Raw genomic sequence first — 144,179 nt, 5'->3', positions numbered from 1 at the left:
CATACAGAAACAGGCTAATAACCATATTTTAAATTAGCATGCCCTTGCAGGGCTTGACATTCATATACATTTGCCAGTGGCACATCGGACCAGTGCCAACTGAAAGCTTCAATTCTTTGTTGATGGGGTGGACCAAAATAGGAGAGGGTTGTCAAACTTTTTTTTTGCTTTGGGGAGTCTTGTGTAGTTTTTTGTTGGGCACAGAGGAGGGTAGTGCGTTTTTTCCCTGGTTTACATTTGCTCTTTTGCATGTTTTACTATATAACTTTTATCATCCTAGACACATTTCCTCATCTGCTTGCATGCGCTTCCCCATTATCAAGGTTGTTTTGGTACTTCCCTTATGCGCTACACTTTTTTCGCAAGCTAACTTTTACTATACAATAGGTCAATATAGTCTACCAGTCTAACTGTCTATCCTGCCCTGTATCAAGTGGTGCAGTAGAGTGTATACGAAGGTATATGCCGTATACCCACTTATTTTTCAGTGGGCATTGCGTATACTCCCTTCTTAATATGCGTATCAAAGTAGTGTAGTGGAGGTATTCGCCCTATCAATTCATGAGGTTGATGGAACAGATTAGAATGTTTAGCTTAAAATGTTGATAAACTATTCATTATTGACATTTTAGCCACAGCAATGTGCACACAGTGGTTGGCCTACCCTCGAATGTTCCAAAGTGCAATTTGCAGGAAAACACTGTTCTAAAATGCGAACAGTTTCATGGACAGAGATGGGAAATATCACTTAGAAATTTAGAAAGTGTGTGTGTGTGTGTGGGGGGGGGGTCTAAAGATGCACCAGCTATCATGGGTTGCTAATATGACTAAGATAATACCTTTGGCTACTAGACAATGAAAAACAGGATAAAGAAAACCAATAGAACAGGAGAACGCATACAAGGAATCTTTGCCACTATGTTTATATGGTGGGATTTTGGCTATAGGCTACTTTGAAGCAAGGTAAGACATGCCTCATAATATGAAGTAAAACGTCCAGGTTTTAAACAATTAAGGAACAGGAAAAATATAGTGATGCTAATAACTGTCTTCTGGTAGATTAACTGCTTTCTCAAATACCTTCTCAATGAAATGTTAACTAGCTACAAAATAGCCCATGCCTACCTGGCAGAATGATATCATGATTCTTTTCAACAATCCAGTGGCCATTTGTTTTGCAAATTCCATCTCATGTGCTACAGAAATACCACTAACCAAACAACAGTGCAAGGTGCCTGCATACCTGAATTAAATGGTAACTACACTAAGAAATATACATTTCCTATATTTTTTCCGGGCCTCAAAAGTGGTCTATTAAAGTGGTTTAAGCATAGTTATGGACTTAGAACATCCAATTTGTTATCCAGTTGGTTTATTAATACATTTTCAAATTCATAATTGTGCACTCTCCTCAAACAGTAGCATGGTATAATTTCACTGTACTAGCTACTGTAGCTATTGGGGGGGGGGGGATCCCATAGATGTTAAACACAGGGCACCTTTCATTTGCCGGGCGGGCCATTTGGGACGTTTTTAGCAAGAATTGATTCACTGCCTCCACTGTCCAACATTCAGAATGACAATAGCGGTAGGTCGATCGTTTGTCCAGATCTGCAAAAGACTAACTAGCAATCATACCACACATAAAAGCATTCACAACTGCATCAATTTCCAATATGAATCCACAAGAACAAATAGGAATAGCTGATAGGCAGCGGAGAGGCCTGGTGCAACATTGTGCATGAAAGAACAGCGAAGACGAGATACGCAGCTCAAAAAGCTCCCATATTGATCTTGTTTGGGGACAATACAACTATCCCACCTAGACTAGCCTACAACACCACAATGCTGTGAATAATTGCATTATTGTTTTAAAGTGAATACAAAATCCTACTATAGGCTGCAGTGAAAATGTAATTTGAATACTGGCACAAAAGCCTTGTTATTTGAATGTTTCATCACATTTGGATCAGTTGTGGGTCTAGACTAGAGTATTGGGCCAGGAACCTAAAGGTCGCTGGTTTGAATCCCTGAGCCGGCAAGATGGAAAATTGAGCTGTTCTGTCACTGAATAAGGCAGTTAACACCGAACAACAACTGCTCCCTGGGGGACGATGGTGTCGATTAAGGCAGCCCCTTGCATCTCTCTGATTTAGAGGGGTTGCGTTAAATGTAAAATACACATTGCATTCAGTTATACAACTGACTAGGTATCCCTTTTCCCTCAACAGTTTATAAGGTCTAGAAATGCAGAGTAGCAGGCCAGTCTGGCTGTATTTTTACTTCTGATACTGAAGTGGCAAAGTTATTGTTATTTGTGGTCATAAACATTATTTTGTGTTCCTTCTATGAGGATGAGGGTGTGCAAAAACATTTTAAGTACAAGGGGAATGTGATGTGAAAATATCTTTTTATGTGGGGAGGGGAGTGGATAGTTTTTTAAGGCACCTTTTTATTTCACCTTTATTTAACCAGGTAGGCCAGTTGAGCACAAGTTCTCATTTACAACTGCGATCTGGCCAAGATAAAGCAAAGCAGTGTGACACAAACAACACAGAGTTACACATGGAATAAACAAACGTACAGTAAATAACACAATAGAAAGGTGTGTACAGTGTGTACAAATTAAGTAAGATTAGGCAGGTAAGGCAATAAATAGGCCATAGTGGCGAAATAATTACAATTTAGCAATTAAACACTGGAGTGATAGATGTGCAGAAGATGAATGTGCTTGTACTGGGTTGCAAAGGAGAAGAAACAAATATGGGGATGAGGTAGTTGGGTGGGCTATTTACAGATGGGCTATGTACAGGCGCAATGATCTGTAAGCTGCTCTGGCAGCTGATGCTTAAAGTTAGTGAGGGAGATATGAGTCTCCAGCTTCAGTGATTTTTGCAATTTGTTCCAGTCAGCAGAGAACTGGAAGGAAAGGTGGCTAAAAAACGAGTTGGCTTTGGGGATGACCAGTGAAATATACCTGCTGGAGCGCGTGCTACGCGTGGGTGTTGCTATGGTGACCAGTGAGCTGAGATAAGGCGGGGCTTTACCTAGCAAAGACTTATAGATGACCTGGAGCCAGTGGGTTTGGCAACAAATATGAAGTGAGGGCCAGCCAACGAGAGCATACAGGTCGCAGTGGTGGGTAGTATAATAGTTTAACATTGAGATAGACCAGCCCGAATAATAGTGAATCAGCAATTCAAAACTTTTTAGTTGATTTTCTGACCGATGTTACATTTGGATTGGTATGGGGTCTGCCGACCGATGCTGTCATATCTTAAACATTTGAATCAGGGGCCAATGCGTATTTTGGTATTGCTGTCTAATATAGTACTGTGTTACAGTGGGGGGAAATCAAATAATTTTTCTGTTTGCTAACTTAGCAAGCTATGTAACTAGCTAGGTAGCGAGCTAAACAACTACCAACCACTAACAACCATTTCTATTACTAAAAGTAGAAGAGGTTTTACCATTGGAGATCTTTTGTAATCTTGATTGTAAAGCCTATTAATTTTATGTCCTAGATAGGGTTGGCTACTAAACAGCAACCCTTACAAAAATGTACTGTACCATGGTACTACTATGGTACTTTAACTTATACCATGGTAGAGTCTGAATCATGGAAATGTACCATGGCTTTAGCTTTGAAGTATGATGGTACTACCATGTTACTGCCATTGCACCTAAATATTACCATGGTATTGCACCTGCTTCTCATCCCCGGCGTCGGTCCTTACAAAATGCAGAAGCCATCATATGAAGCATCGGGGAGTGCTGACGTTCCGGTTGGTGGTGACGTCGGTTCCGGGGCCCGACACCAATGAAACCGGTGGTGCCTAAGCCAGGTCGTCGAGCTGCCACGCCCTAGCTGGCTCAAGAGGTTTCTTGCCCCGTTTGGCTCGGAAGGCTGTTAGGCCTCAGCCAGATCATCAGGTTTTTATGCTCAGCCAGCTCGTCAGCCTGCTACGCCTCCGCCGGATCATTGGGCTCCCACGCCTCAGCGGGATCAACAGGCCTTCATGCCTCAGCCGGCTCGCAAGGCCTCTGCCGGCTTGTTGGGGGTTCACGCCCAGCCGGCTTGTCCAGCGCCCGTGCCTCGGCCGGCCCGTCAGTCTTGCCCAGGTGGGACGCCAGGTTGCGCCCATAGAGAGGGGGGTACTGTCATGCCTGCTCCTGCAAGTGCCAGGCTCCCCAGCATTGCACACTCCTGCCATCATCATTACGCACACCTGCCTTCCTGCTGTCACGAGCATCAGCAATTATTGGACTCACCTGGACTCAATCACCTCTGTCATTACCATCCCTATATCTGTCTGGTTCCCCGCTCTGTTCCCTGCTTCTGCATTAATGTTCATATGTCCTTGTATACCTGTGTGCTGACGCTGTTTCTGTCCTGTTACCTGTCTGTTCCTATTAAATGTTTGACTCCCCGTACATGTTTCTCATCCCCGGCATAGGTCGTTACACAATTGTACAGGTTAAAATCTTATTTCCTGCATTTCTATACATTTTGCCATGAGATGGTTACTTTTTGTTGCCATTTTAAAGCACATTTTCTGCAATTCTACACATTTTGACATGGGTTGCAGAGAACATTTTCCAGTTTTAAAGCTAATTTCCTGCAATTCTACACATTTTGCCATGTCTCATGTGTGGTCATGTGATATTTTAGTGACTCGAACATTACAACAAAATCAATGGGCTAAGAAAACGAGCTAAAAAATGTTAGCTGACATGGGCTAGTTGATCTGTAAATTTATGACGTGTTATAAATAAATCAAATCAAATTGTATTTGTCACATGCACCGAATACAACAGGTGTAGACCTTACAGTGAAATGCTTACTTACAAGTCCTTAACCAACATTGCAGTTTTATTAAAATTACCTAAAAAATGAAAAATATTAAAGTAACAAATAATTAAAGAGCTGTAGCAAAATAACAATAGCTAGACTATATACAGGGGGTACCGGTTAGTCTAGGTAATTGAGGTAATATGTACATGTAGGTAGAGTTATTAAAGTGACTACGCATAGATAATAACAGAGAGTAGCAGCAGCGTAAAGGGGGGGGGGGCAGTGCATTAGCTGTTCAGGAGTCTTATGGCTTGGGGGTAGAAGCTGTTTAGAAGCCTCTTGGACCTAGATTTGGTGCTTCGGTACCGGTTGCTGTGCTGTAGCAGAGATAGCTCTCTAAGGTCTGCAATGATTGACATGACAAGAGGGAAACTGCTGATGCACTATCCAATTTTGAAACTGCACCTAGTGCATTCTACTATTACAATTTTCAGCAGTAAGTTTAAAGACAGATTGAGTTTGGGAACCACTGGTTTGGAGTCCATGAACCTTTAGCTCCCACTTCCCTATTGTGAGATGGTTATTTGCAAAGGCTGTCAATGGTTTTACCAGTGGTGATTTTAGTATGTAAATCTTGGTGGGGCAAAAAAAAATTAACAATACTTTAATTATTCTATAATGGTGACAAACGGTGCCCACAAACTGTTAGGGCAGACATGAAGGTGTCCCAAAAGCAGAGCTTTCATTTCAGCACCATGGAGTGAATCCGTACCACCACTACACATGGCTATTAGCAAAGCCTTGTCTGGCAGCGAAACAGTTCATTCAGCCTCATTTACTGTCAATTTTAAAAACATAGCTGATATGACTGACTTACATAAACACATGTGGTTACTACTGACAATTTAGATGTACAAACCATGGCATAAGGGAACGACGAGCAGATAAGAGGCAATCTGTAATTTCGATTAAGACAATGAGCGAGCTAGGACGGACGTAGTCAATATAAGCCTGAGTTCCTGACTTGGAATTCTGAGTTGGATGACCTTTCAAAATGTATTTTCCCAGCCAGAGCTAGTTTTTTTCAGAGTTCCCAGTTGTCTTGAACTCACTGAAGTCTGAGATTTCCCAGTTCCGAGTTTCCACGTGTTTTGAATGCGGCAGAAATCATGCTGGATTGACAGCAAGGCCAATGTATTCAAACTTTTCTGGCCCATGGTGTTGCATGTGAATGTTTATCCTTTTAAGCCTGGACAGGAGACCCTTAAACCCAGACTTGGACCACACACCCACTCCACTGAATAGCAGGCTAGTTATTGCAACGCTTGCAGTTAGCTACTGATTCCTTCCAAACCACACATTGTTGAATTTGCGATTTCCAACATGTTTTGTATTGTTTATGTTCAATGGCCGATGAGCACCGAGACGTTTTATTTATATTTTCTCTTCATATGACAAGGATTGAAAAGGATTTGCCAATAGATTGTCAACTTAATTCATGAAGATGACTGCTTGTCTAGCTTGCTAGCTAAGATTTTGAAAGTAAGATGTTGACATGATCAGTCCAATCAAAGCTAAACATGATTTGATGTAATTTTATCTGTGGCCAATGACCTTGAGCCTTCTTAAATGGGCACTTCTAATGTAAATCTATAGAAGCACCCAAGCTCTCCCTGTAGATTTTGCAGTGACGTAGTGTCCCCATGAGTGACAGAAAACTGAGCCAATCACGGCGCAACAAGAGAACATCACCAACCCCTATGCTCCATATTTTCTGCTGGCTGCCACACCACCACAGAAATTACTGAACTAGGCTGAAACACTTGCATTTTGAAGCTAATTTACTCTAAAAAAGCTAATTGTGAAACAAAAACAAACGTGACCAGATAAACATTTTTCACTGGCACCCTAGTGATAAATTAAAAATTGGTGTTGCACTGCCAAGTCCCTGACACTTAGGTGACAGTTGGCAATCACTATAGGTTGTAGTAATGACATGCATTTTATGCATATGGAATATTGTGTACATGTATATACAGTGCCTTGCGAAAGTATTCGGCCCCCTTGAACTTTGCGACCTTTTGCCACATTTCAGGCTTCAAACATAAAGATATAAAACTGTATTTTTTTGTGAAGAATCAACAACAAATGGGACAACAATCATGAAGTGGAACGACATTAATTGGATATTTCAAACTTTTTTAACAAATCAAAAACTGAAAAATTGGGAGTGCAAAATTATTCAGCCCCTTTACTTTCAGTGCAGCAAACTCTCTCCAGAAGTTCAGTGAGGATCTCTGAATGATCCAATGTTGACCTAAATGACTAAAGATGATAAATACAATCCACCTGTGTGTAATCAAGTCTCCGCATAAATGCACCTGCACTGTGATAGTCTCAGAGGTCCGTTAAAAGCTCAGAGAGCATCATGAAGAACAAGGAACACACCAGGCAGGTCCAATATACTGTTGTGAAGAAGTTTAAAGCCGGATTTGGATACAAAAATATTTCCCAAGCTTTAAACATCCCAAGGAGCACTGTGCAAGCGATAATATTGAAATGGAAGGAGTATCAGACCACTGCAAATCTACCAAGACCTGGCCGTCCCTCTAAACTTTCAGCTCATACAAGGAGAAGACTGATCAGAGATGCAGCCAAGAGGCAAATGATCACTCTGGATGAATTGCAGAGATCTACAGCTGAGGTGGGAGACTCTGTCCATAGGACAACAATCAGTCGTATATTGCACAAATCTGGCCTTTATGGAAGAGTGGCAAGAAGAAAGCCATTTCTTAAAGATATCCATAAAAAGTGTCGTTTAAAGTTTGCCACAAGCCACCTGGGAGACACACCAAACATGTGGAAGAAGGTGCTCTGGTCAGATGAAACCAAAATTGAACTTTTTGGCAACAATGCAAAACGTTATGTTTGGCGTAAAAGCAACACAGCTCATCACCCTGAACACACCATCCCCACTGTCAAACATGGTGGTGGCAGCATCATGGTTTGGGCCTGCTTTTCTTCAGCAGGGACAGGGAAGATGGTTAAAATTGATGGGAAGATGGATGGAGCCAAATACAGGACCATTCTGGAAGAAAACTCTGCAAAAGTCTGCAAAAGACCTGAGACTGGGACGGAGATTTGTCTTCCAACAAGACAATGATCCAAAACATAAAGCAAAATCTACAATGGAATGTTTCAAAAATAAATATATCCAGGTGTTAGAATGGCCAAGTCAAAGTCCAGACCTGAATCCAATCGAGAATCTGTGGAAAGAACTGAAAACTGCTGTTCACAAATGCTCTCCATCCAACCTCACTGAGCTCGAGCTGTTTTGCAAGGAGGAATGTGAAAAAATTTCAGTCTCTCGATGTGCAAAACTGATAGAGAAATACCCCAAACGACTTACAGCTGTAATCGCAGCAAAAGGTGGCGCTACAAAGTATTAACTTAAGGGGGCTGAATAATTTTGCATGCCCAATTTTTCAGTTTTGATTTGTTAAAAAAGTTTGAAATATCCAATAAATGTCGTTCCACTTCATGATTGTGTCCCACTTGTTGTTGATTCTTCACAAAAAAATACAGTTTTACATCTTTATGTTTGAAGCCTGAAATTTGGCAAAAGGTCGCAAAGTTCAAGGGGGCCGAATACTTTCGCAAGGCACTGTATGTACATTATTTGCCTTGAAGAAAAAAATTGTTTTGGATGACAATGAATGTAAAGAGATGTCTCAGTACCAGATGAACCGTATTATGAGAAGAGACCATCCAAATCTCATGAATACAGTATATTTATCTACAGTTGAAGCCAGAAGTTTACATACACCTTAGCCAAATACATTTAAACTCAGTTTTTCACAATTCCTGACATTTAATCCTAGTAAAGCTTCCCACATTCCTCCTGACAGAGCTGGTGTAACTGAATCAGGTTTGTAGGCCCCCTTGCTCGCACATACTTTTTCACCCAAAAAATGAGGTCAGGGCTTTGTGATGGCCACTCCAATACCTTGACTTTGTTGTCCTTAAGCCATTTTGCCACAACTTTGGAAGTATGCTTGGGGTCATTGTCCATTTGGAAGACCCATTTGCGACCAAGCTTTAACTTCCTGACTGAAGTCTTGAGATGTTGCTTCAATATATCCACATAATTTTCATTCCTCATGATGCCATCATCTATTTTGTGAAGTGCACCAGTCCCTCCTGCAGCAAAGCACTCCTACAACATGATGCTGCCACCCCCGTGCTTCACAGTTGGGATGGTGTTCTTCGGCTTGCAAGCATCCCCCTTTTTCCACCAAACATAACAATGGTCATTATGGCCAAAAAGTTATATTTTTGTTTCATCAGACCAGAGGAGATTTGTCCAAAAAGTACAATCTTTGTCCCCATGTGCAGTTGCAAACCGTAGTCTGGCTTTTTTATGGCGGTTTAGGAGCAGTGGCTTCTTCCTTGCTGAGCAGCCTTTCAGGTTATGTCGATATAGGACTCGTTTTACTGTGGATATAGATACTTTTGTACCTGTTTCCTCCAGCATCTTCACAAGGTCATTTGCTGTTGTTCTGGGATTGATTTGCACTTTTCACACCAAAGTACGTTCATCTCTAGGAGACAGAACGCGCCTCCTTCCTGAGCGGTTTGACGGCTGCGTGGTCCCATGATGTTTATACTTGTGTACTATTGTTTGTACAGATGAACGTGGTACCTTCAGGTGTTTGGATATTGCTCCCAAGGATGAATCAGACTTGTGGAGGTCTACAATTTTTTTCTGAGATTTTGGCTGATTTCTTTTGATTTTCCCATGATGTCAAGCAAAGAGGCACTGAGTTTGAAGGTCGGCCTTGAAATACATCCACAGGTACACCTCCAATTGACTCAACTGATGTCAGTTACCCTATCAGGAGCTTCTAAAACCATGACATCGTTTTCTGGAATTTTCCAAGCTGTTTAAAGGCACAGTCAACTTCTGACCCACTGGAATTGTGATACAGTGAAATATAAGTGAAATAATCTGTCTGTAAACAATTGTTTGAAAAATTACTTGTGTCATGCACAAAGTAGATGTCCTAACCGACTTGCCAAAACTATAGTTTGTTAACAAGACATTTGTGGAGTGGTTGAAAAACAAGTTTTAATGACTCCAACCTAAGTGTCCGTAAACTTCCGACTTCAACTGTACATACATACATAACATAACATATACAGATAAATAAATACAGAAAAAAAACAGAAGTCATTTGAACCCAGTCTGGCACAAAAAATGATACCTATGGGTAATCTCCTATTTTACTAGCGCCTCAATTTGTTTGTCTAGGAACACATCATTTGAGGGCATTTGTGAAACAAAGCTACTGGTAGAAGCAGGATGTTGGTCATAAAGCCTAGCTGTCACACTAAGAGGGAGCATATGTAGCTCAAGGTTCTGCTGTCAATCGTTAAACCTCAGAACCATGCAGGTCAATCAATCTCTCTCTCTGCACCCCCCCCCCTCTCTCCTCTGTCCCAGATCACTGGAGGAGAGGAGAAAAGAAATCTATGGAGTAAAGTAATCAGTGGACGGAAGAAAAAGGGAAGGCCTCAGGCCCGCTTGGCTACCTGAGTTCCATTTCACGCATCAGCAGTTGCAACACAAACACACAAAACTCTACTTGCCTGTCCTTCCATCCTAAACAACACAAGCAGCCCTGCGCAACACACCCCTGTGACCTACTCCTCCCCAGAGGAAACTCCCAGAGCAAACTGCAGCACACAAGTCTACTTGCTCCACTGCCTGGTGACTGTTATTGATCTCCAGTCGAACACATCAAACACCCCGATACGACAGGCTTCTCTATAGTATACTAGTACAACGATCTCCTATAATGTCAAGAGGCTGTGGTGCTAGACAACTGCCCCTCTCTTCTCCTTTCCCACTCCCCTACTGACATCATCAGCTAATGTACATGAGACAATATATGCTGCATCTGGTCCGTGCGTACTGTTCAATAGTGAAACGTTTTTTTATGGCCCTACCGTCTGCAAAATGGTTCAGCGAGCCATTTGACGAATTAAACAAAATGGCTCCACATAAAATGTCTCATCACACTCAGTTCAATGGTCCCTGGTACATCCATGATACTATGGAGGAGTGATCTGTGTTCATTCAGTACTTTATCAGTATATTTCTCCTCTTAGACCAGGGATGTCAAACTTATTCCATGGAGGGCCTAGTGTCTGCAGGTTTTTGTTTTTCCTTTCAATTAAGACCTAGACTACTAGGTAAGGGGAGTTCTTTACTAATTAGTGACCTTAATTAATCAATCAAGTACAAGGGAGGAGCGAAAACCCACAGACACTTGGCCCTCCGTGGAAAGAGTTTGACACGTGCCATAGACTATATCTAATTAAATCTTTTGGCTATTTAAAGTAACATTTTAGGTTTTGAGTGTATTCCTTCTTGTAGTATGTGTTACAGTACCACCATGTGACTGGTTTTATCTTTAGGTGACATGGATGGCTAGTAATGCGTGCAGGGTCACAGTGGGTGGTAGAAGGGTGACTCATGGGTGGGTATTTGTTTAACAACTGTAAAATGCAAATGACTGTATACCCTGAACCACTGTTGTACTAACAAAGGACTTGAGGGAGACGTCAGCAGTGTTTACAAGGGGCCAGGGGAGGAGGGAGGACAGATGGCTTTGGCATTAAATCTCAATTAGATGGATTTAAACACTAGATGGGTTGGGACTATCCATGGATACAACAACAACAACACACATGATCTCACCGTTAATCTTGTTTTCATATATAGTATCTAAATAGACAGTGCCAATAAAATAACATCAACTGAGTGAATACAATGCAAGGGCTGATATGACATCGAATTTGGAATTAACTTCAACGCGACCAATGGAAACCAGGGTTAGGGTCAATTCCCTTATAATTCAGTTAATTCAGGAAGTAGGCAAAAATATCAATGTTCCTCACTGAAGTGGAATTGACCCCAACCCTATTGTAAACATCACATGGTAGCTTAGTCATCTGGTGACCCTCTAAACCAGCCTGTCATCACAGGTGTGACAGACAGTGCGTCTTTGATTGTGGTTCTCCGAATGTTCCTTCCTGCCTCTCTTCACATGGTCCTAATGGGGTCTATATGAGAGGGCAGGTGGACATCACAGGAAGCCCTGTCTCTCTAATCCCACGGACTGCTGTCAGGTCAGGATGGAGCTGCTCCTGCTGCTTTGATGAGCGTTTTGACCACATGGTTCCTCAGAGTCAGAGTCATCCCATTCTTCTGTGTTGTGGGACTGGGAGAGCAACGTGTTCTGTGGAGAGAGGTCGGTCGGCATCAAGGCCAACTCCCAGGGTTTGTGACGGTGGTGGTGAGATTACTCATTGGCGTCGTTTTGTTAAGGCTTTTCTCCAGCTTCAGCAGAACATGTTCCCGAGTGGCTTGCGCAGGGTCACCCTGATCCCTGCTTGCCCATTCTCTCCTCCTCCTCCCTCGTTCTCCTCCTCCTCCTTCGTTCTCCTCCTCCTCGTCTCTGTGTTTTTTTGTGATGTTATCTTTTCACTCTCCTCCCACTCACTGCTGTTCCCTGAAGCTGTCTCGGGATGAACAGCTCATTGTTTTTGTCCTTGTGCTGGTTTCCAACACAGCATGCCTAGTCAGGGTGTTTAGCTGTTTCCTACACAGCCCCCTTTGAAAGGAGGACAGGTCAGCAGCAGGCCAATGCCAACTTAAAGACAATTTATCCTCTCCCAGCAACACGCAGGCTGGAGCCTAAATGTCAGTGCTCATTGTCATACAGCCCTGTTAGCATGTGATGTATAGATCTATGCACTATGCATGATTCATCTTCTTACTGTAAATAACATCTACAAAACACCCTCATGTTTATAGGCGAGACGTAACATAATGAAACATATGAACGCCTGAACACAGAAGGGTGTACAGCAGTTCAATTGCTTTGCTTTTCTTGTATTACTAACACAGGCAGGAAGTGAGCACAGGGCCATTGCAGGGTCATTGCTTCATCTGTTCACATAAGTTGTGTCACATAAATTGTCTCCTTTTGTCTTTATTTCATTTTCATTTTTTACACAAATCAAGAAGGAATGCTTTGCAGATGGGTTGATGAAAGCATCTCTCTCTGCTCAGTGGGGGGTGGAGGGGTGCTGAGTGATTGAGGAGAAGACATGTTGCTCCTCACGAGGGCCCTAAAATGTATGTGCCCTTTTGGCGCTGCCAGGGGTGACCTTAAAAATCAGGAACACTCGACGAAAGGCACGGCCACTGTCTCAGCACTGATCAATCTCCATCCTCAGCTCCCCCTCTGTACCATTCACACACAGATACCGCTACTCAAATAATACAATCTGTTGGTAAAGCTGGTGGCATGTCATGAATAACAGGTTATAGCAACAGTCATGGAATCTTTTTATTCAGGTTAGCAAACCTGCTGTTAGCTTGTTGGGAGCTATCTATCTAGGCTGAATTCTCCAATATCATTATGTCACCTTTGTGTGAAGGTACAGTACCAGTCAAAAGTTTGGACACACTTACTCATTCAAGGATTTTTCTTTATATGTACTATTTTGTACATTGTAGAATAATAGTGAAGATATCAAAACTATGAAATATCACATATGGAATCATGTAGTAACCCAAAAAGTGTTAAACAAATCAAAATTGATTTTAGATTCTTCAAAGTAGCCACCCTTTGCCTTGATGACAGCTTTGCACACTCTTGGCATTCTCTCAACCAGCTTCATGAGGAATGCTTTTCCAACAGTCTTGAAGGAGTTCCCACATATGCCGAGCTGCTTTTCCTTCACTCTGCAGTCCAATTTATCCCAAACCTTCTCAATTGGATTGAGGTCGGGTGATTGTGGAGGCCAGGTCATCTGATGCAGCACTCCATCACTCTCCTTCTTGGTTAAATAGCCCTTACACAGCCTGCAGGTGTTCTGTTGAAAAACAAATGATAGTCCCACTAAGCGCAAACCAGATGGGATAGTGGTTTCTTTGCAGCAATTCATCCATGAAGGCCTGATTCACACAGTCTCCTCTGAACAGTTGATAATTGAGATGTGTCTGTTACTTGAACTCCGTGAAGCATTTATTTGGGCTGCAATCTGATGTGCAGTTAACTTTAATGAACTTATCCTCTCCAGCATAGGTAACTCTGGGTCTTCCTCTCCTGTGGTGGTCCTCATGAGAGCCAGTTTCATCATATCGCTTGATGGTTTTTGCGTCTGGACTGACTGACGATGTCTTAAAGTAATGACGGACTGTCGTTTCTCTTTGCTCAAACGCATTAAGAAGGAAAGAAATTCCACTGTAACGATGTGTGCTGAGAGTCGGGAAGCAAGTTCAGGGAGTGAGTGTTAATAAATAAACACAACATAATACAAAATAAGAAACACGAACAACGCAGACAAGACACAGGAACAGAAACAATAACGCCTGGGGCAGGAACCAAAGGGAGTGACACATATATAGGGAAGGTAATCAGGGAGGTGATGGAGTCCATGTGAGTTTGATGACGTGCAGGTGCATGTAACGATGGTGTCAGGTGTACACCATAACGAGCAGACTGGTGACTTAAGAGGCCGGAGAGGGAGCACACGTGACATCCACAAATAAACTTTTACGAAGGCACACCTGTTAATTGAAATGTATTCCAGGTGACTACCTCATGAAGCTGGTTGAGAGAATGCCAAGAGTGTTCAAAGCTATCATCAAGGCAAAGTGTGGCTACTTTGAAGAATCTAACATCTAAAATATATTTTGATTTGTTTAACACTTTTTGGTTTACTACATGATTCCATATGTGATATTTCATAGTTATGATATAAAATATAGAAAAACCCTTGAATGAGTAGGTGTGTCCAACCTTTTGACTGGTACTGTATATCACAATTCCGTTAAACATGAAAAATGTGAAGCACCACAGCAGTTTATTGTCCATAGCAGTTAAATATAAATGAACGACTCCTGAGATTGACTGGCAATGGGCATCTGACATTGCAATTTGCAATTAACCACACAGGAAGGATTAGGCTGGAAAGTATTTGGGGAAACAGAATCATACTATTTAGCAAAAGTTTTCATCTATATTTTTCATAGCTGTCTTTTGACCACCACAAACCGATGCTGGCACTGGCAGCACTCAACAAGCTGTATAGGGCCATAAGCAAACAAGAAAATGCTAACGTAGAGGTGGCGCCCCTAGTGACCAGTGACTTTAATGCAGAAACACTGAAATCCGTTTTTCCTCATTTCTACCAACATGTAACCTGTGCAACTAGAAGCGCAAAAAACTCTGGATCACCTTACTCCACACACAGAGATGCAGACAAAGCATTCCCTCGCCCTCAATTTGGCAAATCTGACCCTAACTCTATGCTTCTTTCCTGCTTACAAGCAAAATCTCAAACAGGAAGTACCAGTGACGCACTCAATGGTGATGTGGTCCGATGAAGTGCATACTAAACTACACAGACTGGAATATTTTCTGGGACTCAGTTGATGGCATTAATAAGGGAATCGATGACATCATCTCCACAGTGAGTGTACGTACATATCCCAACCAGAAGCCATGGATTGCAGGCAACATCCGCACTGAGTTAAAGGCTAGAGCTGCGGCTTTCAAGGAACAGGACACTAACCTGGACGCTATGCCCTTCGACTAGCCATCAAACAGACAAAGCTTTAACTTCTTATGGGCAGGTGGGACGGTAGTGTCCCATCTGGCCAACATCCGGTGAATTTGCAGAGAGCAAAATTCAAACTACAATATTATAAATATTTAAAAAATCACAAGTGTAATCAAAATAAAACTTAACTTCTTGTTAATCCAGCCGCGGTGTCAGATTTCAAAAAGACTTTACGGCAAAAGCAAACCATGCGATTATCTGAGGACAGCGCCCTGCAGACAAACACATAAAAAACATATTTCAACCAGGCAGGTGCGACACGAAAGTCAGAAATCGCGACATAAAAAATGCCTTTACCTTTGATGATCTTCTTCTGTTGACACTCCAAAAGGTCCCAGTTATATCACAAATGGTCCTTTTTTTTCAAAAACCAGCCTGAAACTCTTTCTAAAGACTGTTGACATCTAGTGGAAACCCTAAAGTGATAGACTTTGAAAATAGAGGCAGGCTGATGTGTTTTGTTTGGGATGGTTTGTCCTCGGGGTTTCGCCTGCCATATCAGTTCTGTGATACTCACAGACATCATTTTAACAGTTTTAGACACGTTGGAGTGTTTCTATCCAAATCTACCAATTATATGCATATCTTAGCTTCTGAGCCTGAGTAACAGGTAGTTTACTTTGGACATGCTTTTCATCCTGACGTCAAAATACTGCCCCCTACCCCAGAGAGGTTAATACAGGACCAAGATCAAATCCTACTACACCGGCTCTGACACTCGTTGGATGTGGCAGGGCTTGCAAACTATCACGGATTACAAAGGGAAAACCAGCTGAGAGCTATCCAATGATGGGAGCATTCCAGACGAGCTAAATACCTTCTATGCACGCATCGAGGCTAGTAACACTGAACCATGCATGAAATCACCAGTTGGTCCTGACGACTGTGTGATCACGCTTTCCGTAGTCGATGTGAGTAAGATCTTTAAACAGATGAACATTCACAAGGCCGCAGGGCCAGACTGATTACCAAGGCGCGTACTCGGAGTATGCGCTGACTAGCTGGCAAGTGTTTTCACTGACATTTTCAACCTCTCCCTGATCCAGTCTGTAATATCTACATGTTTCAAGCAGACCACAATAATCCTTGTGCCCAAGGAAGCCAAGGTAGCCTGTCTAAATAACTATAGCCCCATAGCACTCACATCTGTAGCCATGAAATGCTTTGAAAGGCTGGTCATGGCTCACATCAACACAATCATCCCATTCACCTTGGACCCACTCCAATTCGCATACCGACCCAACAGATCCACAGATGACACAATTTCTATTGCACTCCACACTGCCCTTTCCCACCTGGACAAAAGGAACACCTATGTGAAAATGCTGATCATACTACTCAGCGTTCAACACCATAGTGCCTTCCATCTCATCACTAAGCTAAGGACCCTGGGATTAAACACCTCCCTCTGCAACTGGATCCTTGACTTCCTGACGGCTCACCCCCAGTTGGGGAGGTTGGCAACAACACCTCTGCCACGCTGACACTAAACACGGGTGTACCTCAGGGGTGCTTGCTTACTCCCCTCCTGTACTCCTTTTTCACCCACAACTGCTTGGCTACATACAACTCCAACACCATCATTAAGTTTGCAGAGGGCAAGACGGTGGTAGGCCTGATCACCGACGATGATGAGACTGAGGAGGTCAGAGACCTGGCAGTGTGGTGCCAGGACAACAACCTCTCCTTCAACGTCAGCAATACAAAGGAGCTGATCATGGACTACAGAAAACTGAGGGCCGAGCACGCCCCCATCCACATTGATGGGGCGTAGTGGAGCAGGTCAAGAGCTTCAAGTTTCTCGGTGTCTACATCACTAAGGAATTATCATGGTCCACACACACCAACACATTTGTGAAGAGGGCATGGCAATGCCTCTTCCGCCTCAGAATGCTGAAAAGATTCAGCATGGGCCCTCAGATCCTCAAAAAGTTATACAGCTGCACCATTGAGAGTATCTTGACTGGCTGCATCACCGCTAGGTATGGCAACTGCTTGGCATTCGACCATAAAGCGCTAAAGAGGGGCCAAGCTCCATGCCATCCAGGACCTCTATACCCAGCGGTATCAGAGGAAGGCCCTAAAAATTGCTGGAACCAACAGGACCCAGAACAGCTTCTTCCCCCAAGCCTTAAGATTGCTAAATAGTTAGTTAACCAATAGCTATCCAGACTATCTGCATTGACCCTCTTTTGAAATCATCATATGCGCTGCTGTTACTGTTTATTGTCTATCCTGTTGCCTAGTCACTTTGTCCCTACCTATATGTACATATCTACATCAATTACTTCATACCCCTGCACATTTACTGGTACCCCGTGTAGACACTGAGTGTACAAAACATTAAGAACAAATCAAATCAAATGTTATTTGTCACGTGCGCCGAATACAACAGGTGTAGACCTTACAGTGAAATGCTTACTTACATGCCCTTAACCAACAATGCGGTTTTAAGAAAATACCAACAAAAATAGTATGAGATAAGAATAACAAATAGTTAAAGAGCAGCAGTAAATAACAATATAGCGGGACTGTATACAGGGGGTACCGGTACAGAGTCAATGTGCGGGGGCACTGGTGTCAAGGTAATTGAGGTTATATGTACATGTAGGTAGAGTTAGTAAAGTGACTATGAATAGATAATAACAGAGAGTAGCAGCAGCGTAGAAGAGGGGGGGGGGTTGCAATGCAGTCTGGGTATCCATTTGATTAGCTGTTCAGGAGTCTTGATGTACTGGGCCGTTCGCATTACCCTCTGTAGTGCCTTGCAGTCAGAGGCCGAGCAGTTGCCATACCATGCAGTGATGCAAGCCGTCAGAATGCTCTCGATGGTGCAGCTGATTTAGATTTTTTTTTTTTTTTTTTTGTGATTTTTTAATTTATTTTGATTTTGAAAACCATTAGAAGATCTGAGGACCCATGCCAAATATTTTCAGTCTCCTGAGGGGGAATAGGTTTTGTCGTGCCCACTTCTCAACTGTCTTGGTATGCTTGGACCATGTTAGTTTGTTGGTGATGTGGACGCCAAGGAACTTGAAGCTCTCAACTTGCTCCATTGCAGCCCCGTCAACAGATTTAAGTGCCTTTGAATGGGGTATGGTAGTAGGTGCCAGGTGCACCAGTTTGGTTCAAGAACTGCAACGCTGCTGTGTTTTTTATGCTCAACAGTCTCTCCTGTGTATCAAGAATGGGGCAGCAGGTAGCCTAGTGGTTAGACTTGTAACCGAAAGCCATGATCGAATCCCCGAGCTGACAAGGTAAAAATCTATTCTGCCCCTGAACAAGGCAGTTAAGTCACTGTTCCAGGCCATCATTGAAAATAAGAATTTGTTCTTAATTGACTTGCCTAGTTAAATAAAGGTGAAATAAAAAACAAGATAAAAAATGGTCCACCACTCAAGGGACATCCAGCCAACTTGACACAACTGTGGGAATCATTGGCGGGGGGGTGTCCTCAATGTTTTGTACACTCAGTGTATAAAAAACATATTATATACTGTACATATTTTTCTCTCTGCATTGTTAGGTAAGTAAACATTTCACTGTTGGTCTACACCTGTAGTGTACACAAAATGCATGTGACAAATACAATTTGATTTGATTCGAATAATCATATTTTTTTCTCCCTGGCCTTGCGTTGCATTGTTACTCGATAATTACTGTGGTCCCTGGAGGATTCTCATTAAGGTGTTGACCTTGAGGAGGTTCATGCACAATTGACATTTTAACTAAAGACCGGAACACTCTTCATTCCATTCCCCAATGCACAGCTCAGGCAGGCAGGGACACACTGATCACATTGTCTGCTGTGAGCCAACTGAAGCGGAAAAGCCAGTGGAAGTCCAGGAAGCATGGATAAAAAAACTCTGAATGTGATGAGGTGCTGCAAGGGCAAGATGTCTTAAATTACCCCCCCTTCCCCTCTCTTTTCCCTCAGCCCCCTTTTACACTGACAGTCCCAAGCACCCATCCCCTACTCATTACTCTCTCACCCCCCATATTTATAGATTTCTTCAATCTCTCAACCTGTTCCAACCCCCACCTCTATTTCTCCCCTCCTTCCACAAGTTTGTTCTTCTGTTATTGGCTTGGTGAGGAAGAACACAGTAGGTTGAGTAATTCTCCCAGTGATAATGCCTCCTGACCTTTCATTAAACCTTAAGCAAAATAAGGACTTTACCGCTCCTTATCCGCCATGACTGCCATTGGTGCATTGTGGGTCTGAGGCTGAGTGAGCCCCTGGAGTCAGGAGGGTCTGGAAGGGGGTGGCTCAGTGCTGTCACAGTGTGAAGCGTCAGGTGGTGGGGTCAGAGGCTGGGGCAAGGGCCCCTGGGTGGCATACAGGCTGACAGCAGACAGACCTGCTATTTGTTGGCTGTAATACCTCTGAGCTGAGGAAGATGTCAGCCAGCATCCCAACCAACGGGGCCATCACCTTTCCCCTCACTTCCACCCCCCTGCGGCCTTTGGATGTGCTCTGCCTATAATGCAATAAAGATCCTCACCCTTCCATAGCAATAAAAACAAGTGACGCTTTGCACCTTATAATACAATGACCATGGCCCTTTGGATAGCAAACATGATTGGTTCACTGTACTACAACAACGTGATAAATAAACATAGGAGATTATACAACATTATATAACATAACACATGCATCGTGAATTCAAAGTCCAGAGAGCAATGAACTAACCAGTAATATTATTTCATAATCCGATTGTACAGTATGAATAGTTTGGTCAGTCAGTGCTGTGACAACTAAGATCATTAAGAGTTTCCTGTGTCATGTGGTTCGCGATGGAGTGGATAGGAAGGGCTTGTCAAGTCATGACAACCAACCACACAGGCTCCACATAGAAAACAGTCAAGCAGCTAATTCACCCAACAGAACCCAACAGAACATATACAGAATATACTCTTTCACTAGCTCAGATAACTGAAAGGAGATGGTGCTGGTTGTAGAGGCTTTTCAGAGAAACCCACAGGGAAGTGATTGGTAGTAGGACTGACTGGCAAGATAGAAAGTGGCTAGCTAAAAGCATTGCTGCCTGCTCTGGAAGAGTGAGTGGCCCATGGGGGTTGGGGTAATCGACAGAGCCTGAGCAGAGGCAAGGCTGTATATACTGTATGTCACAGTCATACAAGCGAAGCAACCCCTTAATTTGAGACCCTGTTTACAAAGCCTCTTTTATGCAGCTTTTCCTAATTTACACCAGGCCAGAAGAATGAGTAATTGCTAACCAGAAAACAGGTTTATTTTGCTATCCTATTAAAACATACATGGTGACAATGACAATGTTCCTCTTCTGGAGAGAGATAAGCAGGGAGGCAGCACTACGACGACAAAGACACACATGGGTGGGACTCTCAAAATTAGAACTGGGATCACATCCGTGGCACAAACAAACTTTTGGAGGGAATCGGGTGCCATACGCTTGTGCCTTGTGCTCCTAATTTCCTCCTGGTCCCATAATAACAAACCCCTTTGTTAGTGATTGAGGCTTTGTAGATATTTACACGCCGGGGGAAACACGTTATTTTATTATACCAAACAATGGGGCTTACGCTGCGTCTGAAATGGGTCACAAACCGATTATAAATCGTTTTTTGTTTGTTTTTTTGACTACTTTCATTCTCTATTTTTAGACAAAGTAAGGAGGTGTTTTTTTAAAACATGTATTTTATTTGATCTATGACAGAAGATACAGTGGTGAGCATCAATAAACACTGTTTTTTAATTATTCTCTAGGAACATCTCATAATATGCCTTTAAAACAAAAATGTCTGCTGATCCCAAACCATTCATGGACATACTGTGTGTGAAAGTGAGGACATTGACAGAGCATTATACACTGCTCAAAAAAATAAAGGGAACACTTAAACAACACAATGTAACTCCAAGTCAATCACACTTCTGTGAAATCAAACTGTCCACTTAGGAAGCAACACTGATTGACCATAAATTCCACATGCTGTTGTGCAAATGGAATAGACAACAGGTGGAAATTATAGGCAATTAGCAAGACACCCCCAATAAAGGTGTGGTTCTGCAGGTGGTGACCACAGACTACTTCTCAGTTCCTATGCTTCCTGGCTGATGTTTTGGTCACTTTTGAATGCTGGCGGTGCTTTCACTCTAGTGGTGACATGAGACGGAGTCTACAACCCACACAAGTGGCTCAGGTAGTGCAGCTCATCCAGGATGGCATCAATGCAAGCTGTGGCAAGAAGGTTTGCTGTGTCTGTCAGCGTAGTGTCCAGAGCATGGAGGCGCTACCAGGAGACAGACCAGTACATCAGGAGACGTGGAGGAGGCCGTAGGAGGGCAACAACACAGCAGCAGGACCGCTACCTCTGCCTTTGTGCAAGGAGGAGCAGGAAGAGCACTGCCAGAGCCCTGCAAAATGACCTCCAGCAGGCCACAAATGTGCATGTGTCTGCTCAAACGGTCAGAAACAGACTCCATGAGGGTGGTATGAGGGCCCGACGTCCACAGGTGGGGGTTGCGCTTACAGCCCAACACCGTGCAGGACGTTTGGCATTTGCTAGAGAACACCAAGATTGGCAAATTCGCCACTGGCGCCCTGTGCTCTTCACAGATGAAAGCAGGTTCACACTGAGCACATGTGACAGACGTGACAGAGTCTGGAGACGCCATGGAGAACGTTCTGCTGCCTGCAACATCCTCCAGCATGACCGGTTTGGCTGTGGGTCAGTCATGGTGTGGGGTGGCATTTCTTTGGGGGGCCGCACAGCCCTCCATGTGCTCGCCAGAGGTAGCCTGACTGCCATTAGCTACCGAGATGAGATCCTCAGACCCCTTTTGAGACCATATGCTGGTGCGGTTGGCTCTGGGTTCCTCCTAATGCAAGACAATGCTAGACCTCATGTTGCTGGAGTGTGTCAGCAGTTCCTGCAAGAGGAAGGCATTGATGCTATGGACTGGCCCGCCCGTTCCCCAGACCTGAATCCAATTGAGCACATCTGGGACATCATGTCTCGCTCCATCCACCAACGCCAAGTTGCAACACAGACTGTCCAGGAGTTGGTGGATGCTTTAGTCCAGGTCTGGGAGGAGATCCCTCAGGAGACCATCCGCCACCTCATCAGGAGCATGCCCAGGCGTTGTAGGGAGGTCATACAGGCACGTGGAGGCCACACACAATACTGAGCCTCATTTTGACTTGTTTTAAGGACATTACATCAAAGTTGGATCAGCCTGTAGTGTGGTATTCCACTTTAATTTTGAGTGTGACTCCAAATCCAGACCTCCATGGGTTGATAAATTTGATTTCCATTGATAATTTTTGTGTGATTTTGTTGTCAGCACATTCAACTATGTGAAGAAAAAAGTATTTAATAAGAATATTTCATTCATTCAGATCTAGGATGTGTTATTTTAGTGTTCCCTTTATTTTTATGAGCAGTGTATTTAGCCTGGCTTACAATGATAATTAGAAAAACATCAATACCCAGCCATTCCCCCTCCTACATGGTGATCCCAAAACAAATCCAACTTGACAGCTTGTGATGATTTTCTAGTGAGTTATAATGATGGATTTTAATGTGTCATTTTTATAAATATTAGATGTTATGCTTTTAGTTACGCACACACACACACGGAGGTATTCATTAATAAATAATAAAGGCAACAAGAACACCACTAACAGAACACTAGACACTAAGGTGCTTTGTCATCCTGAGACATTAGTAGTTTTACAGTCCTCCCAGGCCCACTGTGTGTAATTAGCCTGGCTGTCGCCACATCTCTAGGAATGAAAGGGCACCTCACGACCCCGGGGTCATGCGGGATCAAAGGTCACAGTGGAGCCATCATGAAAACTGGTGAGCACACATCAACATGCACACACACTCAGGCATGCACACACACTGAAGCAGGCAGGCACACATTGGCTCACACAAATGCAGGCATGCATTTATCTTAAATGCATGCAATGTCTTTAATGTCCTTCGGTGTCACGGTAAAATATGCAAAGCAAATAAACTGGCTTAATAAAGCGGGGCACCACACCCTAATAGAGTATTTTTCCCCCCTTAATCATATCACAATGAATTTTACTAGTTGAATATACACTCCAATATGATACTTCTTTGTACTACAACTTTCTGAAATATTGAGCCAATATCTCCTTAAATATGCACATAATTGCACAACCCACAAATACATTTTTCTAGACACTAGATAAAGTCAACCTACAGAATTATGTTTAGTTTTGTTAAGAGACTCCAGGAATGGACTTGTATAGAGCAGAATGTGGATATATACTTTTTTCATCTATCTATCTGTAAAATACTAAAGCTGCATCTTTGGCGCATATTTCCAAAGAAATGTTATCTATAATCAAAATTTGACAACATATCAACAATTCCCTCTATACATGTCTGGAAAATATATCTAAGGATAACTCACATAATTTGGTGAATGCAGTGCTTATGAAGCTGATTTAAATGAGCATCTGACTTTTGGGAAATGGCAGTTAAAGAGATTAACGAGAAGTACAATGAATTTAGGCTACTAATCGCCAAACGCCTATTTAGACCCAATCTCTACAAGGTAAGTTACTACATAATGTCTAGTTTGTAACATTCTCTATGAAATGGGCTTTTACATTCTGTATGATTATTCAGAACAAAAAATATAAAACGCAATACTCAACTATTTCAAATTTTTTACTGAGTTACAGTTCATATAAGGAAATCAGTCAATTTAAATAAATTCATTAGGCCCTAATCTATGGATTTCACATGACTGGGCAGGGGTGTAGCCACCCACTTAGCAGCCAGGCCCATCCACTGGGGAGCAAGGCCCAGCCAATCAGAATAAGTTTTCCCCCACAAAAGGGCTTTATTACACACAGAAATACTCCTCAACATCCCACCACCCCATCTCAGACGATCTCGCAGGTGAAGAAGCCGGATTTGGAGGTCCTGGGCTTGCGTGGTTACACGTGGTCTGCAGTTGTGAGGTCGGTTGGACATACTGCCCAATTCTCTAAAACAACGTTGGAGGCATCTTATGGTACAGAAATGAACATTCAATTCTCTGGCAATAGCTCTGGTGGACATTCCTGCAGTCAGCGTGCCAATTGCACGCTCCCTCAAAACTTGAGACATCTGAGCCATTGTGTTGTGGGACAAAACACCATTTGAAGTGGTCTTTTATTGTCCCCAGCACAAGGTACACCTATGTAAAGATCATACTGTTTAATCAGCTTCTTGATATACCACACCTGTCAGGTGGATGGATTATCTTGGCAAAGGAGAAATGCTCACTAACAGGTATGTAAACAAATAATAATATTTTTGTGCGTATGGAAAATGTCTGGGAGTTTTTATTTCAGCTCATGAAACATTGGACCAACATTTTACATGTTGCATTTATATTTTTGTTCAGCATACATGTAGTGAGCATAGATATGATGTATTTTTGTCCATTTGAATGTGTTAAAATTAATTACATTTTTATGATGGTAGTAGGATAAACATAAGAAAATCTAAATTTACATCAAGTTTTTGACATTTACATTTTTAGATACTAATAATAAAGGACCAAAATACCTGCAAAAAATCTAAATTGATAAGTTGATGCAAAAATGTCATTTCAGCCTGTGGTGCCTCGCCTTAATGAAGCTAAGTAAGGCTGTCCTCTCTTTTACTTCATTACTGTAAGGTTGGAGGGTGAATGTGGCCCTTAGGACAGGGTCAAGGAAATGGTAACGGGTCGACTGTGAGTGACATTTCAGATGGAAATGACATAGATTGTGCCACCCACATGCCCTGTGGCATGGCATTGAATGGAGGCAATGTCAGCCTGATCTTATTTAGCTACAAAAGCTGCTGATAAACACCCCACCCCCAATGACACACAAACATACACACGCATGCATGCTTGTGTATATGCTTTAACACTCACACGCATGTACACGTGTGCACATACACACACATCTCTGACACACGTGATTGTCAACCTTATCTCACGTCAAGTGACAATTAACAAGACACGCCACCTTCCAGATGTGAATGCGCCATCCTAGCCACAGGTCAGGTTCAGCTGCGAGAGGTTTTAGTGAAATACATTCAGTTGTCTCATCGCGCTCGATGTCGCAGTACTGTCTGACATGGAAATGGCTGAAGGTCAAGCTGTCCTTGTTTGTGTAAAAAAAATAGAGAACAGAAATGTGTTTGTAGAAAGTCGAAGAAAACTGTGATCACAATGTTCAGAACAAGTGAAGGTGCTTCTTATACCGCTGTCATAGTGAATATAACTATATTTCTAACAAAATGGGATCAAAACAAGCAAAACACTGAATTACAACTGTTGGGGAAGGCATTCACATCCACCTATAACCTCTTAATAACAAAAGAGTACAACATCCAATTACCTTATTCATACATGGAGCAACGAACCTTTAGCTGTAACAATCAAATGGTCAACTCCAATATCACTCATACCGTAAACAGTCACCATAAATAGTTTCCCCCCTCTAACAAAAGCTTATCTTGAACTGGGGCTATGTTTGATATGGGATCTGTTCTACATAAGTCATCTGAACTACAACTCCCAAGGAGAACGGAGATCAGATATGGAGGTCAAGCATCAAGGACAGTGAAGCTATTTAAAGGTAACGTTCTCAGTCAACGCAAAACAGAACGCCAATCTATCTTCCCTGTTTGCTATATCTTCGTGCGTCTTGTTTCATCCCTCTCTCTCCTTACCCTGCTATTTTAGGCTTTCCCCTGCTCCCCTGCCCCCCCCCACATGCTGAAGAGGCAGCTGTGAGGAAACAGGGTAATAAAAAGAAGGGCTAATGAAAGGTCGTAAGGGGTCAGCGTGCTCACATACCTTCACCGGACAAGGGGATGAGAGGTCAGCCATTCCAGGGAGACAAACTGTTTAACTTTTTGACTAGAGTGTGTCAAATGTTCGAAAGGTCGCAAGTAAGGGTGCAGGGTCATAAACCCTGGGTTAAGATTCCAAGTGCCCTGCGGGTCAGAGGTCAGAGAAGGAATGCTGTGTAATGGGAGGTTGGAAGTTTGGTCTCCATCCTCCTTTTCGACGAATGATCGAAGGCTGCAGTGTAAATGAACAGTTGTCTCTCCTTGTTTTACATTTGGGACGTCAACATACGATATGATGAATTTGTAATTCTAATGAAATATTTCAATAATGTAGACAGTTCATGGGTATATTGCGAGTATCAATATACTGAAATATTTCCAAATCATAAGGAATTTTTCATTGAATTTTAAATTGAAAGGGGAATAGTAAGAAAACTCATTAAAGCTATTTTAGTTTTACATTTCAATAGCGATTTAGTTATCCCCTGAGACGTTAGTTGAAAGCTTAGTTGAGCCTGACAAAATAAAACAATATTCAAAATTCCTCCACTGAACGTCGCAACAAAAATCACACCCGACAGCTTAAAATGATTTTTATTGTGAAATGATTGACATAAACTGTTGATTTGATTCCAAACAAAAATACTCTCAATACCACACGCATCAAAGTGTTTTGCAAGTGACAAGATGTGTATTACATCAGTCATAGTGAAGGTGGATTATTGCCAACAATAAGACATTAAACCCATTTACCCCTATGTTTTAATTGTATCTGAGACATGTGACAGTTCAAATCTGCTGAAAAGCAGTAGGGGTAACACTGCCATCTTGAGGAGAACATTAAAAACAGACACCAACATGCAGTGTGGTGCAGGGGTACAACTCCCAGTAGAGGGCACTGCAATGGCACCTACCCAGTCCAATTCAACATGATTTCAACCCACTGCTAAAAACAGAATTTAAAAATCTATTTGAAATGTAAAGTCCTTTTAGGAAATCATGCTGTATAAGAGGTGACAGCATACACACAAGTTAAGTGTGTAAGTAAAGTCACTTGGGGTAATTGATATACTTGATACACGGATGAATTCCTAACATCATTTGCTAATTCTCCTGGCCTGCTTATTGGATATCAACTGTAATGAATAACTGGATAAAGCTGAAGAGACATGATACATCTGTGTGTTTCCAGTGGACTAGCCACCTCCTCCTCCTCATCCCAGCTGTCCCATTAGATTCATGAATCAAATTAGCTGCAGCAGATGAGTATCACCGATATGATCATTGGCAAAACATCAGATCAGGATTTGACCATGTACTCTAGCAAGTCTATCCATGTCAAACATACTGTACCAGGGATTAGTCTGTTTGTACCAATGGCAGCTAACTGCCGGACAGCAGCACACTGTCAGTCTGTAATGCTCAGAGTGTGGCATTATAGTAATGAATGGGTTTTAATAACTAACCTACCATATGAACTGCACTCCTCAGCTGTATATTAGCCTAATCAGTAGTCACAACAGAAAACATAGTTAATATTGGGTTTATAAATTGGATTTTCATTGCAGTACTGTTCGCTGACCAATTGATGGGTGTATTGTCTTTGTATCTGACATACTACAGTGCATTTGGAAAGTATTCAGACCCCTTAATGACAAAGCAAAACCAGGTTTTTAGAAAGTTTTGCAAATGTATTTAAAAAAACTGAAAAATCACATTTACATAAGTATTCAGACCCTTTACTCTGTACTTTGTTGAAGGCCCTTTGGCAGCGATTACAGCCTTGAGACTTTTTGGGTATGACACTATAAGCTTGGTATACCTGTATTTGATGAGTTTCTCCCATTCTTCTGCAGATCCTCTCAAGCTCTGTCAGGTTGCATGTAGAGTGTTGCTGCAGAGCTGTTTTCAGGTCTCTCCAGAGATGTTAGATCGGGTTCAAGTCCAGGCTCTGGCTGGGCCACTCAAGGACATTCAGAGACTTACCAAAACCACTCATGCATTGTCTTGGTTGTGTGCTTAGGGTCGTTGTCCTGTTGGAAGGTGAACCTTTGCCCCAAGTCTGAAGTCCTGAGAGCTCTGAAGCAGTTTTGTTTCATGCTCTGTTCATCTTTTCCTCAATCCTGTCTAGTCCCTGCCGCTGAAAAACATCACCACAGCATGATGCTGCCACCACCATGCTTCACCGTAGAGATTGTGCCAGGTTTCCTCCAGATGTGACGCTTGGCATTCAGGCCAAAGTATTCAACCTTGGTTTTATCAGACCAGAGAATCCTTTAGGTGCCTTTTGACAAACTCCAGGCGGGCTGTCATATGCCTATCACTGAGAGGTGTCTTCTGTCTAGCCACTCTACCAGAAAGACCTGATTGGTGGAGTGCTGCAAAGATGGTTGTCCTGGAAAGTTCTCCCATTTCTACAGAGGGACTCTGGAGCTCTGTCAGAGTGATCATCAGATTTTTGGTCACCTCCCTGAAAAGGCCCTTCTCCACCGATTGCTCAGTTTGGCTGGGCGGCCAGCTCTAGGAAGAGTCTTGGTTCCAAACTTCTTCCATTTAAGAATGATGGATGCAACTATGTTCTTGGGGAGCTTCAAAGCTGCATAAATTTTTTGGTACCCTTCCCCAGGTCTGTGCCTCAACACAATCCTGTCTCGGGAGCTCTACGGACAATTCTTTCAATCTCATGGCTTGGTTTTTGCTCTGACATGCACTGTCAACTGTGTGACCTTATATAGACAGGAGTGTGCCTTTCCAAAATCATGTCCAACCAATTGAATTTACCATAGGTGGACTCCAATCAAGTTGTAGAAACATCTCAAGGATGATCAATGGAAACAGGATGCAGGTGAGCTCAATTTTGAGTCTCAAAACAAAGGGTCTGAATACTTATGTAAATAAGGTATCTGTTTTTTATTTTTTATATATTTGCTAATAAAAAACTGAAATACCTTATTTACATAAGTATTCAGACCCTTTGCTATGAGACTCGAAATTGAGCTCAGCTGCATGCTGTTTCCATTGATCATCCTTGAGATGTTTCTACAACTTGTTTGGAGTCCACCTGTGGTGAATTCAGTTGATTGAACATGATTTGGAAAGGCGCACACCTGTCTAAAAAAACTGTTTTTGCTTTGCATTATGGGGTATTGTGTGTAGTTTTAGAATCAGGCTGTAAAGTAACGTGGAGAAAGTTAAGGGTCTGAATACTTTCCGAATGCACTGTATGTACACTGAGTTAACAAAAACATTAAGAACGCCTGCTCTTTCCATGACAGACTGACCAGTTGAATCCAGGTGAAAGCTATGATCCCTTGTTTATGTCAATTGTTAAATCCACTTAAACCAGTGTAGATGAAGGGGAAGAGACAGGTTAAAGAAATGTTTTTAAGCCTTGACACAATTGAGAAATGGATTGTGTATGTGTGCCACTCAGAGGGTGAATGGGAAAGATAAAAGACTTAAGTGCGTTTGAACGGGGTGTGGTGGTATTTGCCTGGAGCACCGGTGTGTGTTAAGAACTGCTAGGTTTTTTATGCTCAACAGTTTCTCGTGTGTATCAAGAATGGTCCACTACCCAAATCACATCCAGACAACTTGACACAACTGTGGGAAGCATTGGAGTCAACATGAGCCAGCATCACTGTGCAACGCTTTCGACATCTTGTAGAAATGTTACCTATTCTGTTAAAAACAACAATTAATCCAATAACATTATCATATACCACGCAATAGACAGCATATCTTACAGTATCTTGCCGTGCAGTGAGCAAAGCTGCTGCTATGTGTGTCGGAGTGAGAGTGATGACACAGGAGTTTGAGTCTTGCTCCAGCACACTAATCTAAATCCTGCCCCCCCAGGCAGAAGGAGCCTAGCGTGAAGGCCACAACACACAGACAGACATGCAACGCTCAGCTGAAGGAGTCATACACAGCTCCAATGGATTTACAAGCGATACGGCTATCTCTCTGAACCCTGACAAATGCATGCATTTTACATGAGTGGAAAAAGGTGACATAAGGTATATAACTGCTACATCACACATTACATTAGCCTGCTGAGCTTAAGACTAGGCACTAGTTCGGTGAGCTACTGCAAGTCTCCAGGTCTCAAGCGACTTCCCAGCAAACCAAAAGTGGTTCTGTGAAAGTACTCGTTCTTTAGGTCATCCAGTCGTGCTGATGATTATAGAATGATTATATAAAACATTCACCTAATGTTGCAAAACTGTTTTCTAGAACACGTTTAATCTGTTCTATATTAAAACATTTTGGGGGGTACTGTTACCCCTTTTTCTCCCCAATTTCATGATATCCAATTGGTAGTTACATTCTTGTCCAATCGCTGAAACACCCGTACGGACTCGGGCTTCTTGACACATGCTTGCTTATCCTGGAAGCCAGCCGCAGCAATGTGTTGGAGGAAACACCATACAGCTGGTGAACGAAGCCACAAGGTAGCTAGGGCGCGATGGGACAAGAACATCTCAGCCAGCCAAACCGTCCCCTAACCAGGACGACGCTGGGCCAATTTTGCACCGTGTCATGGGTCTCCCGGTCACGGGTGGCTGCGACACAGCTCGGGATCAAACCTGGAACTGTAGCGACGCCTCTAGCACTGCAATGTAGTAGACTGCTGCGCCACTCGGGAGGCCCCTAATCTGTTCTTTAAAGACTCCCAGAATGTTTCATTAGGTTGTGGGAATAATCTGGTGGGAAAATGGTGGGAACATCACAAAATAAACTGCCAAATTGTGCAGACAATTCTACAATGTTTATTTTAGGGTGCACAAAACAGTAACCTGATGTTACAAGAACAGTTGTCATCTGTTCTTTAAAAGGTTCCAGAATGTTTCATTAAGTTGTGAGATCCGTCTGGTGAGAACATTGTGGGATATCACAAACGATATGTTCCCAGAACACAAAAACTGTCAAGTTGTGCAGATGATACTACAATGTTTCTTTTAGGGTGAAAAACATTCACCTGATGTTTCAAGAACGTTCCCAGAACCCATTTTGTCTGTTCTTTAAAGTTTCCCAGAACATTTAATTAGGTTGTGAGAACAGTGTGGGTACATGACAAGTGATAATATGTCAAAATATGCTCAGTTTTGATGACATTCACACAATGTTTAAGTTAGTTTGCAAAGGACATTCATATAATGTCATCCCCCTCTTCAAAGGGTGAGACACTCTAGACCCAAACTGTTATAGACCTATATCCATCCTGCCCTGCCTTTCTAAAATCTTCAAAAGCCAAACAGATCACCGACCATTTCGAATCCCACCGTACCTTCTCCACTATGCAATCTGGTTTCCCGAGCTGGTCATGGCTCAGCAATGCTCAAGGTCCTAAACGATATCATAACCGCCATCGATAAAAAACAGTACTGTGCAGCCATCTTCATCGACCTGGCCAAGGCTTTCGACTCTGTCCATCACTGCATTCTTATCGGCAGACTAAATAGCCTTGGCTTCTCAAATGACTGCCTCGCCTGGTTCACCAACTACTTCTCAGACAGAGTTCAGTGTGTCAAATCGGAGGACATGTTGTCCGGACCTCTGTCAGTCTCTATGGGGACGACATAGGGTTCAATTCTCGGGCCGACTCTTTTCTCTGTATAGATCAATGATGTCGCTCTTGCTGCTGGTGATTCTCTGATCCACCTCTACGCAGACAACACCATTCTGTACACATCTGGCCCTTCTTTTGACACTGTGCTAACAAACCTCCAAACGAGCTTCAACGCCACACAACACTCCTTCCGTGGCCTCCAACTGCTTTTAAATGCTAGTAAAACTAAGTGTATGCTCTTCAACCGATTGCTGACCGCACCCTCCCGTCCGACTAGCATCACAACTCTGGATGGTTCTGACTTAGAATATGTGGACAACTACAAATACCTATGTGTCTGGCTGGACTGTAAACTCTCCTTCCAGACTTAAGCATCTCCAATCCAAAATTAAATCTAGAATCGGCTTCCTACTTCGCAACAAAGGTTCCTTCACGCATGCCGCCAAACATACCCTCGTAAAACTGACTATCCTACTGATCCTCTACTCAGCAAGCTGGATGTAGTCTTTCATAGTGTTATCCGTTTTATCACCAAAGCCCCATATACGACCCACCACTGCAACCTGTATGCTCTCGTTGGCTGGCCCTCAATACATATCCGTTGCCAAACCCACTGGCTCCAGGTCATCTGTATGTCTTTGCTAAGTAAAGCCCCGCCTTATCTCAGCTCAGTGGTCACCATAGCAACACCCACCCAGAGCATGCGCTCCAGCAGGTATATTTCACTGGTCATCCCCAAAGCCAACACTTCCTTTGGCCGCCGTTCCTTCCAGTTCTCTGCTGCCAATGACTGGAACGAATTGCAAAAATCTCTGAAGCTGGAGTCTTATATCGTATCTCCCTCTCTTACTTTAAGCATCAGCTGTCAGAGCAGCTTACCTATCACTGTACCTGTACACAGCCAATCTGTTAATAGCACACCCAACTACCTCCTCCCCATATTATTACTTACCCTCTTGCTCTTTTGCACCCCAGTATCTATACTTGCACATCATTGTCTGCACATCTATCACTCAAGTATTAATGCTAAATTTAAATTATTTTCACCTCTATGGCCTATTTATTGCCGACCTCCTTACTCTTCTACATTTGCACACACTTGTTCTCAACTGGCCTACCTGGTTAAATAAAGGTGAAATAAAAAAAATACTAAATGTTGTAAGAATGTTGACAGATCACCTGGTCTAAGTTCTTTAAAGGTTCCCATAACATTTAATTATATTATGGGAGTTTAGGATGTTACAAGAATATTATTGTGATATTCACATAGGTTGCACAGAACATTCCCACAATGTGGCACAATGTTCCACAATATCCAAAATAGTCTGTATGTTGTAGATAGCCTCCATTCATGTTCACGCAATATACAATTAACCTTGTCTTGGAGGTCCTCAGAACATCTCAAAAACATTTAGTTAATGTTATATTTAAGTTTGACAGACTATTACTACAATATTCTCAGCATAGAAATGTGTATCTCCATAAAGCATACTCTACCAAAAGAGAGGATGTCTTTATTTCATCCAGATTTATAAATCCAGTCAGAAATGCAAATTTAGACTAACTGTAAAATGTTTTAACATTGTGTAAAAGATAGACCTAATATAATTTCAACTTTGAGACACTTGATATGGTCGCCCGTCTTATTTTTCATTATCTGAAAAGTACCTTCTAAATACGGGCCCAGAAGTATGCAGCATATAAAGAAGATGGTTGAGTGATGGTGAATAACTCACTTACCAGTATTTCCCTGGGTTAGTTATGTAGAAGGCTAAAAAAGAAGCATGGAATTCCTGATGTTACAGCCTGAATTTAAAATGGATTAAAATGCGATTTTGTGTCAAATCGCAGAACATGTGGCAAGGAAATTAACTTTTTGTCCTAAATACAAATCTTTATGCTTCGGGCAAATCCAACACAACACATCACTGAATGCCACTCTTCATATTTTCAAGCATGGTGGTGGCCACATCATGTTATGGGTATGCTTGTGTTGTGACGTTGTATTAGTTAATGTGATGACTGTTGTTCATCGAATGATTAAAGTTTCTATTTGCGTGATTAACTGAATCAAGCAATTATTAACTCATTAACCTGGGGCACCATGGGAAAACTCGTTTTTATTGAGTTTCTAACTCCAAGAATATCAGATATTCGATTTTACAACAGCCGCTTATTAACCAGTTGCCTCTACCAATCTCGTTCTGAACGTCGTATAGCCGGTGAATCTGCACGGACCCGGGTCTCACCAATGAGTTCATACCACACCAATCTTAGTTTAATATTTATTTACTCAAAAGCTAAAATGATGATAAAAGATACACATAGACAAAACATATTATAGGCTATTGATTAGAACTTAGTATAACGGGCCAACACACTATGGCGCGTGTTACCCACAATGGGGATTTCAAAAGGCTATCAAACAAGAGGCTATCAAACAAGCTAAGCGCCAGTACAGAGACAAAGTAGAATCTCAATTCAACGGCTCAGACACAAGAGGTATGTGGCAGGGTCTACAGTCAATCACGGACTACAGGAAGAAACCCAGCCCAGTCACGGACCAGGATGTCTTGCTCCCAGGCAGACTAAATAACTTTTTGCCCGCTTTGAGGACAATACAGTGCCACTGAATTTGGCCTTGCGGTCTCTCCTTCACTGCAGCCGAAGTGAGTAAGACATTTAAACGTGTTAACCCTCGCAAGGCTGCAGGCCCAGACTGCGCAGACCAGCTGGCCGGTGTGTTTACGGACATATTCAATCAATCCCTATACCAGTCTGCTGTTCCCACATGCTTCAAGAGGGCCACCATTGTTCCTGTTCCCAAGAAAGCTAAGGTAACTGGCTAAACGACTATAGCACTCACATCCGTCATCATGAAGTGCTTTGAGAGACTAGTCAAGGACCATATCACCTCCACCCTACCTGACACCCTTGACCCACTCCAATTTGCTTACCGCCCAAATAGGTCCACAGGGGCAATCTCAACCACACTGCACACTGCCCTAACCCATCTGGACAAGAGGAATACCTATGTGAGAATGCTGTTCATCGACTACAGCTCGGCATTCAACACCATAGTACCCTCCAAGCTCGTCACCAAGCTCGAGACCCTGGGTCTCGACCCGCCCTGTGCAACTGGGTACTGGACTTCCTGACGGGCCGCCCCCAGGTGGTGAGGGTAGGCAACAACATCTCCTCCCCGCTGATCCTCAACACTGGGGCCCCACAGGGTGCGTTCTGAGCCCTCTCCTGGTTCACCCACGACTGCGTGGCCATGCACGCCTCCAACTCAATCATCAAGTTTGCGGACGACACAACAGTGGTAGGCTTGATCACCAACAACGACGAGACGGCCTTTGGTGAGGGCCCTCGGAGTGTGGTGTCAGGAAAATAACCTCACACTCAACGTCAACAAAACTAAGGAGATGATTGTGGACTTCAGGAAACAGCAGAGGGAACACCCCATCCACATCGATGGAACAGTAGTGGAGAGGGTAGCAAGTTTTAAGTTCCTCGGCATACACATCACAGACAAACTGAATTGGTCCACTCACACAGACAGCATCGTGAGGAAGGCGCAGCAGCGCCTCTTCAACCTCAGGAGGCTGAAGAAATTCGGCTTGTCACCAAAAGCACTCACAAACTTCTACAGATGCACAATCGAGAGCATCCTGGCGGGCTGTATCACCGCCTGGTATGGCAACTGCAGATCAACCGAAGGCTCTCCAGAGGGTAGTGAGGTCTGCACAACGCATCACCGGGGCAAACTACCTGCCCTCCAGGACACCTACACCACCCGATGCTACAGGAAGGCCATAAAGATCATCAAGGACATCAACCACCCGAGCCACTGCCTGTTCACCCCGCTGCCATCCAGAAGGCGAGGTCAGTACAGGTGCATCAAAGCTGGGACCGAGAGACTGAAAAACAGCTTCTATCTCAAGGCCATCAGACTGTTAAACAGCCACCACTAACATTGAGTGGCTACTGCCAACACACTGTCAATGACACTGACTCTACTCCAGCCACTTTAATCATGGGAATTGATGGGAAATGATGTAAATATATCACTAGCCACTTTAAACAATGCTACCTTATATAATGTTACTTACCCTACATTGTTCATCTCATATGCATACGTTGATACTGTACTCTATATCATCGTCTGCATCCTTATGTAATACATGTATCACTAGCCACTTTAACTATGCCACTTGGTTTACATACTTATCTCATATGTATATACTGTACTCTATCATCTACTGTATCTTGCCTATGCTGCTCTGTACCATCACTCATTCATATATCCTTATGTACATATTCTTTATCCCCTTACACTGTGTATGACAGTAGTTTTTTTGGAATTGTTAGTTAGATTACTTGCTCGTTATTACTGCATTGTCGGAACTAGAAGCACAAGCATTTCGCTACACTCGCATTAACATCTGCTAACCATGTGTATGTGACAAATAAAATTTGATTTGATTTGATTTTGATTTGAAAAGAGGGAGGAAAAAGAAAGTACACAAGAGAAATATACATTTGGGTGAATTTGTTCAGCTATGCTATTCTAACCCTAGCCTCGCCCCAAACTGCCGCTCTTATGGGTCAGAACAATAATGATGTAATTACGTGGGGATGATCTCCGAGGATTATCTGCGTAGGCCTTCAGGCTGCTCGATGGCGCACTACTCCAGCGCACCTCTCTGGTCGTCCTCCCGATGTCAGTGTCCTTTTGGCTTAAGAGTCTGTTCCCTCACCCTTTGCTCTGGAAGAGGTCTTCTGAGGACAGACAGCTCTGTAGCTCAGAGCTCACAGCATAGGAATGAAACCCTTTAGATATCACGATTCGATGGGAGATGAAGGCTAGGTGGTTTGACTTGAATTCACCCACTTAGACACAGCTACTCATCCATAGCTTGGGTAGAAAAGGATTTCTTTGTCTTCAAACTTGCGTTGCGTTCTGGATTCGTTGACCTTTTAGACCTTGCTGCAGCTTGGGTCACGTAGTCTCCTGTAAATTCTATACTCACAGGTTTTATACCCTTGGGTCAGAAGTGGGCATAACCGCCTTTAGGGCAATTCTCTGGGCGTACCAAGTTAATGAGGCAAGGTCTAGATTTTATTCAAATCCAATTTTAGACAACTAACTTAACATTTCATCTTCCCCAAAACATTCTCTTAGATTTGGATATTTTCCATACAACGTACAATGTATAAACATCAAACATATACTAGGAAAACTCTTCACATTACAATGTTTTTATAATAACGTCATCTATTAACCTTTAATAACAAAACAAAAATGACATACATTTTCATATTCCATCTATCGTCATGACCACCATTGTGGCTGACGGAAACCATTGTTCCAAAGTCCCTTTATTTAATGTTTAATGTTCTGAGGCTGGTTCTCCATAGTAACAGGGCAAAGGAATTTGTCTGAGGCCAAGGATTTACCAGCGGACTGAGGGGTCATAAAAAAAAACACATCTTCAGACCCTTAGATCTCTCCTCCTCTGTTGGGGTTGAGAGATAATCTGTAGGGTTGTGGTCTCCTGTAACTTGACCTGGTCAGGACAGTCATGACACGTCATCGGCAAGGGAGTTTTTTTAAGGATAAAAATAAACAGAATAGAGCTAAGCACAGGCAAAATCAGAGAGAAAAATTCACCTTTCAGCAGGACAATAACATAAAACACAAGGCCAAATATACACTGAAGTTGCTTACCAAGACGAAATTGAATGTTCCTGAGTGGCCTAGTTACAGTTTTGACTTAAATAGGCATGAAAATATATGGAGAAACTTGAAAATGGCTGTCTAGCAATGATTAGCAAACAACTTGACAGAGCTTGAATAATTTTTTCAAGAATAATGTGAAAATATTGTAAAATCCAGGTGTGCAAAGCTCTTAGAGACTTACTGTACCCAGAAAGACTCACAGCTGTAATCACTGCCAAAGGTGATTCTAACATGTATTGACTCAGGGGTGTTAATACCAATGTAGATGAGATATTTCTATATTTCATTTTCAATACGTTTGCAAAAATGTATAAAAACATGTTTTCACTTTGTCATTATCGGGTATTGTGTGGAGAGAAAAACATATTTCATCCATTTCTAATTCAGGCTGTAACACAACAATATCTGGAAAGGGTCAACGGGTATGAATACTTTCTGAAGGCCCTGTAGTTTAATGTTCGGTGAACCTTTTCAGAAAGGCTGTTCTATCAAAATTATTGCAACATCAAAGGAATGTTTTGTGCATCCTGATTGTGAATGTTTCTGAATGTCATTCCAAGGATATTTCATTTAAGAGATAACACAAATCAAATAAAAATGTTCATTATCAAAAACATTATTGGTATGTTTTTGTGATGTTATCATCCAAATGTTAGAACAAAACCCTAGAACTTAATGGAAATCTTAGCTAATGTTCTGGGAATGTTCCCGTTTTGCTGGGTTATCATACATATACAGTGAGTGTACAAAATATTAAGGACACCATCCTAATATTGAGTTGCACCCCCCTTTTTTCCATCAGGACAGCCTCAATTCGTTGGGGCATGAACTCTACTAGGCGTTGAAAGCATTCTACAGGGAAGCTGGCCTACAGTATTTTGACTCCGTTGCTTCCCACAGTTGTGTCAAGTTGGCTGAATGTCCTTTGGATGGTGGACCATTCTTGATACACACGGGAAACTGTTGAGCTTGAAAAATGCAGCAGCGCTGCAGTTCTTGACACAAACCGGGGCGCCTGGAGCCTACCACCTCACCCCGTTCAAAGGCTCTTAAATCTTTTGTCTTGCCCATTCACCTTCTGAATGGCACATATACACAATCCATGTCTCAAGGCTTAGAAATCCTTCTTTAACCCATCTCTTCCCTTTCATCTACACTGATTGAAGCGGATTTAACAAGTGACATCAATAAGGGATCATAACTTTCACCTGGATTCACCTGGTCAGCCTATGTCAAGGAAATAGCAGGTGGCCTTAATGTTTGGTACACTCAGTGTATGTGTTATCAGTGCTGACAGCAAGACATGTTGTTTTAAATATTTCAGACCTAATTCTGTTGCAGTGACCCTGTCATAGCCAGATGGAAAATGGTGTTAATGTCTGGATTAAAGACAAAGGGGTGAGTGATGAGTCGATGAGAGTAGATGCCCTGTAAACAAATACAGCAGACAGATCTGGGTTCAAATAGGTCTGACAACATATACTGTACACCCATTCCCTTGCCTGAGAAGACAGTGACTTGAGGCAGATGTGGACAAGAGAATAGGAGGGACGCAGACCAGAAATTCAATACACATGTGCCCAAGAATAGAGAAATGTGCTGAAGTTGTTAGTGATGGAGTAGAAGTACAGTAGAGGACAGGGAGAGGAAGGATTCACAGAGGATTAACCCTGCGCCTCACATCAATAATAATACAAATAATGTTATTTTTCTGAGGGCAATCCTCTACGGAACCTCTGCTTAGAGTAAATGGGCCATATAGCCTAGTGAAAACGGATATATATATATATATATATATATATATATATGTGTGTCATATCTGTCCTTGGAATGGAGAAATAATATCACTTTAATGCTGACAATTCTATTTAGAGATTGACAGGATTTGTTTAAGAAAGATGTGGACAGTTTATCTGTTTATCTGAGTGGATTGAAAATGGTGGTATCATATCTTATGCTTTTAGTCTTTTGTGTTGTCGTTTCGTTTTATATTCAGTGTAGTGCATGACATGTCTGCTGTGTGTGTCTGCTAACATTGTCCACTATAACTATTGAACAACTGAAATCTAAACATGAAGAATTAACATCAGGGTTTATAAGAGATTATACAAAAGATGGTTTTAATGTCTGGGTTTGCCCAGTCGCATACACATACCAATTAACTTTACATGTAAAAAATGTTTAGCAGGCCTGCAATATTTGGGTGGGGAAAATATTTTCTTGAATATTTAAATGTTATGTGCCCTCAAGAAGGGTATAATATTGCAACAAATGTAAATACTGTATTTTTTCTATAAATTGTAAAATATAATTTCTGAATAAAATACCTTTGCTAAGTGTTCACTCAGGAATATTAGAATAGTTTTAATTGGCAAAAGTAACCATCTTAACACGTTCACTTATATCACTAACCGACTAAATGATCATGTCAAAATCCCAGGAATGACAAAAACATCCCATAACAAAAGCGGTGTGAGCTGTAGCACTGTTTGTTGTGTGCAGTTAGCCAGCCTGAGCCAGCGCCTGCCTGCTGAGAGTGTGATTATGGGTGGCCTGCCTGGTCCAGGCCGGCCTGCCTGTTTGTGAGGGCTGTCTTGGACAGTAATGGTTCACTGCTTCTATTGGATTATGAGAGGGATTTTAAACTGGTACTAAGCCGCAGGGCTGTAGACAGCCTGCGGAGCGCAGGAGCTGTGTGTTTGGGCATGTGTATATAGTGGTGTGTGTTTGTGGGTGTGTGTGTGCATGTGTGTGTCCTGGAGTCCCCAGCAGTCAGCTTGTCTCTACTGTTTTCCATTGTCTGTGGCCAGAGGTGGAGAGAGGCACAGCATCTGAAATATGAACCTATTCTGCTTCTCTCTGGTAAGACACACGCTTGCTTTAATGAACCTTCTCTCTGGTAAGACACACGCTTGCTTTAATGAACCTTCTCTTCCTTGTATTTTGTATTATTTTTTTGGTGTCTCAAAAACTCTTACATCTCAGACAAGGTTGTGGATGTTTACTTCCTGAATTGAATTAATTCAAATGGAATTGACCACATCGCCAGGACAGACTGTCTTGTCTCTGCGTTCCCTGTCCAGTCCCTCTCATAATCTGGCAGATTGCTCAGTCAGGGAAAGGATAGGTAGCACAGAGATGTTATTGCTGTTGACAGGGATCTGACATGGACTCTCTCAGAAGGAGACATAAAGGAGATTGAGCTTTCAGTTGTACTATGCTTTAGAAAGTTATCAAAAGACATTTGTGTATTGTAGTTGTTGGTCACGTCGGGTTTTAGAGCTGACAGATCATTTTAATAGGAGGATTAAATGTTCTGAATTGATGAAGCGGCAAATGTTTTATTAATTGGTCCGAAAAAATACAATGTTTCTTTGACAAAGTAGGTTTCTCTTCAAATACATACTTTTATAGAGGTTGACAAAGAGTCAAGCAAGACAGTGTGATGCTTTTGAACTTAACATTTCCTTTGTAATGTAACTTGAACTTTGAAGAAAAGTTTAAAATAGTATTCTTTGAATACTGTTGACATAGGGGGGTTATGAAAGTGGTTAGGACACAGTTAGAGAGTCCATTTCCCCTATACACATCCCGGATGAGTCTCCAAAAACTGGTTAGCAACCTGTGACAATAGCCCACATTTAAGAAAAATAAAAAAACATGACTTGTTTTTATAGAATGGACATTAGATGTTAAATTTAAAATTAAAATAAATAAAAATTTAAAATAAGAAAAAGTTCATGTTTTTTGCATAAATATTTTTAGCTTGTTTGGGATTACTGGGTGAATGTGGTCGACATGGAGCTCCATAGAACAGATCACGGCTCACCAGGTTATGTAGAGAGGAACATGTCCTATTCATGGATTAGGCCAAAGTAATCACCCCAGAGTCAACATTTAATCCCCCATGCTCACTGTGTAAAGTGTCAATGCAGCTACTTCATTTGTTGTTGGCATGTTATGTACACTTCAGAATTGGACAGCAGGTCTTTTACAGCAGGTCTGTAACCTAAGGTAGGATTTAAGACACAGGTAACTAGGTTGGCTTAGCACACCATAGGGATTCATAACAGACTTTAGGGGTTTCCGAGACTAACCAACCCCGAATATGAATACAAAAATTATAGTACTAGAGCAGTGCTCAAACACACTCAAGGGTCAAAGGTCAGAAGGGCCGTGTCTTACTGTGTGTCATACTATAATCAGATGTATTTTATCAAGTCTCCTAACCTGACCTGGCTAGCCGCATTCCCCCTGATTGGAAGAATCCAGGATGTCATTCCTATCCAAATAACACGTATAGAACTTGCAACTAGACAGTGAACTTGGTGAAATGGTGTGTTAAGATCAGAAAGAAAAAGTGTGGCACTGCAACTTAAAGATTTGACTGTTTTCTACCATCACCTCATGCTTATGACAACCAATATAACACAGTAACAAGTCACGGAACTTGGCAACGCGTGAATTTTGACCATTGAGTATATAAACAATACCCTATGGAATAGTCTACTGAGAACATAAAGCAGGGGTTCTCAAACTGGGGTCCGCCGAGGTACTGCAGGGGGTCTGCGGCCAGATCTCAAAATATACAAAATATAAAAATAAATAAAACAATGAACATTATATATTTTTTTACATTAATATCACAAACAACAGATATAACGAATTCTGGGCAAGGGATCTTTGGAAAACATTTAGAGGTTGTAATACAATACAATACAATATAATGAAATATAATTCATCTATAATGTATCTTCGTAACCCTGTGCAACATGGGCCTGGGAGGCTCACAGGGATATTGGTATCCATAGTACTCCATTATACATTTTTCAACTTAATACTTCTTGTGTTCCCCCAAAAAGTTTAATTTACTTTCTGTTTTACATAAATACACTGTAATTTAAGCTTTAAAATGGCAAAATGATCTCCCTGTCTCATGGCAAAATGTGTAGAATCCCAGAATATAATCTTTAAATCTGAAACAACAAAAAGTCTCTCTGCAAAATCTCTCTCTGATGCAAAGAGGTGGGCCTTTAAAATGTTACTTCCCAAGGCCCGAAACTTGGTTTGTTTGGCCGTGCACTGCCGAAGTCATAGTAAACCTATGAGGGGGTCCCTGATGAATTTGCTATCACAAAAGACGTCCTCGACTCCCAAAAGTTGAAGAATCCCGCTGTAAACCACAGCATTCAGTGTGTTTATACTGTTTTATGTCCTTTCCCTGATCATGTAGCTCTCTTTCCTCTGGTCTAGGAGGGCTCGACGGACAGCCTGTATGAGCCTGCTCTCAACAAACACCCAGTCATCCAAGAACACAGTTGTAGAGTTCCCAGTCGACACAACAGCCGACACAGCAGCCCTGCTCTGAGGGACAGGGCTAAGTGGAGAGGCTCAGATCCATGTATACCCACAGTGAGTTCTTCCAAATATTTAACAAAATATCAATACACAAACTAATGTACTCCCTAACCCTAGAAAATTGTTGCACATCAACACGGTTGCAGTTTCTAGATTGAGCATATATAGATAATCTATAGGTGACTATCCAGATAAAGCAGGACCTAAAGTAGACCTCATATCAGGCCAACAGCTTCCAACACACTGACGTTAGTCTCCAACAATAACAAACCAGTCAGACATTGCTGGTGACCTGTGACTGCAATCTGCTGCTGAAACTTCAGGTCATTGGATGGGTGCCTGAAGACCAACTTTTCCGTGTAAGCCTATATCAATCTCTAAGTTTAATCAGGGTATTTGGAGATGGCCTACTTGTGCAATACATTATGTGTGCCAGTTCAATGCAGTGTTACATTACATTTATTTTCTTCCCAGGAGCTGTCCGAGGCTCACAAATCCCATTTGAAAAAGAAGAAGAGAAGGTATGGAAGTTTGTATTGTTTACGGCTTTCAGTCAATAAATGCTTTGGTTAAAGAAAGAGAGAGGGGTTTAGTTAACCCCTGAAATGGATACTAAGGCGTGCTGCTTACTGTATACCTCCAGGAGATGATGAGTTAATCAGGAGTTCTCAGCAGGTCCACCGTTAATGTTCCTGTCCTTTCATGGTGGCCTTCACTCTGTCTGTTTGGACCTTGGTCCATTGCTCAAGTCCATTAGAGGGCACCTATTCCATAATTTTCACATTGGAACAAGGCCATAGTTCATAGTCTGGTTTGACCGAGGATTGGATTTTTTTTAAATGACCCAATAGAGGTTGAAGTTCAAGGGTGTTCCTAGGGATGTTTCTTTGTAATGTTAATTCAAGCAGAAACGCACTGAAAGCTGAAGACTTTTTCTATATATTTGACAAATTACAAGCAGTCTACCTGATCTCCTTCACTTAATTCTACTGTAGTAAACAATTAAAGATGGAACTCTTTTCTTAAAGATGTACTTCTCTCCAAAGATCCACAAACAAATTGGCAAGCCCAGTCCATTTACTGACGTAGGTGGAAGATAAAACATGTTTACAGTTGTAAACATGGAGCCTATAGCTAGCCTGTGGTTGTGTTTAACTATGATATTAGATCAATGGTGTGTATTAGGTGTTATGGTGCAATTTCACGAGAGTTGGGTGGGATTAGGATTAGATTAATTGGGATAAGAGTTGGGATATATAATATTCTTTCTCGTTTACATTTATTGCATGTATTCACCTATTGTAAGTCTGAAATGTAAGATCAAATATTTCACAGAATGTTGTTGGAAATACAGTACCTTGGATTTGGATTTCCCAGAATTTTTATTTAGGCTAGTGGTTTACAGAATGACACAGACCCAAACTGTTAAAAAATTGCTATTGCATGCAAGGAGATGGGTCAAAATGTAGAATTGTACTGTGGATTGACTTGTGTAATTTTTGATTGCGAGTGAATCAAACAGTTGTGTTATGACAAATCTTAACAAGCACTTCATTGTTGTTGAAAGATAAAATCCAGTTAGTATTGTGTGTTTCATGTATTCATAGTGCAACCACAGCACCAGACTTCTCCTGAGGTGTTGTTAGAGCCATAATATGTCATCATCATAGACAGTTAGTGACATTTAACTAATATGGTTAAACAACAACATTCTGACAAAATGTCTGCGTATTGAGTGAATGCTCTGCTGGAGACAACTTGTAGAGACAACCTCAACATTGACCGGAATCTATTTTCATTTGTCATTTCAGATCACATGTACCAACAACGTCAACATCGGACAATGAAACCATAGGTTAGTACAACACAAATGATTGCAATACACTGACGTACTCAGACGTGTTTGAGTGAGCGTAAAATCACAGGCTTCTTACTAACTTTGCTTTGATCCTGCACTCCAATTTATTTGGAGCTGTATAGTGTGCACCCAATGCTGCACTCAGTATTAGTAACCTACTTGGCCGTGCTAGACCTACTGGCTTCTGTACTCTATTTGATTTCACTTGGCTCCTTCTTAGCCTTGCTGCCACTAATATAGAGACCTTAATGGCCTCTGTTTTCTTCCCCTGAACCCTCTATTGCAGATAACACAGACACTAATGTCTACTGGCAGTCACTCAGAGAGAAGCAAGATTTTGTTCACATCAAGAATAATCACAAAGAAGGTAAATGGCCAGAAACATATGTCAGCTTGCTAAGGCCCGAGAGAGACACTATGTGTGTGAGAAAGACTTGTAGGATTTAGTTAATGATGACAGATACAGACAGACCTACTGATGCTCCCCATGCTTTTTCAAAGTCAGTGAGGAAGGAAAAAACCTATCGCAGTGTTTTATGATGAGGGATTATGTTGAATGGGACAGCTGAATGAGAGCAAACAGGGTGTCTGTTGGCTGTAGAAAACTAACTGAGGCTGAGACAAATGGCCCAGACAGCTTCCTTTGGATTCTGGTTCATGAGGCATAGTTACAGTAGGTAACCCTACACCTGCAAATCCACAACCAAACAAGTCAAGATTGTGGTGTGTGTGTGTGTGTGTGTGTGTGTGTGTGTGTGTGTGTGTGTGTGTGTGTGTGTGTGTGTGTGTGTGTGTGTGTGTGTGTGTGTGTGTGTGTGTGGTACAGACAACAACCTACTGAGTACCAGAAAAGTGGTCTAACCTTGCATTCTTGCCTGTGGTTCCTCAGAGATGGGTCAAGGTCCTTGTCAGAGAAGCGTGCTGGTGGTAGAGGACAGAGTGGAGCAGCTGAACTCTGAAAGAAGAGAAAAAGAGCCCACAACTCAGGTAATACTATACATATCATCATCATCATCATCATCATCATCATCAACCTCATCAACTGTTTGACAAAAGATCAATTGTAGGCTAGCACAATACCACAAATTCGATTAGAGATATTGGACTTCACTTTTCAAATGACAAAGGCAACTGGTTAAATACTTTTCCCCTGAAATGAGCAGCATTGGCTTAATTTACCCAAACAGGTGAGCTCAAATCACCTGGCCTTGCTCATTTCATCAGTGAGGGATATATGGTACACATGCAATATTCTCTAGGTAAAAGTCACATTTTGAATTTCCGACAGGCTATTTCTAAATTTAAAAATAATGCCCTCCCAATCACACATAAATCTCTAAAACGTATGGCCCTTGTTTTTCACTTTCTGTTTGAGATATAATCACTTCCTGATTGAAATGCTTTACTAATTAATTCCCCAGACACAGAGCTTTTTGGTTGTGTAAACATTTAGGGTCATCTTGAAATACAGAGAAAGCAACCTACAGTCCCTCGATAATTAGCACCGTAGCCTACATTAGGCCTACTACAGCCGCAAATATTTAAGGACTTGGTGATGGTTATGGTGAAGTCCACCCTAGGCTCCTATCCTCTTACCACAAATGTGTTCTTTGTCTCCCGCCAACACTCCCGGGTGCATTAATTGTTTTATTAAAGGTGAATTATCTGTTTATCAATTCCTGCGATTGCCGCTAAATTTACCGTTAATCCCCGCCATTTCTCAATAATCTAGAACGATAGTGTTTGGATAACTTACTATTATTCACGGAATGTATTATCAGTAGGCCCATCACATTCATTTATTTATTCTCATTCTTGGAGCGGACCCGTTTCCAGAGCTCACAAACCACGATACACTTGTGAGAAATACGTTTTGGAATATTTCATTTCATTTAAGACTTTTCTGTCAATTTCCAATTTTATTTGGAGAGCTCCATGTTTGTTTGCATGTGTCTGGTTCCTCCATCCTGCCAAAATGTTCAGTGATCACACATAGAAATACACACGCATCTCACGTTTGGGAGTCAGTAGGTCTATTGTGAGTTGAGATACATTTGGGAATAGAGATCAATTTGTGAACAGTCATCAAATAGTATGATTAAGTCTGATTTAGATGAATTTACCAACGTTTTTATTTTTATTTTTATTTTACCTTTATTTAACCAGGTAGGCAAGTTGAGAACAAGTTCTCATTTACAATTGCGACCTGGCCAAGATAAAGCAAAGCAGTTCGACAGATACAACGACACAGAGTTACACATGGAGTAAAACAAACATACAGTCAATAATACAGTATAAACAAGTCTATATACAATGTGAGCAAATGAGGTGAGAAGGGAGGTAAAGGCAAAAAAGGCCATGGTGGCAAAGTAAATACAATATAGCAAGTAAAACACTGGAATGGTAGTTTTGCAATGGAAGAATGTGCAAAGTAGAAATAAAAATAATGGGGTGCAAAGGAGCAAAATAAATTAATTAATTAAATACAGTTGGGAAAGAGGTAGTTGTTTGGGCTAAATTATAGGTGGGCTATGTACAGGTGCAGTAATCTGTGAGCTGCTCTGACAGTTGGTGCTTAAAGCTAGTGACGTAATGAATGATATATAAATAGCCTTTTATGTAGTGCCATGTTGAACATTAGGCCTAACCCTGGTTTTCACTAAAGGCATTGAGGATATAAGTAACTCATTAAACTTGTATTGTTATTTTGTTTGTGCAGGGGGTGAACTTCGAGGCCTGGAACCCAAACTATGAGCCTCCTGACAGCCATCAGCAGAACATGGTGAGTGTTATTGTCAGCAGGGGCAGCCAGAGACGGTGTATGTATGCTGGTGTACTGATGGTGTACCTTAATACATTTTCAGTATTTATCTGAAAGATATACACAATAAATACAAGAAATACTCTCTTGTTTCATGCAGTTCTAAATACTGACCGTATGCTACAATAGACGACACAGTAATTGTAGATTGGAGAGAAGAACAATGCACTATGGCATTAGCACAATCTCCTGTGGGACAAGCAGGCAGCAATCACTTTAGCAGCACAGTGATAATTATTAGTAATGCAGTGCAGATGGCAGAGCATGGAAATGGTAATCCCTCACCCACATGGCCCCTGAGCTGCACACGGATCGGTCTCTCTGTGTTAGTGTGTTTGTCTGGATGTGGCACGCGGATCGGTCTGTGTGTGTTAGTGTGTTTGTCTGGATGTGGCACGGGGATCCTTGTATGTGTCAGGACATGTGCCTTTATGTTTGTTTGTGAGACCAGAAAGGATGTAGCAAGCCCTCTCTGTGCTTCTTTCTCTACATATAGTATACCCAGCAAACCGGCAAGGGGAATGTGAGCACACATGGGTTATTACATGTTGTGTCCGTTTATATGGTTCTTCTGTATGTGGTTCTATCTATTTGAGATTTTGGCACAAAAAACATTGCTGGAGCTGGCATATGTGTATTTATTGGGCTCCCGAGTGGCACAGCGGTCTAAGGCATTGCGTCTCAGTGCTAGAGGCGTCACTACAGACACCCTGGTTCGAATCCAGGCTGTATCACAACCGGCTGTGATTGGGAGTCCCATTGGGTTGCGCACAATTGGCCCAGCATCGTCAGGGTTTGGTCGGTGTAGGCTGTTATTGTAAATAAGAATTTGTTCTTAAAACTGACTTGCCTAGTTAAATAAAGGTTACATTTAAAAAATAATTGAGTGAAATGTACCTTTGCATTTTATTTTGGTGAGGTTTAAAAATGTCCGGTCCATCCATTCCCTCATCCTTCATCCCACCAGTTGAATTACAACTAATAGATCAACCAACATCCTCAGGTGACTGGGAAGGCACCATGTGGTACAGTTAGACCTACTGCTCTGCTGGCCAGGATTGTCAGGGTGGTTGGGGTGAGGAAGAGGTAGGCTGTGAACTGAGGGTAGGAGACGTCAGGTGTGTGTCTGTGGCGGCGGCCATATCACAGACACTCCTCCACTTTAATCTTCATGCTGACTCTATAACCAGTGCAAAACTAAAGACAAATACAAATAAGACAAAAACATGGCATGTCAAGTTTTCACTTGACAACTTGAGAGTACTAGGCATTACATAATGCACACTGATATTATGGACACTGATAGCCTACTCTACCCATATTATTCTGCTGCAGACTGGGGATGCAGAGGCTGACATGGCTGAATCTAAGGGAAAACTGAAGAGGTTCCAGAGGCTAGTGAAAGTGAAGAAGGGAAGCCAGATGGGACTAGATGATGGAAAGACTGACAGCAATTGTGAGTTCTAATGGATGCACCTTGGCTCCAAATTCAAAGACAGAGCTGCCTGCCTGCTTGAAACACAACAAACCCTATGAATACAAAACCCTAGAATAATAGGGGCAACTCTCATTAACAATTGAAGCTGATGATTTTATTGTTCTTTAAAGAATACATTACGTATCTATGAATGAATAGGACTAAAAAGTCCTTTATTTCTCTTCTTGTCCAGGTCACTTGGCAGACTCTGTGTTCAGTAACGACAGTCCCGTCATCACCTGCATCGGGCTGGGGAAGAAGACAGAGAAGAAGTCCTCGAAGGCTGACCCACCATCGCCACAGAAGCAGCAGACTAAGGAGACCAATGGGAAAGCTGTGGAAGGACCTTGGAGCACTGGGGTTCACGACCACCACTGGGGCCTCACAGAATTCCCTCCACCCTGGGATGTCTCCTACCACACCTGTCACCGGCCCCCAGACGAGCCCCGGAACTATGGCTTTGACTTCACCCTGCCCCGAGCAACAGCTTGGGACCACTTTGAGAGTCTGGTCCAGGAACTGGACAGCAAACAGACGCCGCCAGTGTTCTCACACCAACGGGTCATCCGCTCGATCACAGATCTGGACATCTCAGAATCCACGGTAAGATAAGGTTCACTTAAAGGAGCTTACATACAGGTCTGACAGAGGTATTGTGGGAAGCTGTGGGACTGGTGTTTCCCAAATGATTGCTTTGTAGGGAACACTTCCCCCTACACAGGCAAATTTCTATTTGGTATTCATTTAACAATGAACAAGCTTATTAAGGTAATAGAAACGGAAACTGCAATATACAGGCTTTGTGGTAATTCACCCCTTCCTGTGCTCACCAGTCGCTTGGTCACTTCCTCATAATTCATTTTACTGGTTACAGTGAACTATCAAAAAAACTATGAAGACAACAGTTTGTGACATAGTCTGAAAAGTCTTTCAACCTTAAAAAATTGCAATTATGGCAAAAAAAACAATTACTCACATTATTACAACCCCAATCAAGCAGTCATCAATGAGGCTTTCTGGGTGCGCTGAGGATTATTCAGTGTCTGTAGCTTGTTGACCAGACTTTCCACCTCCCACCTAAAAGTACAACACATGCATGTCTTTCATCACAGATAAACAGACTGTGTAGAGACAGTCACATCCTGGCTGCCTTAGAGGAAATGTAGCTGCTCTGCACAACTGTTGCAGTACAGTAGGTTGTTGATATGATGATTGGTTAAATAAGCAACAGCACAGTTGTTTTTTATCAACAACAAAAAAACTGACCAGCAGTTATTCAGATTCAGCACTATGCTTCAGAGGAAACCGTCAAATGTCTCAAACAACGACACGAAGAGCAAGACAAAACCAAAGGTGAGATGATTTAAAAGTCTGTTTTTTTTGTATAAAATGTGCTTTTCAATTTGCTGTTGTAATAACAAAAAACAACATTTTATATGGCTAAGCATTTTGTTTAAACATTTTTTAACTTAAAGTACTTGTTGTAATTTAAAAGGAAAAGTTCTAAAGCTTATTTGCCAAACATTAGGCTGTATTACAGCGGTAACTCAGGATATTGAAAATGAAGATTCACTCAAAAGTTTGAGTTCATTATAAAAGCAATACTAGCATTTGTTGCTCTTGCTATTTGACCATTATTTCTGTTAGAAATCATTAGCTTTCCCCAGTAGGTGACAGTGACTGCAGCCGGCCAAGGTTCACGGTTCACTAACGGTCAGATGATCATTGCGGGGCCACGAGCCAGGGTTTAATGTAACAGATGTTGGATGAGAGCCTCAGAATGACCACAAAAACTAATCTAATGGGCCGCCAGTGAACAACGGGCCATTGCTTTTCACACAGTCACATTTTTTATGACGTTTATGCAGATTATTATCTTTCAATTAGCATAGTGCAGATGAGCAGATGACAGATTTAAGGGCGAACAGCAGGATGTACTAGAATAATAAAATCCATAACAATAACGCTATTATATAACAGGAATACAACACACACAAAAATTGTAGCACAAAAATGACATGAAATATTATAATATTCAATGTATTACATTGGATTTAGTATAAGAGATTTACATTACATCACTTTATGGCAAACAGCCCACCATAACTGATACAAACTCCATTAGCTGTAGTGAAGCTGAACACCACTCAGTACTCATCCATTACCATACAGAAGTACTCATAATACTCATGATATCAATAGTAGTAGTAGTACAAAACAACAATACTACAAAGACAAGGTTTGGTTTGGTTTGGTAGCTTTAGAAAATACATCTGTAGAGTTCAAACTGAACCTGCAGTTATATCATCAAATCCAATCTTAGTCAAATGCAACATAAGACACAATAAGTACAAAAAAGATTAAGAGAAATCTCATAAATTGCCATAATGGAGCCTGGTGGTAATACAGACAGTACTATGTAAATACATGACCAGAGGAACAGCCAGGTTAGATGTTTACACGGTATAGGCCTACTACAGACATTACTTGTTTGTATTGTGCTGCTTTGAGTTCAACATAAACACGACAGCCAGACAACATGTGTCCTGCTGTTACCATCTCAAACATGTTTTAATCTGTAAAGTTAATCTCTCATCTCACCCAGCGCTCCACCAGCTTTGGCCGATTTGACTCACTCAGACACCAACCAGCCCCAGTGAAGCCAGAGGAAAATGGAGGTGCTTTGGTATGTGAAGCATCTGTCTGATTTTGTCGGCTACTTCAACAAGTAATTCCTTATAAGTGATACTGTAAACTTTCTTCATTGTTTCTAGGGATGTGACGGTCATGGAATTTTGGATGCCGGTTATTTGTCAGCCAAATGACCGTGGTCACCGTTATAGCCGTTTGAATAGCAAAAAAAAAATTAACAAATACATTTTCTCCTCTCCTCCGCTCATGACCGCATGTGCTGCCATAGAAATAGAATGACTAGAACGGTCATCCCCATTCAAGTCAATGATGGCATAATGGGTGGACTGGGGGCCATTGCAAGCGTACTCATAGCAGAGATAATTTTGAGAAGAGGGGAATCTCACTCGAATCGTATTAACACCCATTGTGTACGTTTCGTCAATGGGCCACGGTGCATTATGGGTGATTCTGGGACAGGGAGATCTCTCCTTCAAGAATGGGAGTCAATTGGACGCTAAACAAAAAAAACAGCATTAGCATGAATTACTTGAACAAGAAGTACAACATTACGAATCTTTTCCGAGATGTGAGATAATTAACTTATTCTCTGTAATATTGTACAGCTTTGAAATCGTGACATTGCGTACTTTCGAGGAAAATTGGCAGGTTTCTCGACTCATATCCACAACATGAACGCGATTGGTCGACAGTCTGTTGGGTGGGGCGTTTATACGTGTCTCCATTCATTGGCCACTGGGATTCATATCTTCTCCTTTCTAAGTATCTCTGCCCATAGGAACAAAGCAGTAAGTCATAGCAGGAAGTGTACCCATCAATATGTGCAGTGATTTTTTTTATTAAACTCAACTGACATTACTTAGGTGATAATGCCCGAAAAGCCGGTGTTTGGTGGATATATTGGCACGGGTGTTGGCAAACCGTGCCAATATATCCATCAAACACCGGCTTCGAGGGCATTATAACTTTTATACAATGAGTTATATCAACATAAACAAATAATGATTCACATATTTTCATAAAAAACATTATTTTGATGAATATATTCATACTATTTCATCCTCCCACAAGACATAGTCCCGACATAAATCTAAGGTTGCTACCCCGACTGGTCGTTCGTTCTATTGGTTCGGTTGACAGAGTAGATAAGTGTTTTTGTTCTGTATCTATGGACGCGACCCAGTCGTTCAGTCTTTTTGTTCTGTATCTATGGACGCGACCCAGTCGTTCAGTCTTTTTGTTTTGTATACAGTGCCTTGCGAAAGTATTCGGCCCCCTTGAACTTTGCGACCTTTTGCCACATTTCAGGCTTCAAACATAAAGATATAAAACTGTATTTTTTTGTGAAGAATCAACAACAAGTGGGACACAATCATGAAGTGGAACGACATTTATTGGATATTTCAAAAAATTTTAACAAATCAAAAACTGAAAAATTGGGCGTGCAAAATTATTCAGCCCCTTTAATTTCAGTGCAGAAACTCTCTCCAGAAGTTCAGTGAGGATCTCTGAATGATCCAATGTTGACCTAAATGACTAATGATGATAAATACAATCCACCTGTGTGTAATCAAGTCTCCGTATAAATGCACCTGCACTGTGATAGTCTCAGAGGTCCGTTAAAAGCTCAGAGAGCATCATGAAGAACAAGGAACACACCAGGCAGGTCCGAGATACTGTTGTGAAGAAGTTTAAAGCCGGATTTGGATACAAAAAGATTTCCCAAGCTTTAAACATCCCAAGGAGCACTGTGCAAGCGATAATATTGAAATGGAAGGAGTATCAGACCACTGCAAATCTACCAAGACCTGGCCGTCCCTCTAAACTTTCAGCTCATACAAGGAGAAGACTGATCAGAGATGCAGCCAAGAGGCCCATGATCACTCTGGATGAACTGCAGAGATCTACAGCTGAGGTGGGAGACTCTGTCCATAGGACAACAAACAGTCGTATATTGCACAAATCTGGCCTTTATGGAAGAGTGGCAAGAAGAAAGCCATTTCTTAAAGATATCCATAAAAAGTGTTGTTTAAAGTTTGCCACAAGCCACCTGGGAGACACACCAAACATGTGGAAGAAGGTGCTCTGGTCAGATGAAACCAAAATTGAACTTTTTGGCAACAATGCTAAACGTTATGTTTGGCGTAAAAGCAACACCGCTCATCACCCTGAACACACCATCCCCACTGTCAACCATGGTGGTGGCAGCATCATGGTTTGGGCCTGCTTTTCTTCAGCAGGGACAGGGAAGATGGTTAAAATTGATGGGAAGATGGATGGAGCCAAATACAGGACCATTCTGGAAGAAAACCTGATGGAGTCTGCAAAAGACCTGAGACTGGGGCCGGAGACTTGTCTTCCAACAAGACAATGATCCAAAACATAAAGCAAAATCTACAATGGAATGGTTCAAAAATAAACATATCCAGGTGTTAGAATGGCCAAGTCAAAGTCCAGACCTGAATCCAATCGAGAATCTGTGGAAAGAACTGAAAACTGCTGTTCACAAATGCTCTCCATCCAACCTCACTGAGCTCGAGCTGTTTTGCAAGGAGGAATGGGAAAAAATTTCAGTCTCTCGATGTGCACAACTGATAGAGACATACCCCAAGCGACTTACAGCTGTAATCGCAGCAAAAGGTGGCACTACAAAGTATTAACTTAAGGGGGCTGAATAATTTTGCATGCCCAATTTTTCAGTTTTGATTTGTTAAAAAAGTTTGAAATATCCAATAAATGTCGTTCCACTTCATGATTGTGTCCCACTTGTTGTTGATTCTTCACAAAAAAATACAGTTTTATATCTTTATGTTTGAAGCCTGAAATGTGGCAAAAGGTCGCAAAGTTCAAGGGGGCCGAATACTTTCGCAAGGCACTGTATATAGACGTGACCCAGTCGTTCAGTCTTTTTGTTCTGTATCTATGGACGCGACCCAGTCGTTCAGTCTTTTTGTTTTGTATATATAGACGTGACCCAGTCGTTCGTTCTGAATGTTCCATTGCCACACTGGCTGGTAACATTCTTATCCCTTGCTTGCTAGGTAGCCAACTACGGCTAACTTACAGTCATGTCAAAAAGTGCATACAGAATAACAGCAAAGTAGCTGTATTTGTGTTTGTTTAAACTGTTTTCTAGTGACATTTATTTGGATACAGCCACAAAAATGAGCTAATAATGCGCGATTTCGCCTGCATAGAAAATGTGCTCTCTCATCAAGACACTGTTGTTCAGAAGAGCTAGCCAACAAACACAGCTAACACAATCACTTCAAACTGAAGCTGGAAAGACTGCAAACCAGCTGCATTTCATTTAGTTTCACCTGTTTTCTATTGACATTTGTTTTTATATATCCATAAAAATGATGCCAGCTGATTCATGAGTTCGCCTAGCTGAGAAAAGCTGTCTTACTGTCTGTCTCCTCCCGACTCCCTACACCTTCATTACTATGGGACAGCTGAAGATCGAATTTCAAAATGTAAACAATGTTGCAAATGTCTGAGAGGCATACAGCAAGGTTAATACAAATCTCCGCAGTTGAAAACCAAATGCTAGTCTAAAATAAATGGGAGATAATGTCTAGATGCTTTTTATAGTGGAGATCGAGTTTATAAATTGCCTGGCAGGGTTGATGAGACAGTGAATTGCGCAGTGAGATGGAACAGAGTAAAAGGGCATTTTAATGGCATAGCTTTAGCGGGTGGTAAGTTGTGGAATAAACACCGGCTGGAATGCAATTTTTTAAACAATCATCATCCAGGATTAGATCCACCCGTTGTATAATAAAAATACATTCCATTGCATGAGCCACATAAATTAAATGAACATTCCAGTTGTTGTTACACGTGGTCAGCCACTGCGAGGACGATCAGCTGTCCATCCTGTCTCCCTGTAGCGCTGTTTTAGGCGTCTCACAGTACGAAACATTGCAATTTATTGCCCTGGCAGAATCTGCAGTCTTCATGCCTCTTTGCAGCATGCCTAAGGTACGTTCACGCAAATGAGCAAGGACCCTGGGCATCTTTCTATTGGTGTTTTTCAGAGTCAGTAGAAAGGCCTCTTTAGTGTCCTAAGTTTTCATAACTGTGACCTTAATTGGTCTTAACAACCGTTCCACAGGTGCATGTTCATTAATTGTTTATGGCTCATTTAACAATCATGGGAAACAGTGTTTAAACCCTTTACAATGAAGATCTGTGAAGTTATTTGGAGTTTAACGAATTATCTTTTTTTTTTGCTGAGTTTACATTACCATGGAATTTATAGCATCACAATACCAGGCAGCCATTGCGAATGTAACCATGAGTTTACCAGTCAAATTCCAATCCTGTTCTATTCATTCTATTTCCATGGGTGCTGCTGCTGAAGTGAAGGGGACTTTGCCTAGGCAACCAAAGACTTGTTTGCTACAACACCTTGCTTTTGTCAGCAAGGAGCAACAAAGTTTCATCACATTGTAAAGAGTTCAAGTTACCGCAGAAACAGATTCAACCGCATGAATGCCTGGCCGTCCTGTCTTCAGATTGTTCCACAAAAAACATAGGATTCAAATGGTTATGACATCGTTTTTTAGGGGGGTTGATTGGTCTTCATCCATAATCGGCGGTTACACAGTACGGTTATTGTCCCAGCCCTAATTGTTTCAACATTAGTAGATTTGTATTTATTTTCCCTTTATTTCATCTTTTTAAATGATGTTGCTGTTTCGTAGTTTAAGCATTTCAACTATGTAACAACAAGTGTTGGTTGATATGTGTGCAGTCTGCAGAGGGAGAGCAGGTTAATAGTGACCAGACCAGATCAGGAGGTATAGGCAAGAAGATGAAGGCCATCTCACTGACGATGAGGAAGAGGATGGGCAGGCAGTACGCTAAAGCCCTGTCAGAGGAAATGGTGAGTGAGACGAAGCACGTTGTGGCAAACAGATCAACTGTGTTTTCTTTTCTTTACAATCCCAGAGCCCCTCTTGTTATTTTCTGATTTTGACCTGTTGCTTCTTGGTGACGGGGGGCAGTATTGAGTAGCTTGGATGAATAAGATGCCCAGAGTAAACTGCCTGCTACTCTGTTCCAGATGCTAATATATGCATATTATTAGTAGTATTGGATAGAAAACACTCTGAAGATTCTAAAACTGTTTGAATGATGTCTGTGAGTATAACAGAACTCATATGGCAGGTGAAAACCTGAGAAAAATCCAAACAGGAAGTATAGGTTTCTGTAAAAATGGCTGTATGTTTTTCTGTGACTTGGTGGTGACCTAACATAATCGTTTGGGGTGCTTTCGCTGTAAAGCCTTTTTGAAATCAGACACTGTGGCTGGATTAACGAGAATTGTGTCTTTAAAATGGTGGAAAATACTTGTATGCTTGAGGAATTTTAATGCTGAGATTGTTGTTGTTTTGAATTTGGCGCCATGCACTTTCACTGGCTGTTGGCGAGGTGGGACGCTACCGTCCCACATATCCCAGAGAGGTTAAATATGTTCTGTAATTACTGTCCCTGTGACATCAATTGTCAAAGTAAGAAATCTGTTGTTTAACAAATCTGCTAGGCCCTTCAAAAAATTGGTGCTGGACACTTACCACGCTGCGCATTGGTCCTCCTCTTCTCCTCTCCAAAACACCAGATGACAGCCTCTAATATAATATTAGCCCCAAGGCTCAATCCCTCTGTTCGTCATGTGACCTTGTATTGAAACATTTACTTTTTTAAAGATATTGCATTATTAGAGTGCGATCTGAATGCCACTAATATTACCATTCACTTTGTACTTTCACTAGTCTCCATATCTGTTTCCTTCAACTAGGATCCTTTCTTCCCAATAGGAATACCCTCCCAATCACTACTGCTAATACACACAGATCTCAGAAATATTCAGCTTTTACCCCTATTGTAAGGTTTAAAAACAAAACAAACTTGACAATTTCTCCAAAATTATAAAATACATTGGCCAATAGAGAAGGAGAGAAGAGAACTGGGCTGGCACTGTCTATCAGTTCACCGTAGATAGCATACTCTGTCCATAATATGTCTGGCACCTGAGACAGGATAGACTGGGCCTTAAATTTAGTTAAGGTAACATTTATTAAAACAAAATCAATATTGCACTTCAATTATTACATTGCAATTATCATTGTACAGTTTTTCTATACCCCCCAACCTCAACTGTATTTTTTGACATTCAGTGTACCACAGACCTCTACCACAGATAAAAGCCAAACGAGTGAAATGTAAGTTTAACTAAAAGAAAGCTGATGTCTTAACCTCTTGAAACTAGGGAGCACTATTTTTATTTTTGGAAAAATAACGTTCCCAAAGTAAACCGCCTATTTCTCAGGACCAGATGCTAGAATATGCATATAATTGACAGCTTAGGATAGAAAACACTCTAATGTTTCCAAAACTGTCAAAATATTGTCAATTAAAAGTAAAAAAATAAAGTCTAAGAAAAATCCAATCAGGAAGTGACTCATGTTTTGAAACTGTTGTGTTCCTATGCACCCCTATTGGCCACTGAAAGGGATATCAACCAGATTCCTTTTACTACGTATTCCCTGAGGTGTCTACAGCATTGTGACGTAGTTTCACGCCTTTATGTTGAAGAATGAGCGTAAACGTAAACTACATTGCGTAAGTGGCCAGCTGAGGGCTCTCAGAGTGATTCTTGCGTAAAAGACAGAGGTAGTCATTTTTCCTCTCGCTCCTACTGAAAAGTCAATTGTCCCGGTTGATATATTATCGAATAGATGTTTGAAAAGCACCTTGAGGATTGATTATAAAAAACGTTTGCCATGTTTCTGTCGATATTATGGATATTTGAATTCGGCATTGTCGTGACCGCTATTTCCGGTGGATTTCTGAACATAATGTGACAAACAAATGGAGTAATTTTGGGTATAAAAATAATATTTATGGAACAAAAGGAACATTTGCTGTCTAACTGGGAGTCTCGTCAGTGAAAACATCCAAAGATCATCAAAGGTAAACGGTTAATTTGATAGCTTTTCTGATTTTCGTGACCAAGCTCCCTGCTGCTAGCTGGACATAATGCTTTGCTTACACAAATGCTTGTCTTGCTTTGGCTTTAAAGCATAATTTCAAAATCTGAGATGATAGGGTGATTAACAAAAGGCTAAACTGTGTTTCACTATATTTCACTTGTGATTTCATGAATATGAATATTTTCCAGTAATATTTTTTGACCGTTGCGATATGCTAATTAGTGTAGTTGATGACAATTCTCCCGGATCCGGGATGGGTAGTTCCAATTAATGCAGAGGTATAGGCTGGTATGTAGGAAATGTACAGTAAGACCAAGTCCACATAAATTAACAATATAAAACCAACAGAACAGGAACCTTGGAAGTGAATAGTACAGAATGATAATACAGTGATCATAGAGTGGTAATAGAATACAGTGCATGGCTCCTCAGGTAGTAAAGAAAGGAGGACTATAAATTATGACAAACAAGTTAGGCTTTTAGTCCAGAGACCAACATGTCCAAACACTGGTCAGGACAGGACAAATACTCATTAACACGTCACCTGGTAACCAAGTAATTTGTGAAGCTAAAAAGACACAACCCTTCTCTCACAAAGAGAACGATGGAGGTACAGTCGGAGTAGGTATAGGGGGATTACACACAGCTCCTGCCTATGTCAAATCTCAGTTATAAATGGCAAGGCAGCTCTGTGTGGATTAAGGACTCAGAGAGAGAGGAGAGAAGCTCCTCTGTGTTCTTGCACAAACTGCCTGGGATACTGAGCCGTTTTGGCACATGGAACATCTTAGAACCCTGCCCCCACCCAGCCCTATGATTAGTTTAGCTTTCTCCTTTCCTTCCTCCTCAACCGCCATGCTGTGAGAGATGAGGAGTGATGGCATAAGGAGAAAAGGAGGGCAAAGAAAATAAAAAAGCGTGACCTGTTCTGTTGCTTTTTTACTGGTAGTGCGACGAGACGGAGAGAGATGAAGAAGGAGAAGGGGATGTTGTTTACGGCGTCCATTCATTTCCAAAAGGACACAGAAAGTCCAGTCACTCTCTGGAAAGCCTCTACAGTCTCAATAGTGGACAAAGCTCCTCCAGTAAGCACACAGCCAACACCTTACTGGATTAAACAAGTTCTCTCTTTACTAATGCAATTTTAGTTTAATCTGCAGTTGATTAAAATCAAGTGTGTAGTCTCATCTGCTAAGGCATGTTGTTGGACCTTGATTTACCCAACAAAGGATGCCTGACAAACATAATCACAGTCAGAAGTCTAAACTGTCAATATTTAATTCACCGCCATAACCATCATACTGTAACTTAATATTATAATTGTTAAGTAGACTACTGTTAGACCAGCATCAATCATAGGAGGCTGCTGAGGGGAGGACGGCTCATAATAATGGCCGGAACGGTGCGAATGGAATGGCATCAAACAACTCACAAACATGTGTTTAATGGATTTGATACCATTCCCCTAATTCCGCTCCAGCTATTACCACAGGCCTGTCCTCCACAATTAAGGTGCCACCAACCTCCTGTGGCATCAACACTCATGAATAGACATCGCATTAAGGAGTAAAAAAAACTACCTCTGTAGCATGATGTATGACAACACCTACAATGCTCACCGTAACACATTCGGCCCTGTGTTTGTAAAGGTTGTTGTGAAGCTAACATGATGTCTGTCTCCTACCAATCCAACTGTGCTGCGCCCTAGGTGGGGTTACCAGTGGATCAGACGGCTCCAGTAACAGAGACAGTCTGAGGCTGGATGAGGAGCTGCCCCTTTCCTACACAGGCCAGTTCTGTGGCAGAGCCCGGGTCCACACTGACTTTGTCCCCAGTCCCTACGATACTGAATCACTCAAACTTAAGGTAACCTACCTGACTGAACCACCTGACTGAATCGTCAAACATGTCCTTCAGCACATCCTCGTGGATTTTTAAGCTGTTGAGATAGAGTCAATGTCTTGCAAAGTAGCTTGTGTAGACCTAATACATGCATTGCTCAAGTAAAATGACAATTTCTTCTTTCAGGTAGGGGATGTGATTGAGATCATCAGCAAGCCTCCTATGGGGATATGGACAGGCATGCTGAACAACAAGGTGGGAAACTTTAAGTTCATCTACGTAGACCTCATAGTAGAGAAGGTTCCTGAACCGCCTCAGAAGATGACACACAGGAGGAGCAGGAGACCCCGGCCCAAAACGCTACAGGAACTCCTAGAGCGCCTCAATTTGGAGGTAAACTGTCTCTCTCGCTCTCTCCTTGTCTCTCTCACGCTCTTCTCTGTCTCTTTCCTCAAACCTGCTGTCACAAACAATCGCTCTCAAAAAAAACTTGTTTCCTGCCTTCTTAAAAAAAACTATAAATTGCATCTTTAGAGAATCATACATTTCTGATGTCAACACAGTGATGACAGACAGGATTGAGATGTTTTTATTGTAACATGATGGCTTGCTTACCGATTGGTATTGTTTCTCTGTGTTGTAGGAGTATGCCTCCTCCCTGCTCCTTAATGGGTACCAGACAGTAGATGACCTGAGAGAGCTGAAGGAGCAGCATCTGGTGGAACTCAATGTGACTGATTCTGAACACAGACATCGTCTGATGGCTGCCGTCGAGTGCCTCCAAGAACCCCAAAGTGAGTCAGGGCAGTCTTTTCCCTACTTTGATTTCCAGGTGGGATGCAAAGGCACTCAAGACAACACCTGGGCCTTCTGGCATCAACATTGCCAATTTAAACAGATAACAATCCATATTCTTAGGTGAGGCACTCCAGAGCTGCTAGTTCTGACAAAAACTATAGGTGTGGAGGAGATCATAATTCCCTCTAAGCATATGTACTGTATTTAGATTGCCAAAGGTCTGGTTTTAGATATCAAGCAGATAAGGAAGGGTATACCGTCAGCGGAGGAAGTGCTGTATCAGGGCCGTGGTATCAGGGACACAGATAAAGAGGCTAATGATAACTGGATAGCCAGCACTTACAGCACAGAGAACACAACAGGACAGTTACCACACATAGTTCAATACAGTCACAACCAATCATTCAGGACAGTTACCACACACGGTTCAAAAGAGTTACAATAAACAATTCAGGACAGTTACAGCAAACAGCTCACAAAAGTTACCAATCACAGTTTAAAACCATTATAACAATACTGCTAAATTGGCAAACTGTCTATTATAACAAAGTAATATCACCGCAAGAAGTGTGAACTTACACACAGTGTGTGTAAATAACAGGATATCAGCCATCTTGTCCTGGCCATAGCTAAATAAAGAAGATGTCTTACACTGCTAATACCTTAAGAGTCAGTTGCTAGAAGGACATGAAAGGAAAGGCTGAGTGGTAGTCAAGAAACATAACATTGAGTGATGCAAGACAAGACAAGCTACTAACAGGAAATGTAATTTTCAGAAGCAACTGTGGTTTGGTTGTTGCACCAGCCCATATATCTTGTTTTTCAATCTTATGCAAACACTTTGGATCTTTTGAACTTAATAACTTTTAGCTGCAGTAACCAAAAGTAACAAGGTCTCAGACTCAGAAATTCAACAGCCTACATTAAAATTGAAACATGCCATCTGCAATAGGCATAATATTTCAGTGCTTGAGAGAAAAAGGAAACTATGAAAAAAGTTATTTCTGCAACTCTGATATTGTGGGAACATGTCAGATTTGTGGACATAACATTTAAATAGACCACTATAAGCTCTCTAAGCCCCCATGTCTGTTCCATTCCAGGTGATGGTCAGAAGGAGGGAGAGTTAAACAAGGAAGCCAAGTCCCCAACTGAGAGTATTAAAGCTGACCTGAACTGCCCCAGAGACTCTGGCTGCTACATGCCTTCTGACTGCTCAGACAACAGCAAGGAGGAGACAGACATCCACGTGCCAGCAGCACTGAACCATCATCCTCCCCTGGCTCAGACCTAACCGCCACCAGCAGATACACACTCCTCAGGGCCTTTCAGAAAAATGATGTGGATCCATGCAACAATTGTCTCATGCAAAAGACCCTTTATGTAGGACAAGAGCACTCCTCTTTGCTTTCACACTGCATTCAGTATCAGTAGCCTATGTGGCTGGCATTGCAGTTATGCATTAACCCACTATTTGCACATAATTTCAACCCCAAAAAATCTGTAATGACGGTGAATTAACCTTTAACATAAATCCAATGACAATGTTGATTTCACGTTAAATTCACATTAGTTGACAACTCAACCAAATGTAAATCAAAACTAGATGTTTTAACTGATGTCTGTGCCCAGTGGCTATCTACTGTACACCAAAGGTGAACAGGCATTTCCTGAGTTGGCTTGGGTGCTGGTTTGTAATTGTTGATGATGATGTATCCCAAGCCTTTACAGTTATTCCTCAAGTCTCACGAGTCATCCTGTCATAGGACCTGTGAAATCATTGCAGTAGGCTAGGCTTTGTTTTTAGCACAATGTGCAATGTCAACATTACTGTGTGTGGGTGTACAGTACATTTTCAGAGGAGAATGTGGAAGAGGGAGATATTAAATAAGGGTTTAAAGCATTTTTCTACTGTATCTCAGATTTATGGTATTATTGAACATTTTGTTAAAGTGATTTGAGAGTTAGCAGCTTACTGACAGTTTTTTGAAAGCTCTCCTTTATTCTAGCCATTGTTTTACCAATGTACCAATGAAACAACTATGAAACGCAATATTTTTCCAAAAATAAAGTATCATAATTTTCTGCAGCTGTTAAATCATTTCTGGTGAGAATGGCACATGGGGATACATTGTTTTTCTTCTGAATTTTCATCAGGAAGAACAACCAGCAGAGGTACGGCAATATAGACCTACAATTGGTTGGTAAAAATTCTTCATAATACAGTAATTTATTAACATTTGCATAGGCATGAAATAAGCACACTGGATACATTTACATTCTTTATTTAAGCAAGTGGCTGATTTCAGATGGAAATCTGAGAGGAACATCACTCCACCCTTACTTCAGAGCAGGAGTCCACATGGTGGAAGTGTGGTCCAAATCCTTCATTCACACCATATAGCCTGGATTGGGCCTAATCAAACACAGGCCTATTTATTCCTAAATGTATAATCCTAAACTGAACAGATTTGACCATTCTGTTGTTAGCAGTGTGCCATTTATAATGAATGGAGAAATGTTTATAATAGCACGATCAGGACTCTTAAGGAACAGTACTGTCAAACACTGCAATTTAAAAATATACTTGTTTTTGCCAACTCACACAACTATGGGGTTTATTATCGACTAGAAACACTTTAAAAATGACAGTAAGTACATTTGCACAGAGGTAAAAAATATATATATCCATAGTGTATGATGTACAACTACAGTCATGTTTCCCCAAGATAAAGGGACACATCTATTGCTTTATTTCCACATATACACTGCTCAAAAAAATAAAGGGAACACTAAAATAACACATCCTAGATCTGAATGAATGAAATATTCTTATTAAATACAAAAATTATCAATGGAAATCAAATTTATCAACCCATGGAGGTCTGGATTTGGAGTGACACTCAAAATTAAAGTGGAAAACCACACTACAGGCTGATCCAACTTTGATGTAATGTCCTTAAAATAAGTCAAAATGAGGCTCAGTAGTGTGTGTGGCCTCCACGTGCCTGTATGACCTCCCTACAATGCCCGGGCATGCTCCTGATGAGGTGGCGGATGGTCTCCTGAGGGATCTCCTCCCAGACCTGGACTAAAGCATCCGCCAACTCCTGGACAGTCTGTGGTGCATCATGGCATTGGTGGATGGAGTGAGACATGTCCCAGATGTGTTCAATTGGATTCAGGTCTGGGGAACGGGTGGGCCAGTCCATAGCATCAATGCCTTCCTCTTGCAGAAACTGCTGACACACTCCAGTCACATGAGGTCTAGCATTAGGAGGAACCCAGGTTCAACCGCACCAGCATATGGTCTCACAAGGGGTCTGAGGATCTCATCTCAGTACCTAATGGCAGTCAGGCTACCTCTGGCGAGCACATGGAGGGCTGTGCGGCCCCCCAAAGAAATGCCACCCCACGACTGACCCACCGCCAAACCGGTCATGTGGGAGGATGTTGCAGGCAGCAGAACGTTCTCCACGGCATCTCCAGACTCTGTCACGTGCTCAGTGTGAACCTGCTTTCATCTGTGAAGAGCACAGGGCGCCAGTGGCGAATTTGCCAATCTTGGTGTTCTCTGGCAAATGCCAAACGTCCTGCAGTGTTGGGCTGTAAGTACAACCCCCACCTGTGGACGTTGGGCCCTCATACCGCCCTCATGGAGTCTGTTTCTGACCATTTGAGCAGACACATGCACATTTGTGGCCTGCTGGAGGTAATTTTGCAGGGCTCTGGCAGTGCTCCTCCTTGCACAAAGGCGGAGGTAGCGGTCCTGCTCCTGGGTTGTTGCCCTCCTATGGCCTCCTCCACGTCTGCTGATGTACTGGCCTGTCTCCTGGTAGCGCCTCCATGCTCTGGACACTACGCTGACAGACACTGCAAACCTTCTTGCCACAGCTCGCATTGATGTGCCATCCTGGATGAGCTGCACTACCTGAGCCACTTGTATGGGGTTGTAGACTCCGTCTCATAATACCACTAGAGTGAACGCACCGCCAGCATTCAAAAGTGACCAAAACATCAGCCAGGAAGCATAGGAACTGAGAAGTGGTCTGTGGTTGCCACCTGCAGAACCACTCCTTTATTGGGGGTGTCTTGCTAATTGCCTATAATTTCCACCTGTTGTCTATTCCATTTGCACAACAGCATGTGAAATGTATTGTCAATCAGTGTTGCTTCCTAAGTGGACAGTTTGATTTCACAGAAGTGTGATTGACTTGGAGTTACATTGTGTTGTTTAAGTGTTCCCTTTATTTTTTTGAGCAGTGTAGTTCAAGTCAAAAGATCTGAAACACCTACTCATTCAAGGGTTTTTCTTTATTTTGACTATTTTCTACATTGTAGAATAGTGAAGTCATCAAAACTATGAAATAACACATATGGAAACATGTAGTAACCAAACAAGTGTTAAATAAACATTTTATATTATAGATTCTTCAAAGTAGCCACCCTTTGCCTTGATGACAGCTTTGCACATGCTTGGCATTCCCTCAATCAGCTTCACCTGGAATGCTTTTCCAACAGTTTTGAAGGAGTTCCCACATATGCTGAACACTTTTCCTTCACTCTGCAGTCCAACTCTTCCCAAACCATCTCAATTGGGTCAAGGTCAGGGGATTGTGGAGGCCAGATCATCTGATGTAGCACTCCATCACTCTCCTTCTTGGTCAAATAGCCCTTACACATCCTGGAGGTGTGTTGGGTCATTGTCCTGTTGAAAAACAAATGATAGTCCCACTAAGTGCAAACCAGATGGGATAGTGTATCACTGCAGAATGCTGTGGTAGCCATGCTGGTTAAGTGTGCCTTGAAGTCTAAATAAATCATTGACAGTGTCACCAGCAAAGCACCATCCCACCTCCTCCTCAATGCTTTACGGTGGGAACCACACATGCAGAGATGATCCGTTCACCTACTTTGCGTCTCACAAAGACAGAGCAAGTCTCTTCTTATTGGTGTCCTGTAGTTGCGATTTCTTTGCAGCAAGTCAACCATGAATGCCTATTTCACGCAGTCTCCTCTGAACAGTTGATGTTGAGATGTGTCTGTTACTTTAAATCTGTGAAGCACTTATTTGGTCTGCAATTTTTGAGGCTGGTAACTAATGAACTTATCCTCTGCAGCAGATGTCGTGATGGGAGCCAGTCATCATAGCGCTTGATGGTTTATGCGATGGCACTTGAAGAAACTTTCAAAGTTCTTGAAATTTTCCAGATTGACTGACCTTCATGTCTTAAAGTAATGATGGATTGTAATTTCTCTTTGCTTATTTGAGTTGTTCTTGGTATAATATGGACTTGGTCTTTTACCAAACAGGGCTATCTTCTGTATACCACCCCTACCTTGTCACAACACAACTGATTGGCTAAAACACATTAAGGAAAGAAAGAAATTCCACAAATTAATTTTTAACCAGGCACACCTGTTAATTGAAATGCATTCTAATTGACTACCTCAGGAAGCTGGTTGAGAGAATGCCAAGAGTGTGCAAAGCGGTCAAGGAAAAGGGTGGCTACTTTGAAGAATCTCAAATGTAAAATATATTTGATCTGTGTAACACTTTTTTGGTTACCACATGATTCCATATGTGTCATTTAATAGTTTAGATTATTCTACAATGTAGAAAATAGTAAAAATAAAGAAAAAACCTGGAATGAGTACTGTAGGTGTGTCCACACTTGACTGGTACTGTTCCTGAAATACTATTTATAGGTATTGTGTCATAACAATATAAGTACTGAAACACACTGCCGCTGCAACAGACTCTTATTGTAACAGACCAGGAAACTAGTTTACAAAAAGGCAGCCACGTGAAGCGATAAGGATATAATAACTTCAACCTAAAGCAAACCAATCATGGCATGACAAAATAGGCAGAGAAAATATGATTGCAACATGGACTATGTTGACTATTGAATTCCCTTCATGTTCATACCTGTATAACCACAATGCAAGAACAGTGTACATTCCCAATGATGCTAAATGTCCATCACACATCGATAGGAGAGGACACACACACACTACTCATCATGAGATTGAATTCAGTCTTATAATAGCATACTATTTAGAACACCAAACCATGACAATCCTCTCAGAGGGAAAAGAAAATCATTGAAAAACAAAGTCATATTTACAAAAATGTACAGTTGAGAAGAAAAAACATCCAATGATCCTTCAGAGCTTGAAATACAACTTTTAAAAAGGTCACTCCAGCAAGTAGATCAACTGTCTTCAAAACATTGAACATTCACAACTTTTAGAAGTTCAAAGTTCTAACATGTTGGCGGAAACATCTAAGTTTAAAGTAGCAGCCATTGTGATTCTGTCTGTTGCAGTCTCCGTGTGATGCCGTCATAAGTGTAGTTAGCACAAACAGCTCAAACAGGTACAGAGACAATTCATCTGTAGTGTGCATTGTCCTGGCCATTCTCCAGGTATACAGACACAGCTCACTTGTACTGCCCAATGTCATAGCCATTCTCTGGATATAAATGTTCATCTGTATTGGTTACTCCATTGCTTACCTCTAAAAAAGGAGAGAGAGAGAAAAAAATAAGAGTTCAACTTTGACCCTCACTCTTTTCCATTCTTGATTTGGTTCAGTGGGTTAGTTGAAGAATAGTGCTGGCAACATTAGGGTTGTGGGTTTGATACATGCATGGGCTACATACTGATTATACTGTATGTTTCCGTGTCAACTTCCAACAGTTCTGTCAGTTGCTTTGGATAAAAGTGTCTGCTAAATGCCTATATTATATTTGATTTATTACGGACCTGAGAATATGAGTTTCTCCTTCATGATGTTGACGTCTCGGCTGGGCCGGCGTGTCACAGCACTCAGCATGATCTGCTCTGGGTTGTAGTTCTGCATGCCACTCATCCTCCATCTGACAGGGCGACACCGCACAGTCAGAGACACATTTAGAGTCAATATAAGCATAGTCAAATGATGAATCCATATTGATGAATACATATCTAAAAGAAACAGTGTACACTGAGTACAAGCGTTAGAGCTTCAGGCACAATTAAAGCACAAGGACAGAAAATAACAAAGCAACATGGGAGTCACCCCAGTTACCTGATCAAGTGATAGCTGACAGACGCCAGAGTGCAGCAGAGAAACGTAGCATGCAGATCAGGCAGAACAAAATCAGTCAGAACAGATCAGGCAGAACAGAGGACAAATAGGGAAGAACAAGAGAGAGGAGGGAATGAAAGAGGACATAAGAAAAAAAGATGATATGGACAAACAGAAGAGAAGGAGAGAAATTGCCAGATGAGGAGGAGAAGAGAGACAGGGCAGTGAAAGGGAAAGAGCAGAAGCGTCAGTTTAGAAGCAGAAGGCTACGCAACACAAAGTTCAGAACACACAGACCTTTACATTTACACAACAGTCCTAAGAAACACTTAGTTACATCAGACTCGACAATGGAGCAGAGCAGACATATCACCGAAGTGTGTGCATCCAGCTTTCATCAGGGATCAGAGTAGTAGAGAACTCTGCATTGTTATTGCAATACTCTGGAAATACTCAAAAGTGTGAGGGTGAGGGGTATGCTGCAAATACACAACCATACACAGCTAAATGAAAGGAGATTCAGTTTGATCGTAATGGAAAATGGGTACTTACTTTTGAAAGATGAATATTCCTGTAACTATGGCGATGGAGACAAGATCTGAGGTGATCCAGACTAAGCAGTATTCATATGGGCTCTGGAAACAAGAACAGCTGTTCAGAACCAACATCCACCACTAGATCGCAGCATCACCACAAATATACTGTAACTCTCATCATGATGAACATGCGATGACTATCAGAACATGAATGACACTACTTGAGTTTTAAGTCCTAGTCTCGAGCTGTGTCGTTGGGTCTGCTGCTGTGTCCCCATGCCTCACTTCGCTCTTACCCAGCTATTCTGCTGTTCCCTAGTCACTATCTGTACTCTCCCCTGCGGTCCACAGCCTCTGTACTGTAGCAGTTAAAAGGTGTACCCAGTCATAGAAAATTGACTGTTACACTCATGGGTATCTTCCATACGTCTATACTGTACCAAAAGTGTAGTTAATGCAAAGAAGTGGTGTAGACAGAGATTCTTACCATGAGCCAGATGGGGTAGGGCACCTTGCGGAGAACCTGGGGAGCGTCGGAGGAGACAGAAGGCACTCCGCTGCACCACAGCACTGAGTAGAGCCACGGCTCATTCACCGGGTACACCATCACACTCATGTTGTTCACCAGGAAGTCCCTACAAAGATAAATAGTTATTGGACATGCTAGCCTGTGAGTAACCGTAACGCAGGGTGAGGTTAGGGTTAGGGATTAAGATAAGATTCTAGGACTTTTTAGATTACATGTTTGGACCTCTCATAACATTTTGGACACTAACAGCAGGTGAATGGTTAGTTTGAGAGTAACAGTAGTATGTCTTACTGAATGTCCTTGTTACTGGCCTGTGAGTAGCGCAGGGTGAGGCTGCTGATGCCCCTGTGTCTGAACTCCTCCACTGACAGTTTCTCTAAGGAGGTCTGCTGCAGCCCCCTGACGCGGCCCCTGTCTGTGTCCGGAGTCCACGTCACCTAAAAAACCACAGGGCACGAGTCTGGACCTGCTTTTTGATTTACACATCTCTACCAATGTTGCTAAGGACTCAGTGACAGATAGATACACAGAAAGTCCTCCTCACCCTCTTCTGTGATATCCCAGACCTCTGGACGGCCCACAGGGTGTCCATGATCCAGGTCTTGTAGTGTGGGTGTTCTGGGGGAGGTCTATGGAGGTTTAACAGGGCAGAGCGGTTGGCCCTGGCTGTCAGGCGGAGCATCTCTACCAGGCTACACACGGTCAGGTTCCCCATTCGGTTCCGTTCCCTCCCTGTCAGAGACCCAACCGTCCAGTAGGGGTCGCTCTGGAGAGAGGGGGAAGAGAGGTGTTTTATTTGATGAAGTGATGCAAAGTGGAGTGAAAAAATATACTTGGTGTGGGGAGAGAGAAGGGTAGACTAGAGAAGGGGAGAGACTAAGAGAAAGAGCAATACAAGGAGGGAGAGAGACATATACCCAGTGAGAGGGGGAGAGAGACAGAGGGGGGAGAGAGGTACCTCCAAAAACCACTGCCCTGCATTTAGAGAGCGAATCTCTGTCCAATTGAAGAGAGAGGCGTCCTCATGCTGTTTGTCTGGAAAGACCTTGGCGATGTTAGTGGTCCTTCTCAGGGTGCGGTCTCGCATCAGGAAGGGCACCCCGTCCAGACTGTAGAGGACAGTTGGGACCACAGACTGACATCACCGAACCAGTAACATTTATGTCACTGCTTTCATAAATAAAATAAAGAGGTTCTGTGGCAATGGGAGTACTAAAATGGGCCTGTAAATAACAGGCTATAATGCACTAGTGAAAAGGAATGGATGCGAGATTAAAATGGTCTTAAAACAAGTTGACTATGTCAAAGGCAGGGTCAGAACGGGGGTGTTTTAGATTTTCTCCATAACCTTTTACACGCTGTGGATGTTGCTATGGCTTCACTACAGAAAGGCCCACCTACCGTTACCGGTCTACTGTAGAGAACTCATTACTCCTAACATTAAGGTGGTAGGGTGGGGTTAGGTTATAGGCTGGTAGAGTATGGTTGGGTACCTGACGGAGACGTCGGCCTCCAGGGAGCTGACCCCCTGTTGCAGGGCCTTGTTGAAGGACATCAGGGTGTTCTCTGGAGCCAGCTACAGCACAGGACACACACACACAGGGGGACAGAGAGACAGGAGGTACAATGGGCTATCATGGGTTGTTAGAATTTGATGGCAGTCATTTGAGCTAGAGGTGGAAAGGCAAATTATTTCAGCTTTAAAGAAATAGGAATAGCAGCCGACTACATGTGGAGATTCCTTAGGATCTACATGAAGCTGCTAGAAAGGAGGAGGCAAGATGTTTCTGTAGGGAGACACGGACTCACCATTGGAGCCCCCCGTCTTCCAATGACATCAGGTCGAGGTTTGAGGCTGTTCCTGTCCATGATACAGGGTGAGGTGATGGCAAGGGGAACCATGTAGAGGACCAGCAGGACACTTAGGTAGACAAGCAACACAATCATGTGGAACTCTGGGAAGGAGGAAGACCATAGAGTGAGGACATTAGGTCCCAGATTTCTGACTGCTGCTGCAATCATTGTTCACTATCAAAAATCTTTATGGTTATAATGATAATAATCATAAAGTAATGTAATAATGTATACTATTGGTATCCTGATTAGAGTTACAGTGAAAGCCAATCAAAATCCAACCCAATACTTACTGGTTCTCCCTGCACGGATCACATGTCCAGCGACCAGCCAACCCAGCGCTGTGACAGCAGCCAGAGCTCCTATGTGCAGGAAAGGACCTGTGGACTGAATTACAACACAGAAAGACAGGAGTTGTATAACCTTGTTCACCCACACACACGCACAGAGAAACCAACAAATAGAGATGTAGACCTGTAGCGATATAAGAATGATGTCCCATTCGTCCCCCCACACGTCACTGATGGAGACCACACCACTGACTGTGGTGATCAAGGCAGCCAACACACCAATCTGTGGGAATCAACATATCAAGTTTGATTTGTTCTACACATTCCTATGCAGGGCTAACAGTAACATGGTATTCATTTCCTCATCAGTAGGTCAGAGTTCATTTGAAGGCCTACCTTGTGGATCCAATAGAGGTTCAGCTGCTGTCCCAGTGAAATATGACAGAGTGCTAAAATCTGGATATGAACAGAGCCACAACCAGGTTAGATCTTACTGAACCTGCAGCAACAACATGTGTTTTACTGTGTGCACAGGCATTTAACCAAAACATGAAACTTACCATTAAAAATGTTATGTAACTAAAGCCAACTGCGGTGGTGGCGAGAATGGGGACAGTGCCGTCCTTCCATTCCCCAGAACGGTTGTATAGTAACCTGAGAAAGAGAGAGAGGGTGGGGAAGTTGAGCCAGTGTCTTGCTAAAAAGAGGACCAGCCCTGATAGGAGATATTGAAATATGCACACATTAAATTACTAATTGAAAGCTGCTCAAAAGAGAGAGACTTGTTTCTGTCCCCCAGAAGCATGGTGCAAACTCAGCTCACAGCCACTCTGGTAAGGACTAACTTACACTCACCAGTTGAATTGGTTGTAGTCATTGTGGGCCTCCAACCAGAAGTAAGCCCAGAAGAGGAGCAGAGAGAAGGTGCTGCACAAGATGATGAACCATGCACATTCCCACTGGTGAACACACAACATAATTAAGAAGACATGTACTTTCTATAACACTTTTAACATAACGTTCCACAACTTTCAGCTTAAACAATCACACAGAGTAAAACAAGTCTAAAACAAATTACATCGTAAAACGAAACTAAACGGCATAAAAATCAAATTTTTATGAATTTCCCCTTTGATTGGTAACATAACTTCCACCTTTCATCTGTCCTCTGGCATGACTGGCTTGAAAGTTTGGTCAGATTACTAGTGTCACGCCTTGGTCTTAGTATTTTGTGTTTTCTTTAATTATTTTTGGTCAGGCCAGGGTGTGACATGGGTTATTGTGGTGTGTTTTTGTCTTAGGGGTTTTGTGGGGTGTCTACGTAGTCTATGGCTGCCTGAGGCGGTTCTCAATCAGAGTCAGGTGATTATCGTTGTCTCTGATTGGGAGCCATATTTAGGCAGCCATATTCTGTGAGTGTTTTCGTGGGTGATTGTTCCTGTCTTAGTGTTTTGTATTTCACCAGATAGGCTGTTTCGGTTTTCATTATTTCATTTTGTTAGTTTTGTAGTTTCTGTATGTATAGGTTTTCCTTCATTAAAATATATCATGATTCATCATCACGCTGCATTTTGGTCCGATCCTTGTTCTACCTCTTCGTCTGAGAAGAGAGCCGTTACAACCAGGCACTTCCCCTATAGTAATTGACTGGATTGAGGGGGGTAACAGGTCAGGGGCGCATGCAGAAAGGGAACAAGGTTGCGAAAGAGCAAATTTCCCAATTATAATTATTTTATTGAGGGGAGATGTGGTTCTCTCACCTAGCGATCTTAAGATGAATGCACTAACTGTAAGTCACAAATTAGTAAAATGTAAATAAGTTATTATAAAGAATATGGAATAATGTCAGCTGTATTCATGACATCTCTATCTGCCACGTTTTACAACGTTTGCATACTGAATGTGGCCCAGGTCAGAGCACAGCCAGGTGGAGTTGACCAGTGATCAGCTTTACATCTCATGCTGGCCAGACTAGTGCTGCACCTCTTCCACATCTCCTACAGTCTATTATTAGAGGCCTGGCGATAATGTGTGGACGCGTGGTAGTTAAGAGGGGAATACCACATTAACACTTACAATGCACTCAGAGGAAAGGCTAGGAATCTCATCAGTGAGGCCTCACCTTTTTTTAAATGTATTTTTATTTCACCTTTATTTAACCAGGTAGGCCAGTTGAGAACAAGTTCTCATTTACAACTGCGACCTGGCCAAGATAAAGCATAGCAGTGTGAACAGACAACACAGAGTTACACATGGAATAAACAATTAACAAGTCAATAACACAGTATACATTTAAAAAAAAAAAAGTGTCTATATACATTGTGTGCAAAAGGCATGAGGAGGTAGGCGAATAATTACAATTTAGCAGATTAACACTGGAGTGATAAATGATCAGATGGTCATGTGCAGGTAGAGATACTGGTGAGCAAAAGAGCAGAAAAGTAAATAAATAAAAACAGTATGGGGATGGGGTAGGTAAATTGGGTGGGCTATTTACCGATGGACTATGTACAGCTGCAGCGATCGGTTAGCTGCTCAGATAGCAGATGTTTAAAGTTGGTGAGGGAGATAAGTTTCCAACTTCAGCGATTTTTGCAATTCGTTCCAGTCACAGGTAGCAGAGAACTGGAAGGAAAGGCGGCCAAATGAGGTGTTGGCTTTAGGGATGATCAGTGAGATACACCTGCTGGAGCGCGTGCTACGGTGGGTGTTGCCATCGTGACCAGTGAACTGAGATAAGGAGGAGCTTTACCTAGCATGGACTTGTAGATGACCTGGAGCCAGTGGGTCTGGCGACGAATATGTAGCGAGGGCCAGCCGACTAGAGCATACAGGTCGCAGTGGTGGGTGGTATAAGGTGCTTTAGTAACACTTACACTGCACTCAGAGGAAAGGCTAGGAATCTCATCAGTGAGGCCTCACCTTCTATGGTTAGAGTTAATGCACAGGGGAGAATGGGAGAGTAGAGGGCTGGTGTTTAAATGATGTCTGGTTTCTGAGGTAACCGCCACGCTACTTCTGTTGACACAGTGAATTACCTGGTCTCACACAATCCTTCACAGCCGTGACAAGTGTGTGTGTGTGTGTGTGTGTGTGGACAGTGCTGTGAAAAAGTATTTGCCCACTACATAGGTTTCTCTACTGTTGTATTTTTTTTATATTGAACATTATCAGCTCTCCAACCAAAACCTAATATTAGATAAAGGGAACCTGAGTGACCAAATAACAATGATTACATACTAATTTAATTTATTTCATAAACAAAGTTATGCAATACCCAATGCCCCTGTGTGAAAAAGTAATTGCCACCTGACACAACTGGTTGTTGTGCCACCTTTAACTGCAATGACTCCAATCAAACACTTCCTGTAGTTGTTGATCAGTCTCTCACATCGCTGTGGAGGAATTTTGGCCCACTCTTGCATGCAGAACTTCTTTAACTCAGCGACATTTGTGGGTTTTCAAGCATGAACTGCTGGTTTCAAGTACTGCCACAACATCTCAATTGGGATTAGGTCTGGACTTTGACTAGGTTATTCCAAAACATCACAATATTGCTTTTTAACCATGTTCATGTAGAATTGATTGTGTGTTTTGGATCATTGTCTTGCTGCATGACCCAGCTGCACTTCAGCTTCAGCTCACAGACAGATGGCCTGACATTCTCCTGTAGAATACTCTGATACAGAGCGTAATACACGATTTCCTCTATTAAGGCAAGTCGTCCAGGTCCTGAGTTAGCAAAGCATCCCCAAAACATCACACTTCCACCACAATGGGTGACTGTTGGTATATGGTTCTTACTGTGGAATGAAGTGTTTGGTTTTCGCCAAGCATTATGGGACCCATGTCATCAAAAAGTGATACTTTTGACTCATCTGTCCAGAGAACATTCTTCGAAGAGTCTTGATGATCATCCAGGTGCTTACAGGTGCTTTTTGGCAAACTTCAGTCAACGTTTGGATGAGATGGGTCCAATTATGTCTAGCGAAAACCAAACATTGGATTCCAAAGAAAGAAACTCATACCAACGGCGAAGCATGGTGGTGATAGTGTGATGGTTTGCTACCTCAGGACCTGGGTGACTTGCCTTAATAGAAGGAACCGTCTGTGAGCTGAAGCACAGCTGGGTCATGCGGCAAGACAATGATCCAAAACACACAATCAAGTCTACATGAAAATGGCTAAACAGCATCACATTTGAAGTTTTGGAATAACCTAGTCAAAGTCCAGATATAATCCCAATTGAGATGTTGCAGTTCATGCTTGAAAACCCACAGATGTTGCTGAGTTAAAGCGGCTCTGCATGAAAAAGTGGGCCAAAAATCCTCCACAGTGATGTGAGACTGATCAACAACTACAGGAAACATTTGGTTGCAGTCATTGCAGCTTAAGGTGGCAGAACCCGTTATTGAGTTGTCGTGTCTTTACTATCATTAAATTGAAGACCTCGTTTTTTATCTAAGATTCCTGTAATTAGTATTATGCGATTAAACGGAATAATCATGTAACTGTAATTAACTAGGAAGTCGGGGCACCAAGGAAAGGATTCAGATTACAAAGTTATAATTTCCCAATATAACCTTTCAGATATTTTCATATCTGATCAATAGTCCTCTGATTAATGATTTATTTGTTTTACCTCACATTAGTCTCATTCCAAACGTCGTAAATTGTTGGTTATCTGCACGAACCCAGTCTTCACTATGAGTCATCCATACATCAATTGTCTTAAGTCATTTATTTATTACTAACTAAGTAATTCACAGAAATGCATAAACAAACAAACACTGTAAATGTGATTACATGAAATAGGAAAATGTGCCCTAGTGGGCTGAACCGGCATGACGGCTTGTTAGACAAAAGGGGAAATGGGGGGGGTCGACCAAGAAGTCACTACAGAGTGAGAATTATAACAATTAAAATGCTAATCCTTTACATATGAACGCTCACTCATTCAGGAACAATTTCAATCAATATATATATTTACGCTCAGTGTGTCATCTTGATCGCTGGTGAAAAGTTTATGTCTTTCGTAGAATTGTCCGTCTCTCTCCCTCTCCCTCTCGGTCTCAGTCTTGTTTAGAGGGGGTAGTTCAAAGTGACATTCATTATAGAATGGATGTTTCGGCGGTTGTCGTTCTTTGCATTCAATGATACCGAATTCCTAGCTGCAGACTAGTAATGAATATCACAGACTTGTTCTCATTCTGTCGGTAGCGACAGTAAGAGTTTAACCACGTGGTATGGTTAAAAGATTCAGCAATGGTCTACAACCTTTGTCCTCCCCTAATGGAGAAAAACATGGTCTGCTGATAATTTCTCAAAGTTGGGTTTTATTCAGAATGGCAGAAAAGGGCTATCCCAGGTTGTCTGACCCTAACTGGGCCTCTGATTTAGTTCAAATCCAATTCCCTTTTTGAGTTTTCCTTCATTTAACAGTCCAAAATCACATTGTAAAATTGTGTAAACAGTATCATACTCACTCATTCATCGTATACAACAATTAGATGTAAACCTTATATCTGGGGCTATTATATAAACAGCATTATGGTAATGTGGCCACAGTCTCCCATGACCTTCCCAAGTTGTGACAAACGGACCAGTTTGTAGCTGGATTTCCTTTGTCTCCATGAAAAACTACTCTATAAATGTGTGTCCATGAGGTCTTCTTAGGAATTCACAACCTCTGACCACAGCAGCCTAGTTGAAGGAGGCAGGGGGGGCAGGGAGAGGGGGGTTGCTATACTCAAAGAGGCCAACGTCATGACAGAGTAAGGGGGCAATTCATTTTTCACATAGGGGAATTGGGTGTTGCATAACTTTGTTAATTAAATAAATAAAATCAGTACAGTTGTTATTTGTAAACTCAGGTTCCCTTTATCTAATACTTTGGTGGAAGATCTGATAACATTCAGCATAAGTAAAAATATGCAAAAATTGAGAAAATCAGTAAGGGGGCAAACCTTTTTTCATGGCACTAAAAGGAGTAAAGTTAGACTCTGGACCCAATGTGACAAATAGAAGTAATAGAAAAGTGACATGGGGAAGGGGCTCTGACAATGTCAGGTTTTATTTAATTGATTTAAGGTCGACTTACGCTGAGGTGAAAGTGCATAGGTGTAGGACTACAGCCACATTATGAATCTAACACTCACTCAAGAACAGTTGGAGGAAGCAGGGTTGGGTTGAATTTAATTTTCGATTCCTTTAATTCAGGAGGTTAGCTAGTGCTGGGAGAGAACCAAGGATAATAATAATTTTCTGCAACTTTCGCAGACAACACATTACAGTGGGTGATCATACCTCTCACACCTTTAAAACCCAAGGGGGTAGAAATATCCACACAGTAGTTCCTGAAAACAATGAAGTCCAGTCAGTGACCCCAGCCTGGTTCTTCTCCCTGAGCTCCATAGACCATCTGTGGTTACTGGTTTATCAATAGAGGGATGATGGGGCTCAGAGATAACTCTTTATTTTTACTGAAAACACTCCCCCACTGGACAAACACTAAGTGCACATTAGCACATTTTACTGTTTCTCAACTCTGGTCCGTAGGTACCCCCAGTCATATTGGGCAAACGGGTAGCATCCCTATGCAGAGTCGAAATGAATCATTTTGCAGGCATCTTTTCACCTTTCCAGGTGTAGTCATTTTTTGCCAATATGTGAGATACATCAACCAGCCCAGTGCAAAGCCAGTCACAGTGGAAGTCATTTTACAGTATAGTAGGGCCATTTCAGACACAACCATAACCAACCACACTATCGATAATACAGGAAGTCTTTAGCACAGTGTCATTGTCACCAAGCTGATGACGTCTAATCCTGACGTCCTTCTAATCCCATCACTTCCTCCTCCAGACTGTGCCTTGGCTTCATTCTCCTTCCCTCTAACGTCTTCACAGCCTGCTAATTATAACCCTGATAGACAGTGCTGCCCTACCACACTGTTTCATCTATTGAGAAGAACATTGATTCATCACAATGAAGTAGCTAAGTCAGAGAAACCGTATGGCTGCCTACCATTTCCGGCAAACCTCCTCAGACAGACGTGTACATCTCACTTCTGTATGATACAGTACTATGCACACTTATTATCCTATGGATTTTGCCATAGCAGGTGCATGGTACTACATGAAAATACCTACATAAAAATAGGACAAATATAATTTGCGTCTCAATGACAACTGATGGAGCTATGAATCCAACTCCAGCTGGAAATGTAACTTGTTCAGCATGGGCTGCTTTATGGTTTTGCTCATCTTGAGCGAAAGCGTTTCTAGGTCATTAATTATCAAGTTCTCTATGGGCTTGAAGAGCAGGACAGAGGTAACCTGTTTCTGAGAAATAACAACCTACTACTCAAAGTAATACCACTAAGTACCAGAAGAGAAAGCGATGATATACAAACACAGGAGGGTCAACTCAGGCCTGGGAATCACAGTAGCACTCTCTCAATGGTCAAGAATTAACTCTAATAATAAGAGTCGGAGAGATAGGTATTGTAAGAGAGTTGCATTTAGAATGTGTAGGGATGAACATGTGATTCTCATTAATGTGTATTTGGATGATATGAATGTCTGTGTGCATGAGAGTGCATTGTGTGTGCATGAGAGTGCATTGTGTGTGCATGTGAGTGAGTGCTTTGTAAATGGAGAGAGGGAAAGCAGGTGTGCAGCTGTGTGTTTGTATTTTTCCTCTTGGTCAGCACCTCATTACTGCCCCGCTCACACATTCCCTACTAACTGGCCTAATTTATGGATAACATACTGGGTTTTTGTAGTCCAATGACAAGTTAAGAACAGCAGGAGCGGCTCTGATACTCCAGTCTGCATCACACACAGCTGGGAGTCTGGGTAGAAGCATTAGATTAAAACACCCCCATTTACTTCTACAACAAGCTTATGGCTACCAAGGCCTGCCATAAACCTAATACTTTACAATGAGCAAAGTGTTACATACCACTATTTACAGAAAATGTCATTTGAGTTACATTTAATAATATTACATGTTTTAAAAGTATGCTATTGGATAAATTTAACAATTTAACAAGGACGGTAGCTCTAATAAATCTTTCCTGAAAGGTTGAATGCATTGGACAACTCAGACTTTTGCTTTTGGTAAATACTTACTTGCTTGCCTGCCTGTCTGTCACTTTTTTCGTGTATGTAGAGGTTTTAGACAATTTCTGGGCCTCCAGAACAGAATCAGACAAATGGAAAACGTTTAAATTATTCCTGAGGTGTGATAAGGTTTCAATGCAGGATGGGCAGAACTATGTTCTGCTAGCCCGTTAAAATGAGTTATATGGTACACACTGACCTCTATAGCAATGCACACTACTCACTCTACACTCTGCCCCTCTCTAGACAAGCAAATACAGTACATGCTAACAGGTATAACACTATATTACTTGTTATAAGCACCTATGAACTATAATGTCTTATTATAAGTCTTATAATATGTTATTTCTCTCCAGGAAGCATATATCTAAGGTAGGGGTCATTCAGGCAGGTTCTTGCCTGGCAGCCTGACTGATATTGTTGTGCTCCATCTCACACGTGTCAGGTTACTGTATCTAAGTCCCCAAAACAATTTCACTGTTCTTTCCCTGCAGGTGATATGGCTCCTGGCTTTGTTTTGCTTACAAACAAGCCTCACTATCAGTTTTGGAAATTTATCTGTCACTCGTGGTCTGAACAAGGCAGTTCTTCAAGTAACAGACTTCTGTTGTGTAGTGACATTTTTACTACTGTTGCCAAAGCCCCTCACTGCTCCTAGCCCTACACTGCACAAATACCTACTTTCATGCCAGTGGCCTAAAATAAAAGCTAAGCAAGGTTTTGTAAAACTGTCCACTGAGAGCAAGGCTAGTTTCATCATTTAGCTCAACACAGCTGCTGACGTTTGCCAAGCTATTCATTGCTTACACTAAAATCTCAAAGTAGCCGGACCATAACAACATAACGTCAGACGGTAACCAGTTCATGAAAGATCGTTCTGGTTTAAACCGTGATGCCACTTTGGTACTTGGAGCTAAATCAGGTGCTGCAGTAGTGCTAATGACAGCCTAATAAACAGGCTAGCCGACTTTTGTTCTACATCCTGTACAGGGTCACACACACACACAAACTGTGCTTGTGAAGGTGTATCAATCCCTATATCGGTAACTCATCATTATCATTGATGATTTGCGGCCTCATGCTGCTCAGTAAATGTCCGATGAGGAGATCCAAAGCGTTTTCCTATTGAGCTCAAGCCTAGTTATTAACGCAAGCTATATTAACGAAGGCTTTCCAGCCATACATCATTAGCACAGATCCCCTGGTTTGGCCTCAGTCCATGTGGGTAAATAGATATTATGTCTTACAGTCATTCAGTACGGGTTAAAGATGTTTTACTCCTTAAAGGGGCATCAGTTTGTCTCAGTTTGATTAGGTGAGTGAAAGGGCATCAGTTCCTTTGGAATTTGATACTAAGGCCTAGCTTTCCCCAGTCTGTGCCACACGGCGATGAGAGGAGACAAGACGACAGGTCTCTCTGTACATCACTCCCTTTAATAATAAGTCATTTGACTGATTGAGAACAAGAGTGGTCTTCCGTAACAAGTCCAGGCATGTTGCCAGCATGTGCAATTAAAGGTCAGGATAATCTAACTCTCAGCTATTCCATTGATTGGTATGAGAAGAGGACATACCAATACACCCATAATTTGTCCACAACAGAACATCTTGTGACATTTGCAAAATTCTTCTCGCTCACCTTGGAGCTGTTGTCATGGGAACGCTGGTAGCGTTTCCAGCGGCAGCCATAGATCCCAGTGAGGAAGGACAAACACAGCTGCTTCTCATAGACCTGCTGCAAGGGTTGGTGCTTCACCATGCTCCTTCAGCCTCGGCTCGCCACCGGTCCGCTAGCATCCCACACTGAACAGGGAACACTGCAGGGAAAAAAGACAGGAGTCAGAAACATATTGAAGATAATTCAAGACTGGAGAAATAATTTTGAGAGGAGAAAGTAGAAGGAAAATATTATAACTTGAAGGAAGATAGGCCAAAAGGAATTTGTTGTCAGAGTGTTTATGTAGAAGACCATTTATTACATTTTCCAGTTTCTCAACATGGTGCCTGTCTTTTCATTAACTGAACTCCATGGTGATCGTTGTGAGGAACAACAGGAACCCTATAAAACCTGCATGAATTACTGTGATTTAGTCATGTAAGGGGTAGTCGGGTTGTGGATCAGTTGTGCTCTGCTAGGGTTGGGCGGTATCCTGATTTTCATACAGTTCCTGTACCATACACACACACACACACACACACACACACACACACACACACACACACAGCATTCGGAAAGTACATGTTTTCCACATTTTGTTTTCCACATTACAGCCTTCTAAAATTGATTAAATAATTTTTGCCCTCATCTAGACACAATACCCCATAATGATGAAGCAAAAACTGTTTAAAATATTTTTGCAAATGTATTAAAAATAAAAAAAGGGAAATATCACATTTACATAAGTATTCAGACCCTCTACTCAGTACTTTGTTGAAGCACCTTTGGCAGCGTTTACAGCCTCGAGTATTCTTGGATTTGACGCTACAAGCTTGGAACACCTGTATTTAGGGAGTTCCTCCCATTCTTCTCTGCAGATCCTCTCAAGCTTTTTCAGGTTGGATGGGGAGTGTCGCTGCACAGCTATTTTCAGGTCTCTCCAGAGCCGTTTGATCGGGTTGAAGTCCAGGCTCTGGCTGGGCCACTCAAGGACATTCAGAAACTTGTCCCAAAGCCACTCCTGCATTGTCTTGGCTGTTTGTTAAGGGTCATTGTCCTGTAGTCTCCCAGTCCCTGCCTCTGAAAAACATCCCCACAGCATGATGCTGCCACCCCCATGCTTCACTCTAGGGATGGTGCCAGGTTTCCTCCAGGTGTGACGGCTGGCATTCAGACCAAAGAGTTCAATCACTGTGTTCTTGGGGACCTTTAATGCTGCAGAAATGCTTTGGTACCCTTCCCCAAATCTGTGCCTCGACACAATCCTGTCTCGGAGCTCTATGGACAATTCCGTCGATCGCATGGCTTGGTTTTTGCTCCTTATATAGACAGGTGTGTGCCTTTCAAAATCATGTCCAAATAAATTGGATTTACCACAGGTGGACTCCAAGTTGTAGAGACATCAAGGATAATCAACGCAAACAGGATGCACCGGAGCTCAATTTCGAGTCTGATAGCAAAGTCCACTTATTTAGGTATTAGGTAGGCAAATATTTCTATTTGCAAAAATGTCTGAAAACATATTTTCGCTTTGTCATTATGGAGTATTGCGTGTAGATTAATTAGATTTTTAAATTTATTTAATCAATTTTAGAATAAGGCTGTAACATAACAAAATGTGGAAAAAGTGAAGGGGTCTGAATACTTTCCGAATGCACTGTATATATATTTATCACTCTAATTTTGGGGGTTGGGGTCCCAACAAATGCTAACAAATTACTAGAAAATTCCCATAGCGGACACTAGCTAAATGGTAAGAAGCGCAAGCAAACAAACAAATTGCAAGGACAGACAACCCAGCTCAAAGTTATACAAATATCTTGAAAGGCTACTCACAGTTTGCTGCACGCACAAAACACATATTAGAGAGCAGGGATGTTGATCCAGGAGGGGATTGATTGTATGCTATAACCAAGAAGCGTAATATTGCCATCTAGCCACTTAGCTAGCAAGTTAGAAAACCAAATACGTAGCTGGACCCCTGAGCTGCAGATCATTTATTTGGCACATCTAGTTATTAGGAGTGGCAAAACACATAAAGCTTAGAGCTTTAGTAGGCCCCTTTAGTGGGGCGGTATTGAAAATCATACCGTCTGCGTTTCAAATACACCGGTATATAGCCCAAGACTTCACTTGGCAACCAAGCACACATCAGCACATTTCACAACAGCCTGTTAAAATAACAGTATACCCTGAGAAAGAGGCCCAGCACGTCCAGCTCCCAATCACTTCATCCTTCCCAAAATATTGGTTGTCTTGGTTGTGTTTAAAAATGTCCTCTTGGAAAGCTGTCACGGTCATCCCCCTCTTCAAAAGGGGGAGACACTCTCGACCCAAACTGCTACAGACCTATATCTATCCGACCCTGCCTTTCTAAGGTCTTTGAAAGCCAAGATAACAAAAAAAACAGATCACCGACCATTTCGAATGCCACCGTACCTTCTCTGCTATGCAATCTGGTTTCCGAGCTGGTCATGGGTGCACCTCAGCCACGCTCAAGGTCCGAAACAATATCATAACCGCCATCGATAAGAGAATACTGTGCAGCTGTATTCATCAACCTGGCCAAGGCTTTCGACTCTGTCAATAGCCGCATTCTTATCGGCAGACTCAACAGCCTTGGTTTCTCAAATGACTGCCTCGTCTGGTTCACCAACTACTTCTCAGACAGAGCGTAGTGTGTCAAATCGGAGGGTCTGTTGTCTGGACCTCTGGCAGTCTCTATGAGGGTGCCACATGGTTCAATTCTCGGGCCGACTCTTTTCTCTGTATATATATCAATGATGTTGCTTTTGCTGCTGCCGATTCTCTTATCCACCTCTACCCAGACAACACCATTCTGTATACTTCTGGCCCTTTTTGGACACTGTGTTAACTAACCTCCAGACGAGCTTCAATGCCATATAACTCTCCTTACGTGGCTTCCAACTGCTCTTAAATGCAAGTAAAACTAAATGCATTCTATTCAACAGATCGCTGCCCGCACCGGCCTGTCCATCCACCATCACTACTCTGGATGGTTCTGACTATGTGGACAACTACCTTGGTGTCTGGTTAGACTGTAACTTCTCCTTCCAGACTCACATTAAACATCTCCAATCCAAAATGAAATCTAGAATCGGCTTTCTATTTCGTAACAAAGCATCCTTCACTCATGCTGCCAAACATACCCTCGTAAAACTGGCCATACTACCGATCCTCGACGATGCCATTTACAAAATAGCCTCCAACACCCTACTCAACAAATTGGATGCAGTCTATCACAGTGCCATCAGTTTTTCACCAAAGCCCCATATACTACCCACCACTGCGACCTGTACACTCGTTGGCTGGCCCGCGCTTCATACTCATCGCCAAACCCACTGGCTCCAGGTCTACAAGTCTCTGCTAGGTAAAGCCCCGACTTATCTCAGCTCACTGGTCACCATAGCAGCACGCGCTCCAGCAGGTATATCTCACTGGTCACCCCCAAAGCCAATTCTTCCAGTTCTCTGCTGCCAATGACTGGAACAAACTGCAAAAAAAAAAATCACTAAAGCTGGAGACTCATCTCCCTCACTAGATTGAAGCACCAGATGTCAGAGCAGCTCATACATCACTGCACCTGTACATAGCCCATCCAACTACCTCATCCCCATACTGTAGTTATTTATCCTTTGCACCCCAGTATCTGTACTTGCACATTCATCTTCTGCACATTCTACCATTCCAGTGTTTAATTGCTATATTGCAATTACTTCACCACTATTGACCTATTTATTGCCTGACCTCCCTTATCCTACCTCATTTGCACATGCTGTATATAGACTTTTCTACTGTATTATTGATTGTATGTTTGTGTTAATTCCATGTATACCTCTGTCGTATGTGTCGACTGCTTTGCTTTATCTTGGCCAGGTCGCAGTTGCAAATGAGAACTTGTTCTCAACTAGCCTACCTGGTTAAATAACGGTGAAATAAAATGAAAACATGAAAAGAGAGTTCTTTCACACCCCTCTGGAGAAGATGAAAACATTTCCTCAAATTTTAAACACTTCTGTTCTGGAGTCAATGACTGTCCTTCGTTTGTTGTATTACTCTTTGGTTCAACATTTTCATCTTGACAGTCATTTAAACAGCAGTATACAACATTACCTTTGAAAGTGGCCCAATGCAACTACTGTAGTATGAACCTTTCTCATGGCTTCATATTACATACACACAACAAAAAAGGGTCAATTGTCTGAGTCGATTTTGTGAACCAGTGACCTTTAGTTATGTTTCTAGCTGCAGTTGGACGCACAGCCAAATTAGCCTAGAAGCCACAGACCAGAAGTATTAAACTGTAACCAGAGCACACCTCCAGGAGTTAGTAGTTACAGTACACAAACACCACTCAAACATTCATGAGCAACAAACAAACAAGAAACTGGAGAGGTCTCCTGACATAGCAGAGATGGCAGGTAAAACATACTCACATGATGAATATAAAGCTGGGTAAAGCAGCCTAGTCCCATAGTAAATTAGTGAACAATTTCAAGTTTCAGCCTTCCCATCAATTATTATTTACTCGGCACCCAGAACCAAATTAGCTGAGGCTGTCACAAGAGGCTACACCAAACCCCATGTGATAAACTTTCCAACACTCAATAAAAGTATTGATTACTTCTAAAACAGAACATGATTGCACTTTTGGTCCATTATATCTTCTAGGTGGTGAAATAAAACAGGTCTCACAGCTAGAGATTGCATGTGGCTGGCTAACACAGATACAATTTGTGTGTGACCATCTGGTTGTCTGGGAACCCTAACAACAAACTACAGTATGAACACTTCCAACATTAGTGATATTGTCCACACAACTTATTAGTAATAAAGGCAGAGAAGCTACATTGTTGAGTTGTCACATCATTCAATAAAAAAACTATAGTGAAACTAAAATGTTAAATGAGTGGTTCACTATTTTACATATTTCCTCACCCTTAAAGTAGTCTATGGGCCAGGGGAAACTGCAATCCATGGTTCAGTTGTCTTTAAACAGCCATTAGAAAACATTAACTTTAGCCACTGCTAGCTAAAAATCTGGTGATCGGGGCATGTGATCATGTTACAAAAAAATGAAGAATGAAGTCCAAATTGCCTCAAATCAGTCCAAATCAACTCCATATTTGGTTTGATAGTACTTAAGTGATTCAGAAATAAATTAAATGTGCTCACATACTTCCATAGATTTTTAGCAAACAGTGGCTAGTTAGTTAACCCGAGGTTTTGTGTTGAAGTCAATATACCCAGAAGAGGATGGAAAATAGTTGTCCTCTAGATATAGCTGTCCTCTACCCCAGAGATTGCTGTTGAGGCTACTGTAGACCTTCATTGCAAAACTGTGTTTTAAGCAGTTATTTGGTGACATTTGAATATAGTTTTATCTAAAACCTTTTTAATGTTTCAATATTTTTATGAAATTCACTGAGTAGGATGGTCCTTCCCTTCCTCCTCTGAGGAGCCTGGTATGGTCGGTGTCGATACTTTTCCGGTTATCGCCGCAACTCTAAACATCAGCGACATCCTCTTAGTTTCTCGACCTCAAGCTGAAAATCAATCCTACATGAGAACTAACGTTATCAATCATTGCCAACAGCTACATTTCCACCATCTCCTCTACTCTGTTGATTTACCATGCCAGCCTAAATGAGATAAGCACGGAAATATTGATTGGTCTTTTTAATCACACCAGCGGACCGGGTGAGCGTCAGTGAGTGGCTGTCACATGACATAGAACAGTGACAAGAGCCCATTTCCTGGGAAATCTTCCCAGACAAAGAGAGCAGTACATTTTCCCCTGATCCTTATCTCCTAACAGACAGTTTCTCAGAACGGAGAAACAGAGAGAGAGCGTGAGATTGAAGATGTGAGAGGCTGGAAGGTGCACACGCTTAGAAAAGGTGCTATCTAGAACCTAAAAGACTTCTTCAGCTGTCCCCATAGGTCCTGTGTTGCTCAAATGGAAGAGCATGGCACTTGCAATGCCAAGGTTGTGGATTTGATTCCCATGGAGGACCAGCACAAACTAATACTGTAAAATAATCTGAAAAATATAGTCTGCTAAATGACTAGAATGTAAAATGAGAAACCTTTTTGGGTTACATGTAGAAACCTTTCCACAGAGGGTTCTACATGGAACCCAGAGGACAGCCAAAATACCCTTTTGTAACCTTTTTTTTTTTTCCGATGAGTGTAGCTGTATGGTCTGGTCTCCTTAGCTCAGTGAAGTTTGATTACAGCTACTGTACCAGGTCCCCTGTTTCCATTTAATTTATTTTCTGGCTGGTTTAGATGTATGTGACATGTATTCATTCCAAAGTAACCAGTTAAAATATATATAAATATACAGTGGGGCAAAAAAGTATTTAGTCAGCCACCAATTGTGCAAGTTTTCCCACTTAAAAAGATGACAGAGGCCTGTAATTTTCATCATAGGTACACTTCAACTATGACAGACAAAATGAGAAAAAAAAATCCAGAAAATTACATTGTAGGATTGTTAATGAATTTATTTCCAAATTATGGTGGAAAATAAGTATTTGGTCAATAACAAAAGTTACTCAATACTTTGTTATATACCCTTTGTTGGCAATGACAGAGGTCAAACATTTTCTGTAAGTCTTCACAAGGTTCACACACACTGTTGCTGGTATTTTGGCCCATTCCTCCATGCAGATCTCCTCTAGAGCAGTGATGTTTTGGGGCTGTTGCCGGGCAACACAGACTTTCAACTCCCTCCAAAGATTTTCTATGGGGTTGAGATCTGGAGACTGGCTAGGCCACTCCAAGACCTTGAAATGCTTCTTACGAAGCCACTCCTTCGTTGCCCGGGCAGTGTGTTTGGGATCGTCGTCATGCTGAAAGACCCAGCCACGTTTCATCTTCAATGCCCTTGCTGATGGAAGGAGGTTTTCACTCAAAATCTCACGATACATGGCCCCATTCATTCTTTCCTTTATACGGATCAGTCGTCATGGTCCCTTTGCAGAAAAACAGCCCCAAAGCATGATGTTTCCACCCCCATGGTTGGTTGCTGATAATGGGCCTCTGTACGCCTATGTAGATATTCCATAAAAAAAATTGTCGTTTCCAGCTACAATAGTCATTTACAACATTAACAATGTCTACACTGTATTTCTGATCAATTTGATGTTATTTTAAAAATGGACAAAGTGCATTTTTTTCAAATAAGGACATTTCTAAGTGACCCCAAACTTTTAAACCATAGTGTAGTTAGAAAAAAGGCACATTTAGAGAGCCTCCAAAGAGGCTGAAAATGTTGATCTAAAAAAAATTATTAACAGAACACCTAGAGATTATTATTCCGAACTACAAAACACTATTCCTTTTTTTTTTAGAATTAGAAAAGTTATTCAAGAATTATTTCCAAAAATGCACTCAACAATTTACTGGATTCAGTAAAGTGATATGGGATTTTTTTTGGTATCATGTTTTAATACACCAATAAAAAAATACACTTAGCGATAGAGTTTAGAGAATGAACAGAGTGCATCTTCTGGACATGAAATGTATTATACGTAAAAACATTTTTTAAAACCTTTACAAATGTATACATACAGGACAGAGAAAATCCGAGTCCTGATATCATTTGGGACAACTTTAAGGCGTACATTAGAGGGATGATAATATCATACTCTGCACAAATTTAATCTGATTTAGTGATTTTTCTTTATTTTTAAAATCTTAGAAAAAGCACATAAAAAAATCTTTACAAGGTAAAAAGAAATTCGGAACTTAAAACAGTACGATCTTACTCTTTTGAAGAAAGCCTACAACTACAGGTTAACTCAAAGCATACTACTTAATGGCATTCACCTCGCAAACATCTCACAGCTCTCACAAAACAAATATGCTAAACCAGTTATAATTTCTTAAGTTAAAGATACAAGTTGTAATTAGAAACAATAATGTGATTAATGACCATTTTAAAAGCTTCTATGAAAATGTATATAAATCAGAATTAAACAGTTGAATGGATCCTATAGCCTTCTTAGACTCAACAACTGAAGCACTTGACAAAAAAATGCACTAAAAACAGATCACCCAAGAAAAAATATTAGATACTGTTAAAACATTAGCACAGAGAAAAGCACCAGGAATGGATGGCTTTCCCATAGAATTTTATTCAACATTCTGGGCCAAAGTAGCCCCCTATTTACACAAATAACAACACACATGTCATGCAATTCAGTACTTCCTAGTTCCACGTATCAAACAATTATTTCAGTTAAATTAAAATCAGGAATGTCTGGAGAGGCCCTGCTGATTATAGACCCATAAGTTGAATACATTCTGACAAAATAATAACAAAGCTTATTAGCAATAGAAATGGCAAAAGTTTGACTAGACTTGATACATAATCAAACAGGGTTTATTAAAAATAGACACTTACAAACAAATACAAGAGCATATTTCAGTTTAATACAATACACAACAAAAATAAGATAGCTATTATTGATAAATCTGTTGATGACGAAAAGGGTTTTGACCGTCTTGAATGGCCTTTCCTATTCAAAATGTTGAACTTTCCAGCTGAAATAAAAGTAATAAAAAATATTGTATAAAGCAAAAATATACACAAATAATACTTTATATGATTGAATTGCTTTAGAAAGGGGCAGAAGACAGGGATGTCCTCGCTCCCCCCACCTGTTTGTACTAGCAATTGAACCGCTCGCAGAAAGAATTAGACAGGACCCAAACGTAACACGTATATAAACTAAACGTATTTGCAGATGAACTCCTGATATACCTGACCAATATTGAAAACTCAATGACTCCTTAGCTAAAAATATTTTCAGAATTTAAAAAAAATTTCAGGATATAAAAGTAATGTGAAAAAAAGAAAGTAATAACTCACTATCTACAGCAATCCTTTAAGTGGACCACAAAAAAATATTAAATACTTAAGATGCTAAATAAGTAACAAATATATAAAGAAAACTGAATTCCATTACTCAACAATTTTATAGCAGATCTAATTCAATTAAATAATCTTCCCATAAATCTTACAAGTAGAATAAACCTCTTTATAAATGGCATGGCGGCCAAAGTTTAAAAAAAAATATTTTCGGTAATACCAATTACCTCTTCTTTTAAAAAGTATACTCGGTCATAACAGACTTTATATGGGGAAATACAATTACTAGAATAAAAAGGAAAGTTTTACATCTTCCTAAGACTGAGGGTGGTTTTAAACTTCCAGAATTGGAATTGCATCAACTCGCCACCTAAGGCTTTTACTTGCGACATACACTGACTATACAAAACATTAAGGACACATCTTTCCATTACATAGTTTTGACAGCTGGATTCAGCTGGTCAGGCTAATTCAATCAGTGTAGATGAATGGGAGGAGACAGGTTAAAGGATTTTTAAGCCTTGAAACAATTGATACATGGATTATTTGTGTGTGAAATTCAGACTGTGAATGGGCAAGACGAAAGATTGAAGTGCCTTTGAACGGGGTATTGTTGTAGGTGCCAGGCGCAACGTTTTGTGTCAAGTACTGCAACACTTCTGGGTTTTTCACATTAAACAGTTTTCCGTGTGCATCAAGAATGGTCCACCAGCCAACTTCACACAACTGTTGGAAGCATTAGAGTCAACATATGCCAGCATCCCTGTGGAACACTTTTGACACCTTGTAGCATTCATGCCTGAACTAATTGATGCTGTCTGAAGGCAAAAGCGGGGGTGCAACTTAATATTAGGAAAGTCCTAATGTTTGATATACTTAGTGTATAGTTAAATGCACTAAAGAGAAACAATTGGTACATATTGAAGATGCTTTAGCTCATTCCCAGAATCTTTTCACGTGTCTATTTTCAAAAGGATAAATTGAAGAACATTAACAACTGCATAGTTAAGAACACTATAACAATATGGAAGAAAATGAAACAAATTCTACAAGAACCAATATCACTTCCTAAAAACACAACCTTATGGAACAATCCTAGGATAGCTTTTCAGAATTCACTGATAAATTGGTCCACATGGAAAACTATAAACCATAAATGACTTGGCAACCGGAAATACACTTCTGGGCCCTTTATACCACTTGCCTGGTTGTTTGTCAGTAACCCAGACAGCTTTTAGGTCCATTGCTTGAGTATTTAGATGTAGATAAGCTGATTCTAAACCAGTCTTCCCCATAGAAACCCCATGCAACAAAGTTAATCATAAATACCTCCCAAACACACATCTCTGGCCTACCATGACCACAATAGTCCTTGTAATTACTTTCCTCGGCACAATTTTTCAGCTGACTTATTTTAGTAGGCACATTTTTACCAATGTATTTTGTTATTTTCATATTGAATTCGAGGAAGTTGATTAATGCGTGCCGCGAGTCAAGACCTAGGTCGGGACTTCGAGGTGGGCGTGGTTGAAGGATGTAAACAATCATTTTCTGTTCTCACTCCCTTACAGTATTTGCTGCCATCATCAAATTTAATTAGAGTAAAGAATGTCAGATCGAGAACAAAGAGGAAATTGGAGACGTGCCTTATTTTCAGAATAGTACTCGTGCCATATCGGTTTGTGACGGATTATACTGGAGGCTGAGTTATTCCATTTGCAGCTGACCAAGAGAAATTAGCTAGAGAGAGACCAGAAGAAGAAATGAGCCAGAAAGACAGGAACGAGCAGATGTTGATGAAACAGGCTTTTCCCAGAACGCACAGTGACTGGTGGTGCAGTTGCGGGAGATGCCTACCTCTACCAACAGACAGAGAATGTCTCAGCTGATGAAAATGGAGGAGGTAGAAAATCAGACTGACAATGCAGTAGAAGATGGCATGTGTGTAATTAAAAACGCAGATTTCTTGTCTCACATCAATCCTGGTGTGCTGGAACCTTTCTTTAGAATGCCCAGGATCAACTGGAAACATTGTGCCACACCTGACAGTCTAAATGGAAAGCTCTCTGAAGCGTAAGTGTTTGGGCTAATATTACTCACAGGCAATATTACCTCTAAGATGGGTGCGTGTGGGCGCCACCCAGAAGAACTATCAGCACGCGCAGAGAAGCACGAGACTGAACTTCACTCAACTTTCTAGTTTTCCCCTTAACACTCATTTTTTCCCATCTACTGTGGGAATTGTGATCGAATCAACTTTTAGTGCAACATATAAAAAAAAACGAACTATGCAATTTTTTTTTATTGTGGGCAGGGCGCAATGGAGTAGGATTCTATTGCATTGACAGGCATGACTCAGGCCCATACTCTACAAACATAACCAATCAGAGCTGCAGTACCGCTATCGGCAAATAGACCATTGTCATATATGGATCTGTGCCAATCACTTTGAACTGGACTGTGTTTACAGCATGAGTGGTCGCGAGTAGATGCGCTTGTTTTGAGATCAAAGCAAGAAGGACAAGTGGATGAAAAGGTTAATGTCAATCCCTACAAACCCCACACATTTGCAGCTACTGTAGGCTGAATTATAGAACAGCTATTTCAATGTTAAAATGTTTTGGGATACATTTTCTCCCTTGTTTTTTTATGGTAGACCACTTACACTATGATCAAATAACTGGAACTTAAAGCGGGTACAGCCTCAGTGTTCACAAGTAAACACGCACCAGAAGATGCACAGAATTTTCACAACATTCAAGTTTGCGCTCAGCAGACCTGAAATTTTCTCAGTGCAGAAACATTTTTGGGGGAACATTGCTCAGAGGATATTTATATTACTCTAATAAAAAAATAGCCTACCTAATGACTCTTCCAACTGTATTTTTGATTATCCTGCCTACACCCCATAATTTATCTGGCTACTGTAGTCCCCTTCAAGTTTGTCTGACAATGATGACATGCAGGTTTGATGCGTGCCATAGAAATAGAATGTATAGGACGCACACTTCACAATATGACGACATAAACAATCATTTATATTACCAAACAGTGTAAGAAGTAAAGTCATTTGTGCTTGTAGAGAAGAACATGTTACTTGCAATTGCCAGTCTAGCTTTTATACCAAAAATATCCTAATTAGCCTGTAAACCCACACAAAAGAGAAAGAAAAACAGCTGACCACTAAAACCCTTTGAAGAATGAGTTGGCTATACTGTACATTCTGTACAGACAAAGAGAGACATCAATAGTATTGTGGCATGTAGCCTATCAGTTAGAATTTTGGGCCAGTACCCAAATGATTGCTGGTTCAAATTTCTAGCCGACATAGGCAGATTTTTCACTATGTGCCCATGAGCAAGGCATTTAATCCTAACTGTTCCTGTTAGTTGCTCTGGATAAGAGAATCTGCTAAATTACCTAAATGTATGTGCCATCATCAATACGGCTTATAAATTAACATGATTAATGATCCCTGAGCCTGTTATATTTTATGTTGTACAGGCCTAGGCCTATTTATTTTCTTGATTGTTGTACATAACATTGTCATGTATTTATTTTCTGTCTCTCTAGAGACAATACAGACTGGTTTCTAATCGGATCACCCTGGAGTGGATGCTGAGGGGAGAACATCTAGGTCAAGGTCAACGACAGATACTCCCAGCCTCTGTGGTGGCAGCAATTACATCCAACCACCCTGACCCCAACAGCCTCCTCATTGGATTCCAGGAAGTTGAGGAATTTTTCCAGAAATAACATTGTAGTTCAATAATTATTTATAAACAATTTAATGTTAATATAAAACAACAATTACAGTTACTATGCCATTCACACAGTCACTCAGACGAGGGATTTACAAACATGTTCCTGGGGAGCAGCCGTCTTGTAGGTTCACTCCAACAGGTGATGTTGATTAGGGTTGGGATGAAAAACTATAGGACTCTAGCTAGAAGGTTTGAGAACCGTGGGGTTATGTAAAACAAAAGGGAAGATCCCAATTTGCATCCTCTCTCCTTCTGAAAACACATTGAATGGGAAAGCCAGAGGACCTCTGGCTTTCTCATCCAATGTGTTTTGAGAAAGAGATTAGGAGAGGACGTGAGGATTATGCAGTTGAGAACTTCAAACAAACAGAATCCTACTCATGACTCCATGTGCTGGCTCATGCCTGGGAGGCAGCCCGGTTCCAAATGGAGTAAAACACACCTATCTGGGCGCCCAAGCCAGATTAGTTGAATCCTTTCATTGAATAGAATGGGTGTTCTCATTCAAGACAATGATGGCATAATGGGTGGACTGCCAACCTTTGCGACTGTACCCATATGAGCAAACCAGGAAGTAAAAGCAGAACATGTACAGTGGGGCAAAAAAGTATTTAGTCAGCCACCAATTGTGCAAGTTCTCCCACTTAAAAAGATGAGGCCTGTAATTTTCATCATAGGTACACTTCAACTATGACAGACAAAATGAGATAAAAAAAATCACATTGTAGGATTTTTAATGAATTTATTTGCAAATTATGGTGGAAAATAAGTATTTGGTCACCTACAAACAAGCAAGATTTCTGGCTCTCACAGACGTGTAACTTCTTTAAGAGGCTCCTCTGTCCTCCACTCATTACCTGTATTAATGGCACCTGTTTGAACTTGTTATCAGTATAAAAGACACCTGTCCACAACCTCAAACAGTCACACTCCAAACTCCACTATGGCCAAGACCAAAGAGCTGTCAAAGGACACCAGAAACAAAATTGTAGACCTGCACCAGGCTGGGAAGACTGAATCTGCAATAGGTAAGCAGCTTGGTTTGAAGAAATCAACTGTGGGAGCAATTATTAGGAAATGGAAGACATACAAGACCACTGATAATCTCCCTCGATCTGGGGCTCCACGCAAGATCTCACCCCATGGGGTCAAAAGGATCACAAGAACGGCGAGCAAAAATCACAGAACCACCTAGTGAATGACCTCTTGTCATTGCCAACAAAGGGTATATAACAAAGTATTGAGATAACCTTTTGTTATTGACCAAATACTTACTTTCCACCATAATTTGCAAATAAATTCATTGAAAATCCTACATGATTTTCTGGATTATCTGTCATAGTTGAAGTGTACCTATGATGAAAATTACAGGCCTCTCATCTTTTTAAGTGGGAGAACTTGCACAATTGGTGGCTGACAATACTTTTTTGCCCCACTGTATAGGGCTTTTGGGGTGATCGTATTACCGCCACACCGGCGGTGACTAGTCATGAAGGCAGTCAAATGCCATGTGACTGTTTAGTCACGGTAATTCGGCTTCTCCAAGCTCTGATGCTGCTAATGGTCATTAGTAGCCTACCAAACTTGCTAACTGCCTGGTACACAGCACTCCATTGTGACATCAATGCAAATGTAATTTAAAATCAATTCAAACTTCATGAGAGCCAATGATCTCACATTGAGCAACATTTCCATAGGCTTGGCAATTGTGAGAGAAAAGAGTGATGCCTATAGAAAGCTAATGGGATCTTCCTCTATTTAGAAGAGGGCTAGGCCTACTATATTTATTTGTCAACTTTCCTAATATTGATCACATTGCTTATCTTTACAACAGGAGTATAGCCTACCTGGCTAGCATGAAAATAAATCTGGGGAAAAGCATCCTCCATTCACTATTTAAGTGCATAGATGACATGTATTTTTTCCCACTGCCAACTGTTTCAAGACAGGTGCATGATAATGTCCCATTCTAAATCAAAACAAATTTCACACACTATTTAATATATGTAAAGACAAGATTAAATCAAGAATAGTCTGATGGGTGACAATCACTTGTGAATGATATATTATCACTTGGAGTGACTTTTTCGAATCATAGTCGCACACCTCATGTACCCATAGGCCTATATGTTTTGATAAGGTTTGCAATCACAACTAAAATGGCCAAAAGAAATCTTGAAAAAAAAAAATCACATAAATCCACTTTGTCACATCCTGATCTGTTTCATCTGTCTTGTGCTTGTCTCCACCCCCTACAAGGAGTCTCTTATTCTTCCCCATTATCCCCTGTGTATTTATACCTGCATTTTCTCTTTGTCTTTTGCCAGTTCACCTTGTTTTGTCAGGTCTTACAAGCGTATTTCTCATTTACCCAGTTCTCTAGTTATTGCTTTCTAGTCTTCGCGGTTCTGACTTTTCTGCCTGTCCTGACCCTGCCTGCCATTCTGTCCCTGATTGACTCTGCCTTGGATTACAAACCTTTGCCTGCCCTCGACCTGCCCTTTGTATAATAAATATTCTAAGAACCGAACTATCCGCCTCCGGTGTCTGCATCTGGGTCATATCCTGAGTCGTTATAGTACGAACTGGCCATGACTGACCCAGCAGACTCGGACAAGCTCCACAACACTGTCTCCCTCCAAGGAGCCACCATTGGAAGACACGAGGAGTTACTGCATAACCTTGTGGAGGGACTCCATATCTTTGCGGAACGCCACGACCATGCCTTCCATGCATTGTTGGAACAATTCTGCGGACTATATACTAGGCAGCAAGCCACAACGGTGAACTTCCAGACTCCCAGTAACCCCTCTACCAACGGTGCTTCTCTCCAGCCTACCCCAGTTTCCCGAGAATCCCGCTTACCTCCTCCAGGAGCACTACGCTGGGGATCCTGGAACCTGCCGGTCATTTCTCTCCCAGTGCTCCCTCATCTTCGAGCTACAGCAATCTTTGTTTGCTTTGGATCATTCGAAGATAGTGTATCTTATAACGCTGATGCCCGGGGGGTGCCCGCCTGGGCTAGGGTGGTGTTGGAGCAACAATCCACCGTTTGCCTTAGTCTGGAGGATTTCATGACGGAGGTAAGCTGTGGGCCATACAGGGAGTCTCCCATCTCCTATTACTCGCACTCCTCTCTAAAACTCTCCTTGTGTCTTTGTGGAGAAGAAGGACAAGAAGGACTCTGCGCCCGCGTATTGACTACAGGGGGCTTAATGACATCACGGTAAAGAAACATTACCCTTTTACCACTCTTCTCCTCGGCTTTCGAGTCTCTCCAGGGGGCGACCATTTTCTCAAAGTTGGACCTTCGGAACGCCTACCATCTGGTTCGGATACGGGAAGGAGACGAGTGGAAGACTGTCTAACACGGCTAGTGGGCACTATGAGTACCTAGTTATGCCATTCGGACTGACCAATGCTCCCGCAGTGTTCCAGGACCTGGTCAATGACGTGCTCCATGACATGTTGAAACGGCTTGTGTATGTCTACCTCGACGACATCCTTATCTTTTCCAGTTCGGCTCAAGAGCATGTTCTCCACATCCGACAAGTCCTCCAGCGCCTCCTGGAGAACCAGCTGTTTGTTAAAGCTGAAAATGTGAATTCCATCGCTCCACTCTCTTTTCTGGGATACATCATCACTGCAGGGGACATTCAGATGGATCTTAACAAGGTGAGAGCGGTGGTGGAGTAACCCCAAGCCACCTCCAGAGTGTAGCTTCAAAGCTTCTTGGGGTTTGCTCTTTCCTACCACCGCTACAGCACCCTGGCTCCCCCCCCTCTCTGCACTCACCTCACTCAAGGTTTTGTTCACGTGGTCCGCAGCTGCTGAACAAGCGTTTTCAGATCTCAAGCATCGATTCACCACAGTCCTCATCTTAATCCATTCAGACCCCTCCCGTCAGTTCGTGGTGCAGGTCGACACCTCGGACGTTGGAGTGGGGGCCGTCCTTTCCCAGCGTTCTGTCCAGGATCAAAAGCTGCATCCCTGACCCTTCCTCTCCCACGGTCTTAATCCCGCTGAGAAGAACTACGACATGGGAAATTGTGAAGTTCTTGAGGTCAAGATGGGGCTGGAGGAGTGGAGACACTGGCTGGAAGGGGCAGAACATCCATTCTTAGTGTGGACCGACCAAAAGAATCTGGAATATCTCTGCACCACCAAGAGCCTCCAATCAAGGCAGGCTCATTGGGCTCGGTTATTCACTCATTTTCATTTGACCATCTCCTACTGCCCTGGGCTCATTCCTCTAACCTCACCTGCCATCCCGGCTACCACCGGACCCTGGCTTTCCTCCGACAATGGTTTTGGTGCCCCACCATGGTTCCTGACGTCTCCACGTTCATCGCCGCCTGCATTGTGTGTGCACAGAGTAAGACTCCACAGCAGGCCTCCTTCAAACACTCCCTGTTCCTCACCGCCCCTGGTCCCATATATCCCTGGACTTTGTCACTGGTCTCCCTCCATCCGATGGCAACACCACTATCCTTACGGTAGTGGATAGGTTTTCCTAAGCCACCCATTTCATTCCCCTTCCCAAGTTACCCTCAGCCAAGGAGACGGCTTAGCTCATGGTCCAGCACATTTTCCAGATCCATGGACTTCCGGGTGACATGGTCCTCAGTTCTCATCCCGATTCTGGAAGGCGCTCTGCACCCTCATTGGGTCATCGGCCAGCCTTTCCCCGGGTTTCATCCCCAATCTAATGGCCAGTCAAGCCAATCAAGACGACTCTTCGTTGCCTCGTCTCAAATTGTATTATAAACCAATAGGAGAATGGTTAAATTAGCATCAGTTTGACTTTGTTGCATTTAGGCGGTCTCATGTCTCATTCGGGGATCTGAGACCCCCCTGGGCTCCCCGTAATTCACACTCTGGTGACCATGGTCATTTGGTTGACCAATAACTGTCGTGTGTCATCATCATAACCAGATGTTATGCGTGTCATCATAACCAGATGTGACTGACCTAGCGGACTATGCTAATAAGACTAACCTAGCAATGAGGACTAGCAGATAGTAGTTCTGTGGACTGCATGTTAATAAGAGAGTTATTAAACATAACTAAACCGGATAACTCACTGCCTTGTCTCCATCCTGATACATGACCTTTACATCCCTACTATCATGTCCTCTTTAGAGGTTACATCTCTATCCCAGGCCATATACCATATTCCACCTCTCTCTGGGGACATATTGTTTGTAAATCACTAGCGACCTAAATTCATATAAAAAGATTCAGAGAAAGAAATGCTTGAGCATCAGATTATGCAGATCCGCGTCGGTCCAATCGCTGTTTATTCATTGTTTGACTTGTATGGGAACACCCCAGCCCAGGGGAGATACTTCCTGGAGACCTAGCCCAGAGTGGCCCACCATGCTGGGGGGAGCTGGGCCGTGGGCACCCTGCCAGAGTCCACATCCCGGGACGGGACCCCAGGAGAGGGTCACACAGGGCTGCTCAGCCTTCCATCACAAGGGAAAGATTTTACCGAGGTCAGGTCAGGTTGACACACTGTGGCTTTTCAGAACAAGAAATCTGATGACGGGCTAAATATTTGTCTCTGTTAGGCTATTCCATTCAAATGAATAGTTGAACACAAAAGGCCTTACTTTTTCTTCTGAATAGGAGTCAAATAGACAGAAGGACATGTGCTAGAGGGATGAAGTGTCAGCTGAAAAACACTCATACCTTATAAATCAATCAAACTGCCTTAAACAGAGACTAAAGTTATTTTTTGCAATAAGTACAAGCACTCCTTAGGGTTTAACATATCAAACTGCCAATGGTTGATGCAGTTAACTGGAAGAAAAAAAACCTATAAAAAACTTTTCAAGCTATTTGGAATGTAATATTGACCCTGGACAGGAAAAAAAACTCTGCTAGTAAGACTTCGGAGGCCTTGAAAGGATCGCTGCTGGGAGTTTCATAACTGGCACCTTTCTGTAGCTACCTACTGGGCACACACTCGTTGAATCAGTGTTGTTTCCACAACATTTCCACAACTACCTAAGAAGTCTGGTACTCTCTCTGGGTGTTTCTCTTCCTTTACAATCGGTTATAGAATTAGCTTCTCAGACATCCTCTCAAACGATATCAGTATTTTATAAATGGCCTCTAAGACGATAGCGGTTTGCTAGAATTGGCCTCGAGCAATAGTCCCAGTCGGTATTCACGCAATAATTCCCAGCATTGTAAAAAATAGGCAACTTCATCATTAATTTTATACAGAAATAACAAAAAAAATGCAGAAAAGCTGCTGTGTTGTACAATGTACATGTTGCCAGGTAAATAATCCCGACCTACGGTTTGCAATGCTCCCACTTAGGGAAATAGAGCTTGCAAGAAGAGCCCTCAGGCTATTCGGTGTGGGAGAGTGGGGACTCGGTGTCCAAGTAGGCAACACGAAGCTATGTGTGTGGAAAACATTTCATCACAGGTAAGATATTTAACTTGTTTAGTACAGTCTGTTTGTAACTCCACTCACTACTTGTAGCTGTATAGTCTGTTTGTTGGTCTTGACCCACTTAAAGTGGAACTGGCAGAATTTTAGCAACATGAAATCTTATAAAAACCTGTTCATATACAACCCCAGGAAGAATACACTTTTTAACCTTTTCATATGTGAGTTCCAAATATCTCTAACGATCGCCCCAGCAGGAGTTGTTTTATGTACGTGATGTCAGAATGCATTCACTGTTCCAAAATGTGATTGTTACGCAACAGGCAGTTAACACACACACTGCCTGCTAATTACCTATAGGCTGTTTCAACATGTCAATTTCAAATTATTTTCTAACAAGTTGTATTTTCTAACAACAGTTTGAATTGAGGTGTGTTTTGCCTCATTAATTCACATACAAGTAGCCAATTTCAGTGTTGCGGACAATTTATGTTTCAGGCTTTCCCTCTTCGAGGACAGCCCTTACCCATTTTGTCCACACATCAAGTATGCAGACTTGCACGAACTGGCACATTTTCTGGCTGGTGCTCACTTTGCCACCATTGTTGTTTTCCTTACAAATAATAACTTTGGACAAGTGTGCTTTTCTATGGAAGTGCCTTATTTTCTCTATCATGCTGTCGTTTCTACTGTAGCATGAATTATATATGTATGTTAATATATTTACAGTTTTATTCACGTTTTCAATTACTTGTGACAATTATTACATAGTTGTAACAGACACCTATGATGTATGTAAAATGCTTTTTTGAAGGTTGTACTTATCATAATGAGCTAATGCTAAGCTATGTGCCATCTATGTGTGGCTCCATGTTTGCTGACATTATACAATGCATTCTGGGTGTCACGTAAAAGTCTGTCAGACCAAAGATGTTATAATGAGGTGAAGGACTGGTTCACTCATCTTTCATGTAAATTCATTGCCGGGAAGTTAAGGGAAGTGAATGATTGTAGACGACACAGCCCCTTCGACATGCGTACAGCAAACAGACAACTCATCCCGTCTCCTCTTATCATCTTTGGTTAACGCAAAAAACAAGCGTGCACAAACCCATTGTTGGATTACTTTCGATTTCAAGAAAGTGTTTTACTAAATTATTTAGATCAATGTTGAGCTCAACCGTAATGTGACAAATTATAAATAGTAATTGCCATTAACTAATTCAGTGTTTTCTGTCAGCTAAGCGTTATCTAAATATCACCGCTAGTGTTATATCAATATTTCTTCAGTTAGCACTAGGATTAATGTAGCTTACATTTTCCGGTTTGGATGACTGTGTATGCTGCTGGTACTGTGAATGTCTGAACATGGCATCCAAAATTAAACATCTCATATTCAGGACATAATTTTATAAGGACTGTTTGTGCAAAATGCATTGCCTTTAAATTGTTTAACTTGGATCAAACGTTTAGGGTAGCCTTCCACAAGCTTCCCACAATAATTGGGTGAATTTTGGCCAATTCCTCCTGACAGAGCTGGTGTAACTGAGTGAGGTTTTTAGGCCTCCTTGCTCGCACATGCTTTTTCAGTTCTGCCCACAAATGTTCTATTAGGATTGAGGTCAGGGCTTTGTGATGGCCACTCCAATACCTTGACTTTGTTGTCCTTAAGCCATTTTGCCACAACTTTGGAGCCTTGGGGTCATTGTCCATTTGGAAGACATATTTGCGACCAAGCTTTAACTTCCTGACTGATGTCTTGAGATGTTGTTTCTATATATCCACAATTTTCTTTCCTCATGATGCCATCGAGTTTGTAAAGTGCACCAGTCCCTCCTGCAGCAAAGCACTTCCACAACATGTTGCCACCGCCGTGCTTCATGGTTGGGATGGTGATCTTCGACTTGCAAGCATCCCCCTTTTTCCTCCAAACATAACGATGGTCATTATGGCCAAACAGTTCTATTTTTGTTTCATCAGACCAGAAGACATTTCTCCAAAAAGTATGATCTTTGCCCCCATGTGCAGTTGCAAACCGTACACCTTCAATCGACTCAAAAGATGTCAATTAGCCTATCAGTGTAACGGCTTTCTTCCGTTGAAGGAGAGTCGGACCAAAATGCAGCGTGGCTATTGCAATCCATGTTTATTAAAATAATAAAGAAACACGAACTTACAAAAACAATAAACGTAATGTGAAAACCGAAACAGCACTATCTGGTGCAAACACAAAGACAGGAACAATCACCCACAAAATACAGTGGAAACCCTGGCTACCTAAATATGGTTCCCAATCAGAGACAACGAGAATCACCTGACTCTGATTGAGAACTGCCTCAGGCAGCCAAACCTATGCTACACCCCTACTCAGCCGCAATCCCAATGCCTACAAAAACCCAATACGAAACACAACAAAATAAACCCATGTCACACCCTGGCCTGACCAAATATATAACGAAAACACAAAATACTATGACCAAGGCGTGACAATCAGAAGCTTCTAAAGCCATGACATAATTTTCTGGAATTTTTCAAGCTGTTTCAAGGCACAGTCAACTTAGTGTATGTAAACTTCTGACCCACTGGAATTGTGATACAGTGAATTATAAGTGAAATAATCTGTCTGTAAACAATTGTTGGAAAAAAATTACTTGTCATGCACAAAGTAGATGTCATAACCGACATGCCAAAACTATAGTTTGTTCACAAGAAATTTGTGGAGTGGTTGAAAAATGAGTTTTAATGACTCCAATAAAAGTGTATTTAAATTTCAGACTTAAACTGTAGATATGATAGCCTACTAGCCACGTTATGACTAACTTGTGATCATTGTCCTTGCTAGTATCGACATTCCCACCCTTAGTTCCATTTGTCAGTTTTTGTCCAAAATATTGAGTCATTGAAACTGAAACAGTGCCTCCCAAATGGACTGGGATTTACAACCTGATAGCAATATTTTTTGGATTACCAAGAAATGTATAATGAATTGAACTGCATCCCTCTATTCTGCCAACAATGCCTTAGTGTACACCATGAAATATTGAGTCAAATATAACCTATTTTTAAAACCTCTTATAAAGTTGTATTTTCTTAGCATAAACTGGGATTTGTATCTTTTTGACTGATATTATGATTGCCAATATGAAACAGACAAAGTAATTAAAACGCTGGTTGTTCCACTTTAATGTTCTGGTCTCTCGCATTTTCTTAAACAGGGGCACGAGGGAAGCCCTACAATATTATATTTTTCTAAGTAGTGAGAATGCTAGGCAGCAGCCGATGTTGAAAATAATCTTTAGACATGTACTTTTCTTCAATGTAGTTTTGCAACTGACTAAAACTAGCAGAAAACACAAATTAAGCTTGAAAAAGGTCAAGCTTTTGCAGTGAGCCACCTGGGTAACCTAGGTAACCACATGTTGTTTTCCCCACAGCTGGTCAGTGTCACTATGTTCTAATACAGACGGGGTCTATAGCAGTTTTCTAGAATGGGCCTCTGACGACAGCAGTGTTCTAGAATTGGCCTCTCAGACGACAGCACATTACAAAGTTGCCTGTGTCATTAGAATCATCAGCCCATAGTTATTCATAGAATAATCCACTGAGTTTCAGCCATGGATATGTCTAAAATTAGCCCTTTATATCGGTCAGTGTCACTTATTTCCAAGCTCCTCCATTATTCATTCATTCCCTCATGAAAAATATATCACACATGAATTATTCATCCCTGAATCTCTCATTCAGTGTATTCACTGCCCCACAATAGGGTTTGGGCAACGTTCTCATTAGCTACTCATGAAAGGGATGGTAGGACATAACACATTTACTATTGCCCTCATCGTGAAAACAAGGCTTCAGACATGACCCATACATGTCAAATCAATCATCACTGAGGTGGCTGGTGCCAGAAATAGCCTTTGCTGACACCGTGTTATGTACCTGACTTTATCAGATGGTGGGAGGATGTGACTTTTAATGGCTTAATGAGATGTTCCTCAGTAGCAAAGCTGTATAACCTCTTGGCCAGCATTTGATAATTTATGCAGTCTCCCAAGTAGCGGCCTAATCATTCATTCATTAATGATGATGATGATTTCGACCTGACAGATAACCTCATGATGACGTATGTTGGGAAAAGCAGGACACAACAGAGTCTGGAAAGTGTTGTTACAAATGCAGTGACTATATAATATCTCTACCAGAATATCAAATGCAAAAAGACCGACAATTTCATTTAACAGAGACCCTAGAGATACTATGACTGAGATGTTACAACTGCCCTGGTGCATTTGGCTGCTGTGATAACTTAAGAGCTCATCCCAACCTTTTCTCTAAACCTGAATACATTACTGACCAACACACAAGACAAAGATGGGAAGAGATCCACATCACAATATGGTTGGCCAACACCTGCTCAAAAGATTTCAGACAGTGTATAACCTTCTAGAATGTAAAACTGTCAAACCAGGCCTATATTTTTATTGTATTCAAATACCAAGCTAGATGGTTGCATTCATGTCTTCACTGGCTATTTCTTCATTTGGCCTTTCATTTATATATTTGGTTATAGATCAGGAGACAGGAGTTGGGGAACATTTTGCATGAAGTTGCCCTTCTGCAATCTGTAACTATATTGCACAGTGAGTCACATGATTCTAGCTTATCCCTGATTAAACATATTGAGAGTGTTACAACTATCCTGTGTTAGAACCACATCAGCTGTAATTACTCAGCTGTAGGCCTAAACTGTACTTTCAGAGAAGGTGTATAAAACAAATATTAAACTAGATTTGAAGCAACTGGGCCAGTTCTTTTTGCATTAGTTACTAGTTATTTGGTCATTATGCAAGTGAATAAAATTTAACTAGGTATCAGTGCAACTTCATGTACAGTGAGAAATTATACAATGAGGTACAGTATGATGAAATATTGTGAATTCTTATTCATTTTTAAACAGTCCAGGTCTGGTCAGCCACTGTGGGCTACCTGACCTAGGCCAATTAACATGTTAAATAAATTAGGGGACATCGGGATGGTTCTAACACAGGATAGTTGTAACACTCTCAATATGTTTAATCAGGGACAAGCTAGAATCATAAGACTCACTGTGCACATGGTCAGTTTAGTCCTCAACGCTTATCTGAAGAAGCAAGACCCTGTGATAAACTGCAGATTTTAATTACATTAATCTGATTGAGGTAAGAAATACATTTTTTTTCACCAAATTTGTTTTTGCGCTGGCATCACCTGCTTTGTCGTTAGATTCACCAAACTGAAATCAGGTTTATAACCAGCGTGTGTAGACATAGCATTGTTAACTTACATCAACTAAAGTTTGAACATGTAAATAAATTGAAGATAGCTAATGGCTGCAAAGGTCAGCATTAGTTGTGACGCGCCTAAGGATGTCTGGATGCTGGGAATGAAATTGATGGGCCCACCAATCCCGTACCCAGGGACTACCATACCACTGTCAAATTGTTTAACTTGGATCAAACGTTTAGGGTAGCCTTCCACAAGCTTCCCACAATAAGTTGGGTGAATTTTGTCCCATTCCTCCTGACAGAGCTGGTGTAACCGAGTCAGATTTGTAGTCCTCCTTGCTCACATACGCTTTTTCAGTTCTGCCCAGAGATGTTTTATAGGGTTGAGGTCAGGGCTTACTGATGGCCACTCCAATACCTTGACTTTCTTGTCCTTAAGCCATTTTGCCACAACTTTGGAAGTATGCTTGGGGTCATTGTCCATTTGGAAGATCCATTTGCGACCAAGCTTTAACTTTCTGACTGATGTGTTGGGATGTTGCTTCAATATATCCAAATAATTTTCTTTCCTCATGATGCCATCTAGTTTGTAAAGTGCACCAGTCCCTCCTGCAGTAAAGCACTCCCACAACATGATGCTGCCACCCCTGTGCTTCACGGTTGGGATGGTGTTCAACTTGCAAGCCTCCCCCTTTTTCCTCCAAACATATCGTTATGGCAAAACAGTTCTATTTTTGTTTCATCAGACCAGAGGATATTTCTCAAAAAAGTACAATCTTTGTTCCCATGTGCAGTTGCAAACCGTAGTCTGTCTTTTTTTATGGTGGTTTTGTAGCAGTGGCTTCTTCTTTGCTGAGCGGCCTTTCAGATTATGTCGATATAGGACTCGTTTTACTGTGGATATAGATACGTTTGTACCCGTTTCCTCCAGCATCTTCACATGGTCCTTTGCGGTTGTTCTTTTCCCACCAAAGTACGTTCATCTCTAGGAGACAGAACGCGTCTCCTTCCTGAGCGGTATGACGGCTATGTGGTCCCATGGTGTTTATACTTGCGTGCTATTGTTTGTACAGATGAACATAGTACCTTCAGGCGTTTGGAAATTGCTCCCAAGGATGAACCAGGTCTTGACTGATTTCTTTTGATTTCCCCATGATGTCAAGCAAGGTTTGAAGATAGGCTAAATTACATACTTTTAGTCAATTGGAGGTGTACCTGTGGATGTATTTCAAGGCCTATCAGAAGCTTCAAAAGCCATGGCAATTTTCTGGATTTTCAAAGCTGTTGAAAACTTCTTAGGGCTGCAATCCCATTAACAGGATGATATGACAACAGCCAGTGAAAGTGCAGGGTGCCAAATTCAAAACAGAAATCTCATAATTAAAATTCCTCAAACATACATGTATTTTATACCTTTAAAAAGGTAATCTTGTTGTTAATCCCACCAGTGTCCGATTTCAAATAGGCTTTACAGCAAAAGCACCACAAACGATTATGTTAGGTGACCACCAACTCACAGAAAAACCCAGCCATTTTTCCAGCCAAAGAGAGTAGTCACAAAAAGCACAAATAGAGATAAAATGAATCACTAACCTTTGATGATCTTCGTCAGATGACACTCATAGGACTTCATGTTACACAATACATGTATGTTTTGTTTGATAAAGTTCATATTTACATAAAAAAAATCTGAGTTTACATTGGCGCGTACGTTCACTAGTTCCAAAAACATGATTGATTTTGTATAGCCACATCAATTCAACAGAAATACTCATCATAAATGTAGATGAAAGTACAAGTTATACACATGGAATTATAGGTATACCTCTCCTTAATGCAACTGCTGTGTCAGATTTCCAAAAAAACTTTACAGAAAAAGCAAACCATGCAATAATCTGAGACAGCGCTCAGAAAATAAATAAAATTATCCATGTTGGAGTCAACAGAAATCACATTATAAATATTCCCTTATCTTTGATGATCTTCATCTGAATTTACTCCCAGGAATCCTAGTTCCACAATAAATGCTTGATTTGTTTGGTAATGTCCATTATTTATGTCCAAGTAACTACTTTTGTTAGCGCATTTAGTACACAAATCCAAACGCTCGTGCAGGTCCAGCCGAACATCGGACAAAAACTTCAAAAAGTTATATTACAGGTCGAAGAAACTTTTCAAACTAAGTATAGAATCCATCTTTAGGGTGTTGTTATCATAAATCTTCAATAAAGTTCCAACCGGAGAATTCCTTTGTGTGTAGAGAAGCCATGGAACGCAGGTCGCCATCATATAAATTGCGTGTGACCAGCCCGTGGCTCTCTGCCAGACACCTGGCTCATTCAGCTCCCCTTCAGTCCCAACACACAGTAGAAGCCTCATTCAAGTTTTTCTAAAGACGGTTGACATCTAGTGGAAGGCCTAGGAAGTGCAACTTTATCCATAACCCACTGTGAATTCAATAGGGGCTGGGTTGAAAATCGACCAGCCTCAGATTTCTTACTTCCTGTTTGGATTTCTTCTCAGGTTTTTGCCTGCCATATGAGTTCTGTTATACAATATGTTTTAGAAACATCAGAGTCTTTCTATCCAATACTAATTATAATAATATGCATATATTAGCAACTGGGACTGAGGAGCAGGCCGTTGACTCTGGGCACCTTTCATCCAAGCTACTCAATACTGCCCCTGCAGCCATAAGAAGTTTCAAAGGAACAGTAAACTTAGTGTATGTAAACTTCTGACCCACTGGCATTGTGATACAGTGAATTAAGTGAAATAATCTGTCTGTAAACAATTGTTGGATAAATGACTTAGGACATCTACTGTCTGCATGACACAACAGACTTGCCAAAACTATAGACCCGATGCCAAATTAACTGTTAGTTACTGAAGAGTTGTCCAGTGTTTTCTGTTTTTCTATATTTTGTAGAGCGGTTAAAAAAACAAGTTAACGACTCCAACCTAAGTGTATGTAAACTTCTGACTTCAACTGTATAGTTATACAGTAATTATTATTTAATGTGTCATCATCTGGGATTTGAACTCACAACTTCTTGGTTGCCGGCATTATGATATTTCTGCTATGCCACCACACCTGTATTCCTGCACTTGTTAAATATACGCTCAAGAAAAACTATGATATTGTATTTCTCATAATGATTCAGGAGTAACATTGAAACAACATACATAATACCCTCAAATTGCTGAAATATGTCAATTCAATCAACGATGAGAGAAAAGTCAGATTAACTGATAACTAAAAGAGCACTGCAGATGGCACTCTGTGCATAGATTTATTATAGGCATTGAATGTGTAGGGGAATGCTACAGACATTATTGCTCAGCAGAAAGATCAGCACACCTAAAATCCAGAAACTGGGAGTCCAAATCCCAGGTGGGGTTATATTTGAGATGGAACAGCGTACCACTTACTTTAAAACCACCATACCATTACTTTACTTATAATGGTTTGGGACTATCTGGGACCATTACATACCATTTGTGTGCTTAATCTACGTCACTTTTGTTTTCAGCAGACTTCGCAATGGGCTTTGAACGGGGCACCTGGCTCACGCCCGGGAGGCAGCCCGGTTCCAAAATGAATGCAATCACTTTTTACCTGGTGTAACAATGTCTCTTCCGTCCCTCTCCTCGCCCCAACCTGGGCTCGAACCAAGGACCCTCTGAACACATCAACAACTGCCTCCCACAAAGCATTGTTTCCCATCACTCCACAAAAGCCACAGCCCTTGTAGTTGTTTCCCTTGCTCTGCTTCAAGGTCTCAGAGTGAGTGATGTCACCAATTGAAACGCTATTAGCGCGCACCCCGCTAACTAGCTAGTCATTTCACCCCCCTTTCACCGCCTCCTTTTCTGCAGCACCCAGTGATCCGGGTCAACAGCATCAATGTAACAGTTCTGCTTCTGTCCCTCTCCAACCTGGGCTCGAACCAGGGACCCTCTGAACACATCAGCAAAACCACTAGGCAGATAGGCTAGTGGTTAGAGCGTTGGGGCAGTAACAGAATGGTTGCTGGATCGAATCCCTGAACTGACGAGGTGAAAATCTGTTGTTCTGCCCCTGAGCAAGGCAGTTACCCCACTGTTCCCTGGGTGCCAAAGACATGGATGTCAATTAAGGCAGCCCCACCATACTTCTCTGATTCAGAGGGGTTGGGTTAAATGTGGAAGACACATTTCAGTTGAATGCATTCAGTTGTACAACTGCCTAGGTATCCCACAAAGCATTGTTATCTATTGCTCCACAAAAGCCACGAAACAATTACGTCAAGATCTCAGAGGGAGTGATGTCACCGATTGAAAAACTATTAGCGTGCACTCCGCTAACTAGCTAGCCATTTCACACCTGTTACACTGGGGCAACCTGTCAGATAATCAAATCCCTTCAATATCTAATGTGAAGTGTTCCAAAAACACATTTTCATATGTGAAATGTTACATGAAGTGTTCCAAAAACATGTTTTCATATGTGAAACATGTTTTCACGTGATCACATTAACTTCACATGTCATTCACACAAGATCACACGTGTTCACATGTGGAATTAATTTGTTTGTTTTTTTCCCCATAAGGGACACCACAAACATTCAATTGTTTAGTCCAGATGTTGTAGTTTAGTTGAGAAGGGCCAGTTAATGAAACTTAAAAATAAACATTTTATTAATTCGGCTGTTCTCATGTTCTCAATAAAAGCTATCAATATTTAGTTGAATGTCGTGATTTATCAATTTATTCAAACTGTTACATTTCACCAAGCCCTGTTTCAACTGACCCGAAGGCGGGGTAATGTTTCCACAGTCACAATTTATCTGTTTTATTTAGAGAGATAATACCTATACCCATTTGTAGCAGACAGATGGAAGCTGTTCCTATCACGTTTTGAATGTAGTAGCTCAGACAATCTATGAGAAATTGACAAAAATGCCAGAAGTGTTACAGCCATCACCGGGTCTCCCCTACAGTAGAGTCTGACCAGTCTACAGTCTGGTCATCAATGTCTCATTAGGACTCATGAAATGATCGCTGGTAAACATGCCAAGCCACACAGTAGGCTATGTGATATTGGTCGGTTTATATTACATTTAATCCGTTAACCTGCACACAATGTCAACACTCACCTTCCCTCCACGACTGCGTATCTTCTCCAAAGCAAAAGTTATAAAACTAGGTAGCCTATTAGAAATATATCTGTCATAGCCATATTCCCGTGATAGTACACCGATACTTGTCCCCTCGTTGTAGTTATTGCAGGTTCGTCCGACTTCAAATAATTCGCTAAACTTTGTGGTTCGCGAGAATTAGGTTTCGGGTTTTGTCGGCAAACCATCGAATGACAAAATATGACATTTAGGGTACATAAACTACAGACTCGGGCGCACCGAGAATGCTCATTTCCAACAACAATGTCCGAAGTGAATTTTCATTGGAATTCTAACAAAATAACTCACAGGATTGTGACTCACCGAAGGTTTACACACTTCTCAGAAAAGGATAGAACCTTAATCCGTCCTACACGGTGTGGGTGGAGCTGCAGTGAACACACTTTGCTCTGAGAGACCTGTTACGAAAAGGCTATGTATCCTCTGCCCGGCACTAATTCAGGGTATGGGCTTTAGAAACTAGCAGCCTGGTCTCATAGGCTAGACGTAACATAGTAAACATAAATCGGGGACTGTCAAATTATACTGGACAAAAATATAAATGCAACATGTAAAGTGTGGTCCCATGTTTCATGGGCTTAAAGAAAATATCCCAGACATTTCCATACACACAAAATGCTTATTTATCTCAAAGGTTGTGCAAAAATGTGTGTACATCCCTGTTAGTGGGCATTTCTTCTTTGCCAAGATAATCCATCAACCTGACAGGTGTGGCATATCAAGAAGCTGATTAAACAGCATGATCATTACACAGGTGCACCTTGTGCTGGGTACAATAAAAGGCCACTCTAAAATGTGCAGTTTTGTCACACAACATAATGCCACAGATGTCTCAAGTTTTGAGGGAGCGTGCAATTGGCATGATGACTGCAGAAATGTCAACCATTGAATATTCATTTCTCTACCATAAACTGCCTCTAATGTCGTTTTAGAGAATTTGGCAGTATGTCCAATCAGCCTCACAACTGCAGACCACATGTAACCACGCCAGTCTAGGACCTCCACATCCGGCTTCTTTACCTGCGGTAACATGCGACCAGCCACCCAGACAGCTGATGAAACTGAGGAGTATTTCTGTCTGTAATAAAGCCCTTTTGTGTGGAAAAACATATTCTTATTGGCTGGGTCAAGCTTCCAAGTGGTGGGCCTATGCCCTCCCAGGCCCACCCCTGTCTGCGCCCCTGCCCAGTCATGTGAAATCCATATATTATGGCCTAATGAATTTATTTCAATTGACTGATTTCCTTATATGAACTGTACCTCAGCCAAATCTTTGAAATTGTTGCATGTTGCATTCATATGTATGTTCAATATAGTATGATATGTTATGTTAGGTATGGTTATATAAGACAGTAGTTTACTTACTTCAGGATAAAAATGAAAGTAGGGCCTAAAGGTTGTGTGTTCAAATCTCATCATGGAATTTAGCATTTGAGCTAATTAGCAATGAATTCATTTGAATGAATTACTACTTTTTAGCTACTTTGCAACTACTTGTTAGCTAACCCTTCCCCTAACCTTAACCCTTTAACCTAACGCCTAACCTTAACCCAAAATCCTTAGCCTAGCTAGCCACCTAGCCACCTGGCTAACATTAGCCTCAACAAATTGGAATTCATAAAATATGATACATTTTGCTAAATCATAACATATTGTTTGATTGTAATTTGTAACATATTTTTAAGAATTGCAATTCGCAACATACCATACAAATTGGAATGCATACCATATCATACACAATATGGACATCCAGAAATTAATACATATTAAATTAAAATGTAACTTATCATACTAATTGGAGTGTAATGGATTTACATTCACTATGTTATGTCTACCCCTGATCCAGGTTGCAGCTAGTGACTGACAATGAGCATCTGACATATGATCAGATGAATCAGAATAAGGCCCACACATTGGATAGGTAAATAAAAGTGCACAATGTATAGGACATTTTCCAATAAGGACTCAATAACTGAATGATCAATTATTTTCCATAGGTTCCCTGGATAATTGTCCTAAATCATGACGGCTGGTCATTTTTACAGGGTGAATTTGGTATTGATGCTTGAATTAATTTTTTATTTAACTAGGCAAGTTATTTAAGAACAATTTTTTATTTACAATGATGGCCTACCCCGGGCCAAACTCGGACAACGCTGGTCCAATTGTGTGCCACCCTATGGGACTCGCAATCATGGCCGGACACGTGATACAGTTTGGATTTGAACTAGGGACTGTAGTGACACCTCTTGCACTAAGATGCAGTGCCTTAGTGCTGCGATACTCGGGAGCCCTAATTGACATGTCCTGCACTATTTCATCATTTCCATCACTTAACATTTCAACTGTTCTCCTTGATGATGTCTATGGTACCTCCAAGAATCAGGATGGCTGCCCTTCGCAGGTGCCATCTAGCACCAACCCCTGTTACAGCTCTGAGGCAGTGAGCCAACACCAGGCACAGAGAGGGAGTGACATCCAGCAGATCTATTCCAGGCCTAATGACCACAGATTAAACCCCTGGTTTGGGAGATGTTTGTGTCAGGTACCTCTAAACTTGTGTAACTGACAAGTTGAGTAAATTTACTTAATCTTGTAACAGAAGTTGGTGAGCAAAGAAGGTTAGGTGGGTCTACACACTCTCTGTGTCTCTCTGTTTCTGAGAGCACTATTCTGTAGATTAACTGCACTGATTTATAAGGGGGTTTAGAAGGAGTTTATACTGTTAATTGTAAATGTATTGATTGTTTTCTAACTGTTTATTACAGATTTATAAACTATGGTTGAAATTGTGTGACTGTCACTGGAGAAAACCCCCATATATCTCAATCCTAGTCAAGAGAGATACAGAGCTTGTGGCTGCATGAATAATTCCCCAGCACTTGGCAGCCCCTGGTGGTGAATCATCATCATCTCCTGTATTCATTTGATGATTTTCATCCACCAGAGGAAGCTATTGCCTTCTGTATCTCACACAGCTAACTTGAGGGCCTCTCTTTACATTTGTCCAGTTCCAAATGTAAACTAGTCCCTAATAGACACACCGTCTGAAAGGACTGGCTACGTGAGTAAGCGATATGATGAAAATTACACCTATAATTTATGCCTGATACTAATTGTCTACACAAACTCCATTCGTCAGTGTAGTGGTCTTCAGTCATCATTCAAAATACCTACTGTGTGTGCAGGATTTTGCTGTAGCCCAGCAATAACACACCTGATTCCTCTAATAATATCAACTAACCACTTGATTAGAATCAGATATGTTAGTACTGGGATGGAACAAAAGCCTGCTCAGTGGGTCTTCAGGGACATGATTGAAGAACACTGCATATATGGGATCGGAATGAACTATATCAAAATATCTCTAAACCCTTTCACGCCTTCCAGACAGGCACTAAACTACTGTACCAGAGTTTGTACAGTAAATCACATCTTTGAGTAGGTTTGGCCATAGTCGGTGATATTAAAACAGCTGAAGGTTGCATCAGCATGCAGGGCAACCTTACTGAGGTCTTATGTCATAAGAAGATCAGGCAACATTCCATTACTAACAGAAGAATACCCCCACACTGTGACCTGCTTCCTCACAGCAGAGAGCTCAGATTTGAGACAAAAGTTAAGGTTTGCTGAAAAATAGTTTACAGCTGAAGAATAAGGTGTCTCTTGGGGATGCTCCTCTGCTTCAATACATGAGAACTGAGCTATATTAACATATGGAAGTTGCCATTCTCAAAATAGAGGATTTACAAAAAAATGTTTTACTCATCCTCTAAACCAGAGTATCCAAAACTTGGTCTCTTGGGCAAAAGGCAAAATGTGCAACCAGGTGGGGCCCCAGGACAGAGTTTTGGATACTCTGGTTTAGAGCATAAGTAAAAAAAATGTTTGTCAATTCTCTGATTCAAATAACCAACTCATCATCAAGCTTTGATTATTTTAATCAGCGTGGTAGCATTAGGGCAAAACTGATGGTTCTTTTACGGATAAAATAACTGATGGTTCTCTCAAACAAAAAATTACTTTATTTGATACACAAAACATGAAAACAAACTCCCTTATTAATGAGTTAATTTAATTGAGTAAGTGCAGCTAAGGTGCTGAAACCTGTTTTTCACTTGAATACTTATTTTCCCCCCTCCATGATGTGTCTCTACTCCTATGCTACGTGTTATTTCTGGATGTGGAAACAAGGCAGGCCATCACAGGAAGCTGGACAACATGGAGACGGATGCACATCCTGTTCCCCTTCCCCTTTTCCCTACTGTATGTTGATGGGATTCCCATGCTGCTATTGTTGCTATTTTTACATGCATCTTGACATGCAATAATTTGCAGGCAGTAACCAAAGTGAGCTATGAAGTTCTATGTGAAGGTTTATTCAATCCAGTCATCCAATAATGATAGAGAACATTGTGTTTGCCTTTGCCTATAAGATCTTAGTTGGAGACTGCACTATATAGCCCTTTATATACTGTACACAGCCTTACCACAATGAAAACAATAACGGATTGGTCTGTAAGAATGTGTAGAAATGTGAGCAAAAGCCACAAGATGTTATCAACCATTACAGTATGTAAAGAGGGTCTCTTCCATCAAGTTCAACAACTGAGACATAAACTGAACAAGTTCCACAGACATATGACTAACAGAAATGGAATAATGTGTCCCTGAATAAAGCGGGGGTCCAAATCAAAAGTAATAGTCACTATCTGGTGTGGACACCAGCTGCATTAAGTACTGCAGTGCAACTTCTCCTAATGGACTGCACCAGATTTGCCAGTTCTTGCTGTGAGATGTTACCCCACTCTTCCACCAAGGCACCTGCAAGTTCCCAGACATTTCTGGGGGGAATGGCCTAAGCCCTCACCCTCCAATTCAACAGGTCCCAGGCGTGCTCAATGGGATTGAGATCCGGGCTCTTCGCTGGCCATGGCAGAACACTGACATTCCTGTCTTGCAGGAAATCACGCACAGAACGAGCAGTATGGCTGGTGGCATTGTCATGCTGGAGGGTCATGTCAGGATGAGCCTGCAGGAAGGGTACCACATGAGGGAGGAGGATGTCTTCCCTGTAACGCACAGCGTTGAGATTGTCTGCAATAACAACAAGCTCAGTCCGATGATGCTGTGACACACCGCCTCAGACAATGACGAACCCTCCACCTCCAAATGGATCCCGCTCCAGAGTACAGGCCTCGGTGTAACGCTCTTTCTTTCGACGATAAATGCGAATCCGACCATTACCCCAGATGAGACAAAACCGCGACTCGTCAATGAAGAGCACTTTTTGCCAGTCCTGTCTGATCCAGCAATGGTGGGTTTGTGCCCATAGGCGACATTGTTTCCGGTGATGTCTGGTGAGGACCTGCCTTACAACAGGCCTACAAGCCCTCAGTCCAGCCTCTCTCAGCTTATTGCGGACAGTCTGAGCGCTGATGGAGGGATTGTGCGTTCCTGGTGTAACTCGAGCAGTTGTTGTTGCCATCCTGTACCTCCCCAACAAGTGTGAGGGCGGCATGTACCGATCCTATGCAGGTGTGGTTACACGTCGTCTGCCACTGCGAGGATGATCAGCTGTCCGTCCTGTCTCCCTGTAGCATTGTCTTAGATGTCTCACAGTACGGACATTGCAATTTAATGCCCTGGTCACATCTGCAGTCCTCATGCCTCCTTGCAGCATGGCTAAGGCACGTTCATGTAGATAAGCAGGGACCCTGGGCATCTTTCTTTTGGTGTTTTTCAGAGTCAGTAGAAAGGCCTCTTTAGTGTCCTAAATGTTCATAACTGTGACCTTAATTGCTTACCGTCTGTAAGCTGTTAGTGTTTTAACGACCGTTCCACAGGTACATGTTCATTAATTGTTTATGGTTCATTGAACAAGCATGGGAAACCGTGTTTAAACCCTTTACAATGAAGATCTGTGAAGATATTTGGATTTTTATGAATGATCTTTGAAAGACAGGGTCCTGAAAAAGGGACGTTTATTTGTTTGCTGAGTTTAGTACAAAAGCACTAAACATGTAGCTGAAAGCTATGCTTTTCATGTTGAGGTTGAAGATATGGTGTGGGGTTACTTTTTTCGTCCTCAGACCAATGTTGGCTCTATGTAAGTAGTTCAGTAATCTAAACATCAACAGAACATGCTTCTTATACATAGCCTTTTCACTCCAGCAGTGCTGAGGCGTAGCCAATGTAATGTGACCTAATTTCTAATATGATGTCACAAATTCCTTGGCACCAAACACTGGGCTACTGTGGCATGTTGAGTGATTTCCTAAACTTTATTGCTGCTCAGTAGAAACACTACTATGTTTGAGAGTACCTAAATTGGTGCTTTTTAGACAAGGAATAATTGGATATACTGCATGTCCACAGAGGAAAAAATGGTGCCGATTTTGGGGAAAAGAGAATCAAACTATGTGCCGTTAGACACCAGGGCATTTTAACAATTTGGCATGGCCCGGCATTGAATGGACACATCCCCCTCCTGCATCCCACGCTACAAGCCTCGCAAATCAGACAGACACAGCCGCAAACGTGGCACTGGGAGGAAGAGGTGGACAGTAAAACCTTCGCAACTAGAAAGTAAACTTGACTAAATCATAACAATTATAATATCGAATTACTTTCTACACCTTAAAAAGGATTATTCTTCAGCCTTCAGCCTTGCAGTAGGGCTATGGTAAATCATGTTGCATGGTATAAAACTGTGTACAGTATATTAAATAAGCATAATTTCAGAATACAGAACTATGAACTTTACAGAAACTCTGCCAGATGTCTGTCGACAGTGTGAATGAGCACAGTGTGTCTCAGGCTTTAGGACCTGGAGGGGGAAAGTCCCTCTGCATAGCTGCTCCACAGTAATGGGATCCAGTGGGAGGGCCCAGCTCAGCTCACTGTGCATGGAAAATCACTGCAACTCATTGAAATACTTATTTTCCCAACTTCCAGAAATTCATTTCCCACGGTTTATAGACCAGCTGAAGATCTGTCCGTGTGGAAGCTGAGAGAGATACTAGAGTAAAACTGCTGAAAGAGCCTGGTGAGTTAAAGGGGGATGAGATGGGAGTGAGAGTGGGGGAGGGATATTCACTGAACTGTGTTAACTGAAGGAAAATGTCTGACCAGGAATGTGAAAAGTCCCTCCATTTTGGGCTTAGGGTTATAAAATGCCTTTAGAGAATGTAGTGCTGCATTAGAATACAGCTTCATGTCGTTGAGCATTTTGTAGGCCAGTTGAATGGAAAGATGCATGCGAAAAGTTGCCAGGCTAAAACATACTTCTTCCTCCATCTTCAGTGTTCACGCTTAGTTAATGGATCACATAACAGTGAAAATGTTGTGATGATCAATTAAAAGTGATTATCATTTGAGTGGCAATGCTGCTTTGAACTGTGCCTTGTCTGTAGAGTAGGCCTATCTTATTAGTAACGGCCCCACCCAGCAACAGAATATCTGTGCTCTGATCTAATGCACAGTTTGCTCTGCCATGGGGCATCTCTCTTTACATGGTGGTAGAGAGTGTCGACACTCGAGAAAGCATCCGATCGATTACGCAGAGGTAAATGAGCTGTGTAATTTATAAACATACTGTATGTTCAGACAGATATTAATGATGATGATGATGTAAACTTGAATATCCCTCCTCCTATAGACTCTCTCACACTGTGGCAGTGCTGATTGGTCCGTTTTTTTAAATGATAGATGCAAACTGAGAATGTATTGAAATCATCTGTACTTCCAACAAAACTTCGAAAACATCATCCCTATAGCACAGACATGACAGCCTGAGTAAGCTGAAAGATCAAACTTTCTGTTAAGACAGTGAAACATTTTAAACCTCGCACCTGCTTAAAAGGTCACTCATTCCAGGCCTCAGAGGATGCATACAATCCTTTTGTTTAGATTCTGCAGCTAAATCTGACCCTGTTGAGCACTTGTCTGTGTAGTCTTCCTGTAGGGCAACACTCCTTCGAGTAGCAAGATTTTAAAAAAGTGATTGGTCCACCAGATGAAGCGAGAGCTTGATTGAAATAGCGTAGGTGTTCTACAGCTGCAGTATAAACGTGGCTCTTGAGTCTTGCCTTTAACTTGGCATGGGCAAACCTGCTCTCAGATTCTCCACCAATGAATTACATTACAGACCGCATACTGAAAGCTTAGTATACCACACAGCATGTCTATTCTGCATAATCCAGGATGAAAAAATGACGAGTGGTAATCCACTTGAATCTCAGCAACAGGTTGGAGAAGTGGGTTATCTCCTTAACTAGTGCTATCACTGGCGAGAGTAAGGAGAGAAGTCCTACAAAGGTTTTCTGTTCTCAAAATCCAGGGCAAATTTCCTTTAATTTTCCTCTGACACTAAAGATTTGAGACTCTGTTGCTCTGCAATTGCTCTGATGCTCTATCATGTCCCCTCTCAGGTCTTTAATGATCGTTCTGACACTATGTGGGTGACTAACCTGGTAGCCATGGCCCTACTGGCCACCGCAGCCTCCGCTGCTACTGCCGCCTTGGCAGACAAGGTCCTAAGTAACCACGCCACCCTGCTGGCCAACAACAGCGCCAGCCTGGCCTTCAGCCTCTACCAGAACATGGTCAAGGAGAAGGACCTGGAGAACATCCTCATCTCCCCCGTGGTTGTGGCCTCTTCCCTGGGCCTGGTGGCCCTCGGGGGGAAGGCCTCCACCGCCTCCCAGGTAAAGACCGTGCTGAGTGCCGACAAGGTGAAGGACGAGCAGCTTCACGCCGGCCTGGCCGAGCTCCTAGAGGAGGTCAGCAACTCCAAGACCCGCAACGTCACCTGGAAGATCAGCAACCGCATCTACAGCCCCAGCTCGGTCAACTTCGCAGATGCCTTTGTCAAGAGCAGCAAGAAGCACTACAACTATGACCACACTAAGATCAACTTTAAGGACAAGAAGAGCGCTGTGAAGTCCATCAACGATTGGGCGGCCAAGTCCACCGACGGCAAGCTGCCCGAGGTCACCAAGGACGTGGAGAGGACCGATGGGGCCATGATCATCAATGCCATGTTCTTCAAACGTGAGTTTTTATCTTACAAAGCCCCAGCACTTGGGAGATACTCTTCTCTCTTTTGCCTTGTTTTTTCATCCATTCACATATTTACTAATTTACAGTAAATTGTATTTTACTTTCAATCTGAACAGCCCATTGGGATGAACAGTTCCACCAAAAGATGGTGGACAACCGTGGCTTCCTGGTGTCCCGCTCTCACACTGTTGGTGTACCCATGATGCACCGCACAGGTTAATCAATTACAACATGTCCCTCAACATAATATTAAACAGTATATTTAAACTGAACTGGGGTGTTTTAATTTCAGTGTGAAGGAAGATATACAGAAAAGCTCTTGAAATGTCTCTGAGTCTGTACTCATACTGGTTGTACCTGCAGGTCTCTATGGTTTCCACGAGGATACAGTGAATAAGCTTTTAATCCTGAGCATACCCCTGGCCCATAAAAAATCCAGCCTGGTGTTCTTCATGCCCTACCACGTGGAGTCCCTGGAGAGGCTGGAGAAGCTGCTGACCTGCAAGCAGCTGGATGACTGGATGGGCAAGCTGAAGGAGACGGCTGTGGCTGTGTCTCTGCCCAAAGTCAGCATGGAAGTCAGCCACAACATCCAGGTACTGGAAAAACCTAGACATGGCACAAGTCACTGGTGAAAACCACATTTATTAAATGCTTATGAGATGCAAGTTTGAATAACATGTTAGTATGTTAGTAGCTCTTAGGTGGCTGAACTCCTTTTACATCTCTCTCTCTCTCTCTCACACTCTCTCTCTCTCTCTCTCTCACACTCTCACACTCTCACACACTCTCTCACACACTCTCTCACACACTCTCTCACACACACACACACTCACACACACACAGAAACACCTTGGGGAGCTGGGTCTGACAGAGGCTGTGGATAAGACCAAGGCGGACCTGTCCAACATCTCTGGGAAGAAGGACCTGTACCTGTCCAACGTCTTCCATGCCTCTGCCATGGAGTGGGACACTGATGGGAACCCCATCAATACCAGCATCTTTGGCACCGATAAACTGAAAAACCCCAAGTTGTTCTACGCTGACCACCCCTTCATTTTCCTTGTGAAGGACACCAAGACCAACTCCATCCTCTTTCTCGGCAGACTGGTCCGACCTAAGGGCGAGAAGATGAGAGATGAATTATAACAACTTTGAGTCTTAGGTGAAGTGTTTTTGTATGCACAGGCATTTGCGTGTGTGTGTATGTGTTTGTATTTTCCTATGCAAAAGAGAGGAGAGGGAGAAAATGAATTGTACATTTTATAACTCAAGAGTACATTCCCATTTCATCATCTATGTGCCAACATTTATGCCTGTTTTTCACAATGCATGATTCAGAAATATATTTTTGTGTATTTTGTCCTGTGTTGTAAGAAACAAAGCATTGTGTACTCCAAAAAAACATTAACTTCACCTTAACATGGTATCATCATCAAGCCTGCAATCCAAACTGAATAGAAAGCGATATTCAGTTTGGATTCCAGGCTAGTTAGTAATCACCATCACCACGTGGCATGTTTGAGTATTTTAATTAAGGGCAGATCACAGGATGGATACTTACATTAAGTATGATCTCCCAGACTATCGCCTTAAATATAAAATCAGTGTTACTCTCAGGGTTTCCTCTCCTGTCTGTCTGTCAGTCTGGGATCCCAACTGAATGCACGCTCTGTTTCACTATTGTTTCACTTTACTTTGAATTCCAGACTATTTGTTTCTACCAGTTTACTTGAGATTAAGTCAACATCAAATTACTATTGTCGGGGTATTCATACTCTTTATTAAAAATAACTAATTGTGTGATAATCTCATTCAAATGTGCTGAGCAAGTAAACTGTTTCTGTTTCCTTTACAGGTTTTGCTATGATTACCGTATACCCATCACCAAATATCGCATTTTTAGTTTGTGAAATTCGTGTGGGTTCCAATATCTTTAATGTAAAAAAAATGTTTTTTAATTCACAAGCCTTTTCACAATCTTACTACATGGTGCTAGCCTATTGTTCACTCCCCCAAAGCACATGAATCTATGACCCAGGGGACGCGCCTCTGTTTGGCTTTTTACTGATCTGCACTGAAAGCACTGCTCTGTACTCTTTAGCTAACTAACCTCTGAGTGAAAGAAAGGTGATATCTGTGGAAGACTTTTGATTAATCAGCCTAGCCCTGTCTCAACACTGTCACGTTTTGCCACAAAAAAATATGCTTTTTTGGAATAATGGAATGGTATGAGATAGAAGTTCTCTTTTTCCAATAAAATGGTAAAACAAAAGAATGTTGTAATGTGACTTGGTTCGAGGGCGAACTTATGGTGACAACTAGGATGGAATGGCAGGGTTTGTGCGGTCAAGTGCTGGAGCCAATAGGAGTTTCCAACTGATTGGCCAAAAGGAATTACAGCTATACGACTTTTGAAAATTCACAAGTTTGTGCTACCAAAGGAAATTAATATATTTCAAATGTTATGCTGAAACACCATCTACTGTATGTATTGTGTGTGGCTTTTCATAACAGTACATGTCATACTCTCCAGTGCCACATCTCCAAACCGTGACAACCTATGCAGATGTCTATAGCAGCTACTATGTCCAGATCATAGCCTTATATAATTATTGGTCAGATGGAGTGGGATGCCATAGGCAAAGAAGCCCACAGGATTCCCACCATGTGCCGATTGAGTGTTATGGGACCATTCACATATCCAAGTTAGGTTTGCATCCCAGCAGCATACCACCCTGCATCCCACTGCTGGCTTGCTTCTGAAGCTAAGCAGGGATTGTCCTGGTTAGTCCCTGGATGGGAGACCAGATGCTGCTGGAAGTGGTGTTGGAGGGCCAGTAAGAAGAACTCTTTGCTCTTGTCTAAAAAATATCCCAATGACCCAGGGCAGTGATTGGGGACACTGCCCTGTGTAGGGAGCTGTCTTTCAGATGGGATGTTAAACAGGTTTCCTGACTCTCTGAGGTCATTAAAGATCCCATGGCACTTATTGTAAGAGTAGGGGTGTTAACCCTGGTGTCCTGGCTAAATTCCCAATATGTCCTTTATGCCATCATGATCACCTAATCATCCCCAGCTTACAATTGGCTTATTCATCCCTGTAACTATTCCCAAGGCTGTTGCTGAGAATGTGTTCTCAGTCAGCTTACCTTGTGAAATAAAACATAATGTGGCTCTCTTTAAGACGATCAGGTCAGACAGTTGTTGGGATTCAATGAGTTGCTCCTACACCTGTGTATTAACTTAAAATATGTTGCTACTGTAGTAATTCATTACTGAGTTATTAAATAGGTATAAGAGCAAGTGTTTTCTAGTTGGTCAAAGGAGTAAACTGAAATCTACAGTAAGTCTAAGTGTTTTATAATTCTAATAGGCTCCATGCATGCCTATCTGTAATCATGTGGCACTGGGGATCATTTAGGCATCTCTCTCCATCTAGTGGCTTACGATGTAGGCAAACAAAATGTAACATCCCATGGGCTCAATGGGCTTACTATTTCTCCCTTAGATCAAGAATAAGTATGTTTTGCTTACATTGATATATTTTTAAATGCGGATAAAATGTATCCAGCTTGTATTTTTTTCATACAAATTAAAATGATGAAAAATACTTTTGACATCTTAACTTATTAAATAGTTGGTTCTCATACAGGCTATATGAAAACATATAAAATATAAATAGCCTATAATGTAATTAAGATCACACATCAATCTCATGATTTTCAGGGCCTGTACTTATTTATAGTTCATTTCTGTGTGTTGTAGAGCGTCGGTCCCACAGGCTGGCTTTTGCATTAATGCACCATGGCACGAGGCCACGAAACTCTGCTCCAAAGTAATCTGACAAAAAAAGATCTGAAAAGACAGAGGGTTGAACCTAGACAGTACGGGTACACTGCTTGAGTCACAGTGGTTACACGGAAGGGACTGGAGAATTTAACCCAACCCCTCTGAATCAGAGAGGTGCGGAGAGGGGGCTGCCTTAATCGGTATTCAAGTTATTGGCGCCCAGGGAGAAGTTGTTGCCGTTTAATCAATCATATTCAATCAAATGTATTTATTTATTTTTACATCAGCAGATGTCACAAAGTGCTATACAGAAAAACAGCCTAAAACCCAAAACAGCAAGCAATGCAGATGTAAAAGCACGGTGGCTAGGAAAAACTCCCAAGAAAGGCAGGAAACTAAGAAGAAAACTAGAGAGGAACCAGGCTCTGAGGGGTGGCCAGTCGTCTTCTGGGTGGAGATTATAAGAGTACATGGCCATTAAGGCCAGATTGTTCTTCAAGATGTTCAAACATTTATAGATGACCAGCAGGGTCAAATAATAATTGCAGTGGTTGTAGAGGGTGAAACAGGTCAGTACCTCAGGAGTAAATGTCACTTTTCATTTCCGAGCATTCAGAGAGTCAAAAACAGCAGGTCCGGCACAAGGTAGCACTTCCGGTGTACAGGTGTGGGTTCCATAGCCGCAGGCAGAAGAGTTGAAACTGGAGCAGCAGCATGATCAGGTGGACTGGGGACAGCCAGGAGTCATCAGGCCAGGTAGTTCTGAGGCATGGTCCTAGGGCCCACAAAGATCTCCTCCACCACACGAGCCCGGGGGGGTGCAAAACAGGACAGGAAGATCACGTCAGTGACTCAACCCACTCAAGGGACCTAACCTTCCTAGGAACAGCATGGAAGACCACTAGTAAGCCAGTGACTCAGTCCTCGTAATAGGGTCAGAGGTAGAGAAGCCCAATGGAGAGAGGGGAGCCGGCCAGGCAGCAAGGGCGGTTCGTATCTCCAGTGCCTTGCCGTTGACCTTCGCACCCCTGGGCCAGACTACACTCAATCATACTGAAGAGATGAGTCAGAAAAACTAAAACAAATATGGGGATGAGGTAGGTAGTTGTTTGGATGGGCTATCTACAGATGGGCTGTGTACAGCTGCAGCGATAGGTAAGCTGCTCTGACATCTGATGCTTAAAGTTAGTGAGGGAGATATGTCTCCAACTTCAGTGATTTTTGCAATTTGTTCCAGTCATTGGCAGCAGAGAACTGGAAGGAAAGGTAGGCAAAGGAGGTGTTGGCTTTGGGGATGACCAGTGAAATATACCTGCTGGAGCGCGTGCTATGGGTGGGCGTTGCTATGGTGACCAGTGAGCTGCGATAAGGCTGAGCTTTACCTAGCAAGGACTTACAGATGACCTGGAGCCAGTGGGTTTGGCGACGAATATGAAGTGAGGGCCAGCCAACGAGAGCATACAGGTCGCAGTGGTGGGTAGTATATGGGTCTTTGGTTACAAAACGGGTGACACTGATAGATTGCATCCAATTTGCTGAGTAGAGTGTTGGAGGCTATTTTGTAAATGACATCACCGAAGTCAAGGAACGGTAGGATAGTCAGTTTTACGAGGGTATGTTTGGCAGCATGAGTGAAGGAGGCTTTGTTGCGAAATAGGAAGCTGATTCTAGATTTAATTTGAGATTGGAGATGCTTAATGTGAGTCTGGAAGGACAGTCTAGCCAGACACCTAGGTATTTATAGTTGTCCACGTATTCTAAATCAGAACCGTCCAGAGTAGTGATGCTGGGCGGGCAAGCGGGTGCGGGCAGCGATCGGTTGAAGAGCATGCATTTAGTTTTACTAGCATTTAAGCAGTTGGAGGCCACGGAAGGAGTGTTGTATGGCGTTGAAGCTCGTTTGGAGGTTTGTTAACACAGAAGGGCCAGATGTATACAGAATACTTTGGGTTGCACGATCAAAAAGCCTGTGCGTGTGTGTTCTGTTATACATCTGTGTGATGTAATTAATCCTTTATTCCAGTTCAGAATGAAATTATTTATTGTATTTTAACAGCAACAGTTCCAACCTAGCCAGATATGGAAGAGTGTTTTTAATGGGGAAAAATAAACATCAAAATATATTCATGGGTATTTCATTATTTGTTTTTGTCTAAATTGCATTTTTTTAGGCATAATGGCAATGAAATGTACCAATATTTACTTATAGTTGCATATTTTCCTAAGCTTGGGTCCCAGGAAAGCACAGAATTTCTAATTTGGGTCCTAGGCTGAAAAAGTTTAAGAACCCCAGCTGTAACGGATAGCAGTCCCCTGAAACATTGTCATGTATAGCATATCATTTCAAAAACATTGTAACGGATCAGTGATCACAAGCATACAATTTCTGTCTGTGATTCCCTGTTGTAGGCTAACGATCTGAACATGAGAGATTCCATAGCCTACATGGCTTACATTTCTACTGTGTTGCAATAAAGGATTTCGTTTTTTGTCAAGTGAATCATTTAATGCAGAATCCTCAATGCAGTTCCCTTTCATTTGATGACCAAAAAGCAACATCCATCTGTGAAGATGATAATACAATGGCCCATACACAACTTTTGATCCTGAAAGAAAGGATACAGGATGTAGTTTAAATTAGTGATGCTGTACACACATGTGAAATCAAATGGTGGTGGTGGGAGAATGGAAGAGCAGAGAAAGGAAAGGGATGAGGTAATTGTAGATGAGGTGATAACAACGGGTCTCCTCTATTGTGGTAAATTACTGGCTTACTCCACATCTATCTGTAGAGGCTGTGAAAGGAGGAATGTTGTCAGGACAGTCAAGATAATGCACTCTGTACAGTGCCTTGCGAAAGTATTCGGCCCCCTTGAACTTTGCGACCTTTTGCCACATTTCAGGCTTCAAACATAAAGATATAAAACTGTATTTTTTTGTGAAGAATCAACAACAAGTGGGACACAATCATGAAGTGGAACGACATTTATTGGATATTTCAAACTTTTTTAACAAATCAAAAACTGAAAAATTGGGCGTGCAAAATTATTCAGCCCCCTTAAGTTAATACTTTGTAGCGCCACCTTTTGCTGCGATTACAGATGTAAGTCGCTTGGGGTATGTCTCTATCAGTTTTGCACATCGAGAGACTGAATTTTTTTTTCCCATTCCTCCTTGCAAAACAGCTCGAGCTCATTGAGGTTGGATGGAGAGCATTTGTGAACAGCAGTTTTCAGTTCTTTCCACAGATTCTCGATTGGATTCAGGTCTGGACTTTGACTTGGCCATTCTAACACCTGGATATGTTTATTTTTGAACCATTCCATTGTAGATTTTGCTTTATGTTTTGGATCATTGTCTTGTTGGAAGACAAATCTCCGTCCCAGTCTCAGGTCTTTTGCAGACTTCATCAGGTTTTCTTCCAGAATGGTCCTGTATTTGGCTCCATCCATCTTCCCATCAATTTTAACCATCTTCCCTGTCCCTGCTGAAGAAAAGCATGCCCAAACCATGATGCTGCCACCACCATGTTTGACAGTGGGGATGGTGTGTTCAGGGTGATGAGCTTTGTTGCTTTTACGCCAAACATAACGTTTTGCATTGTTGCCAAAAAGTTCAATTTTGGTTTCATCTGACCAGAGCACCTTCTTCCACATGTTTGGTGTGTCTCCCAGGTGGCTTGTGGCAAACTTTAAACAACACTTTTTATGGATATCTTTAAGAAATGGCTTTCTTCTTGCCACTCTTCCATAAAGGCCAGATTTGTGCAATATACGACTGATTGTTGTCCTATGGACAGAGTCTCCCACCTCAGCTGTAGATCTCTGCAGTTCATCCAGAGTGATCATGTGCCTCTTGGCTGCATCTCTGATCAGTCTTCTCCTTGTATGAGCTGAAAGTTTAGAGGGACGGCCAGGTCTTGGTAGATTTGCAGTGGTCTGATACTCCTTCCATTTCAATATTATCGCTTGCACAGTGCTCCTTGGGATGTTTAAAGCCTGGGAAGTCTTTTTTTATCCAAATCCGGCTTTAAGCGCTTTTAACGGACCTCTGAGACTATCACAGTGCAGGTGCATTTATACGGAGACTTGATTACACACAGGTGGATTGTATTTATCATCATTAGTCATTTAGGTCAACATTGGATCATTCAGAGATCCTCACTGAACTTCTGGAGAGAGTTTGCTGCACTGAAAGTAAAGGGGCTGAATAATTTTGCACGCCCAATTTTTCAGTTTTTGATTTGTTAAAAAAGTTTGAAATATCCAATAAATGTCATTCCACTTCATGATTGTGTCCCACTTGTTGTTGATTCTTCACAAAAAAATAGTTATAACAGTTTTATATCTTTATGTTTGAAGCACGAAATGTGGCAAAAGGTCGCAAAGTTCAAGGGGGCCGAATACTTTCGCAAGGCACTGTATATGCACTCATTTTCAAATAAGTCTGTTAATTAATTAAATTAATTTATACCCTTCAAAGTCAAAGATAAGGTTGCGCTTAAAATTAGTGAACAAAGATACTGTGTCCATTTCCTAAATAAAACCAAAATGCAGTTATTGTCTTAGTCATGCTGGCAACAAATCTGTCCCCCCAACATTTAGAACAACATCCTCCTGTTTTATGTTCTCTCTAGCAATTGCACTGCCAAGTGTGTTTTAAGGTTTCCAAGAAGGAATATTCTATTGAAAGAGAAAAGGAAAAAGGCATTTAGACCTATGTGTGTACTACTACAATAGTTTGAGTGTACCAACTTTTTTGATCTAATATGTAACCAAATAATACACAAAATAATGCTAATGCAAAAGTAATACTCATGCAAAAATACTAGGTGAATTTAGGAACAGCTCATTCATGTTCCAGAGTTCAGATAGGGTTGGTTGGCTTATAGTATATGGAAGATTTCAGTGAATAAGCTGTGCTTTGTACAGCCACACCTGGTGCCCCATGCTGCCCCCTGGGCAGGTATTTCACCATGACGCCACAGAGCTTGCACACACACACACACACACTGCACAGCTGATCCCTTCCAGGAACAGAGACTGGGACAGGTGTGATCTCTCCGGTTGACATGATGAGACATCTGAGCAGTGTGATGTTCTCTAGAGCACAGGGCCACAAGAATGACACATGTCTAATGTGATTTGTATTCACACTGCCCTTGCCTTTGAATGAGGACTCAACTCTTTTGCCAGTTCACTGGGTTTTTACAAAGTGCAGGACAAGCCATTCAATTAGAATGCGTTATCGGACAGCTAGATATACCTATGTTAAAATATGAGACATAATACTTCTAATCAGAAGATACTATTAACATTTACATTGTTAACAGAATACATATAAATATAATAACTTCAGAATAAATAATGCCTTAATTGAAAATTGTACACCCAAAAGTAGGCTACTGCCACTTTAAGAGCTAGAATAGATTTTGTACCCTATGTTGTGAATCTCTCCAAATATGTTTTCTTCTCACACTATCAATAAACAGTTTATGAAGCTCTCTTAAACTATAGATCACATATGGCAAACAAATAATCTGAACTAAAAACTCCATACATTTTGGAATTTCTGTGTATCCTTGACAATCGCTAATCAATATCTAGAAACAGCATGCATTTTTTCAGGGAACCTGCACATCATCAACTTCTCTCTTTTGTTACACCAATGTGAGGGCTTATGGCAGGAGAAATGGTGTTGCGGTAGTCAAGTGTGGTACGGGAATAATGACAAGCGAACCTGGGGAGCTAAAAAAGGGAACCGACCGTGGAATTCAAGCGAACTGAACTCAGACCACATCTGGAGATTGTCTGAGTTAGTTTTTTTTCCTCTTTTGAGGGGTCTGAGTTCCATTTGGAGTTCAAACAATTACCTGAAACGCTTGAAAACAACCTAAGATACATTGACAGCCAGCATATTAGTAAAAATATTTGCTAGTGTTAATTGATGATATTAGACTGATATGTGTTCTTTTACCAAAAAATATTTAGTGGTTCTAAATGTAATCCCTCCATGTGAGATTATGAGCGATGCATACATGGTGGATGAATGAACACAGACGCCTTTTTGATTTACAACCATCAGGTTAAGCTCCTGCTTCACTCACAGATAAAGTTATTTACTCTGACCAAATACCATATCACAATTTCTATTGAAATCCTACTTTCGCCACCCGGCCTACGGTACTGCAGCGCCAGCTGTGCCACCAGAGACTCTGGGTTCGCGCCCAAGGCTCTGTCGTAACCGGTCGTGACCGTGAGGTCCATGGGGCGACGCACAATTGGCCTAGCGTCGTCCGGGTTAGAGAGGGTTTGGCCGGTAGGGAAATCCTTGTCTCATCGCGTACCAGCGACTCCTGTGGCGGGCCGGGCGCAGTGCGCGCCAACCAAGGTTGCCAGGTGCACGGTTTTTCCACCGACACATTGGTGCGGCTGGCTTCCGGGTTGGATGGCGCTGTGTTAAGAAGCATTGCGGCTTGGTTGGGTTGTGTATCGGAGGATGCATGACTTTCCAACCTTCGTCTCTCCCGAGCCCGTACGGGAGTTGTAGCGATGAGACAAGATAGTGGCTACTAAACAATTGGATACCACGAAATTGGGGAGAAAAATGGGTAAAATTCAAAAATAATTAAATAAAAAAGAAATCCTACTTTCCTTAGCATTTCATCTCCTTTGACAACAGAAATATAAAAACTTTTAATGTTAATTATATCTGTGCATGTGAACATTTGATTGAACTTGACATTCAATTAATTCTAAGAGAAAAAGTGCTGATTTAAAGAGCGTAATAATGTAGGTCTTCGTAGACTCCTAAATAACCAAACTCTTGTGAAATACTTGAAGAGGAATGTAATGAACTAATTAAATTAAAACATAATTAATTAAAACATGTTGCGTCTTTGCAATGTCCAGTCTCCTGGGTGTGAGGGTTTGGTTCTTGCTCATCCTCCACTACGTGGCTGCAGCGACGGACTGCCACCTGGGCTGTCTCTGTGAAGTGGAGAGCTTCAGTCTGTTCGACAGCTTCAGCCTAACCAGGGTGGACCGTAGTGGGGTGGGCCGAGGTCATGGTCTGGTGGTCCCCATTTCCATCCCTCTGGATTCCTTCCCTGGACCTGTCCTCCAGCGCCATCCACACCACCGTCTCTGGGCCAGGGTACACCACCCTGGTCAGCCTGGACCTCAGCAACAACCTCCTCTCCAGACTCAACAGCAGCACCTTCTTTAGGCTGCGCTACCTGGAGACCATGGACCTGAGCCACAACACCCTGGAGGAGCTGGCCCCGGGCTGCTTCTCTGGCCTGCCCCTGGCCGATGTGGACCTGAGCAGCAACAGGCTCCAAGATCTCAGCTTGTCCAACAACCTGCTGACCACGGTCATGACTAGGGATCCACAGGTGCTGAGCCCTCCTAACATCCAGATCCTCAATCTGGCAAAGAACCTTTTGAGGGCCGTGCCCAAGCTGCAGGGCCTTCCACTGAGGATTATGAGCCTATGTTATGGCCCAGATTCACAAAACACTTCATATGCAAAAATTTAAGCAACTTCTTAAGAAAAAAAAAAGTTCATAAGATAGTTTGTAAGTGCAATTCCTCAACAATCTTAAGATTTCATAATTTTCTTAGGAACTTCTCAAATATCTTCTTACAAATCTTCTTAAAATGTTTGTTGCTAGGCAACCGTTTTAGCTAGTTATCTAGCTAGCAATGGCAATCATGCTACCATATTTCTTACTGAGATTACTGTAAATAATCAATACTGAAACTTTCAGATTAAGTTTGCGTGAATTAAACATGTTCAATGACTTTCATGAGTTTACTAAATAAATAAATGAAGCAACACAATAAAATAACGATGCTATATACAGAGGGTGCCAATGCCGAGTCAATGTGTAGGGGAACTGGTTTCTTGAGGTCATTTGTACATGTAAGTAGGGGTAAAGTGACTATGCATAGATAATAAACAGCGAGTAGCAGCAGTGCAAAAAATAAAGGGGGGGCTGGGGTGTCAATGTAAATAGGCCTGATGGCCATTTGATTAATTGTTCAGCAGTCTTATGGCTTGGGGGTAAAAGCTAAGGAGACTTTTGGGCCTAGACTTGGCGCTCTGGTACTGCTTGCCGTGCGGGAGCAGAGAGAACAGTCTATGACTTGGGTGACTGGAGTCTTTGACAATTTTTTGGGCCTTCCTCTGACACTACCTAGTATATAGGTCCTGGATGGCACGAAGCTTGGCTCTAGTGATGTACTGGGCCATACACACTACCCTCTGTAGCGCCTTATGGTCAGAGGCAGAGAATGTTGCCATACCAGGTTGGTGATGCAACCGGTCAGGATGCTTTCGATGGTGCAGCTGTAGAACTTTTTGAGGATTTGGGGACCCATGCCAAATCTTTTCAGTCTCCTGAGGGGGGAAATGTGTTGTTGTGCCCTCTTCACGACTGTCTTGGTGTATTTGGACCAAGATAGTTTGTTGGTGATGTGGACACCAAGGAACTTGAAACTCTCGACCTGCTCCACTACAGCCCCGTCGTTGTTAATGGGGGTGTGTTCGGCCCTCCTTTCCCTGTAGCCCACGATCATTTCCTTTGCCTTGCTCACGTTGAGGGAGAGGTTGTTGTCCTGGCTCCACACTGCCAGGTCTCTTACGTCCTCCCTATAGGCTGTCTCATCGTTGTTGGTGATCAGGCCTACCACTGTTGTGTCATCAAACTTAATGATGGTGTTGGAGTCGTACTTGGCCACGCAGTCGTGGGTGAACAGGGAGTACAGGAGGGGACTAAGCATGCACCCCTGAGTGTAACCAGTGTTGAGAACTGAACTAAACTTGCAGAGAGTTATGTCAAGAATGTTGTAGAAGGCTTACCATTCATCAGATGTTGGTTGACTTACTTTTCTCAAGTTCAAGCTGGTCCATCTTAATACCATCTTGTTAACATCATGATGAAGATCTAGAAGGACAAGACAGAAATGATTACCTGCACTTTATGCAGATGTGTTGTACCAAGTTTTCAATCCCTCTACTATTTTTCAGTGTACCTATAATCTGGTATTTCTGGCTAGTATGTCACAGCTTCCTGAGTCCTCTATTTGTACTGGTCATCTAAACCTTTGTAAGGAACAAAGCAGTATAGGCTATATTTCCCAATAAATGAATAGAATACACTTAAAGGGGCAATCTGCAGTAAAATCAATAACAAATCATCACCCAGCCATTGTTTTGGAAAAAGGATAAGTGATGGGGCTGGAGAAATGTAACCATTTTCAAATTCATAGACAGAGCTATGGATGCAAGGACTGACCATCGATGATAATGATAGTTTGAACCATGTTTTCAAACAAACAGTGTTTGTTTACAATTAGGCCTGTATTGTTAACGAACAATAGAGTAAAACATGCCTATATTTTGGGTTCTGATGGGGAACGACAGTTGAACTAAGCTCATGGGGCATTTTAAAGTGTCAAAAATGATTATGGTATATAAATCACCCGTTTAAAAAAAAATGTATTTAATTACATGGTTTAAAGTTAATTACACAGTAATAACATGAATGAATTAAAAGCATAATCATTGTTGTACCATTTGCCAGGATGAGAACCCGAAAGTGGCCTATACCACTGATACATTTAAGAAAACACTGTTGTGAATGTCGGTATGTTTCTGCAGTAACCTGCCCAAGCAAACCTCACCTGTACCAGGTTGGTTGTAAACCAATGATGTGTATAAACCCTGGAGTGCTTATGCTATGTAATGGCCAATGAGAGACTTCATAGCCACCGGCCACCATATTGGTACTCCTCAGTAGGAGCAGTCCGCCATAGGAATTAATGGAATTCTACAGTATTTCAATCAAATGTATTTAGGTATTTTTGATGTTGTTGTAGTGGGGACAGTAAGGTATTCTTACTATTCCCCCAAAATATATACAGTACCAGTCAAAAGTTTGGACACACCTACTCGTTCAAGGGTTTTTCTTTATTTTTACTATTTTCTACATTGTAGAATAATAGTGAAGGTATCAAAACTATGAAATAACACATATGGAATCATGTAGTAACAAAAAAAAGTGTTACACAAATAAAAATACATTTTAGACTCTTCAAAATAGCCATCCTTTGCCTTGATGACAGCTTTGCACACTCATGGCATTCTCTCAACCAGTTTCACCTGGAATGATTTTCCAACAGTCTTGAAGGAGTTGCCACATATGCTGGATGGCTGCTTTTCTTTCACTCTGCGGTCCAACTCATCCCAAACCATCACAATTGGGTTGAGGTCGGATGATTGTGGAGGCCAGGTCATCTGATGCAGCACTCCATCACTCTCCTTCTTGGTCAAATAGCCCTTACACAGCCTGGAGGTGTCTTTTTGGTCATTGTCCCGCTAAAAAAAAAATGATAGTCCCGCTAAGCTTAAACCAGATGGGAGGGCGTATCACTGCAGAATGCTGTGGTAGCCATACTGGTTAAGTATGCCTTGAATTCTAAATAAATCACAGACAGTGTCACCAGCAAAGCACCCCCACACCCCCTCCTCCATGCTTCACGGTGGAAACCACGCGTGGAGATCATCCGTTCACATGCTCTGCATCTCACAAAGACACGTCGGTTGGAACTAAAAATCTCAAATTTGGACTCATCAGACCAAAGGAAAGATTTCCACCAGTCTAATGTCCATTGCTTGTGTTTCTTGGCCCAAGCAAGTCTCTTCTTATTGGTATCCTTTAGTATTGGTTTCTTTGCAGCAATTCGACCATGAAGGCCTGATTCACGCAGTCTCCTCTGAACACTTGATGTTGAGATGTCTATCGGTTTTCCTTTCCTGTGACGGTCCTCATGAGAGCCAGTTTCAATATAGCGTTAGAAGGTTTTTGCGACTGCACTTGAATAAACATTCAAAGTTCTTGAAATGTTCCATATTGAGTGACCTCCATGTCTTTAAGTAATGATGGACTGTCATTTCTCTTTGCTTATTTGAGCTGTTCTTGCCATAATATGGACTTGGTATTTTACCAAATAGGGCTATCTACAGTATACCACCCCTATAGACTGAGGCCTATACCCAGAAGTGAGGCTGACCGTGACCCCAAAGTTCTCCATGAAGGCTCTCCATACCCGTGATGTGACTTGGGGGACTCATTCGGAGACTGTCCTTTGAAAGACCAGAATGCCCGAAGCCCTACTGGAACAGTGCTTCAGCGACCTAGAGAGCAGTAGGGAGACCAGAGAGAGGGATCCCTTATCACCATGGGAACGTAGATGCGCTCAGGAGGACAGGTAGTGGGTGCGGGTTCCCTCTCCAGAGCCTGGCGAATGTCCACATCTACGTCCTAGACCACAGGGGCTAAGACTCTAGGGGATGGGAAAGCAGGTCCTCTGGCATTCGGGTGACCAGTCCGTGATACTCATCCTTGACCATGAGATGTTGGGGTTGTGGCGTTGGAGCCTTGGGAGGCTGATCTTGTGAGCATAACGGACCTATTTATTTTTCATCCCTGGATTCATCCCCGGATTCCCACCGCAAACGGAAAATTTTTCAGCTGGATCTTCACAACTAGCTATCTAGCTAAACCGCAACCCCGGATGATTACTCCTGGCTAGCGCTTCCACCCACTTAGCGTGAAGCTAGCCCGGCCAGCGCACCTGTACTACCACCGTAGCATACTCCTGGGCTACAATACCCGGGCCCACGACCGGTCTATCGATGTCACCGCATGAAGAGGAATAAACAGACTCACCCTATCGCGACGTCCCCAAAGGCCAACTCTCTAGCCCTCGCTATCTCCCTGCTTGCTAAACTCGGCCTGCTAACTGCTAGCTTGTCTAGCCCCGGTCCGCTAACTGCTACCTTGTTTAGCCCGGGCCTACGAACTGTTAGCTTGTTAGCACAGGCCTGCTAACCGTCTGAATCGCCGCGTCCCAAACACGCACCGGACCCATACTCACTTTCTATCTCTTTTTGATTTTTAATCTGTTTATACCTTTCCGGAAACCTGCCTCACCCAATGTGACACGGAATCGCTATTATTTTTAATTTTTAGAACACACTCAAGAACCTCCAGAAGCCAACCAGCTAACTAGCTACAAGCTATTTAGTCATTGTTAACTTTTTTTTCAACCTGGATAACACTCGCCAGTCCAGCTCCCCTGCCCCATCCACCGCTGCCCCCTGGACACTGATCTCTTGGCTACATAGCTGATGCACGCTGGACTGTGCATTAATCACGGTACTCCATTCTGCTTGTTTATGTTTTATCTGTCGGCCCCGTTGCCTAGTCAACGCCATTTTACCTGCTGTTGTTGTGCTAGCTGATTAGCTGTTGTCTCACCTACTGTTTTAGCTAGCTTTCCCAATTCAACACCTGTGATTACTGTATGCCTCGCTGTATGTCTCTCTCAAATGTCAATATGCCTTGTATACTGTTGCTCAGGTTAGTTATCATTGTTTTAGTTCACAATGGAGCCCCTAGTTCTACTCTTCATACCCCTGATACCTCCTTTGTCCCACCTCCCACACATGCGGTGACCTCACCCATTACAACCAGCATGTCCAGAGATACAACCTCTCTCATCATCACCCAGTGCCTGGGCTTACCTCCACTGTACCCGCACCCCACCATACCCCTGTCTGCGTATTATGCCCTGAATATATTCTACCATGCCCAGAAACCTGCTCCTCTTATTCTCTGTCCCCAATGCTCTAGGCGACCAGTTTTGATAGCCTTTAGCCGCACCCTCATACTACTCCTTCTCTGTTCCGCGGGTGATGTGGAGGTAAACCCAGGCCCTGCATGTCCCCAGGCACCCTCATTTGTTGACTTCTGTGATCGTAAAAGCCTTGGTTTCATGCATGTCAACATCAGAAGCCTCCTCCCTAAGTTTGTTTTACTCACTGCTCTAGCACACTCTGCTAACCCTGATGTCCTTGCTGTGTCTGAATCCTGGCTCAGGAAGGCCACCAAAAATTCAGAGATTTCCATACCCAACTATAACATCTTCCGTCAAGATAGATCTGCCAAAGGGGGAGGAGTTGCAGTCTACTGCAGAGATAGCCTGCAAAGTAATGTCATACTTTCCAGGTCCATACCCAAACAGTTCAAACTACTAATTTTGAAAATTACTCTCTCCAGAAATAAGTCTCTCACTGTTGCCGCCTGCTACCGACCCCCCTCAGCTCCCAGCTGTGCCCTGGACACCATTTGTGAATTGATCGCCCCCCATCTAGCCTCAGAGTTTGTTCTGTTAGGTGACCTAAACTGAGATATGCTTAACACCCAGCCAGTCCTACAATCTAAGCTAGATGCCCTCAATCTCACACAAATCATCAAGGAACCCACCAGGTACAACCCTAACTCTGTAAACAAGGGCACCCTCATAGACGTCATCCTGACCAACTGGCCCTCCAAATACACCTCCGCTGTCTTCAACCAGGATCTCAGCGATCACTGCCTCATTGCCTGTATCCGCTACGGAGCCACAGTCAAACGACCACCCCTCATCACGGTCAAACGCTCCCTAAAACACTTCTGTGAGCAGGCCTTTCTAATCGACCTGGCCCGGGTATCCTGGAAGGACATTGACCTCATCCCGTCAGTTGAGGATGCCTGGTCATTCGTTAAAAGTAACTTCCTCACCATTTTAGATAAGCATGCTCCGTTCAAAAAATGCAGAACTAAGAACAGATACAGTCCTTGGTTCACCCCAGACCTGACTGCCCTCGACCAGCACAAAAACATCCTGTGGCGGACTGCAATAGCATCGAATAGTCCCCGTGATATGCAACTGTTCAGGGAAGTCCGGAACCAATACACGCAGTCAGTCAGGAAAGCTAAGGCCAGCTTCTTCAGGCAGAAGTTTGCATCCTGTAGCTCCAACTCCAAAAAGTTCTGGGACACTGTGAAGTCCATGGAGAACAAGAGCACCTCCTCCCAGCTGCCCACTGCACTGAGGCTAGGTAACACGGTCACCACCGATAAATCCATGATTATCGAAAACTTCAATAAGCATTTCTCAACGGCTGGCCATGCCTTCCGCCTGGCTACTCCAACCTCGGCCAACAGCTCCTCCCCCCCGGCAGCTCCTCGCCCAAGCCTCTCCAAGTTCTCCTTTACCCAAATCCAGATAGCAGATGTTCTGAAAGAGCTGCAAAACCTGGACCCATACAAATCAGCAGGGCTTGACAATCTGGACCACCTATTTCTGAAACTATCCGCCGCCATTGTCGCAACCCCTATTACCAGCCTGTTCAACCTCTCTTTCATATCGTCTGAGATCCCCAAGGATTGGAAAGCTGCCGCAGTCATCCCCCTCTTCAAAGGGGGAGACACCCTGGACCCAAACTGTTACAGACCTATATCCATCCTGCCCTGCCTATCTAAGGTCTTCGAAAGCCAAGTCAACAAACAGGTCACTGACCATCTCGAATCCCACCGTACCTTCTCCGCTGTGCAATCTGGCTTCCGAGCCGGTCACGGGTGCACCTCAGCCACACTCAAGGTACTAAACGATATCATAACCGCCATCGATAAAAGACAGTACTGTGCAGCCGTCTTCATCGACCTTGCCAAGGCTTTCGACTCTGTCAATCACCATATTCTCATCGGCAGACTCAGTAGCCTCGGTTTTTCGGATGACTGCCTTGCCTGGTTCACCAATTACTTTGCAGACAGAGTTCAGTGTGTCAAATCGGAGGGCATGCTGTCCGGTCCTCTGGCAGTCTCTATGGGGGTGCCACAGGGTTCAATTCTCGGGCCGACTCATTTCTCTGTGTATATCAATGATGTTGCTCTTGCTGCGGGCGATTCCCTGATCCACCTCTACGCAGACGACACCATTCTATATGCTTTCGGCCCGTCATTGGACACTGTGCTATCTAACCTCCAAACAAGCTTCAATGCCATACAACACTCCTTCCGTGGCCTCCAACTGCTCTTAAACGCTAGTAAAACCAAATGCATGCTTTTCAACCGATCGCTGCCTGCACCCGCATGCCCGACTAGCATCACCACCCTGGATGGTTCCGACCTTGAATATGTGGACATCTATAAGTACCTAGGTGTCTGGCTAGACTGCAAACTCTCCTTCCAGACTCATATCAAACATCTCCAATCAAAAATCAAATCAAGAGTCGGCTTTCTATTCCGCAACAAAGCCTCCTTCACTCACGCCGCCAAGCTTACCCTAGTAAAACTGACTATCCTACCAATCCTCGACTTCGGCGATGTCATCTACAAAATGGCTTCCAACACTCTACTCAGCAAACTGGATGCAGTATATCACAGTGCCATCCGTTTTGTCACTAAAGCACCTTATACCACCCACCACTGCGACTTGTATGCTCTAGTCGGCTGGCCCTCGCTACATATTCGTCGCCAGACCCACTGGCTCCAGGTCATCTACAAGTCCATGCTAGGTAAAGCTCCGCCTTATCTCAGTTCACTGGTCACGATGGCAACACCCATCCGTAGCACGCGCTCCAGCAGGTGTATCTCACTGATCATCCCTAAAGCCAACACCTCATTTGGCCACCTTTCGTTCCAGTACTCTGCTGCCTGTGACTGGAACGAATTGCAAAAATCGCTGAAGTTGGAGACTTTTATCTCCCTCACCAACTTCAAACATCAGCTATCTGAGCAGCTAACCGATCGCTGCAGCTGTACATAGTCTATTGGTAAATAGCCCACCCATTTTCACCTACCTCATCCCCATACTGTTTTTATTTATTTACTTTTCTGCTCTTTTGCACACCAATATCTCTACCTGTACATGACCATCTGATCATTTATCACTCCAGTGTTAATCTGCAAAATTGTAACTATTCGTCTAACTCCTCATGCCTTTTGCACACATTGTATATAGACTCCCCCTTTGTTTTCTACTGTGTTATTGACTTGTTAATTTGTTTATTCCATGTGTAACTCTGTGTTGTCTGCTCACACTGCTATGCTTTATCTTGGCCAGGTCGCAGTTGTAAATGAGAACTTGTTCTCAACTAGCCTACCTGGTTAAATAAAGGTGAAATAAAAAATAAAAAATAAAAAGCTGGTGCACTAATGATGAAGAAGGGAATGTTTTCCTGATGAATGGACTCCACAGTTAGGGTGAGTGGTGTGGTGATGTGTGTGATGATTCCAGATCCTAGTGGAAAATTATCAAGGCCTTGAAACAGAGAGCAGAGCGGGTATGAGGTGATGTTCAGAGAGGAGGCAAGGGTCTGATCAATAACGTTCCCCGCCATACCGGAATCCACTAGCGCTGTAGAAACAGTACATGAGGGACAGCCAGCTACTGTGATCGACACTAAAAAGTGTTTCACTTGACTGTCCCTCTGCTCTCGTGGATCCCAAGTTGGGACGTAACGGACAATGCTGAAGCTGGTGCCCCCCTTGACCACAATAGGGACAGAGCCCCAGCTGTTTCCGTCTGCGTCGCTCAGGCGTGGGGAGGTGTGTGACCCCTACCTCCATGGTGTCAGGGTCTGATACAGAGTGGTCACTGAGGGAGGGAGAGAAGCGATGAGGGTACCGATGTTCCCGAAGTAGGTTATCCAGGCGGATGGCCATCACGTTCAAGGAGAGGTTGACGTCTCTACATGCCAGTTCCGTCTGGACCTCTTCGTACAGTCCTCTTCTGAATAGCATATGGAGCCCCGGCTCATTCCATCCGCTGGATGCTGCTATTGTCCGGAAGGTGAGCGTGAACTCGGCACCGGTCTAGTAATCCTGCCGCAGTTGGAATAGGCGCTCACCCCCCTCTCTGCCCTCCGATGGATGATCGAAGATACCTCTGAACAGAGCCATGAACTCCTAATACGAAGCCAGTTCCTCCTCTCCTCTCTCCCAGACGGTCGTAGAGTCAGCAGAGAAATAACCGTGACAACCTTGGACCTCTCGTGGTAGGGAGTAGGAATCCACAGCATTTTGATGGCGTTCTGTCATATTTATCCGGGAGGGATAAACGGGCATCGCTGACCTGGGCGGACTGCTGAATGGACTGGTGTGCTGGCTTGCTGGGTCTGCCGGTTGGCAGAGTATCCTCCGCTAGTTGAAGGCAACGCCTCTCGGATATGTTCGAGACGTTGAAGACTGCGAAGAACCTCTTCCATAGCCTTCTCCAGTTGTGCCATCTGGTCATGGTGTTGACAAAGTAGGTATCCCTGTTCGTCGACTGTCTGGGAGATATCCTGATTTCCTGCTGCTTCCATTTGTCAAAGCAGTATTTTGTAAAGGAGACGCTGGGAGTCAAAAAGCAAGTGCAGGGGGTGAGTTTAATAATACAATAAACATAGATTGATACAAAACAAGAGTAGCGTCTGGACATGAAACACATAACTAATACTGCCAGGGAATGAAAGGGATTGACAGATATAGGGGAGGTATTCAGTGAAGTGATGTGCGTAATGATGGTAGTCAGAGCCAGGGATTAGTAAACCTGCGACATTGAGTGCTGGAGAGGGGGAGCGGGAGTAGACGTGACACCTACATTATGACAACACAACTGATTGGCTCAAATGCATTAAGAAGGAAAGTAATTCCACAAATGAACTTTTAACAAGGCACACCTGTTAAATTAAATGCCTTCCAGGTGACTACCTCATGAAGCTGGTTGAGAGAATGCCAAGAGTGTGCAAAGTTGTCATCAAGGCAAAGGGTGGCTAGTTTGAAGAGTTTCAAATATAAAATACCTTTTGATTTGTTTAACAATTTTTTGGTTTCTACATCAAATCAAATGTTATTGGTGACATGCACCTTACAGTGAAATGCTTACTTACAAGCCCTTAACCAACAATGCAGTTTTAAGAAAAATACCTCCTAAGTAAAAAATTAAGTAGATAAGTAAAAAATAAGAAATAAAATAATTAAAGAGCAGCAGTAAAATAACAATAGCGAGGCTATATACAGGGGGTACCGGTATATGATTCCATTGTGTTATTTCATAGTTTTGATGTCTTCACTATTATTCTACAATGTAGAAAATAGTAAAAAATAAAGAAAAACATTGGAAAGGGTAGGTGTGTCCAAACTTTTGACTGGTACTGTATATATTTTACTATGGTGTACCAAAATGGCGGCGCAGTGGCTTCAAAACAGCGCCCCCTGTCAGTCATCTAGGGTTAATACATACAATTGGTTGTAACTGAGGGGATGGAGGGCGCCTTTCGGTCATAATTCCTTAGTACTAAAGATGCTGCACTCCTCCTTAACTCACACACACACACAAATCATCCCTTCCTCCCTCGCCCTGTAAGTGTATACTCGTCAGACGTCATGAAACGTCATCAGAAGTGTCCACTTCATTTGAGGGCTGAGGGGATAGGGTGTGTCTTTTAAGTGTTTGGACTGCAACCACACAGAACTGCCCGATCGTTTTTTCCATCATGGCTCCATCCGCAGACAGGCTGGGATACTGGGGGCAGCCAACCTCAACGCTAGATTGGTGTGAGGATAATTATGTCGTCTCTTTCTACATCGCAGAATTCTGTAAGTACAGCTGACACCATGCGTATTGCAAAACTAGTAATAGAAAACAAAAATGAATGCAATAAATACGGATGTGGCTCCGTGCGGAAAGCCGTCTCAGAAATAGCGTAAACATTATGCCTGGTGGTGCCATTCCCGTACGCTCGCGCCAGAAGGCTAGATCATGTCTGTTATTTCTACATTTAAATACAGCTTTGATGTTTTTATACCGGTAAGGTAGAAGTTACCATTAGTGTCGTCACCTCGACCGTGCTTCTTGCCTAGGGCGATGCCAGACCCGCCAATGAGTCACAACTTCACTTGCACCTGCAGCAGCACCGCGCTCTTTCAAGTAGGCCTAACTGTTTACAAGTATGCTACTGTAATAGGCTATCTATACGGCACATTAAAAAGTCGCTTTGCGCATGTGTACAATGAAATGCGCCACAAGATGGCTTCAGCATATAGACTCTTTTGGCAGGTAGCCTAGTGGGCCAGTAACCGAAAGTTTGCTGGGTCGAATCCCAGAGCTGACAGAGCTACCACTTCACCAAATTTTTCCCAAACATTACTTTTCTGGCCCTCTTTTATTTTCAACTCTTCAGCTTTTCTCTTATTGAATTAAAATCCGACATTTTCCCTTTTGCCTCTGTGGAGTGACGTAAACTTTTTCTGCCCGCTCCCAAAAACATTTGGCGATAGGCGTGTAGACTATTTGGCCTGCATACACTTTTACCCTAAACCTTAGGTTTACGCACTAATGCCAGACAGCCTAAAATAATGAAAGAAAAACCTCAATGTAGCCTATAGATATAAATTGCACAAGAAATATACATTTCTGGATTTTTTTAATGTACTGTTTTCTCTTTATTCAACCTGCCCGCCACACACGCTCTTCATCCAAACAATATTGAATGACCCTAAACCCGTCAGCCCAACGGATATAACTGGGGGGACTGCGGGTTATGAGTCAACCCACGCATCCCAAATTCACACCCCTAGACTTTTTCCGTATTTTGTTGTTACAGCCTGAATTTAAAATTGATTAAATGAGGTTGTTTTTTCACTGGCCTACACACAATAATCCACAATGTCAAAGTAGAATGATGTTTTTTGATTTTGTTCTACAAATGCAACAAAAAAAAATGAAAAGCTGAAATGTCTTGAATCAACAAACAAAAAAGTACTGTATTCAACCCCTTTGTTATGGCAAGATTAAACACGTTCAGGAGTAAAAATGTGCTAAGCAAGTCACATAATACGTTGCATGGACACAATAATAGTGTTTAACATGATTTTTGAATGACAACCTCATCTCTGTACCCCACACATACAAGTATCTGTAAGGTCCCTCAGTCGAGCAGTGAATTTCAAACACAGATTCAACCACAATGAACAGGGAGGTTTTCCAATGTCTTTCAAAGAAGGGCACCTATTGGTAGATGTGTGAAAATGAAAAAGCAGACATTGAATATCCCTTTGCGCATGGTGAAGGTTGGAGGGTGTATCAATACACCCAGTCACTACAAAGATACAGGCGTCCTTCCTAACACAGTCACCAGAGAGGAAGGAAACTGCTCAAGGATTTCCCCATGAGGCCAATGGTGACTTTAAAACAGTTACTGTTTAATGGCTGTGATAGGAAAAAAATGTGGATGGATAAACAACATTGTAGTTACTCCACAATACTAACCTAATTGACAGAGTGAAAAGGACAGAATACAAATATTCCAAAACATGCATCCTGCAAGAAAGAACTAAAGTAATACTGCAAAAGATGTGGAAAAGCAATTCACTTTTAGT

At 42.1% G+C, this 144,179-nt stretch overlaps 4 protein-coding genes and 1 pseudogene across 8 annotated transcripts in view; 4 read left to right on the top strand and 1 right to left on the bottom strand.

The window, feature by feature from the left end:
- The first annotated feature begins 40,326 nt into the window (after positions 1 to 40,326).
- On the top strand, positions 40,327 to 63,566 carry samsn1b (SAM domain, SH3 domain and nuclear localisation signals 1b). 3 transcript variants are annotated; one of them, XM_042309402.1, is made up of 16 exons: positions 40,352 to 40,536; positions 42,928 to 43,086; positions 43,507 to 43,553; positions 44,844 to 44,887; positions 45,177 to 45,257; positions 45,780 to 45,877; positions 47,610 to 47,672; positions 49,047 to 49,167; positions 49,382 to 49,791; positions 51,794 to 51,874; positions 56,600 to 56,731; positions 59,791 to 59,926; positions 60,550 to 60,707; positions 60,870 to 61,076; positions 61,327 to 61,477; positions 62,585 to 63,566. In XM_042309402.1, exons 1-16 carry the CDS (start codon positions 40,513 to 40,515, stop codon positions 62,773 to 62,775), a joined length of 2,103 nt encoding a protein of 700 aa, XP_042165336.1. In that variant the 5' UTR covers positions 40,352 to 40,512; the 3' UTR covers positions 62,776 to 63,566. The 3 variants fall into 3 exon arrangements, with proteins under 3 accessions (XP_042165338.1, XP_042165336.1, XP_042165337.1); XM_042309404.1 differs by lacking the exons at positions 49,047 to 49,167; positions 59,791 to 59,926; positions 60,550 to 60,707; ... (1 more) ...; positions 61,327 to 61,477; positions 62,585 to 63,566 and having other exon boundaries at positions 40,327 to 40,536; XM_042309403.1 differs by lacking the exons at positions 40,352 to 40,536; positions 42,928 to 43,086; positions 43,507 to 43,553; ... (4 more) ...; positions 49,047 to 49,167; positions 49,382 to 49,791 and adding an exon at positions 49,846 to 50,541.
- A 3,947-nt stretch (positions 63,567 to 67,513) lies between these two features.
- On the bottom strand, positions 67,514 to 111,514 carry LOC112228592 (glycerophosphodiester phosphodiesterase domain-containing protein 5). 3 transcript variants are annotated; one of them, XM_024394045.2, is made up of 16 exons: positions 111,353 to 111,514; positions 81,531 to 81,708; positions 72,621 to 72,724; positions 72,326 to 72,419; positions 72,162 to 72,221; positions 71,950 to 72,048; positions 71,769 to 71,862; positions 71,431 to 71,576; positions 71,115 to 71,197; positions 70,580 to 70,730; positions 70,166 to 70,387; positions 69,913 to 70,058; positions 69,580 to 69,727; positions 69,109 to 69,191; positions 68,253 to 68,365; positions 67,514 to 68,004 (listed from the first exon to the last, which is right to left on the bottom strand). In XM_024394045.2, the coding sequence occupies exons 2-16, from the start codon at positions 81,648 to 81,650 to the stop codon at positions 67,928 to 67,930; spliced, it is 1,740 nt and encodes a 579-aa protein (XP_024249813.1). In that variant the 5' UTR covers positions 81,651 to 81,708; positions 111,353 to 111,514; the 3' UTR covers positions 67,514 to 67,927. The 3 variants fall into 3 exon arrangements, with proteins under 3 accessions (XP_024249813.1, XP_024249810.1, XP_024249812.1); XM_024394042.2 differs by having other exon boundaries at positions 111,368 to 111,513; XM_024394044.2 differs by lacking the exon at positions 111,353 to 111,514 and adding an exon at positions 111,023 to 111,346.
- A 6,413-nt stretch (positions 111,515 to 117,927) lies between these two features.
- On the top strand, positions 117,928 to 122,402 carry serpinh1a (serpin peptidase inhibitor, clade H (heat shock protein 47), member 1a). The gene is made up of 5 exons (XM_024394046.2): positions 117,928 to 118,112; positions 119,497 to 120,118; positions 120,244 to 120,342; positions 120,491 to 120,723; positions 120,974 to 122,402. The coding sequence occupies exons 2-5, from the start codon at positions 119,521 to 119,523 to the stop codon at positions 121,274 to 121,276; spliced, it is 1,233 nt and encodes a 410-aa protein (XP_024249814.1). The 5' UTR covers positions 117,928 to 118,112; positions 119,497 to 119,520; the 3' UTR covers positions 121,277 to 122,402.
- Positions 122,403 to 130,822: 8,420 nt separating this feature from the next.
- Positions 130,823 to 131,459, top strand: LOC112229116 (annotated as a pseudogene).
- Positions 131,460 to 142,179: 10,720 nt separating this feature from the next.
- LOC112228594 (alkaline ceramidase 3) overlaps positions 142,180 to 144,179 on the top strand; it is a 14,858-nt gene continuing 12,858 nt past the window's right edge. Inside the window, exon 1 of the mRNA XM_024394047.2 lies at positions 142,180 to 142,397. Within this exon, the coding sequence (XP_024249815.1) occupies positions 142,295 to 142,397 (103 nt within the window). The 5' untranslated portion in view covers positions 142,180 to 142,294. The remainder of the gene's footprint in view (positions 142,398 to 144,179) is intronic.

This window comes from Oncorhynchus tshawytscha, linkage group LG30 (assembly GCF_018296145.1).
Source record: "Oncorhynchus tshawytscha isolate Ot180627B linkage group LG30, Otsh_v2.0, whole genome shotgun sequence".
Classification (NCBI taxonomy): Eukaryota; Metazoa; Chordata; class Actinopteri; order Salmoniformes; family Salmonidae; genus Oncorhynchus; species Oncorhynchus tshawytscha.
This window is presented reverse-complemented; position numbering and strand designations above follow the sequence as displayed.

Excerpts from the sequence above, each read along its gene's own strand:
- samsn1b (XM_042309402.1), top strand. The coding sequence starts at position 40,513 with ATGAACCTATTCTGCTTCTCTCTG. Across the intron at positions 43,087-43,506 it reads CAGATCCATGTATACCCACA|GAGCTGTCCGAGGCTCACAA; the intron begins GTGAGTTCTTCC and ends TTTTCTTCCCAG. Across the intron at positions 49,792-51,793 it reads TGGACATCTCAGAATCCACG|CGCTCCACCAGCTTTGGCCG; the intron begins GTAAGATAAGGT and ends CATCTCACCCAG.
- LOC112228592 (XM_024394045.2), bottom strand. The coding sequence starts at position 81,650 with ATGGTGAAGCACCAACCCTTGCAGCAGGTCTATGAGAAGCAGCTGTGT. Across the intron at positions 70,059-70,165 it reads CTGGGATATCACAGAAGAGG|GTGACGTGGACTCCGGACAC; the intron begins GTGAGGAGGACT and ends GTGGTTTTTTAG. Across the intron at positions 69,192-69,579 it reads CCTACCCCATCTGGCTCATG|AGCCCATATGAATACTGCTT; the intron begins GTAAGAATCTCT and ends TCTTGTTTCCAG.
- serpinh1a (XM_024394046.2), top strand. The coding sequence starts at position 119,521 with ATGTGGGTGACTAACCTGGTAGCCATGGCCCTACTGGCCACCGCAGCC. Across the intron at positions 120,119-120,243 it reads CAATGCCATGTTCTTCAAAC|CCCATTGGGATGAACAGTTC; the intron begins GTGAGTTTTTAT and ends CAATCTGAACAG. Across the intron at positions 120,724-120,973 it reads AAGTCAGCCACAACATCCAG|AAACACCTTGGGGAGCTGGG; the intron begins GTACTGGAAAAA and ends ACACACACACAG.